This window comes from Bos javanicus, chromosome 21, assembly GCF_032452875.1.
Source record: "Bos javanicus breed banteng chromosome 21, ARS-OSU_banteng_1.0, whole genome shotgun sequence".
Classification (NCBI taxonomy): domain Eukaryota; kingdom Metazoa; phylum Chordata; class Mammalia; order Artiodactyla; family Bovidae; genus Bos; species Bos javanicus.
The window spans coordinates 20,957,529-21,083,038 of NC_083888.1; the positions used below are offsets into that span (position 1 = coordinate 20,957,529).

At 49.5% G+C, this 125,510-nt stretch overlaps 2 protein-coding genes, 2 long non-coding RNA genes and 1 other non-coding gene across 11 annotated transcripts; 2 read left to right on the plus strand and 3 right to left on the minus strand.

The window, feature by feature from the left end:
* Positions 1 to 3,303: 3,303 nt before the first annotated feature.
* On the minus strand, positions 3,304 to 13,936 carry LOC133234198 (uncharacterized). Its single transcript, XR_009732057.1, has 2 exons — positions 13,211 to 13,936; positions 3,304 to 4,495 (listed from the first exon to the last, which is right to left on the minus strand). It is a non-coding gene; the product is annotated as an uncharacterized LOC133234198 (long non-coding RNA).
* A 6,830-nt stretch (positions 13,937 to 20,766) lies between these two features.
* Positions 20,767 to 94,837, plus strand: ZNF710 (zinc finger protein 710). Of its 7 annotated transcripts, XM_061394446.1 has the most exons (5): positions 78,414 to 80,113; positions 80,985 to 82,470; positions 85,913 to 86,104; positions 86,727 to 86,901; positions 92,013 to 94,837. In XM_061394446.1, exons 1-5 carry the CDS (start codon positions 79,863 to 79,865, stop codon positions 92,180 to 92,182), a joined length of 2,274 nt encoding a protein of 757 aa, XP_061250430.1. In that variant the 5' UTR covers positions 78,414 to 79,862; the 3' UTR covers positions 92,183 to 94,837. The 7 variants fall into 7 exon arrangements, with proteins under 7 accessions (XP_061250431.1, XP_061250434.1, XP_061250433.1 ...); XM_061394447.1 differs by lacking the exons at positions 78,414 to 80,113; positions 92,013 to 94,837 and adding an exon at positions 20,767 to 21,343 and having other exon boundaries at positions 86,727 to 87,142; XM_061394450.1 differs by lacking the exons at positions 78,414 to 80,113; positions 92,013 to 94,837 and adding an exon at positions 22,189 to 22,314 and having other exon boundaries at positions 86,727 to 87,142.
* TRNAR-CCG (transfer RNA arginine (anticodon CCG)) lies at positions 25,595 to 25,667 on the minus strand. The gene has a single exon. It is a non-coding gene; the product is annotated as a tRNA-Arg (tRNA).
* A 1,772-nt stretch (positions 94,838 to 96,609) lies between the features above and the next one.
* On the minus strand, positions 96,610 to 112,942 carry IDH2 (isocitrate dehydrogenase (NADP(+)) 2). The gene is made up of 11 exons (XM_061394453.1): positions 112,714 to 112,942; positions 104,282 to 104,373; positions 102,727 to 102,892; positions 102,074 to 102,234; positions 101,839 to 101,982; positions 100,850 to 100,986; positions 100,517 to 100,668; positions 98,078 to 98,190; positions 97,808 to 97,905; positions 97,641 to 97,733; positions 96,610 to 97,017 (listed from the first exon to the last, which is right to left on the minus strand). The coding sequence occupies exons 1-11, from the start codon at positions 112,826 to 112,828 to the stop codon at positions 96,930 to 96,932; spliced, it is 1,359 nt and encodes a 452-aa protein (XP_061250437.1). The 5' UTR covers positions 112,829 to 112,942; the 3' UTR covers positions 96,610 to 96,929.
* A 49-nt stretch (positions 112,943 to 112,991) lies between these two features.
* On the plus strand, positions 112,992 to 119,181 carry LOC133234199 (uncharacterized). Its single transcript, XR_009732058.1, has 2 exons — positions 112,992 to 113,150; positions 114,812 to 119,181. It is a non-coding gene; the product is annotated as an uncharacterized LOC133234199 (long non-coding RNA).
* Positions 119,182 to 125,510: the final 6,329 nt, after the last annotated feature.

Consider the following 125,510-nt stretch of genomic DNA (forward strand, 5'->3'; position numbering starts at 1 on the left):
AAAAGGCAGAGGAACCAGAGATCAAATTGCCAACATCTGCTGGATTATTGAAAAACCAAGAGAGTTCCAGGAAAACATCTATTTCTGCTTTATTGACTATGTCAAAACCTTTCACTTTGTGGATCACAATAAACTGTGGAAAATTCTGAAAGAGATGGGAATACCAAACCACCTGACCTGCCTCTTGAGAAACCTGTATGCAGGTCAGGAAGCAACAGTTAGAACTGGACATGGAACAACAGACTGGTTCCAAATAGGAAAAGGAGTACGTCAAGGCTGTATATTTTCACCCTGTTTATTTAACTTATATGCAGAGTACATCATGAGAAACGCTGGGCTGGAAGAAGCACAAGTTTGAATCAAGATTGCCAGGAGAAATATCAATAACTTCAGATATGCAGATGACACCACCCTTATGACAGAAAGTGAAGAGGAACTAAAAAGCCTCTTGATCAAAGTGAAAGAAGAGAGTGAAAAAGTTGGCTTAAAGCTCAACATTCAGAAAACGAAGATCATGGCATCCGGTCCCACCACTTCATGGCAAATAGATGGGGAAACTTTGGAAACAGTGTCAGACTTTATCTTTTTGGGCTCAAAATCACTGCAGATGGTGACTGCAGCCATGAAATTAAAAGACCTTTACTCCTTGGAAGGAAAGTTATGACCAACCTAGACAGCATATTCAAAAGCAGAGACATTACTTTGCCAACAAAGGTCTGTCTAGTCAAGGCTATGGTTTTTCCAGTGGTCATGTATGGATGTGAGAGTTGGACTGTGAAGAAAGCTGAGCACCGAAGAATCGATGCTTTTGAACTGTGGTGTTGGAGAAGACTCTTGAGAGTCCCTTGGACTGCAAGGAGATCCAACCAGTCCATTCTAAAGATCAGTCCTGAGTGTTCATTGGAAGGACTGATGCTAAAGCTGAAACTCCAGTACTTTGGCCACCTCATGCAAAGAGTTGACTCATTGGAAAAGACCCTGATGCTGGGAGGGATTGAGGGCAGGAGGAGAAGGGGACGACAGAGGATGAAATGGCTGGATGGCATCACCGACTAGATGGACATGAGTTTGGGTAAACTCCAGGAGTTGGTGATGGACAGGGAGGCCTGGCATGCTGCGATTCATGGGGTTGCAAAGAGTCGGACACAACTGAGCGACTGAACTGAACTGAACTATATAGCTGACAGTGTTAGTTGGGTACCAAGGCTAACTTTGTTGATCTTACAAATAAATTGGACTTATGAACATGCTCTCCTCTTGGAACAGAACTTATTAGTATGCAGGGGACTTACTGTATAAGTGATATCATACAGTATTTGTTGTAAACTTATTTGACACTGGGCCTCCCTGATAGCTCAGTTGTTAAAGAATATGCCTGCAATGCAGCAGACCGTGATTCAATTCCTAGGTCAGATCAGGAAGATTTGCTGGAGGAGGGATAGGCTACCGACTCCAGTATTCCTGGGCTTCCCTTGTGGCTCAGCTGGTAAAGAATCCACCTGCAATGCAGGAGACCTGGATTCGATCCTTGGGTTGGGAAGATCCCCTGGAGAAGGGAAAGGCTACCCACTCCAGTATTCTGGCCTGGAGAATTCCATGGACTGTAGAGTCCATGGGGTCACAAAGAGTTGGACACAACTGAGTGACTTTCACTTATTTGACACTGAAGCCTTTCTTATCCAATGTCATTTAACAAACACATTCGGGGGATAACTAATTTACAAGATAAAGCCCGGATACCTCAACACAGCATCCAAGATCATTCCATTCTGGCCACAACCTCCCTTTCCAGCCTCAGCACCCAGAATTCTTCCATGGTTACATCCTAGTTCCCACCACTCTGACCACACACAAATGCTTTGCACTTTCTCTGTATTTTGGTTCATATTATTCCCCTTTTCTTCCCTTTTCATTTTTCTAAATAAAACAACCTTTCTCAGGAGCTCCATGCAGATTATTATTTTATTAATAGGAATGGCCCCCATTTTGGGGGCACTTATCATGTGCCAGACCCTCCCCAGTCAGCTCTCCCCACTCAGGCCCATGGCTTTGGCACCGGAGCAAGGTGCTTACCATGACTTTGTTGCCTTCTATGCTTCGATACCTCTTTCCACTTGGCCCCCACAGTGCCTTGTACCAATGAGCCCCCTCTCCCTTGTCCTAGACCTCTCCCTGGCTTGGGTCTTCAATCGAATTTCCCCTCATTGCCAACGTCCCTCTTAGAAAAGAGCTTTGCAGCACCTACTTGACAAGGATGATTGAGATCTCTGGGGTTCATTCATTCATTCTATAAGTACTGATTAAGCACTGGAGGTTTTAAGATAGACATAGTCCCACCCTCACTGCAAGCCAGCAAAGACAGACAGGAAACACAGTGTAATGATCAATTCAATAACTGCTAATGTGCAAAGTATTGCCAAGAAGTGGGGGGATGGGCCAATGAGAGGGACAGAATGAGACAGGAAGGGCACAGGGCACAACCTTTAAAAGAATGGCATAGCCCAAGGACATGACATAAGCTGATTAGAACCAGCTATGTCCCAGATGGTGCTCAGTATATGTTCATTGTAACACATCAAAACGTTAAATGACACACCCACAGATGCCAGGACCATAAAGGCCAAAAAGTGGGCGGTGGCCCAATGCCTGAAAGTCCCCACCCCTTCCCCAAAACAGCTGGAATACTCCTCCCACTCATTGTTGTTGTTCAGTCACTAAGTGCTGTCCAGCTCTTTGCGACCCCATGGACTGCAGCAAGCCAGGCTCCTCTGTCCTCCACTATCTCCTGGAGATTGCTCAAATTCATGTCTATCGAGTTGATGATACTATCTAACCATCTCATCCTCTGCCACCCCGTTCTCCTTTTGCCTTCACTTTCCCAGCATCAGGGTCTTTTCCAATGAGTCAGCTCTTCACATCTGGTGGCCAAAGTATTGGAGCTTCAGCTCCTATTCATTAGCCTATGAAATAACCCACCCCTATAAACACTGACAACCCCATACCCAGAGGTCTCTTGCCACTCTTGCCTTCCAAGATGGCCCACACTCTGTCTATGGAATGTGTTTTCTCCCTGAATAAACTTTTTTTCACTCTTCTGTCGCTCTCTCTTAAATTCTTTCCTGTGGGAAGCCAAGAACCTATACTTGGCAGCCGTTCCAGACACTGGGATGTGACCAACCTCTTGGGCCCCACTATCTTTCCTGCAATAATATGTGCATGCTCAATCATGTCCGACTTTTTGCAACCCCATGGACTGTAGCCCACCAGGCTCCTCTGTCCGTGGCATTTCCCAGGCAAGGATACTGGAGTGGGTTGACATTTCCTCCTCCAAGAGATCTTCCTGACGCAGGGATCAAACCCACATGTCCTGCATCTCCTGCACTGGCCAGCAGATTCTTTTACCATTGAGCCACCTAGGAAGCCTAGAAGAAGAAAAGAAACACCGCTGGGCCAGCACACCCCATCCCTTGAAGGTGAGGAGGGTCTGCCTACACGCTCTGGCAGTCGCCACTATAGCCACTGCACATTTAGGAGGAGCAGAAGCTGGGGGTATCCTTGCCTGGGAAATCCCATGGACAGAGGAGCCTGGTGAGCTGCAGTCCATGGGGTCACAAAGCACCAGACATGACTGAGTGACTGAGCATGCACACCTGCAACAACCTGATCTGGTGTCCAGGGAGGGCCTCCTGGAGGAGACAAAGGCCCGTAAGAGACAGGACAGCATGTGAAGGACACAGGTGGGGAACTGAGGTGCATTTAGGGGCTGCAGTGAGTACAGCAGGTGGGGGGACTTTGGAAGAGGACAGTGAGTAACAGGAAATGACCTAAGAGTCTCCTCGAAGACTCAGCTCAGGGATGGGCCTCAAGAGGCTTGGGTATGAATCCTGATGGGGTCATTTACTCTCTGTGAGGCCTTGGGTGAATATCTTTTCTTTTATTTTTAATATTTATTTGGCTGCACTGAGTCTTGGTCACAGCACTCACAATCTTCAGTGTTTGTTGGGGGATGCGGGATCTTTAGTTGCAGCATGTGGGATCTAGTTCCCTGACTAGGGATCGAACCCAGGCCCCCTGCATTGGAAGCACAGAGTCTTAGCCACTGGGCCACCTGGAAGTCCCTTGGTGAGTTTCTTAACCTCTCTGTTTTTGTTTTCATAGCTGCAAATGGGGCATCTTCTCCAACACCTAGCTGAATTTAATAAGCACTTAATACAAGCCAGGCATTTTTTCCAAGAACTTTACAGGACATAACTAATTTAATCCTTACAATATTCCTAAGAGATAAGGTATTACCACTTAGCAGATAATGAAACTGAGTCACTAAATTAACTTGTTGAAGGTGACCCAGCATGCTGTTAGGTATCTACCTGGCAGGGTTTCCAGAGTTGAAAGAGATAAATAAAGTGTAACATTTAACACAGTGCCTGGCACACAGCACAGTTGGCCTTCCATATCTCCAGGTTCCGCATTCCCAGATTCAATCCACCTTGGATATCTGGGAAAAAAAAAAAAACAAAAACCAGAAAGTTCCAAAAAACAAAACTTAAATTTGTCAAGCCAGTGACTATTTACATAGCTTTTACATTGTATTGATAACTATTTGCATAGATTTCACATTTTCTTAGATATTACAAGTAATCTACAGATGACTTAAAGTACAGAGGCGGATGTGCTTGTGTTAATATGCAAAATATTAGTCTCTCAGTCGTGTCTGACTCTTTGTGACCCCATGGACTATGGCCCACCAGGCTCCTCTGTCCGTGGGATTCTCCAGGCAAGAATACTGGATTGGGTTGCCATTTCCTTCTCCAGCGGATCTTCCTGACCCAGGGATCAAACTTGGGTCTCCTACCTTGCAGGCAAATTCTTTACCAATTGACCCACCAGGGAAACTGGTTATATACAAAGACCATGCCATTTTGCACTGTGGAAACAAATCCCCACAGACAGTGAGGGAGCAATGTGATTGCTCAATAATTTTTACTATTTATTTTGATTTATCCTAAGGCCAGCGGGAAGCCATTAAAAGGCTATAAGCCATCAAGAGGATGTTTTTTTAAAGAATGGCTCTGAGGAGTCCAGGGTAGACGCAGAGAGAGTAATTAGAAGGCTGTTACAACTAGGAGTTCGCATGCCAGGCTAAGGATCCCACATCCCGCCACTAAAAGATCTTGTGTGCCACAATTAGGACCTGGTGAAGCCAAATAAGTAAATAAATAAAAATACTAAAAAGAAGACGACGACTGTTACAGGAGAGGGAAATACTAGCAGCCAAATCAGACTTGTGCGAGTAGGGTAATGAATCCCTGAAAGGTATTTCCACGGTGGAATCCATGTGTCTTGGGCATCGAGGGGTACTGAGGTTTAAAGAGTAGTGCCAGGTTTCTGGGCTTCTCAGGTGGCGCTAGTGGTAAAGAACCCGCCTGCCAATGAAGGAGACATAAGAGATGCAGATGCCATCCCTGGGTTGGGAAGATCCCCTGGAGGAAGAAATGGAAACCCACTCCAGAATTCTTGCCTGGGAAATCCCATGGACAGAAGAGCCTGGTGAACTGCAGTCCATGGGGCTGCAAAGAGTCAGACTCAACTGAAGCGACTTAGCATGAAAGCCAGGTTTCTGGCTGGCCTCGGATGCAGTGCCATTGACAGGAGCCCAGTGTGTGGGACAGATTAGGCATGGAGACTTGTCTATTTCGGACAAGTGACACGTAAAGAGGACATGTAAGTAGAGATGGGCAGCAGCTATGACATGCACAAGTTCAAATCCATGACCTGTGTTGTGCTGTAAGAGGCTAAGCCTTTAGCGAACAACGGACCACCTATCATTTGCTAGTCCTTTACTCTGCCTGACCCGATTCTGATGCTTCATGGTCTCATTAAATCCTCCCCACACCCTGAGCGGAGCTCTGTTCTGGCCTTTCATTTAGAAAAGTGGGGGACTTCCTTAGTGGTCCAGTGGTTAAGAATCTGCCTTCCAATGCAGGGGACACAAATTCGACCCCTGGTTGAGGAACTAAGATCCCAGAGGCTGCAGGGCAACTAAGCCCACACGCTACAGCTAGAGACACCCACAAGCTGCAACAAAGTATCCCACATGCCACAAGGAGGATCCCATGTGCCAAAACTGAAAATAACACAGCCAAATAACTCGTAAGTTAAATCATAATAATAATGAATGAAGAATGCTTTTTAAAACGTGAAAAATGAGTTCAGGAAGGTTCGATTACTTTCCCAGTGTCAAGTAGCAGGCAGAGCTGGGTTTCAACCCAGGTTGTGTTGTTGTTCAGTCACTAAGTCACGTCCGACTCTTTGCGACCCCACTGACTTCAGCACACCAGGCCTCCCTGTCCTTCTCTCTCTCCTGGAATTTGCTCAAACTCATGTCCATTGAGTCGGTGATGCCATCCAACCATCTCGTCTTCTGTTGCCCCTTCTCCTGCCTTCAATCTTTCCCAGCATCAGGGTCTTTACAAATGAGTCAGCTCTTCTCATCAGGTGGCCAAAGTGTTGTAGTTTCAGCTTCAACTTCAGTCTTTTCAATGAATATTGAGGGTTGATTTCCTTTAGGATTGACTGGTTTGATCTCCTTGCAGTCCAAGGGACTCTCAAGAGTCTTCTCCGGCACCATAGTTCAAAAGCATCACTTCTTCAGTGCTCAGCCTTCTTTATGCTCCAGCTCTCACATCCATACATGACTACTGAAAAACCACAGCTTTGACTAGATGGACCTTTGTTGGCAAAGTAATGTCTCTGCTTTTTAATATGCTGCCTAGGTTTGTCATAGCTTTTCTTCCAAGGAGAAACCCAGGTTGTACCGATGCGGCAAAAGAGGTCACGTGGGCAGGTACACAAGCAGCTCAGACAGTGTAGACTTGTGTGGCTCAAGAGTGGAACCAACGCTGAGGATCTAAACAGCAAAAGAGACGGTCCCAACGGGTAAAAGTGAGGGTTTCCACTCTACCCCAAGTGCTTCAAAATCCCTTTGTGTTCATCAGTCCTGCTCACCTGTTTCCATGGTTTCTTCTCAGCTTGAGGAAGCCCTAAAGCCAACCTTTCCCCATGCTCTGGAGCTCAGTCCCCAAGAAGGGCACTTGCATGAGGGCACTAGACCAAATATCCCCAGTTTTGTCTGCAGACTAGGCCGTCCCACCAGTTCTCTGCTTCCTTTCTCCGAGTCGCACTCTCTTGCAGAAAAGGCAAGGAGGTAAAATAGGACGACCCACCCCAGAGGAAAGGGTTAGCATCCAACACCAACAAAATGTCCAGTTGAGAGAATTTAAGTTGGGTCTCCCATTCCCCCCGCTGCTGCAGATTCCCCTAAGCTGCCTATTTCCCAAGACTGAGCAGGTCCCTGGTCCAGAAGAGAAGCTGGAATCCTAATCTTCAGTGCCAGCTTTCACTCTGGATTTATTTAAATGACATGAGTGCAAACATTCTAGTTTTGTTTCTGGTATTTTCTGTTCAGTGACCTGACTCATGTAACTTTTAATGATTTGTCTATTGGGACTTTAGTTTAAAAAATCATTTACATAAAAACATTTTAATGTGATTTTTAAGGTATTAAACATATTCAACACTGTCTTTTTAGTTTTGTCATCACTTTTTCTTTTAAAACTATACAAGTGATTTATGAGTATGAGGAGGAGAAGGGGCGAGAGAGGATGAGACAGTTGGATGGTAGCACCAACTCAATGGACATGAGTTACTGCAAACTCAGGGAGATGCTGAAGGACAGGGAAGCCTGGCATGCTGCAGTCCCTGGGGTCGCTAAGAGTCAGACATGGCTTAGCAACAGAAAAACAACAAAGTGTGTGTGCTCTTATTGTATGATATTAAAACCCTTACAGTTCAAATAAATCAAATGTCCCGTTCAGTTCCGTTCAGTTCAGTTCAGTCGCTTAGTCGTGTCCGACTCTTTGCCACCCCATGAATCGCAGCACACCAAGCCTCCCTGTCTATCACCAACTTCCGGAGTTCACCCAAACTCACGTCCATCCAGTCGGTGATGCTATCTAGCCATTTCATCCTCTGTCGTCCCCTTCTCCTCCTGCCCTCAATCCCTCCCAGCATCAGAGTCTTTTCCAGTGAGTCAACTCTTCGCATCAGGTGGCCAAAGTATTGGAGTTTCAGCTCAGCATCAGTCCTTCCAATGAACACCCAGGACTGATCTCCTTTAGAATGGACTGGTTGGATCTCCTTGCAGTCCAAGGGACTCTCAAGAGTCTTCTCCAATACCACAGTTCAAAAGCATCCATTCTTCGGCGCTCAGCTTTCTTCACAGTCCAACTCTCACATCCATACATGACCACAGGAAAAACCATAGCCTTGACTAGACGGACCTTTGTTGGCAAAGCAATGTCTGCTTTTTAATATTCTATCTAGGTTGGTCATAACTTTCCTTCCAAGGAGTAAGCGTCTTTTAATTTCATGGCTGCAATCGCCATCTGCAGTGATTTTGGAGCCTCCCAAAATAAAGTCTGACACTGTTTCCACTGTTTCCCCATCTATTTGCCATGAAGTGATGGGACCAGATGCCATGATCTTCGTTTTCTGAACGTTGAGCTTTAAGCCAACTTTTTCACTCTCCTCTTTCATTTTCATCAAGAGGCTTTTGAGTTCCTCTTCACTTTCTGCCATAAAGGTGGTGTCATCTGCATATCTGAGGTTATTGATATTTCTCCCTGCAGTCTTGATTCCAGCTTGTGCTTCTTCCAGCCCAGCGTTTCTCATGGTGTACTCTGCATATAAGTTAAATATGCAAGGTGACAATATACAGCCTTGACGTACTCCTTTTCCTATTTGGAACCAGTCTGTTGTTCCATGTCCAGTACTAACTGTTGCTTCCTGACCTGCATATAGGTTTCTCAAGAGGCAGGTGAGGTGGTCTGGTATTCCCATCTCATTCAGAATTTTCCACAGTTTATTGTGATCCACACAGTCAAAGGCTTTGGCATAGTCAATAAAGCAGAAATAGATGTTTTTCTGGAACTCTCTTGCTTTTTAGATGATCCAGCGATATTGGCAATTTGATCTCTGGTTCCTCTGCCTTTTCTAAAACCAGCTTGAACATCTGGAAGTTCACGGTTCATGTATTGCTGAAGCCTGGCTTGGAGAATTTTGAGCATTACTTTACTAGCATGTTAGATGAGTGCAATTGTGCGGTAGTTTGAGTATTGTTTGGCATTGCCTTTCTTTGGGATTGGAGAAGGCAATGGCACCCCACTCCAGTACTCTTGCCTGGAAAATCCCATGGACAGAGGAGCCTGGTAGGCTGCAGTCCATGGGGTCGAGAAGAGTCGGACACGACTGAGTGACTTCACTTTCACTTTTCTCTTTTATGCACTGGAGAAGGAAATGGCAACCCATTCCAGTATTCTTGCCTGGAGAATCCCAGGGACGATGGAGCCTGGTGGGCTGCCGTCTATGGGGTCGCACAGAGTCGGACACGACTGAAGCTACTTAGCTTAGTTTAGCTTAGCTTCTTTGGGATTGGAATGAAAACTGACATTTTCCAGTCCTGTGGCCACTGCTAGCCCACTCCAAATGCTATCAGTTTGTGTATATCCATCCTGACCACCTTCTAGGTATTTACACACTTCATACATTTACAAAAATACATAGTTTTGTTTTGTGTACATTTTTCTTCTTTATGTGAACATCATACTAACTGCAACTTGCCTTCTTTGCTTAACAATACATCTTAGAGGGACTTCCCTGGTGGTCCACTGGTTAAGAATCTGCCTTCCGATGCAAGGGACAGTGTCTGGTTCGATCCCTGACCAGGAAACTAAGATCCCAGATGCCTCAGAGCAACCAAGCCACAACTACAACTAGAGTCCCTTTGCCACAAGGAGGATTTCGCATGACATAAGGAAGATCCTGCATGCTGCAACTGGGACTGACACAGATAAATAAATACGTATTTTTCAAAAACAAACAAAAAACCTCCAACATATCATTTAGAGATAATTTTTGTTTTCTTACCATGTAAAGTTTGACTTATTTATACAACCAAAAATGTTCTCTTTTTCCTTGATTTCTCCCTTTGGTTCTAAGCTTAGGGAGTCATTTCTTCTCCAGGTGTTTGAAACTGTCTATTTTCTTTTCCTCACAACATTTTTACATTTGGTCTTTATTATTATTGCTATTATTATGTCCAAATAAAATATATTTGTTGTATTATGTGAGATGAGGATACATTTTTTTCCCCAAATTGCCAGCCAGTTAGCCCAAAATAATTTTCTAAATTACCCTTTCTTTTCCTGACGATGGTACTTTATTACACATTACATGTGTATCATTGTCTCATTCTAAAAGTCCTATTTTAAACTACTAAGACAACTACAAATTTTTGTCCTCATACCACACAATTTTAAATATCACAAATTCATAATATGTTTTGTGGCTACTTCTATTCCCTCATCCTCACTCTCATTTTACAAAACTTTCGTTGAAATTCTACCTCTTTATTCTGCTAAATGAGTTAATGAATTTTATAATCTTTTCCTTTTTTTTGAAAAGTTAAAATCACATTTGGATTTTCATTAAGCCTGTAAATTAAATTGACCTTTCCATCTTTACATCATTTAGCCTTTGCACTAGGCATAAAGAATGTCTCTCCCTAGTCATCTTTTCTTTTAACCTTAGGAAAAAAAATTATAGATTTCTTCATAGAGAAAATGCTATATTCTGGATTAGTTTATATATCCCATGCTTCAAAACTTTAGAAGATAAACCCTCTTCCCCAGTAAAACCATTTGAACTCACAACTTTGGGGCACAGCATTCTTGATATCTGTCTTAAATTCCTCCTCAACTTGTTTATTCGTTAAACTAGTATTTATTTCAAGTGCCTGATATGCTTCAGGCCCAGGTTTGTGCATAGGGATACAGCAGCAAATAAAATAGCTTTCTTTTTTTTTCTTTTGACAGCTCCTCTTGGCTTGTGGGATCTTCGTTCCTCCACCAGGAATTGAACTCCAGCCCCGCCAGTGAAAGCGCTGAGTGCTAACCACTAGCCTGCCAGGGAATTCCCAGATAGTTTTCGTACAAGCATCTCAAAATATAATGCTTACTTTAAAAAAAAAAAAAATCACGATTATCTCGAAATTAAAAGTTTAATTAAAAACACTAAAGTCCTCTCTTCTTAGGAAGCTGGTGTTCTAGTGGGGAGAGAAGAAGGGAAACAAGTAAGCAATTAGGCATATGTCATATCAGATGGTGAGAAATGCTGCCGAGAAAAAGTGCAGTTTCCAAAAGCTGGTCAGGGGCAGACGCTCTGTCCGCTGATTTTGAACAGAAGCTGAAGGAGGTGGCTTAAATTTTCTGCTTCTGCTTCTGCTTCTGTCAGAGAAACTTCTCTATTTTTTCCCACAGAAAATTATCTCAGAAGTATTCAAATTTGTCTACAATCTCACATATTCTTTTATATTTTTAAGTCTATTTTGTCATTTCTACCATTTCACCCTAAGTTTTATTTCTGTTTTTTTCCCTTCATCATATTTGTCCATTGTATTATTTAGATCTTGTTTTTTACATAAAGAATCAACTCAAGGATGTATGTGTTATGTACTGTTTTTCTATTTTTTAATTTTTTTCTGTTTCTTTTCTGATCTCTTCCTTCCTCATCTTTATTTGGGGTTTTGTTTTCATGTATTTCTAAAGTATTTAATGAGCATTTTGCTTGTTTAAATTTCTCTGGATTTAATAGTAAAATCACTTTAAAAACTAAATAAAATTTTGAGTAAAGCTTTGTGTACATGCTGTTGGTTTTCCTAGGTGTGACTCTTTATTTTTCTTTCTAAATTAACACAACTCCTAGTATATATAACTGAATCATTGTGTGGTATACCTGGAACTAACACCATATTGTAACTCAACTATACTTCAAAAAAACAAAGTTAGACACACACACACACACACACACACCGCCCCCCAAAGAAAACTGTATTCATGCAAAAAAATAAATAAATAAAGGCAGTGAAGCTCACACACACAAACTCCACTTCATTCCTGATTTTCTCCTTTATCCAAAAGCTTATTTGGGAGAATTTTAAATAGTCAATTTCTAACAATAATTTCTAGTGTTAGCATATTGTGAACAAAGAATATGATCCACATGACATTTGTATTTTGAATTCATTGGGCTTTTCTTTGTGGAGGAAACTGTGATCCACTTTTAAAGTTATTTTCTGGATCCTGGGAAACAGGCTGAGTAACTTACAGCCCAAGCCAAAGTCAGTATATCTTCAGGAACTGGGGAAAAGAACAAAATGTGAACAGGAAGTAAGCTTCAAAGAGGAAGTGATTTTGATACAGAGGAGACAAAGGACTGGCTTTTTCCAGTACCCACTAAAGGCCAGGCACTGTGCTGGGTGCTTTGAATGTATTGTCTCATTCTGAGGCCAAGCAGGATTCTTCAGAGCAGGAAATGGTGCCCTGGGGAGGTTAAGTAACTTCCTAAAGTCTGTTCCTTGTTCACAGTCCTGTCCCCCTCGCTATGCTGAGCAGCTTCCCACTTTCAAGACTCAGTTTAAACATCACCTTTTTTCTCAAAGAGAAGAGCTGGGCACCCCTCCTCTATTCGTGTAGAAGTCATCGCTAGTCACATCTGCCACCCTTGTTACCCTGTAAGACCTGTAAGGACAGCCAGCACGTTGTGGGTTCTTAATAAATATTTGTTATGAAGTGAAGAATACAGGCAAAAGGACCAAAATAAAGGACCGAAAAAGAGTTCCTGTATGAAGAAAGAACACAACAAAGCCATCAGCCAAGCCATCAGCCTAAGGACCCTTCTCCGACTCCTGCCAAATGGCGATGCCTCGGGGTTTACAAGTAATAATTTTGGCATTAATAGCTCGATCTGTTTGCAAAGTGTTTGCTGTCTACACAGCATTATCCTATCTGCACTATCTTATTTGGTCTCCAAGAATGGGTTGTCCTAAGCCCCATTTTCTAGGTATAATAGTGAAGCATTTAGAAACTGAGTCTGGCCAAGGTCAGACAGGGAAGCCTGGCGTGCTGCAGTCCACGGGGTCGCAAAGAGTCGGATCTGACTCAGCGACTGAACAACAAGGTCATACAGCTTGCAAGTCGCCATAACCAAGAGCTCCTCAGACTCCACTTAATGCCACATTCAAACTTGAACCCAGGTCCCTCCTGATGCTAAAGCAGACCTGCAGACACACATGCACGCTCACGCACAAACATACCTTGCTGCCTCGGTGGAGAGGAGACGTTCAATTCCCCTCCTGCCTCGCTCATCATTGTGGTTTCACAATGGAGTCTTTCTTCTTCAGACAACATGTTTAATTAATGCCTTAAAGGAAATTCATGAGGGTGATCCCTGATGTTACATGCTCATTCATTCATCTGTTCTTATGGACGATAAACACTGACAGAGCATTGACTGAGGCCCTGTTAAGAATGCAAAGCCAGGTAATCTGCTAGCCTGGACACTGGGACCCAGGTGAAGGGTGGGGAGGATGACTTTCGGGGACCTTCAGGACCGCTCTGCTCACAGTCCACTCACCCCACTTCCAGGCCTGCCTCCTCCTCCCCCACCCTCCCAGTCCCCACCCCACACTCTCTTTATCTCCCTTCACAAAAAGCCCCATTCTCTTTTTGCACAATACACTTTCACAATAGATAGTCTATTCAACCCAGAGCCCAAATCATCAGCAACCAAAATGCTTGGTTCCTCTTTCCTCCTAGGTCTTCAAAAGTTTCCAGGGGAGGAGGAATAATTGCATTCTGTAGCGTAACTTCCTGTCCCTGTTTGCTTGGCTGTTTCTCCTGCAAACTGGAAGGTCCTCGAAGCCCTGGCCTGGGTCTTTTCACTATTGACTGTAGAATAAATGAAAAACCCAGGTCTTGCTCTCTAAATATACAGGTTATTGTTTACAATAATATAATCATTATAGAAATTTGACAAATACTTTGAGACAAAGAAGACAATAAAAAATTATCTAATATTCCAACAAACACATATAACTTTTTATTAATTTTTACTTATTTTTAAAAATTTTGGCCACACTGTGTGGCATGCAGAATCTTAGTTCCCCAACCACGGATCAAACCCATGCTCCCTGCAACGGAAGTTTTAACCACTAGACTACCAGGGAAGTTCTACAAGTAACTTTTAAACTTGTCTGTATTTCCTTCCAAGTTTTTATATGTACTTTTCAGGATAAATATTCAATATATATGTATATACAAAACTTGGCAAGACTACAATTGCATATGCAATTTTGTATCTCACGCACTACATCAGAAACATTTTTCAGGTCATTAAATATTCTTCAAAAACATGGCTTTTAATAGCAATGCAGTTACATCAAACATGCATGCCGTAACTTCTTTAAACATTTCCTCACTGTTGAATACTTGGGTTATTTCCTTTCTTCCTTCTGTTCTTTTCCTTTTTATTGGCTGTAATTTTTGCCAACATAAATAACATTTTGATAAACATCCTTAACTCACATCTTTGTCCACACTGATGATTCCCCCTCCAATAGATTTCTAGAACTAAAGTTATTAATCAAAAGACACAAACTTTTTCAACTTCTCTTGACTTACAATATCAAATTATTTTCCAGGCTTTGATCCATCAGCCTTCTTATAGGAATACATGTCATCATTGTGGTCTTTATGTATTTATGTATTTTTAACTGTTTGGTGAAGCTAGCAGTTTCCTGTTTATGGTAGGTGGCCCATGTTTCTTTTAGCTTATTTTTAGTCTTATATTTATGCAAATAAGGCCAGTTAATTTACTGGTCCAAACAATGATGGGAATAAAGCCACACAACTATGCACTCTTGGTCGTAAGGGGGATGGAAGTTTCACCCTATCGTCATTCCCTGAAAAATGATGCACAAAGGTCAGATGCTCACCCCATCTATCCAGCTACAAAGACTTGCTTTCTTTGGGTTTTTCCTACAAACCCTGAAAGTCATTTAGCCGTGTCCGATTCTTTGAGACCCCATGAACTATACAGTCCATGGAATTCTCCAGGCCAGAATACTGGAGTGGGTATAGCCTATCCCTGCTCCATGGGATCTTCCTGACCCAGGAACTGAACCAGGGTCTCTTGCATTGAACCTCCTCTCCTGCGTGAGGATTCTTTACCAGCTGAGCTACCAGGGAGGCCCCCCTTGAGTCTCCCTAAATTGCCACTACACTTCTGAGAATTTTGAGCTGCTGCCCAATACAACTTCTGTAGGACTCTGGTCCCTGACTTAGTTCTCAGTGACTCTCCAGCTCTGGTCCTCCTGCCACCTCCTACATCCCATCCTTTCAGGAGTTCAAGGTTTGCCTCTGCTCTCTGAAACCCCTTGAAGTTCCTTCCATCCTCAGGGTCCTGCATCTTCTATTGACTGGAATCCATCCAGTGGGGAGGTCTGATTCTCAAAACCTTATATTAGACATTGCAAAGTCACTGAAATATATATATATATATATGTATGTATATACACATATATATTATATCGTTCAGTTGCTCAGTTGTGACCAACTCTTTGTGATCCCATGAGCTGTAGCACACCAGGCTTCCCTGTTCTTTACCATTTCCCAGAGCTGACTCAAACTCATGTCCATTGAGTCAGTGATGTCATCCAACCATCTCATCCTCTGTCATCCCCTTTTCTTCCTGCCTTTCAGTCTTTCCCAGCATCAGGGTCTTTTCCAATGAGTCAGCTCTTCAAATCAGGTGGCCAAAGTATTGGACCTTCAGTTTCAGCATCAGTCCTTCCAATGAATATTCAAGGTTGATTTCCTTTAGGACTGACAGCTTTGATCTCCTTGCGGTCCAAGGGACTGGTCATGGTGGAGAGTTCTGACAAAAAGTGGTCCACTGGAGAAGAGAATAGCAAACCACTTCAGCATTCTTGCTTGAGAACCCCATGAACAGTATGAAAAGGCAAAAAGATATATAGTATTTATGAAAATATTTCTTTATCTGGCTGCACGGGTCTTAGTGGCGGTGGCACGCAGGACCTTTTAGTCGCGGCATGTGGCATCTACTTCCATGAACAGGGATGGAATCCAGGCCCCCTGTATTAGGAGCACAAAGCCTTAGCCACTGGACCACCAGGGAAGTCCTTGATATAAATTTTTAATGTTTGTTTGGTTCTGCCAATGAAAGCAACAAATTTTAATAATCATCTGCTGATCTCCCAGCAGTTACTCTGGTGAATACGTCAATTGGAACACTGAAGAGCTGTGTTTCATCCCTTTATTTGGTTTATTAGATTCTTCAGATTTTCAGAGATTTCAGAGATGGGTATGAACATTCTTGAAGGTCTGTGACATGACTGCATCCTCCCATTAATAAACCTTATACTAACAAATATTCCCTCCCATTCCAGCCATGGGGCTCCTGAAAAGCCCAGGGGAGGCTTCCTTTACTGCTTCTGCATCGGAACAGCTGATTTCTTTCTCTCTCATGTGAGTGAATCTGAAGGCTTCCTTCCTGGGTTTAAGAGGATCGGGGGACTTGGCTAAAGGTGGTGGTGTCTGTGAGCGTAGGCCATTGTGAGTACTTCCTCACGGTCATTCACACAGGCTTCACCGTTTGCCAAATGAAGTATCACGCATCACGGGTCATACATCACCTGCTTTCATGCCTGCCCACAATCCCAGGAGATGGCCATTACCGAAGCTACTCAGGTGGCAGAGAAGGAAGTGGGTCACTGCCCAGACAGGTTCTTGCAGGGAGGTGATCTGGGAGAGAAAACGGGGAAGTATGAGGAGCGGATGGGCTTCCCTGGTGGCTCAGATGGTAAAGAATCTGCCTGCAACACAGGAGACGCTGGTTTCATCCCTGGGTCGGGAAGATACCCTGGAGAAGGGAATGGCTACCCACTCCAGAGAATCCTGGAGAATCCCATGGACAGAGGAGCCTGGTGGGCTAGTCCATGGGGTCACAGAGTCAGGCATGACTGAGAGACTAATACGCGCATACACACACCCATGAGGAGGGGATATGGGAAAGAAAAGAAGAAAAGAGAGATGTTGAAAGGAACTCCCACCTAGAAACTGGCTGCAAATTCTCGCTCAGTCACTCCATAGCTGTGACCTTGGAAAGCTTTTTTTCTTGGAAAGCTTTTAAACTTTTCTGTGCCTCGGTCTCCTCAGCTGTAAAATGGTGACCAGAATATGACATTTATCTGGCACAAAGGTGACTGTACAGTATATTTATCACAGCAGGTCCATAAAAGCAGAAAATTGGGAATATCCTGCAAGTCCAGTGATTTGTTTTTAAACAAGTAATATAAACACATGCTATGGGAAAATACCATTTGTTAAGAATGACAATGGATGTTTACAGACAGGGGAAGATATCTGTGACATATTATCAAGTAAAAGTGGCTGCTATTCGGTAGGAATAACATTATGTCATTTTGTTAATTTTCTTAAAATAATATATTTACATGTATAGTCATTCATCTGGTTAACAATATTTACTTTGCATAGTTTTATTACTACGCATTTATGTGCAGATGTGTGCCTATAGAATGTCCAAGGTTATATACCAAACTGTAATGTCTCTACAGGAGTTCTTTTTCAGATTTGCTTAGCTGGTTATGAAATTCTCTCACAATGAACTTGTGTCATAAAGAAATAGTAGAAGTGCAAAAGGTTTATGATGCAGGAACTGGAACCCTGGTGTCTGCCTGGATCCAGGGGGCAGGTTGCTGATGCCAAGTTCATTTGCAGGTTGCCTGGAGAATGAGGAACCCAAGCAAAGGACTAAGAGGTTTCAAGAGATGTAATGTGGGCTCTAGAGGAGTCAAAAGTCACTCTCTCCCCGTCTCTTCTCCCCAGTGTGAACTTCTGCGTCTACTTTTCTCCACTGAGCAAACAGCCAGGCACCTACTCCTAGGGGTCCTCCGGGATTTTACAAGGCCCACTCTCCTCTGTTCCTATTTGCTCTTCGGGCAGGCGACATCTCCACCCATCAGGCCAGGCCTTGGTAACCACAGTTGTCACATTCTGGTCTCATTCCTGAGATGACACCCTGGCCATCCTGGTTGGATGTAGGTGATCCCCAGTCCCAGCCACCCATGAGGACACAGGGCATCTCTGAAGGAATGCTCTCTCCACAGCCAGTTCATCACAATTCAGGTATGGTGACTCACTCAAGTTTCAACCCTTAACATAAATCTCATTTTCAGTTGGTAAGAGCACCTCCAGTCACTCCCTAACACATAATGACAATGAATAAAAGCTATCAGGCATTGGAGCTTATGTCCCAGATGCTGAGCTGGGCACAGGCTTTTTTAAGCCTCACAGAAACCCTGTGAGTCAGTTGTTTTTACCCCATTTCACAGATGAGAAAACTTATATTCAGAGAGGTCAATTGGCCCAGGAATATGCAGCAAGTCAACCTGGACCCTTAAACATAAAACACCACTTCTGCGGCCCATAGGTCTTCTCGGTGGTTTAGTTGCTCAGTTGTGTTCAACTTCTCAGACCCCACGGACTGAAGCCCACCAGCCTCCTTTGTTCCATGGGATTTCCCATGCAAGAATATTGGAGTGGGTTGCCATTTCCTTCTCCAGGGGATCTTCCCAACCCAGGGATCGAACCCAGATAGACCCAAGCAGTCCCCTGCATTGCAGGATTCTTTCTGATGGAGCCACCAGGGAAGCCCATAGGTCTTCTTACCCTCAGCTTATAAAGATGGAAACTAAGGCTATTAACCACCCAAGTTCATGATGTGAGCAAGTGGGAGAGGCGAAAATTTTAAAATCTCCCTGCTATCCTGCCCCTCCCCAACTGGTGCTCGGACACCTGTGTGTCCCTGCTCCGCCACTGTACTCTCCACTGCTGGAGACTCCAAGAATCCAGAAGAATGCGCTCTCTTGCCTTGGCACCTTCAGACAGGCTGTGCTATCACACGAATTTACCTAGACATCTAGACACAACTTCCTCCAGGAGTCATCCCTGACTGTCTCAGTCCAAGCACCCCTTTTCTAGATGCTCCCTTGGTTCATCCTTACGTGTAACATGAGGCCCTGTGGTTGCCTGTCTTCTTGTTTCTTCCCCTGCCAGTCTAAAGCCTGAGTGACGACCACAGGCACTGATGGCTGTTAGGTCCTTAGCACCCAGCATGGAGTGGGCACAGAGCAGGTATTCAGTAAGCATGGGTTACCCGAATGCTCCACGGTCAGTGCTGTTTGTTTTATTTGGAGGAAATAATTTAGGTGCACTAAGCAGACTCTAAAATGACAGAAATGTGGCTCTCTGGACACCCCGTTAAGAGGGCAGTATGGATGGGGGATGGATGCACTGGGGTCATCCAGGGCTCAGTTGCCGTGATATTAAAAACCACGGAGTCCTCCTTGCTAAAGCAAGTCCCAGGCTACTGTTTTCTCACTCCCAGTCAGAAACAAATCATGTTCTGAGTGACTGGAGTCATTGCTCACAGCACCGGGAGCTGGTTTAGGGTGGGGTGAGGGGCAGTGGCCTTGGGGCTCCAGTGTCTAAAGGCCCAGGCCTGCGGGCTGGGGGGAGGGGTGCAGAGTGGCAGGTCCTGTGTGTGAGTGGGGGGCGGGGGGGGGGGGGAGACAATGGGGCTCAGCATCTGCTCCTCGCTGGGAGAAGGGACCCTCCAGTGAAAAGCCAGGGAGAGCAGGGAAGTGTGGGAGGAATTGATGAGGAGAAGGGGTGGAGCCAAGGAGACGCAGCCGGGAGGAAGGAAGAGAAGGGGAAGGAAGAGCGGAGGGAGGGGAGAGGATCCAGGCTCTCCTTCCTCCCGGTGACCTGGTCGGGAGCCGCAGCCTCCTCTAGCATTGTTTCCTGCGGAAACGTCGGGGGCCCATGGAGACTCACGCTTCTCCCCAGTCCCTGGCAGCAGCCCCCAGTCCAAAGGCCAGGCATCCAGCAGGTGCTCAATACTTAGTTGGGCAAAAGAGACATGTGGCCCAAGTTTGCTCTGGGAACTTTTCCCCTCCCTTCTCCCCACTGGAGAAGAAGGCAGAGCAGGTTCTTGAGAACACGCCCAGGCGCCCCATGAATAATTGACCCTTCGTGGGGTCTCTGCCGCGTTCGGTCCAAGGGCTCGGAGTGGAGAAGCGGCTGGACGTTAGAGGCCGGTCGGGAGCCGGGGGAAAGCAAAGCTGCGCCAAGGCCCGCGGCCCTGCAGGGAGGAGCTGGGGGCCCGACCCCCGCAAGACCAACGGCCACGCCTCGGCGCCCCCCAGCAGCGCGCCCTTCTGCGACGGGCGAGGCTGCGGGGGCCGGATCCCAGCGGCTCCTCCGATCCCCTTCCCCACCCCGACCCAGGCGCTCGCAATACGCCCCGCTCCCTCGAGTCTGGACGTCCAGGGCTCTGCAAACAGCTGTTCAAAGGCTTTTTACAGTTCATTGCTCTGCGGGGATGTTTGTTCCAAGCCCATCTGCCTACTTTAAAAATATATAAGTGAAGAACACACCCAACCTTCCACCTCTGGCTGGGGAGGGGCGGGCTTGGCGGCCCCCGCCCGCACTTCGGAAGGAACCGGCAATCAGCACCCGCGGCTGCGTCCCCCCAACCCCCACCGACTCTCCTCTCGGGAGAACGTCCCATGCTTCCCACGGGGGCGGGGGGGGGGGGGGGCGTCCCCTGGCCCCCTTTGTGCCAGGCAGAACCGGGCCCCCCATTTCCATGAGAGGTTCTTATGCTCCCCCTCTCCCCCGCTTCAGTTAATCTTTGTTCCCCTTTTCTGCTGAGGAGAAAAAAAAAGAGAGAGAAAGAAAAGGAGGAAAAAAGGCGTGACTTGATTCTCAAACGAAACTCCCACAGCAAACAAAACCCTTTTAGAGAAATAAGAAAGGAGGAAGAAGGAAGAAAAGAGGGAAGGGAAAAAAAGAAAGAGAGAAACCCCTCCAGGCTTTCAATTTGAGTGGGAGAGTTGAACCGAAAGAAAGAGAAAGAAAGGAAGAAAAATCCTCTCTGCGGTAGAAAGAGAAAAGAAAACTTGGGCTGACAAGAGGGGGGTGTTGGGGGGGGGGTGGAAGGAAGTGAGAAAACAAAAGAGAGATAAAAGGGCTGCTTTTCTGTCTTTCTCTTCCTCCGCGAGCTGGGTTAGGAGGAGCTGTTTTGCATCCCTTCACGTCAGCCCTGCCTCATTCCCTTCTTCCAGGGAGGGAGAGAGAGCGAGCGAGCGAGAGAGAGAGAGAGAGAGGAGAGGGAGAGAGAGAGAAAGAGAGGAGCCGGAGGGAGGGCGGCAGGAGCAGGCGGCGGGCGCGCGTGGAGGCGGGCGGCGGGCGCGCAGCAGCAGCCCGGGCGGTGGGCAGCCAGGAGCCCCCCCCGGCCCCGGCCCGCCACGGGCCCCAGCGCAGGAGCCGCGCCCGGACCCAGGGTGAGTGTCCCGCGCGGCCCCCGGCCCCCGGCCCCGCAGCCCCGGGCGGCGCGCCGGCGGGGGCGCGGGGGGCGCGGGGGTGGGTCGCTGCGGCCGCGGCCGACCCGCCCCCCGCCTCTCCCCGGGGACGGCGGCGCGCAGGCCCTCGCCGCGCTGCAAACATGTCGTCTTTTCCTTTCACTTCCACATTCCCTCATGCCGGAGAGCTGGAGGGAGAGAGGGAGAGCCGGGGAAAGAGGGAGAGATGGCGTCTGGAGGGAGGGAGGGGGGTGTAGAGGGGGAAGGGAAGGAGGGAGCGTGCAAGCGAAAGCGGGCGAGAGCGAGGAGAGCGCGCGAATGAGAGAGAGGAAGAGAGAGAAAGGGAGGGGAGAGAGAGAGAGAGAAGCAAAAATGAAAGGAAAGCGCGGCGGCGGCGGGGCGGGAGGCCCGGAGGCGGCGGCGGCGGCTCGCGGGCCCGCACGTGGGTGTCCCGGCGCCCGGTGCGCTCCCCCCGCCGCCCGCCCGGACTCAAAGTTTCACCCCCTCGCCGCGCCGCCCCGCCCCGCCGCTGCCCACAAACTTTATTCTCCGGGCGGGTGGGGTGGCTGCGCGTCCCCGCCGTCCGGGGTGGGGGAGGGCCGGGCGCGCCGCCTGGCTGTCGGGGGGCGCCCCCCCGGGGCCGCCGCGCGCCCCCCCAGCCCGGGGCCGGGGACCTGTTGAAGGCGCTCGCCGTCCGGCCGGGTCCCCACGGCCCTCCTTGGTCGGTCTCGGTTCCCCTTCCTCGTCGCCCACCCTTCTCCGTTTCCTCGCGGTCATTTTCCTAATTGGACAGAGCTGTGGGGTGTGATCGCTGGCGTCAGACTGGGGGGCCCCGGAGGCTGCCAGGTGGGCGCGGGGGACTTGGGGACCGACGGGACAGCCCCAGCCAGCGTGCAGAGCCCACAGATCCGGCCCTGGTGCCACCGCCCCCCTAACCACGGACTTGCTAACTAGTGCGTATCGGGTTTTTTTTTTTTTCCAACTTGCCTTTTAAGATGACTTTTATGGTCGCTGAAACTGCTTCCCTTCAGTCTGTGCTGTAGTTTGGGAAGATTTAAGAGGCCAGGGAGGTGCTTGCGTGGGTTTTAACTAACCCGAAACGATCATTAATGTATCTCTTAGCTCTGCAAGGGATCGGGCAAGGCGTACTCGGAGCCCGGGTGCATTTTCACAGGGTCACTACGAGGTGCTGGTCCTTTCCCGGTCTGAGCGGTCCAATGAGGGACCCGCCTGGAGGCCCACCCTAGAGCTGCGGGCGGAGCGCCCTAAGTGCTAAGGGCACCGAGAACGCCTTGATTTCTGTGCAAAATGGAAACTCCCAGCCGGCGTAGACCTGGAGGGGATATAGCCAGTTCCGGAGGGCGCCGGGGAAACTCACAAGATTACCCCACAGGTGTGCGGAGAGGGACTTTGAACTGTGGGGGTCACCCAGCCAACTTCGAAGCTGCTCTTTCAGTGCTGCCTTTGTACACGTGTAAGTAAAACAGTCAAAGTTCATTTCTGCCAAGCGGAGGGCCTGGAGCCTGCATCCCTGCTTTTGCCCGGAGACCTGGGGGCCTTCAAAGGACCCGCCGGGCCAGGTGGGGGAGGGGAGGTGAACCGCCCCTAATTGTCTTTAGACTTTAAGAAAAGGCATTCTTAGTGTTTGTGATCAAAGCCTTGGGCCTGTCTGGTTTTGATTTTTGAGACTTATGGTAGTCCCTTTCTCGTTTAAAGCAAATATTAGTCTCTAGAACTTTCCTGGTGGTTTTGTCAGCTGGCCCTCCAGCCACACGTCACTGTGTGCCAGGCACCTGCCAGTCTGGGAACAGGACCTCTAATTGGTCACCTGTAGCTCTAGTGGCTCTAGTGTTCCAGTAACCTGCAGGAGCCTGCCTTCTTGCTTGAGGGCAGTGGAGGTACAGCTGCTCTCTTTGAGGCAGGGTGAGTTGGCCATTTGGGTCATGTTTTCCTTTCCTCCAGGCTCATCTGGTTGCCTGTATGCCCATGGAGGGAGAGGCGTTGAAGTGGGAACAGAGGTTCCCGCTTCTCAGAAAAGATTTCTGGGTGAGTCCTTGACCTGTGGTGTGTGGCCATCGAGCCATTTCTTCTGAACTTGAGGCACTTCCATTCCAACCAGGCATTTTCTACCAGGGAGACTTATTTTAGGCTCTCCGTCTGGAGACAAGGAGACGGACAAGGTCTGGCATGGTTTTTGAGTTGGAGGAAGGGAGACTAATGGGCCCACCAGAGATTTTGCATACCTTCTATTTTAGGTTTGCCTTGTGGCCTAGGGATATTTCTACCAGAGTTGTGCTTGGAAATCTCAGGTTTGAAGATGGAAGGGAGTAAATAAATAAAGGAGGAGTCAGCGCATCTCAGGATGCTGTTTACAGCTTCTCTTCTGGCTGGCTCAGCCAGGAATCTGAGGGCGGGGGCTCATCTTGTTGAATTAAGGAATCTGCTGAGTCTCGTGTTAATGGTGGTCGATCTAGCCCTTAGACTACAAAACTGGAAGAGGACCTTAGAGCTTGTCTGAAAGGTAGAGACAAGAGAAAAACTTTATGCCTGAAATCACGCAGTGATTGACAGTGCCAGCACTCAAACACAGCCTTTCAGAGCCTATTTCCAGTGATCTCTCTCTCTCTTATTTATTTATTTTTTTCTCTCTCTCTCTTTTAATATGTATTTATTTTTTGGGTTGCACCCAGTCTTAGTTGTGGCATGTGATGTCTGGTTTCCTGACCAGGGATTGAACCCAGGCCCCCTGCATTGGGAGTGTGGAGTCAGTCACTGGACCACCAGGGAAGTAAGTCCCCCAAGGGCTCTTAACACAAAGCTGCTGCCTGTATGCCTGCTGGAGTTACGCTCCATCCAAAAAATGTGGCAGTGAGAACATGAAAACCTGAGATACGCTCATGACATAAGTAAATGAAGGACCTTATTTTCTGGTTGTGTTCCGCATACTGTTCTGGAGGATTTGACGGCCGGTGTGACTACGTGGGGAAACCGGGTGTTTCAGGGTGTTTTAACACGGACTTCTTCAAAGTCTGCCAGTTCAGCGGGGCAGCAGTTTAGTCATCGGCTTGTACCTAAGTCCCACTGAGCATTTTTTCATCTGGGATGCTTTCTTCCTGCTTTGTACCTGTGTGTGATTTATTTAGGCATGATCCGGGAGAAGAATGGGGATGGAAAGGAAAGGCCAGAGACCCAAACTGGTATCTCTTCCTGGGCTACATCTCTTACTACCTTCAGCTCATGAGGTCTTTCGTTGTTCATTGCTAATGATCACCTGTGCCTAGAACAGGGCCCGGCACATAGTGGGCCCTCCATAAATTCTTGTTGAGTAAATGTACTGGGTGTTAGGAAAGAGTTCCCTCCCAGAAGGGACCGACAAATGACAGACGGGAGGCAGAGGCAGGGAGGTAATTGATGGGAGCTGCAGAGTTTTGCTGTGAGTCAGGGCTTTGAACAAGCTCCAGACAGGTAAGGCAGGAGGGGCTGGGAAGAGCAAATCTCATGGGGTGGAGCCACTGGGTGGAGACTTGTGAAACAATAGATCTTGAATTGGACAGGTTGTGGGGAGGATAATAATAACCGTAGGTCTTGGGCCAGGCTTGTGTAAGTGCTCTATGTGTATTGTCTCCCTAAGAGTCCTCACAGGTGCTAGTTGTTGCTTGCAGGCTGAGTTGCTCAGTCGTGTCTGACTCTTGGCCACCCCATGGACCGTAGCCCACCAGGCCCCTCTGTCCATGGGATTCTCCAGGCAAGAATACTGGAGTGGATTACCATTTCCTCCTCCAGGGGATCTTCCTGACCCGGGAATTGAACTGCTGAATTGGCAGGCAGGTTCTTTCCCATTTAGCAGATTGGAGAACTGAAGCACAGAGGAGTCAGTAACTCATTCAAGAGCACAAAGCTGGTGGTGTCTGAACTCAAGCAGACTGACTTCAGACTTGGCTGCCCTAGAATGATGATGAGTTCAGGTATTTCTGCCCATGTCAAGGAGCTGGGCATTCAGAGCTTTGGGGTTGCTAGAAAGGATAGCAACGGAAAAATTGAAAAAGAAATTGTTGGTCTGCAATGCAGTGAAGCTGGTCAGGGAAATGGCCCTCTGCTTCCTTTGCCAAGGCCCTCAAGGTGTCTGAAGACTGTAAAAGTTTTTTTTTTTTTTTTTTGAAAGTATTTATTTATTTGGCTGCTTTGGGTCTTAGTTTGGCATGTGAACGCTTTCTTGCTGCTTGTGGGATCTAGTTCCCTGACCAGGGATCGAACCCTGGCCCTCTGCATTCGGGGTGCAGAGTCTTAGCCACTGAACCACCAGGGAAGTCCCCTGTAAGGGAATATTTATTTTGGGGACCTAACTATTTCCCAGGCACAGTGGCTAGTACCAGATTGGGTCTGTTTTGCGCTTGATAAAGATTTAAGAGACTTTGTTTTTTAGGTTGCTTTTCAAGTTACGTTTTAGTCCACATGTATTTGAAACTGGTGGGAATTTTAAAGCCAAAAGTGTCACCTTTGTCCATGAGGCCTCTAGAAAGTGTTTCCCACCTGCTCAAGCCTTCCCTTCCTACTCCAAGTACGCTGGTCCAGGCTACTCAGCCCACAACAGCTGCCCTTAAAAAAAAATGTATTTATTGTTGGTCATGCTGGGTCTTCACTGCTACTCTGGCTTTTCTCTAGTTGCAGCAAGCAGGGACCGCTCTACAATTGCGGTATGCAGGCTTCTTACTGTGGTGGTGTCTTCTGTTGAGGCGCACAGGCTTCAGCAGCTGTAGCACATGGGCTCAGCAGTTGTGGCTCCCAGACTCTGTAGTTACCGCGCACAGGCTTAGTTGCTCCGAGGCTTGTGGGATCTTCCCTGATCGAGGACTGAACCCGAGTCTCCTGTGTTGGCAGGCAGATTCTTCGCCACTGCGCCACCAGGGAAGTCCACAACAGCTGCCCTTTTATTGACAGTCTGCCAGTCCCATCCTCGTGGAGCTTGCAGTCTCCCTGGGAGACAGACATTAAACTAATAATTACACCAATACTCTTTAATTACAATTGTTACAAATGCTTCAAAGGAAAAAGTACAGAGACCACGGGAGCTGATAATCAAGAATGGGGGAAGGGAGGCTTTCCTGAAGAAAAGGCATTTAAACAGCCACGCAGAGGGTGGGCAAAGAGGCTTTAACCAGGTGGGACAGTCCATTAGCCTTGATGTAAGCCTTTGCTGCTCTGTATGTGGTCCAGGCAGCAGCAGCAGCATTACCTGAGAGCTTGTTAGAAAGGCAGGATCTTGGGCCTGCCCCAGACCTGCTGAATCTGCATCTTAAGATTCCCGTGCGTGGTAGAGTCTAAGAAATGCTGATGGAATCAAAGTACCGAACTGGGAGGTTCCCAGCTTTGCTGCAAGTGAGTTGGGTGACCTCAGGCAAGTCACCCACCTTGAAGTGACTTGGAGGAGTAATAACAAGGCAATTAGATCATCCCACAAGTTCTTTCCCAGGTGGCTCAGTGGTCAAGAATCCGCCTGTCAGTGCAACAGACACAAGAGATGCGGGTTTGATCCCTGAGTCGGAAAGATCCCCTGGAGGAGGAAATGGCAACCCACTCCAGTATTCTTGCCTGGAGAATCCCATGGACAGAGGAGCCCGGTGGGCTACACAGAGAGTCGGGCACAACTGAGCACACAGCGCATACACACACAGCTTCCTTCTGGCTTCTCAGGTCTTTGGCTTTTGTGGTGGGTGCTGTCTCCAAGCTTATGGAGGGAGAGGACCTGGGCTTACACAGCATCCACCTGTGCCATGCTCTTGGTCGGAGGGCCAGCAGTGGACACTAGTCCATGCTCTAGTCTGACTTCAGTGAACACTAAAGAGGGGCCAGACCATTCTTCGGGGAAAGATGAGAATAATTCACAAAAAACATGTGGAACTTTGTGGCACATACAATACTGTCTTTTTATTTTTAATATTTACGTATGTATGTATCTATTTATTTGACTGCACTGGGTCTTAGTTGCAGCACAAGGGGGTCTTCCCTTGTGGCATATGCACTCTTAGTTGCAGCGCATGCGATCCAGTTCCCTTGACCAGGGATGGAACTCAGGCCCCCTGCACTGGGAGCATGGAGTCTTAACCACTGGACCACCAGGAAAGTCTTGCGAGACTGTCTTAAGGTGACCCAGGGATGAGTTGACCTGAAGCAGGAGAAAAATGGGCAGGGTCAAAGGGACTTTGAGGAAGAAGGGTGTAACATTTCTTACCCAAACTGAGGGCGGAAGGGACCTGCTTCACTGCTGTGCATGTGAACATAATAACTTCAAGAACTGCCATGGTGTTTTGACCCTGAGATCCTCACATCACTGTAGAGAGAACCAGAGGGCTAGAATCAGACCTTCTTGACCTTCACAGCCATGGTGCGGCTTCAGTTACATCCGCAGCTGTACAGAGGGTGACATTCTAGGGGTAGGACCTATAGCTTTCACCAGCCTCAAAGGGGTCTATACTACTACTACTACTAAGTCACTTCAGTCGTGTCTGACTCTGTGTGACCCCATAGACGGCAGCCCACCAGGCTCCCCCGTCCCTGGGATTCTCCAAGCAAGAACACTGGAGTGGGTTGCCATTTCCTTCTCCAATGCATGAAAGTGAAAAGTGAAAGTGAAGTCGCTCAGTCGTGTCCGACGACCCCATGGACTGCAGCCTACCAGGCTCCTCCATCCATGGGATTTTCCAGGCAAAAGTACTGGAGTGGGGTGCCATTGCCTTCTCCGACAGTGGGGGGGGGTGGGGTGGTCTATAGCCTCCCAGAACTAGGGACAAAGGGCTTTCTTGACTAATGTCTCCCAGCTCTTTTATTATGCGGCACTGGCTATGTCCCAGGCGCTATTCTCATATATGTATTAGCACTTTCCACATATGTATTAGCCCATTTAGGTTGAATACTAGGTCACACACCTAGTAAGTTTCAGGACCAGGATTGGCACCCAGGCAGTCAGGCCCCAGAGTCTATGTGAGTAAAGCCCACCTTAGAAACAGGGCAGGTGAAACCAGGGGCTTGCTGTTTTCAGTAGGAACAGAAATTGAGATTACGGAGGCCTCCACTTTACAAGTAAGCATCTCCCAATTGTTCATGCATAAAACTGCAAGGATTTTCCCAAGGAAACGTGTTACAAATAGCACAGAGTTGCCAGGCTAGCCAGTGAGAGCCTGTGTCACTATTATACTCAACTCATGATAGTTTGCAAAAAAAAAAAAAATTAGAAAACAAGACTGCTGCAGTACTTCAAGGAAAATTAAGAATTCTAGAATCCAGGGACTTCCCTGGTGGTCCAGTGGTTAAGTCTTCGCCTTCCAGTGCAGGGGATGCACGTTTGATCCCTGGTTGGAAAGCTAAGAACCCGCATGCCTTGTGGCTCAAAAAAAAAAAAAAAAAAAAATCCAGAACATAAAGCAGAAGCAACATTGTAACAAACTCAATAAAGACTTTAACTAAAATGGTCAGTATTAAAAAAAAAAAGAAATCTTAAAAAAAATACAATTAATAATGTTTTTAAAAAATTCTAGAATTGAATAGAAGGTGCTTGAACACAGTCAAATAAGGGAAGTGAGGTGCTTGCAGGAAATTGGGGTAGATTCTGAAAGGGGGGATCAAAGAATGTTAGAGGTCAAAGTGGGGCTAAATGTATGTTGAATCAGCAGCTTCAAAAGGTGAAATAACTGGCTTTTGCTGCTGCTGCTAAGTCACTTCAGTCGTGTCTGACTCTGTGCGACCCCATAGACGGCAGCCCACCAGGCTCCGCCATCCCTGGGATTCTCCAGGCAAGAACACTGGAGTGGGTTGCCCTTTCCTTCTCCAATGCATGAAAGTGAAAAGTGAAAGTGAAGTCGCTCAGTCGTGTCCGGCTCTATCGACCCCATGAACTGCAGCCTACCAGGCTCCTCCGTCCATGGGATTTTCTAGGCAAAAGTACTGGAGCGGTGTGCCATTGCCTTCTCCGAACTGGCTTTTATTACCTACTAATTAATGTGTATAGCTCCCAGACTGGACCTTTCCTGCATCCCTAGTACAGAGGCCTTTTGTCTTCTCTCTTACTCATTTCTGTGCCATTTGAATATTTATCGCTATGTATTATCTTTATAATCTGTATATTTATAAATGGAGTAAAAGGACTATTAGAAGCAGGTTGATCTCTAGAGGGGGCTTTGGTTCTGTCTTCTACCACCATCATGGTAAAGGAGTTTCTGCTGTTAAATCCTATGCTCTATCATGTGTGGGTTTTCCGGATACCTCAGAGGGTAGAGAATCCACCTGCAATGCAGGAGACGTGAGTTTGATCCCTGGTCTGGGAAGATCCCCTGGAGAAGGAAATGGCAACCCACCACAGTATTCTTGCCTGGAGAATCCTGTGGACAGAGAAGCTACAGTCCATAGGGTCGCAAAGAGCCGGACACAACTGAGGAGACTGAGCACGCACACATCATGTGTATATTTTGGGAGAACCAAGAGGACTGTTGGAAATGTGAGGGTTTTCAGTGTAGTCAGAAGCTGAGAATAGGAGATCACATTGTGGCCCACCTGCTTTCTCTGCCTCCCAGGGTATAACAAATAGGGAATCAAAATCAGGTAAAAATGATCACTACAGAAAACATGAATGGGGACTTCCCTGGTGGTCCAGTGGTTAAGACTTCGCCTTCCAGTGCCAGGGGTGTGTGTTCGATTCTTGGTCGGGGAGCTAAATCCCACATGCCTCGTGGCCAAAAAAACCAAAACATGAAACAGAAGTAATACTGTAATAAATCCAGTATATATTTTAAATACTAAAGTCACCTTAAAAATAATTTTCTAAAAATTAAAGAAAGCAGGAATGTCCACCCTGCAGATTTATGTGGGAGACTATAACTTCTGTGATGACTCTTAGTTCTGTATTGTTTGTCTTTTGAGTGGTACCTAAACACCATCCCCACCCCCAACTTATTCCCACTGGGGCTGCAGTGGGATGCAATTTTGAAAGGGGAAGGTTGGTGTAAAAAAAAAAAATCATACAAACTTTAATAATGGTTGTTTTATGTGCCATGTCAGAATGTCCTCATGAGGACACACCCAAGCTGGCCTCTCAGGCTCAGGGAGGCCTCAGAGGCTGGCAGCGCTGGTTGGTTATCCCTGCCCTGTGATGGACTGCAGCACACCAGGCTTCCTGTCTTTCACTCGCTCCCAGAGCTTGCTCAAACTCATGTCCATTGAGTCGGTAATGCCATCCAACCAGCTCATCCTCTGTTGCCCCCTTCTCCTTTTGCCTTCAATCTTTCTCAGCATCATGGTCTTTTCCAATGAGTTAGCTCTTTTCATCCAGTGAATATTCCAGGATGATTTCCTTCAGGATTGACTGGTTTGATCTCCTTGCCATCCAAGGACCTCTCAAGAGTCTTTTCCAGCATCACAGTTGGAAAGCATCAAGTTTCTTCTTTTCCTCATTCTTTCTTCTCCATTTTTTGTTTGTTTTTTCCTCTTTATTGCTTTGGAACTTATACACTCTATTTCTGTTCTTTTGATGCATGAAGACTGTATAAGGTTTAAAGTGAGTTGGTATTGGTATCTTTTTTCCAAGCAATTCAAGGCTCTCAGGATGCTTTATGTGAAGTCACCATCGTCCCTGCTCATGTTCAGTTGTCTTGGGGTGGTTTAGCTCTGTCTTGTTTCACTGTTTAATACCACAAATTGGACCTTCTTTTCAGTGCTCTATATGGTTGGCTAACTTTTGAGTTCCACACAGTTACCATTTTGTTCACTCATATTACTTCCCACATCTCAGGCTTTCTCTCTGAAATCAGAACATCTGTGGTGGAGGTGTTTTAATCATTAACTTCCAGTTCCTATTTGATTCGAATTTTATTTCATAGAGAGTGTTTTACTGGGTATAAAACTTTAGCTTGACAGTTATTTTATCTTAGTATTTAAAGATAGTATTCTATAGTCTTTCGGCTTTCCTTATTGATATTGAGAAGCCCAGTTATTGATTTCAGGCAATTTCTTCTCTGGTTGTTGTTTTGTTATTGTGGTGGTGGTGGTGGTGTGTGTTCACACACGTACACATGAGTATGTGGGTTTTTTTGGTTGTTGGTTTTTTTTCTTTGTTTTCAGCTTAATGTGTTTAGGGGTGGATTATATTTTGTTCGGCTAAGAATTCATTAGACTTCCTAAAACCAAAGATTAGTGACTTTTATCAGTTCTAGAAAGTTTTTATCCTTTAGCTCTTTGACTGTTACCTATCATTTTCTATGATTTCTCTTTCAGAACTCTGATTAGATATGCTAGATCTGGTTCTGTCCTTTTCATCTCTTAACTTCTTTTTAATTTCAACACTTTTATAGTGTTTTCTGGGTAATTTCTTATTTGTCTTCCAGGTCACTAATTCTCTCTTCAGTTATCTCTGATTTTCTGTTCAGGCCTTCCACTGATGTATTTTTAATATCAGTATTAACTCACAAGTTTTAATATACTTTTTGTGTTTTAATCCATTGCAGTTATTTTCCTTGATGTTCATTTTTAAGTTTATAATCTGGATGAGAATCGTGTTTCTTGTTTTATCATTTTTCAAATATGTGTGACTTTTAAAAATCTCTTACCCTTTACCTGGCTTTTTATTTTATTTTGTTTTTTTCCTTTACCTGGGTTTTTAAATCCTTATTTCCTTATCATGTTGTACATACCTTTTCTTTTTTTGTATCCAGTAATTCTAGTATCTGCAGTATTTGCAGGTATGGTTCTGTTGTTTGATGGTTCTGCTCACTCCCATTCATGAAGGCTTGTTTCCTTATGTATTTTGTGATTTTCTGTTGTGAGCTTATGTTTGTTAGAATTCCATCTGTGAGAATTCTTTAAGGTGTGGGATGAGAGTACATTCTTCCTGGGAGAATATGTGTTGCCTTCTGCCAGACACCTTAAGGTCTTACAGATAAGCCATTATTTACATTTCTTAGCTTATAGTTTGGGGACCAGAGCCCAAACCCACATGCAGGCTGGCTAATGACCGTGGATTGTCAGAGGAGCCTTTTCATCGAAAATTCTGCCCACCACTAACACTAAGCCAGATGACTTCCTACTTGACTGTATACCACCAGACACCCCACCTTGTCCTATTGTTCCTATATTGCCAAATGCCTTTTCTCCGTATTTGGACAAAGGCCTAATTATGTCAGGCACAGTTGAAAACTGTACTTCTGAGCCTTCCTCATGCCATCCCTTGCAAAATTAACCAGTCCTTGTACATTAATTCGCCCTTGTCACCTTACCTGGTAGGCTGTGGGGATGTGTGTTCAGACCCCACACTGGATTCTGAACTTCTTAAAAGCGCAGAGCTGTGTCATTTATTTCTGGAGCCCTAGTGCCTGGCTCACTGTTGGGCAGAGTGGTTGCTTAATAGATATCTATTGATTGGATGGAATTTATGGCAAAATCAATATTTCTGTTCTTCTTGAATAGTAATAAAATCACAGGCATTAAGCATTAACCTACCCTGTGATCTTGGACAAGTCCAGTTTACCTCTTTGTTTTTTGTTTCAGTTGTTTATTTTTTGGCTGTGCAGGGTCTTGGTTGCTGTGCATGGTCTTTCTCTACTTGGGGAGAGCGGGAGCTACTCTCTAGTTACGGTACTCGAGCTTCTCGTTGCAGTGGCTTCTCTTGCTGTGGAGCACAAGCTTTAGAGCACGTGGCTTCAGCAGTCACGGCTCCCAGGCTCTAGAGCGCAGGCTCTGTAATTGTGGCACATGGGCTTAATTGCTCTGTGGCATGTGGGATCTTCCCAGATCTGGGGTCGAACCTGTTTCTCCTGCATTAGGAGGCAGATTCTTTACCACTGAGCCACCAGGGAAGCCCAGTTTACCTCTTTGGATCTGAGTGACTGAGCTTTAAAATAAAAGGATGCTTCTGAAATCTCTACCTACTCTAAGATACTGGCATTCAGCATAACTTGTATGACTGTCAAGCATGATAACATGAATCACCACCTGGGTCACAAATGGAATGAAGGGATGGGAGGGCCTTGGAGAGAGAAAGTATGATTCTGAGAAGATGGGCATGATATGGAAGAGAAGGAAGAGAAGGGACTCAAAAATAAATTAATAAGAAAGGTGACATTTTAAAATTTGTGACTTGAGACAACCTGCTGCTGCTGCTGCTAAGTCACTTCAGTCGTGTCCGACTCTGTGCGACCCCATAGACGGCACCCCACCAGGCTCCGCCATCCCTGGGGTTCTCCAGGCAAGAACACTGGAGTGGGTTGCCATTTCCTTCTCCAATGCATGGAAGTGAAAAGTGAAAGGGAAGTCACTCAGTCATGTCTGACTCTTCACGACGCCATGGACTACAGCCTATCAGGCTCCTCCGTCCATGGGATTCTCCAGGCAAGAGTACTGGAGTGGGGTGCCATTGCCTTCTCCGTGAGGCAACCTGATGGCTACATTAAAAAAAAAGAACACGCTATAACAAAATAAATTCAGATGGATTAGAGATGTTAGATGTTAAAAACAAACTCAGGAAAAATAGTTTCCAAGTATGACTTAAAACCCAGGAGCCATAGAAGAAAAGCTGATTATACTTGACCCTACACAAGTAAATTTCTACGAGGCAAAAATCATCATAAACAGTCAAAAGAGTCTCCTACGCCTCAAAACTGGGAAAACATTTTCATGACGCATATCAGAGATAAAGCTAATTTTCTTAATATCTAAAGAGGAAATCAATAAGAAAAAGACCATCAACCAAATTTGTTTAAAAAATACTTACTTCTTTGTCTATGCAGCTCTTGGTTGTTTTGTGTGGGATCTAGTTCCCTGACCAGAGATGAAACCTGGGCCCCTGCATTAGGAGTGTGGGGTCTTAGCCACTGGATCACCAGAAAAGTCCCATTAACCCAATTGTTTAAATGGGCTAATGGACCAGTCACAGAAAAGGAAATACAAATGGTTCTTCACCATATGAAGTGTTCTTTCAGCCCACCAGTGTTAAGAGAAGTGTTAACTCTGCTATGAAGAAGTGACAGTGGGAATAGATACTCTCCGAATTATTAAAAAAGTATAAGTTGGTACAACCTGTATAGAGAGTGTTTTGACAATATTTTTTAAAATTGCACAAGCAACTCCACTTCTGAGGATTCCTTTCACAGGTATGAGTATACCTGTGAAATGATGCATTTATCAAGATAGTTTATTGCTTCATTGTTTGTAAAAGCAAAAAAAAAAAAAAAAAGCAAGTGGAACAACCTTATTGTCCATCAGTAGAAAACTGTTAAATAAATTATCCTATGTCCATGCACTGAAAATTCAGTTCAGCGGTAAAAAGGAATGTGAAAGCTCCCTGTATGTGGATGTGGTTGCCAAGCCATTAAGTAAGAAAGTAAGAGACAGAATGAGTGGCTGTGTGGCATGCTGTAAGGATACCTAGGCGACTGGTAATAGTGGTTTCCCACAGCAGATGCGGACTGTTCAGTGTGTTCCTTCTTCTTTTTGAATTTTGCACTTTGTGTGTATACTACCTAATTTATTTGTTTGGCCATGCCATGTGGCTTGCAGCAATTTACTTTCCCGACCAGGGATCAAACCTGTGCCCGCTGCGGCGAAAGTGCAGAGTCTTAACCACTGGTGGTGGTTGTTAAGTCACTAAATCATATCCAGCTCTTTCTGACCCCATGGACTGAAGCACATCAGGTTTCCCTGTCCTTCACCATCTCCCAGAGTTTGCTCAAACACATGTCCCTTGAGTTGGTGATGCCATTCCATCCATATCATTCTGTCACCCCCTTCTTCTACCCTCAATCTTTCACAGCATCAGGGTGTTTTCCAGTGAGTCAGTTCTTTGCATCACGTGGCCAAAGTGGTGGAGCTTTAGCATCAGTTCTTCCGATGAAAATTCAGGGTTGATTTCTTTTAGGATTGACTGGTTTGATTTCCTTGCTTATTGAACCACCAGAGAATTCCTTATGTCACCTAATTTAAAAAAAAAAACAAAACATTTTTTTTCAAAGAAGGAGGTTAGAGTGGGAAGGAGGGAGGAAGAGAAGAAGGATCTCACCTTTGCTCTGCTTTTTCACATAGGCTATTTTAGTTATTCAACTCAACAGCCCCTAAGGAGGCTACCATTTTATAGACCAAGAAATTGAAGCTTGAAAGTCTGCAATGACTTGCCCAAGTTCACAGAGAGCGCCTTGGAACCTAGCATTGAGTCCAGCTCTCACTGCAGAATCGTGGAGCTCATATCTGTAGATCAGTACTTTCTTGTTTCCTTCCTTTATTTTTAACCAGCCTCTCATAGGTCAAGGACCAATGGGCTGTGCATCATGGCCTAGACAGCCCTCCTCTCCCCTGATCCCCCAGGGCAGAGTAGTGAGTATAAAGCTCCATCCTCGGAATTCCCTGGTGGTCCAGTGGTTAAGATTCCATGCTTCCAATGCAAGGAGTTCAGGTTTGATCCCTGGTCGAGGAGCTAGGATCACTCATGCAGCACGGACAAGAAAATATTTTAAAAGTAAATTTTATCGATTTCTACTCTACAACAATGCAAATCAGTCATAATTATATGTATACATCCCCTCCTTCTGTGTATCCCCTCCTTCTTCGGGGCTTCCCTGGTGGCTCAGATGGTGAAAAATCTACCTGCCAATGCAAGAGACCCGGGTTCAGTCCCTGGGTGGAGGAGATCCCCAGGAGGAGGGAATAGCACCCCACTCCAGTATTGCCTGGAAAATCCCATGGACAGAGGAACCTGGTAGGCTACAGTCCCTGGGGTCACAACGTCGGACAAGACTGAGCAACTATACTTTCACTTTTTCCTCCTTCTTGGGCCTCCCTCTTCCACCCCATCTCACCCCTCTAGGTTGTCACAGAGCACCAAGCTGAGCGCCTTGTGTTATGTATCAGCTTCCTACTAGCTGTCTGTTTTACCAACACATTGTAATGCAGTTATCCTCCAATTAAAAAATAAAAAAATAATTAAAAGAATAGCCATAAAAGCTTTTTTTTTTTTTTTAATGAGGTTCCACCCTACCTCCTATAGCTGGCTGGCTGGCTGGCTCACGAGTCCTCCTGGGCAAAGCTTGGGCAGTAGGTAGTGGAGTCAGCCCAGAACCCAGCCCTCCACATCAGACACAATGAGGAGGATGAGGGATGGGCTCTGCGGTCCTACCTTTGAAGTTCCCAGCTTTTATCAGAATGTCTGGAGCTTTACGTTATTTCAAGGGAGCTTTTATTACTGTCTGTGTGAACCGGCCTCGGGTAGGTCCCAGCTGTCAGGTGCCAAGGGAGCGCTTCCTGGTGCCTTCATTTTGTTTTACAGCGGGGAAGTTTTCAGGGCTAATGGTACCCGGAACGTGGAACATTCTGGAAGCACAACTTTTCCTATCTTTACACAGGTGCGATTGGATGGGATCTCTTTAATTAAAAGGGAGGGGAGGTGGTTTTTTGATTTGGGGTTTTGGGTTTTGTCTGGCAGAAAACACCTGTGCTGTTTTCAAAGTGGGGTGTTGACTGCTTCCTCTTCGCTGAAGAGAAATTCTCTACGGAGAACAAAGCTAAAGGTGTTGGTCGTATATAATACGAGGCTGTCATCTGTAGGCTACAGCTTCACCTGGGGGGAGAATTTGATGTCTTTAAGAGACATAGAATCATCCAGCACCAGCTGCCCTCATGGGCAGCACCGTATTGATTATCCAAGTTGGAATCATCATTTGTGAAGGAAGAGGCAGGGTCCACTGGGGCTGAGGAATGTTTGTGGCGGTCTTTGGAACCCGTGGGCTGGAGCTGGCATGTCCAGTGCCCGGTCACCGTGCTACTCGGCATCTTTACCAAGGATGCGTCCTAGTGGTTTACGCTGTCTGTTTTTGTTTGTTAGACCAGAGGAAGTGGAAGCACCTTGAGCATTACAGAGTGGTACCCACATTAAGTTTGCTCTGGGCTGTTTGCTGAATGCATGCATGGATAGGAGGCACCCCATAAACTTTTCCCCAGAGGACAGATTTTGATCTTTGAGATAGATTTTAAAGCTTTCAATCAGAAAGAGGAATGGAGAAATTCAGACAGCTCCCACTGCTCCTCAAGTTTTCCTGATGCTTGAATAATTAAGTCCATGGCAGTGAGCTTTTTCCTTTCTTGGGCTCTGGCTCATCTTACACAAAGGCCAACTTCTGCAACTGGTGCACGTGGTCCTCTCATGCCTTCCCGACAGTTCCCGATTGTGTCCTAGCTCATCATCTGGAAAATTTCTGTTGTAACATCAGCTCAGTTTTTTTTTTTTTTTTTTTAAGTATTTTTATTGTCTGTCTATTTATTTGGCCTCACTGTGTGGCATGTGAGATCTTAGTTCCCTGAGCAAGGATGGAACCTGTACCCCGAGTATTGGGAGTGTGGAGTCTTAACCACTGGACCATCAGGGAAGTTCCCAGCTAAGTTCTTTTGCTTCAGCTGCAGAGCTTGTCAGAATTTCTCCCAAGAGCCTCTTTGGGGGCTTCTGTATCTTGGTTGTAAAAATGTGTTCCCTATGGCCAAGTAGATGAACAAATGTCACTCAGCTCCGTAACTGGCCATTTGTTTTTGTTTGTTTTTTTAATATTTATTTGACTGTGTTGGGTCTTAGCTGCGGCACGTGGCATCTTTCATTGTAGCGCATGCTCAGTAGTTGTGGTACAGGCTTAGTTACTCCAGGCATGTGAGATCTTAGTTCCCTGCTAGTGCTGCTGCTAAGTCACTTCAGTCGTGTCCGACTCTGTGTGACCCCATAGACGGCAGCCCACCAGGCTCCCCGTCCCTGAGATTCTCCAGGCAAGAGCACTGGAGTGGGTACCAGGGACCAAACCCACGTCCCCTGCATTGCAAGGCAGTTTCTTAACCACTGAACCCCCAGGGAAGTCTCAGAATGGCCATTTTGTAATTCCCCGCTTTGAATTCAGTGTCGAAGGAGGTGGTCATTGTTCTTTCCTTGATCAAGGACGAAAGGAACATTCCTGTTGTTTTTCCCACACATCAGCCTCTCTGCCTGCTCTCATCCCCACCCCCTGTTCTCCCCATGGCCGTCACTCTACGGACAGAAAAGTTGGGTCCTGACTTAACTCTCTGCTCTTGACTTGCCTTCCCTGCTCTCACTTGGGCTTTTTGGAGGATTTGGTTTTATTTTTTTAAAGATTTATTTATGGCTGCCCGGGTTTTCTCTAGTTGCAGAGACTGGGGGCTACTCTCTAGTTGCGGTACGTGGGCTTCTCATTGTAGGGGTTTCCCTTGTTGTGGAGCACAGACTTCAGTAGTTCTGGAGCTTGGGCTCAATAGTTGTGGCACACGGGCTTAGTTGCTCTGTGGCATGTGGGGTCCTCCTGGACCAGGGATCGAACCTGTGTCCCCTACATTTGCAGGTAGATTCTTATCCACTGAGCCATCAGGGGAGCCTTCTGGAGGATTTTAATTCCTCTTCAGTGGAAAACACCTCTTAGTCCTTAAAAATATTCTTAGGTGGTTTTAAGTGTCTGTCCAGTTTTGTTTTGTTCTAATCCAGTTCAGGTTCGAATGTCCAAGGAATGCACAGTCTCTTGGATCTCTGCCTTTTGTTTTTTAGAAAATAGCTTTTATTGATTTTTTTTTCTTGTAACAAAGAGATTTACGGTTGTTGCAAGAAATTTAGGAAATAGAAACAAGCAAAAAGAAGAAAATTAAAATGCCTGTAATTATTAATATTTCAGTGTATGATATACTCTTCCATATATTTAAGCAGTTTCCTAAATTTAAACTTTTTTCTCTTTTTCTCTTGAATGCTGTGGTGAACAACCTTGGGTATTTTTTTTATTAAATCTTTGGCATACATTTCTAGCAGGGAATTACTGGGCCCAGGACACATTCTAATGGCCCTGGATTTAGATGGTTAAATTGGCCTCCAGAAATGCTATGTAGTATTTTTGGTTACTTTTAGGTGAATACTAAGTCTTATTCTTTTATTAATAAAACTTGGTTGTGCTTTTTTTAAGATACTGCTTAAGAGGGACTGGCCTGGGAAAGGCCTGATTGACCCCGGGCACAGCTGACCTTGAAAGAGAACCCGCAGATCCTTGCCCCTTTGTTCACAGTGGGCCTTGAGCACCGAGACTAGAGCCTTTCTTGTCTCCTCTGAGTGCAGGCCTGTGGCTCCCCAGGGAATCCTCAAGAAGCCCATCCTCAGGGTGCCCGGGGCAGCGCTAGCTTTGAGGATTCCAGACTTAGGCTGGTCTTTCTTCGGAGAAGGTGCTTGTGAAACAAACATCCTGTCCTGACTCCGGAGACCCGAAGCCGGTCCTGCCTGGCTGGGTTGGTGTTTGTGGGGCTGGCATGGAGGATGCTGTGTGCAAGCTTCAGGCCCTGCCCCATGGGTCCTGCCCCAGGGGAGTGCCTCTCTCCAGACCTTCAGCCCTTGCAGCCCCATTCCCCAGTCATCACCTTGGGGTGGGGTGGGGGAGGTTTGATGGAATTACAGAGGAAGTAACACGTGCTTGGGCTAAATTGGGCCTTCCTGCTCCAGCTCTGGGCTCGCTCTTCCTCCTTTTCTGTTCTCTTCCTCCTCCACGCCAGCACAGTCTTTATGGCAGTTGGCAAGGCCTCTCAGGACCTTCCCTACTTCTTAGTTTCTTCCCTCCTCTTGGCTCCTGGTGACATCTCTGCTGCTGCCCACCATCTGGACCTGGCACTGCCAGCTCTTTTCTTGTACCCGCTCTGCTCTGGTTCCCAGCCCTGCCATTGCTCCCCCTTCCAAGCAGGGCTGTCCCAGCTGAAGCTGCTTCTAGCCTGCCCTCCTTTCTCAGGCCTGGTGGGAAGACCCCTGGGCCTCTGGGAGGCCCAAGTTCCCCCACCCCCCAGAGACACAGCGACAAAACAAAACCCAACCCCCTAGAGATGAGGGATGTTTCGATTTCTGTGAACTTGGCGACTTGTGAGCTGGAGATGGGAGGCACAGGTTGGGAGACAAGGCTGGAGGTTCCCCCGGGGTGGGCTTTGTTTAAAATTTAATATGCTCTTTCTTTCTCTCCACACTCCAGCACGGCCTCCAGCTCCTTTGTCATTGTGGTCCCGTTATCTGTCTGGTGGATGCGATCTCTTATCTGCCCGGCCCTGCCTCTCATCCCTCAATGGCCCCTCCTTCCCACAGTCTCTACCCGCCTCCCCCATTTGAGACACAGTGTTGCAGGCCTCATTCTGCAACCTTAGATTCCAGTGAAACTCCTCACCTTGCTTCTTAGCTCATTGATTTGGAGAAAACCAGGGTCCACTTTTGGTGATGGTGGACCCACCAAAGGCATGAGAAGTGGGCAGCTTTGGTGTCCAGTGAGAGATGGTGTGTGGCACCCACCCTTAGCAGGATGGAAGAGTTGGGTCCAAGGGTGAGGGTCTTGGCTCTGGGTCGCCCAAGACACAGTTGATGGTTTGCTCCCATGTGTGCTGCTACTTCTTTTTTATAAAAAATTATTAATTTAATTTAAAAATATTTATTTGGCTGGATCAGGTCTTAGTTGCAGCATGTGGGATCTTTCATTGCACCTCATGGGCTCCACAGGGTTTGGGCTCAGTAGTTGTGGCACATGAGCTTGGTCACCCCGGGCATGTGAGATCTTAGTTTCCTGACCAGTCCCCAACCAGGAATTGAACCCGTGTCCCTTGCACTGGAAGGCAGATTCTTAACCACTGGGCCACCAGGGAAGTCCCTGAGTTATAACTTCTAACCTGGCACCTTCTTGGCCTTGGGAAGCCCTGGAGGGGCTTAATCACTGAAACACAGAATTGTTCTTCTCCCCACAAGCAGGGATGAATCTAAAGGGTTGTCTGCCACAGAAGTAGAATCACAGGCAAGTGGAGGACCTACTTCAAGCCATGGGACTCAGGATCCAAGGAGCCACGGCCTTTGTCCTGGCTTGCCATCTCCCAGCCCTGACGAGCCACAGCCTCCCCCAGCAAGCCTTGATTTCATGGCCTGTGAAGTGGGTTCATGTACCTACTTTTTAATAGGTGTGCTTTATGCTGTATTGTTGTTGTTCAGTCACTAAGTTGTGTCCCATTCGACCCCATGGACTACTGCATGCCAGGCTCCCCTGTCCTGCACTGTCTCCCAGAGTTTGCTCACTCATGTCTGTAGAGTCGGTGATGCTATCCAACCATCTCATCCTCTGCTGCTGCCTCCTCCTCCTAACTTCAATATTTCCTGGCATCAGTGTCTTTTCCAATGAGTCAGATCTTTGCATCATGTGGCCAAAGTATTGGCACTTGAACATCAGTCCTTCCAATGAATATTCAGGGTTGGTTTCCTTTAGGATTGACTGGTTTGATCTTGTAGTCCAAGGGATTCTCTAGAGTATTCTCCAGCACCACAGTTTGAAAGCATCGATTCTTTTCGGTGCTCAGCCTTCTTTATGGTCTCACATCTGTACATGACTACTGGAAAAACCATAGCTTTGACTATACAGACCTTGTCTGTGCTGTGTGATACGTGGTGATCATTGTTACCTGTGGACTGCAGGCATGTGAAGTCAGGGAGAGCCCTGCTCCACCGTGAGTCCTCTTTTCTCTTAAAAACCTCCATCATTTTCTTTATTCCTTTGTTCAGTCAGTAAATACCAAACACCTAGTAAACTCTGATATAAAGGGGAAACAACGTGGTCTTTGTCCCCAGCAGGCCCTCAAACTGAAGGGATATGGGATATGCAGACAAAAGCATGAGAAGTTTGCTCTGCAGACATAGTGAAGCTGGGGAGCAGTTCAGGGAAGACTTACTGGTGGAGGTGGTGTTTAGCTGAGTCTTAGCAGGCAAGGGAAGCCGAGGCATTCCACTGGGGGACTAGAATATACCAAGTCAGAAAGAACAGGGGCATTCAAAGAGTCAGTGGTGGTTTGTTGCGGATGGGAGATAGGGTGTCGAGGTGGGATGGCAGAAGATGGAGCTGGAGAGGCCGATTGGGAATGTGTCCAAAGACTTGAACTTCATTCAGAGACCTGGGAGAGCCACCAGTGGGTTCTGAGCAGAGAAGCCATTGACAGATCACTCTGGTATAAGCCAGGGGACTTGGGGTTTACATTGTTATTCCATGTGGGGAAATCCCCTTTGGAAAGGTTGATTTGAGGGTTGAAAAACCCTTAAGAGGAATAAATACAGTATTTTTGCTTGAATTCCTTTTCATTTCACCTGAAATATCTGCTCTGTATGAGCCGTTTACAGATCATTTATAAAATTATGTTTTCTGTGCTTGACTGTGTTTCTTAAAACTGACCAGGAAATAATCCCAAGTAAAATTTTTCCCTTGAGTTATATATATATTTTTTTTTTTTTAACATTTTTTACTGGAGTATAGTTGCTTTTTTTTTTCTTGGCCATGCTGCACAGCATGTGGAATCTTAGTTCCCCGACCAGGGATAGAACCTGCACTCTTGCATTGGAAGCACAGAATCTTAACCACTGGACCACCAGGGAAGTCCCCACTGAGATGTATTATTAATTCATGTTTATAGTTACTGAGGGGCTTCCCTGATAGCTCAGTTGGTAAAGAATCTGCCTGCAATGCAGGAGACCCCAGTTCGATTCCTGGGTTGGGAAGATCTGTATTTTTGGACTTACCTTGTGGCTCAGCTGGTAAAGAATCCGCCCGCAACATGGGAGACCTGGATTCAAGCCCTGGGTTGGGAAGGACTCCTGGAGAAGGGACAGGCTACCCGCTCCAGTATTCTGGCCTGGAGACTTCCATGGACTGTATAGTCCACGAGGTCGCAAAGAGTCAGACACGACTGAGCGACTTTCATAGTTACTGAATGAGATACCCTGTGGCTCAGTGGTAAAGAATCCGCCTGCATTACAGGAGCAGGTTTGATCCCTGGGTCAGAAAGAACCCCTGGAGTAGGGCACGGCAACCCACTCCAGTATTACCTGGATAATACCATGGACAGAGAAGCCTAGTGGGCCTCTGGGGTCCATGGGGTCGCACAGAGTTGGACACAGTTGACTAAGTGACTAACACTTTTCCCCAATTCCAGCAAGGGAAGGATAAGGAGGACCAATGTTTGTTGAGTACCTGCTCTGGGCCAGGCACTTCTAATTCAGTGACTCTGTAAGAAACAGCATTCTTGACCCATTTTAGAGGCAGAAAAACTGAGGTTCATAAAGGCAGCCACTTTCCCAGGCCTTGCACCTGTAAGGGATAGTAGTGGGATTTGAACCAGGTATGAGTGAATCCCGAATTCACACTCCCATTCGTTGAACCACTCTGCCACCTAATTTCCAAGACAGTAGAAAAGTAAAGTGGGGGACTTCCCTGGTGGTCCAGTGGTTGAGAATCTGCCTTGCAATGCAAAGGACAGGGGTTCAGTCCCTGGTCAGGGCGCTGAGATCCCACATGCTGTGGGACTACTAAGCCTGCGTGCTCTAGAGCCCGTTCTCTGCAACAGGAGAACACCGATGTGCCGCAGTGAGGACCCAGTGCAGCCAAAGGAAAAGAAAAACAGGAGATGCAGAGATGGGTCAGATGAGCCGGTGGAGAGCCTCTTGATTTCTAGATAAAAGTTAGAGCTGAAACACTTCCCTGAGGACCATTCTTCCAAAGGGTAGTGGCTGCATTCTGGTTTGGGTGACTCAGTCCACTGTGGAGATACTGCACAGAGCAGAGGGCACGCAGCTGTTACCCGTAAGTGACATCAGTTTGAAACAGAGACATACTTGAAGGTCACTCTGCCCAGAACGGTCAGGGTGGTGGGCAGACCTGCCTGGATATAGGAAGCCACTGTGGGGTGGGGGCGAAGGTTTATGGAGAAAGAGACAAGAGACATTCCCAGGAGACAAGCCACTCCTCTGGGGTGCTCGGCACACGCAGCATCTCCTTGTGTGTTGCTGCACTTCCTCTGGCCCTTGCCCTCTTTGCTTAGCTGTCTTACTACGTTCTCTGTGGGTCAGGATTCTCTTCCCTGACTTTCTAGGAGTGTCCCCAGACTCCGTGGGGGTGCTCAGTGGAAGCCAGCTGAGACATCTTGTCTTCTAGCAGAGGACAGGGCTGAGCAAGGATGGAGGACAGAGAAACAGCAGAAAAGACCCTGGTGTAAAATGACTCTTCGTTTTGGGTTTTATTGGGTTTTTTTTGAGGGGGGCATATTTTGGCCGCATTGAGTAGCGTGTGGGATCTTAGTTCCTGAACTAGGGATTGAACCTGTGCCACCCACAGTGAAAGTGTGGATTCTTGACCACTGGGCCACCAGGCAAGTCCCATGGCTCCTTGTTAGGAGTGCCAGGGCTTCGCCGTTGGCACATTTCATGCCTGTGAAATGCTTCTGAAACCATGGGGCTCCCAGGAAGCGCCTGGAACCACCACTCCACTTCCCTAACGCTCGCTGTCACTCACACCTCTTCTCTCTCACCCTCTCTCATCCCTGCCACCTCTCTCTTACCTTCCATCCCTGTTTTCTGTCCCTGTCACGCAGCAGGCTTCTCGACCTCGCTGGAGTTTTCGATCCCACTCCATGAGCGCGCAGCTCATGGGAACTCGGCTGTTCTCTCTCCAGAGTTGCTGGTGTTGAGCTGAGAGTGGCACGAGCTGGAGGCACAGCCACCTTGTCCATTTCCAGGGCCCAGAGCTTCCCTGGATTTACAGGGGCTCTGCAGTTGATTTGGGGTTGAAAATGCACTTTTTGGAGTGGGCCTTAGAGATCGTGTAGAGGTAGAAGGGAAATAAAAGTCTGCATGCATCAGTTGCAAAAGTTGGATTTCATTGTTTTTCCCTTTGAGGGAAAACTCCTCGGTGACAGTAATTGGAGGGGGGGGGCTCATCATTAAGCATGAAGAGCGTGGAGAGATGAGGGGAGGCCCCTGGGGAGTGAATCTCCTCCAGCAAGGGGGGCCTCCACGGCCTGAGTGACTGTGAGCTCCTCGCAGGGCCACTGTCTTCAGGTGTAGGCACTGTTTGGGGTCCAAATCCAATTATTCCTCAGGTTCTTCCTGGTGACTTCTTAACTATCTGGCCAAAGGGAGCTTGCAAAGACAAAGCTTGAAACAAGCATTTTCGTTACCAAACACTGAAAGAAATCTTTTTAAAAGAGTAAATCTTATGCAGAGAATTGTAAAGAAAGTGAAAATTGCCCATACTCTCACCCATTAGAAATGACCAACACAGGGACTTCCCTGGTGGTCCAGTGGTTAAGACTTCCAACGTAGGGGGTGCAGGTTCCCACAGGGAACCCACAGCGGGTGCATGAGATCCCACATGCCTCATGGCCAAAAAAGCCAAAACATGAAACAGAAACAATGTTTTAACAAATTCAGTAAAGACTTTAAAAATGGTCCACATTATATAAAAAAAAAAAAAAAAAAAACCAACAACTAGAAAAAGAAAAATTTCCAGCACTGTTTCAGTTCAGTTCAGTTGCTCAGTCATGTCCGACTCTTTGTGACCCCATGAACCGCAGCACACCAGGCCTCCCTGTCCATCACGAACTCCTGGAGTCTACCCAAACCCATGTCCATTGAGTCGGTGATGCCATCCAACCATCTCATCCTCTGTCGTCCCCTTCTCCTCCTGCCCTCAATCTTTCCCAGCATCAGGGTCTTTTCAAATGAGTCAGCTCTTTGCATCAGGTGGCCAAAGCACTGATTAGTACCTTTATATATTTTTTCAGTCTTTTTCCATCCACATGGGTAAATACATATTCTTTTAAACTGGTTACAAGCACACTGAACTTTATACCCTCTTTCATTTGACATAACATTCTGGCAAGCAGAAACTTTTCAAAAGCACTTGGGCTTTCCTAGCAAGCATATGCTCTGCAAATATTTCTGTAACCAGTCACCAGTAACCGAATGTAAGAGCTCACAGTCTACCCAAAACAGAAGTTGTGCCAGTCGGAGAGTCCTTTGATCACCATGCAGTTAAACCTCGACAAAATAGTGTAAATTTATACAGACTAAAACCGAACTGCTTGAAAAAAATTTTAAATGCTTTCCTAGATTGCTGTTGGGTCAAGGAAGAAATAAAGAGCACAGTAACAAATATTTAGAAAGCATTGGAAACAGGAGTGCCACATAAGCACACCTATGGGAGACAGCTGGCACTGTTCTCATAGCCTTAAATGTTTTTATTATTAAAAAGTGAAAGAGAAAAAAGAGACTAGGTATTCAGCCTGAGATCTTAGGGGAGGAAAAAAATAAAAAACAGCCCCTAAGGAAAACGGGAGGGGGGAAAAAGTAAAAATAAAGGCAGAAATAAGTGAATTAGAAAATAGAAATGCAATGAAATTAGCAAGTATATTCAAGAGCTGATTCTGTGTTTGAACCAACAGTAAAGTGGCTTAACCTTCGGCAAATCTATTTGAAAAATAAAAGAGAAAAGAAAAGAAAATAACAATAGAAATGAGAAAGGGGACTTTGGAGTAAGTAGAAAGGTTTCAAAAAATGAAAATCTATGTACACTAGGCTTAAATTTGAAAATCTCAATTAAATGAATGCTTTTCTGAAAATGGATGTGTTAATTGAGAACAAATTTGCAATCGTTATCAAAGTGCTACCCTCTCTACCTAAAGAAGACACCAGTCCCAAGTGTTTTTGCTAGGTAATTGTTTCAAATTTGATATACTGTTAACGTTAAGCTATTCCACGGCTTAGAAGAAAAGATGGAGAGCTCTCCAATTCATTCTAAAAAGCAAAATCAGCCTGATATTAAACATGGCAAAGAGACCATGGTAAAGAATGAAAATGCTAAGAGGAAATAGAATTCAATAATATATTAAAGAAGTCATCCACCAAAACCCAATGGGGCAAGTGGGGGAAATTGTCAATACTAGAGAAGCTTAATATAGTAACTGCCTCATGCTAATGGTTTAAGGAAATAAAACCAGATTGATTCCAATATATGCAGCAGGATAATTGATTAAAATTGAACAACCCTTTCTAACTAATCAATACACCAAAAAAAGTAGAAAGGTGTATTCTTAGCTTGGTTAAGGATATCTATTTCAAACCGGTAGCCAAAGTTATAATTAACTGAGAAACACTAGAGGCATTCCTGTTAAAACTAGTAACAAGGGCCTGCCATCACCATCACTGATTAATATAATGGCTTTTAAAATGCTAATCACCACGATAATACTGAAACAAATATAAAGAGTAAACATAGCAGTGTGTACAATTTATACCAAATCTTGGTCTGGAATTTGATTTCCAAAGTTTAGAAATAAAAATGGTCATCAAAAAAATTCAACAGATTTGACTACATTTTACAAATTGTAGCTGCTGTGTCAACTCTACAAAACACTTGAGAGCTAGGGGGAAAAGATCGTCTCCTAAGACACTTAAGGGGTTAATATTTTAATTCCACCAAGAACCTATACATACCGGTTTTAAAAATCAAGATTTAAACTAAAAGACAAAGTGAACAAACTATATATAATTAGCAAATAAAAACCCAACCCAAAGAAATGCCAGATGGTATGTTCTATGAGGTTGGATCAACTCACCGCATGACAGACACTGTATTGAATTAATATTTGTTAACTATTGAATTAATATTTGTTGAACAAATAAATGGATATAATGCAAGTTTTTAAAGCATGATACCATTTTTTAAACCTTTTGAATTAGTAAGAGGTTTTCCCCCAAGGTTTTATTATGAAAAATCTCAAATACATAGAAAAGTTGAAAGAATAGTACAGGAAATACTCATACACCCAAGACTGGATGTAACAGATGTGAACATTTGGCATATTTGCTTCATCTGTACATGTATATGTTTTTTTTTAACCCGTGAACCATTTTTTAAGTAAGTTGCAGAGCACTTATCACTTCCCTCCTGGATACCTCAGCTTGCACATGCTTCATCTCCCAGGATTTAGCGATCTGTGTGGAGGGTGGGGGAAGTTGGCACTCTGTGCTCTGAGGGTGTCTGCTGATTGCCCCGGTCCTTGAGAAGGCACCAAGGAGTCAGTCAGGACCTTGTGATGTTTAAGAAAAGAGAAGGCACATAATTATTGAGCATCAGGCTCGTTGCAAGTTGTTCTACTGATGGTCTCCTGTTAAATCCTCTTCACAACTGTGTGATGGAAGTGTTATGCCCATCTGGGGGGAAATTGAAGTTCAAAGAGGTTAGTTCAGTAACTTGCCCGAGTTCATTCTATGGCAGTATTCGACCCAGGCCTGTCTGCCACCATCGCGTTACACACCAGTTGCCGCTTCCCTCTGTCTTTCTGCATGAATGCATGAAGGTGTTTAGTGGGCAGGGTGGACAAGTTGGAAACACCCTGAATGTCCTTCACTGTGAGAATGGGCAGGCAAGCGGTGATCTGTGCACTCTTGCAAATGTTCTGTGTTTATGAATATGGATCATTGGTTCTGAACACGCAACATGGAAACTTGCTAGTGTCCAATCCGGGGAAAATAAGCAGGACACCAGGCTTATACACTCCATGATTAGAACCGTGCGAAAACCATATGTTTGAAGAGGACCAGAAAGAAATAACACAAGACATGCTTGAGTTAGGATGAGGAGTATTAATTTTTTGTTCATTTCCATAACTCTTTGCAGGGGGCGGTTTTATGAATTTTATAATGGAAAATTTTAATCAAAACCAATTTATTCCCACTTGAAAGTTTTGTAAGCTTATGGCAGGGGAAGACTCTGCTTCATTTATTGCAGTTCCTTTATTTTCCAGTGCCCAGCCCCATGCCTGGCATATTATGGACATAATAAATGTTCTGGATGGGTCCCCACTGTGAAACCTCTCAGAGGGGCTCAGCCTAGGAACATGTTTGCAGGGAACTTCCGCCAGCCAGCTGGTCTCCCCAAGAACAAGTGCAGGCCAGGTGTGTGTCCAGGGTGGGGTATTTGCAGGGTGCTTGGCCCTCCTGGCCCAAATGGAAAGTCTCCACCAAGGTGCAAGGACAGTTCTGGCCAATCAGCATCTCCACGGTATTTAGTGCTAACAAGAACCATCTGGGATAAGCAAATTCCAGCAATGGAAACAGATTTTATGTCATCTCATACTTTCAAAATTGATCATGATTATCTGAACAGCTATTATTGTTTACTAGAGACCAGGCCAAGTGCACTTACAAAGACATTCCCTCATTTAATTTTCACAACCACCCTGAGAATTGGCAAGTATTATCCCCATTGTATGGATGAGGAAACTTGAGGCACAGAGGAAAAGAGGCATGAGCCCTGGGGCAAGTCTTGGTTTTTCTAAGAACTTGGCTTTCGGCAAATGACAAGCCTTCTGAGCTTTGATTTCCTGGGCTGTGGACGACAGCTGACACTAGTTGAGACTGCTAGGTGTTGGGCCCAGCTAAGTGGAGAATATGAGACCACCTTCAGTAAACAAGCAGGTGGATTTATTCCACGGGTCTCTCTATGCCAGGGCTTTGTAGTGCTAGCACTCGCTCCAGTGCAATAAACCCAGTTGGTTTTATTTGGACCCGTTTTACTTTACCAAGACCAAATCTTCTGAGCCACTGGTCACTCCTGGTTCTTTCGCAGAAGGGCAGGTTCAGTGGCCACACCATTTGTGATTCCCTGCTGGAGGAAACTGGTCAAAATGCAGTTCCCTGGGGACTTCCTTGGTAGTCCTGTGGCTAAGACTCCACACTCCCAAAGCAGGGGGCCTGGGTTTGATCCCCGGTCAGGGCACTAGATTCCACATGCTGCAACTAAGAGATCTCACATGTTGCAGTTAAGACCCAGCACAGCCAAACAAATAATTATTAAAAAATAAAATGCAGTTCCCTGTGTCCAGCCCCAAGCCTGCAGGATCTGGGCGGGACTCAAAAGTCTGTATCTTACAATGCCTTCGGGTCGTTCCCAGTTACCAGTCTTGTTACGGCCAACGTGGGCCAACTTTGAACTACTGCAGCAGCCTTTCTCTTCTGAGATTTAACCTACAGAGATGCTTGGGCTGATCTAAACCCAAGCCTCTTTTCATCTGCAGGAATCCAATGGCGCTGTAACCCTGCCTAAGAACTGCAAATTTTGTGCTCTGTTCTGAGCACTTATGAATTTCTCATTGACAGAACATTCTCTTCACGCCTCACCTTCATGGAGCTCAGTGGGTCATGTGTTGCTGAGTGTAAATTCCAAGAATGCTTAAGAAACTTTAATGTATTATTTTCTGTTTTTAAGAGAGAGGAGAGGCAGGAGAGATGACTGGAAAATCAACTGCCCCCAAACAGTGGTGACTACAAACACGTTTGAAATATTAAGGGCAGATTTGAGGCTCTATTACCTGTGAGTAGAATTTTCACCTAAGAAGAAAGATATCCCTCTGCATTTAAAATTCTTGAATTTATAAACATTCTCATGCATTCTGAGGCCAGCGCCACGTAAAAGGCCTGGCCATGGACCATTGCTGGTCTGCACAGCGTTACCCAGCCAAGAAATATTGAAAATGAGGCTGAGAAACTTACATAGTTTCACGTTGCCACGACGACATCCAAGTGGATGATTGACAGCTGCATCTTGATCAGAGTGGACCGAGATGGGCATCGCTGACTTCATGTGACAGGTGTTGGGACCAGGAGCTGCTTGTTAGTGTTAATTCTTCCAGGGATTCAAATAAAACAGCTCTTCAACTGCAGGAAGTTTGAGAAACACATGCATGTATATGCTCAGTCACTCAGTTGTGTCCGACTCTTTACAACCCCATGGACTATAGCCTGCCAGGCTCCTCCATCCATACTGGTATGTTTAAAAGTGTACTCTTAAGCTGAAGAAGTGGAAAGCAAGAGAGTCGGGAGAAGTGGAAGACCGCTCGCCCCACTCTCCGAATGTCAATGGGTCAGTTCATGCAGAAGGGCGTCCACTGCCACACTAGCTGGTTCCTCACTTTTGAGCCCCCTTCTCATGCCGTAGGATTCCTTTAGTTTTCATTTAATATTTGTTTGACTGCACTAGGTCTTAGTTGCGGCTCACAGGATCTTCAGTCTTCATTGCAGCACGTGGAATCTAGTTGCACCATGTCTGGTCTAGTTCCCTGACCAGGGATCCAACCCAGGCCCCCTGCGTTGGGAGCTTGGAGTCTTAGCCTCTGGACCACCAGGGAAGTCCCCGTAGGATTCCTTTAAGCCCTGGTCTTGGAGTCTGTGGGAGAGATCTGTTGGTCCAGGGTGGAGTGAGATGGTTTAAGAACTGGCCTTTGTCGTCCTGCCAGGCCTAGCCTTGAAAACTCGAGCACTGTTAGCTGTGACCTAGGTCCTCTCACTTTGCTTCGCAACTCGGAGTTTAGAAAACGGGGAATGACAGCCCCTCTTGGAAAGGTTTTCATGCAAGATAGAAATAACATGCAGGAGGGGCTCCTCGCACCCTCTACAACTGGGGAGAGGGTGGGTGCTCCATGTTGTTTTGTCTAGGTATTTGAAAAAGTGGTTGCATTGTGGGTCTCGAGGAAGTTGCCAGCTGCCCTCCCTGTTTCCGAATTCCTGTGCGTGTGTGTGTGTGTTCTGTGCTCGTGGTGGTGGTGGTGGTGGAGTGGAGTTGTCAGGAAACAGCCATCAGTTTCCTGCTGATTAATTCAGTTCCTGGCGGGTGCTCCCTCGCAGGCCTGGCCTCCTGCTTCCTCTGCTTACTCTGGATGGCCCCTTCTGAGCCGCCTGCCTGCCCTTGGCCCAAACACGATGCTGTCCGCTGAGCCTGGCTTTGTTCTTGCTGTGGGCGGGGTGCCAGGACCCAGCTGTCTCAGGTGTGATCCTCGGCGCACCTGGCATCTGTGGGGACTCAGGTGTCTTCCATGTTACCCATTAAGTTGGGCTTGAGAAGTACAATGATCTGACTGCAAGCCCTGGGAAATTATGCTTTTAGGGTCCTCTGCCCCTTCAGAGGAGGAGGCCTGTTGTCAGGGATCTTGGAAAGGACCCCAGGCAAGAGCAGTGTACCCCAAGATTTCCCTGCCGGTGGAAGGGTAGTCTGCAGGGCCTCTGCCTGTTGTCTTCAGAAGGGAGGTGCTGGCAGGGGGAGAGGCCCGTATTGTATTGGGATTTGAGGGTCCCTAGCCTGCATCTTGGGGGGGGGGCACTCGTAGGGGAGGGAGCCTGGGTTAGGCTGGGTCTGCCTCAGCCTATCACTTGGAGACCTGGTGACCTCACGAGCACTGTGGGAGCCACATCTCGAGGTGTAGTCTTGGTCCTAAAACATCCTGGATGGCGTCTCCACTCCACACAGTGAAGGATGTGGGTGATTGAGAATGTGGGTTCTGAAGCCTCATCGGCCACCAGCGGAAGGCAGGTCTCTCGGGACTGGGCGGGTTTCGTCAGGCCGGCCATGCTTTCCGCACGAAGGGCTGGAAAGGTCAGGAGCACTTGGTGCCTGGAGTACGGCAGGCTCTGACCGCCTCTGGAACAATGACATGTACAGCACATGCAGGGGCACAGTTCCACACACGTGTCATCTGAGGCTGGCTCTTTGGAGGGGGAGGCAGGGAGCCCTGTGCTTACTCCCACTCTGTGGCTAAGTCAACACGCCGGCCACGTGTTTGGTTAGCAAACAGGGAGCAGCAGTCAGAGCCGGCCCCTGCCTTCCTGATTCTGCCTTTCTAGCAAAACGTCCTCTGGAAAGAACAGCTAGCACCGACCACACAATGTGTGCGGGCCCTGGTACAACCTGGAAGTGAGGGCCCCTTTGTTTGCAAATTAGTGTGAATTCCTAGATGGCTGCGGCCAAGCACGATTCCCAGGGCCCCAAGGGACAGCGTCCTGAGGTCCACATTGCCCAGTCTTGTGAACTGGTTTTTTTTTTTTTTTCCCCTCTAAATATTTTATGTATGTATTTGGCTGCGATGGGTCTCAGCATGTGGGATCTTTAGTTATGGTGTTTGGGCTCTAGTTCCCTGACCGGGGATGGAACCGGTGCCCCCTGCAGTGGGAGTGCAGAATCTCAGCCACGGGACCACCCAGGGCTGCAGGGAAGTCCCAGCAGCTTTGTAAACCTGTGACTGAGGCCTCAAGTGTGGCAGCAGTGGGCTTCTCTTCATTAGACGAGGGGCTTTCTGCCCAAACCCAGCTGTGGGTTTTTTTTGTGTGGGTTTTTTTTTATTCCAGCTGTGGGTTTTGAGAGGCACTGTCTCCACTTTGCCCCAGGGGCAGCTCCTCTAGGGCTGGAGCAATTCCCACCTCAGCTTCTCCTTTCTGTCCCTCCCTCTGTTTCTCTGTAACCTGAGAAAGCTCTGAGGCCCTCCCCCGCTCCTTCTTTCCTCCCCTCCCCTCCCCTCCATTCTTGCTGCCCTACCTTCCTCCCTCCACCTCCATTTCTCTCTTCCTCTTTCCATCCCTTTTATCTGGGGGCAAAACCCTTCCCGTGTTTGCTGTGTAACATTTTCCACCCATTCATTTGGTGCTGTTTGATTTCCACGTCCCTTTGAAGGGCAAAGGAAGGGTGCCCCTTCGGATTTCCGAAGCCTCTCTCGGCCCAGGCGAGCACCTGCCCCCTACAGAGGGACGGGGGATGTCCCGCCAGTGGCCTCTGGTGGGGTCCAGATGGTCTCTGCCCACTGGGAGCCTGGAATGAATTCTCATTGTTAGCATTCGGCACTCACCGCCTCCGCTGCACGTTCAGCTGTCAGTGCTGCCGGCCACAGTGGAAAGAAAACCCGTCCCTTTCTCCCCTGTGACACCACTGAGCCCTGGGGATGGACCTGACGGTGGCTCCCAAGGCTGCAGCTTCCACGAGGGCCTGGAGCCCCCAGTGCAGGGGTTGGGGTGAGGGTGAGGTGCAGGAGGCCGGAGTGCAAGGGGTTAAATGGATAAGCCTGGTGGGACCCTGTCCTGGCCTCCCTTACCCTCTCTACACAGTAACCAGACAATCTTCAAAGCAGCCGTTGGCTCATGTGTCCTCTCCTAAAAGCCTCCTCAAGTTTCCCACTGCCTCTGAAAGGCACCCAGCCCTGCATGTGGCCTTCCCCGGCCTTGCCCTCCTGAGAGGCAGGCAGCCCCGGGGTTCTGAAGAGATACTTGAGGTACAAGTATCTTGAATAATGCGAGAGGTCTGGGAAGGCGCAGGGAAGGAGAGGGTTGGTTCCCAGGCAGGCTTCCGAAGGTGGGCTTCGGGAGAGGCTGGGGAGGAGAGGCTGCGGGGCTGAACTAGAAGTCTGCCTCAGCTCCAAGGACCTTGTGCCTGGGAGATGGACTCCACCTGGCTCACATTTGGACCATTGGAGGGGCTTTTAAAAATCACCAGAGTCTCTGGGGGTGGACTATCCTGGGATTTGCGTTTGCTCCCCTAGGCCACAGGTCCAAGAATCTCTTAGAACACTTTGGGAGGCAGCTACGTTCATTGCTATACCACCAACGCTGCACTTGATGAACACTTTGGGAAGGTGGCCGGAGCCAGTAGGCAGACGTGCCAGGACAGGAATGCTCTAGGACTTTTCTCCGTGGATGGAAAGGCCTGTCTTGCTCACTCAGCTCTGAGTCCTGGACCAGGATGAACTGGGAAGCTCTAAGCAGACTGCAGTGGCTCAGACGGTAGAGAATCTGCCCACATTGCAGGAGACGCAGGTTCCATCCCTGAATCGGGAAGATCCCCTGAAGAAGGGGATGGCAACCCACTCCAGTATTCTTTCCTGGAGAATCCCATGGGTAGTGGGGCTTGATGGGCTACAGTCCTTGGGTTCGCAAAAGAATCGGACACGAGGAGCAACTAGCACAAGCAGACTTGGAGCCCTAGAAGGGACCTTCTTCAGAAGGGGAAACCAGGCCCCATCACCAGCAAGGACCGCCTCTGGGTAGCAGAGCCTGGGGTTTCAGACCTCTGCACCCCCCACCCCCCGGCTAGGTGAGAGCTGACTAGAACATGACACTCAAAATGATCCCTAACAGGTGTGCCGTGGTCCTGACTGACACTGGCATTCATAATCCCCACAATTTACATCCTTTTCTCTGACCTTCAGATTTTTTTTTTTTTAATGTGGACCTTTTTTTTTTTTAAGTCTTTATTGAATGTGTTAGAATATTGCTTCTGTTTTATGTTTTGGATTTTTTGGCCTTGGGGGAGTGTGGGATCCCTGCTCCCCGACCAGGGATCAAACCCACACCCGCTGCATTGGAAAGCAAAATCCTAACCACGGGGCAGCCAGGGAAGTCCCTTCTCTGACCTGCAAGTGAGGGATCTGTGCTTAAAGAGGAGGAGGGCAGAGCTTCAGCCCCCAAAGAACTGGGGACCTGGGGAGTGATGGGTCCAGGCATAAGGAATTCAAATCTGGATGTTGTGTTTCCAGACCTGTAAGGGAGATAGGTTTGAGGGGGAAAGGTCCCCCTCTTCTGCCAGGGCAGAATTCAATGAGGAGACAGAGAAACAGGTAGGACCTGAAAGTTTCCACCCTCCTTGACCGCAGGCCTGGACCGCAGGCCTGGCTTGCCTGCCAACACGCTGGGCTGAGTGCTGGAGCCACTAAGCTCTGCCTCGGCTCACAGGCAGCTAGGTAGGGCGGGGCTGAGTACCCCCGTGTACAGTCCCAGCATTATTTCCTCCGTGAACAGATTGGGATGCACTGCAGTGGTCCATCTCTAAAAAAAAAAAAAAAAAAAAATTATTAATTTGGCTCTGCAGGCTCTTAGTTATGGCATGTGGGATCTAGTTCCCTGACCAGGGATCGAACCTGGGCCCCCTGCATTGGGAGGTCAGAGTCTTAGCCACTGGACCAACCAGAAAGTCCCAGTGGCCTATCTCTTCATCACAAGCACATCACTTTCTTCACTGGGCAGGTTGGGTAACAAACCAACATCAGCCCAACAAATGCAAAGAACAGGTGATAACTCGCCTGTGTCGTCTGTATCCTCACCACTTTTTATTTTGAAAATGTCAAACCTAACAGGAAAGCTAAGAACCTTCTTCTGGAGTCACGATCATTACCATTCTGCCACATTTGTTTTATCTTTTATCTCACTCTCTTTCAAATGGCTCTGCTGAATCCTTTGAAAGTGAGTTTTAGGCAACATGCTGGTTCACCCTTGAAAAGATACTTCACCAGGTGTCTTTAGTAGGGACAAGGGTTTCCTCTACATAAGTACAGTACCATCATGCCTAAAAAACTACAATTAGTCAATAATATCTAATAAACAGTCCTATGCAAATTTTCCCAGTTGTCCTCCAAAACAGTTTTTTAGGTTCTTGTCTTGATCCAAAAAGGTTCGTGTGTGGCATTTGGTTGTTATATATTCTTAGCTTCTTTTTATCTGAAATAATTTCCCTCTTTTGTGTGTGTGAATGTGTGACACTGGCTTTGAACGGTCCAGGCAGGCCTTGTAGAGTGGATTCTGGCTTTATCTGATTGAGAACATTCGAGTACAAGTTTGCATGGTTTTGAAACTTGCCTGATACTTGCTTCGCTGTGTCTAAAAAGTCCTAAGGCAGAAGGTAGTGAAAGTGTTAGTCGCTCAGTCGTGTCCAGCTGTTTGTGGTCCCATGGACTGTAGCCCACCAGGCTCCTCTGTCCATGGGATTCTCCAGGCAAGAATACTGGAGTGGGTAGCCATTCCCTTCTCCAGGGGATGTTCCCCACGCAGGGATCAAACTCGGGTCTTCTGCATTGCAGATGGATTCTTTACTGTCTGAGTCACCAGGGAAGCCCAAGGCAGAAGGTAGAGTTGGGGTAACTCCTTTGTTCCCTATGCCTGTGTGAGTCATGAGATGTCCTGTCCAGCCACCCACAAAAAGAGGTGGCTCTAGTAACATTACATTTGTAAAATGCCTCAGCTGACTTTTGACTTTCTTTAAAGAAAGAATGGTTCACTTGATTCACAGCAAGCCTAGCCTGATTGGGCAAGGTGTTCTCATTTAGCGGGTGGGATTCTGAGAGGCTGAGTCTGTACCCAGGAGCATGGCATGGGCCGAAGTGGCCCAGAGCCCAGCCCTGCTGACCCACGGCCGCAGTGGCAGCTGGGAGACTGGGCAGAGTTGATGCCTTTGTCGTGTCTGCCCTAGGACTGGGCAAGTTACACGGTAGTGCCCCTGAGCCTCAAGCCTGGACCCAACAGGGCTAGACAGAGACTGTGGTATATACTCGGATACGCTCTCACCTATCTTGACTCCGAGTCATGGATCTGAATCTAGTGACTGAACAGTGCTCTCAGGTATTGTAGTTGCTTGCCCTACCCTGAACAGTCCCAGGCTGCCATTTGGTCATCATTTTTTAATATATATTTTTATTTATTATATGGTTGTGCCGGGTCTTAGTTGCGGCACACAGGATCTTTAGTCGAGGCATGGGCACTCTTAGCTATGGCATGTGGATCTAGTTCCTTGCCCAGGGATGGAACCTGGGCCCCCTGCATTGGGGGCATGGTGTCTTAGCCACTGGACCACCAGGGGAGTCTCATTTGGTAAAATTTTTATCCTGCACCCTCGCTGTCAGCCCACACAGCCTCACCGGAGCACCCCTCACACTGCCTCGCTCCTCCTAATTTGCAGCTTGCATCTGCTGTGGTCTGGGAAGCCAGAGAAAGAGGCTTTTTAGGACTGGGTCCAGAGGCTGTGAGCGAGGGGTTCTGTCCCCTCGAGGGGTGACTGTGACACTGAAGGCCCCTCTTGGAGGTGCCCACTTCAGGCTTACTTGTATTAATAGATTTCCTGTGCTTTGGGAACAATACCTTACACTCTCTGTTCTTGGGGGAATTTGTGCTTACCAAAGAGGAGACCTGGGCAAGTGGGGTGTTGCTGTTCCATGTTTCAAGTTATTTGTTTGTTTGGCTGCACCATGTCTTATTTGGGGCATGTGGGATCCAGTTCCCTAACCAGACATCGAACCTAGGCTCACTGCATTGGGAGCGTGGTGTCTTGGGCCATGGACCATCAGGCAAGTTCCACACGTTTCCAGTTTAAAAGGCCTAGAAAAGACCATAAGATGGCAGGAGTGACTGGTGAGAACAGTGAGCACATGTGTGAGTGCCGGAGCTTGAGGGTGCCCTGGGTGGGGTGCCCATGATACCGAGGGTCAGCAGGGGCTGGAGCGGGGTGAAGGATCCCCGGGCTCAGGCTGGTGCGCTCTGACCACCCCACTCCCTGCAGGTAGATCATGCTGCCTTGGCCCAACTCGGCTGTATGAATGTACCCCGGTGTTCCTGGGGATCTGGGCCCGTGCACGAGGGCGCTAGTAACAGCACCCTGGTCTCTGGGTCTCCTGGGGAAGGGTCCCTAGCTCTGGGGTCTTGTTGTTAAAGCCACGTGCCAGTATTGTGCATGTTCTTTCCCTAAGGTTTTTCCCTCCGTCTTGTTCCCGCTAATTGTGTTATCTTGGGCAGGAGCCCACTGAATTCTGTTCTTTCTCAAATAAATTTCTATCCTCATAAGCGTTTAAGGACAGTGCCCTTTCTGTTGCTTGGCCCAGTCCTCCAAGGACCTTAGAGGGATCCCAGTTTGACTTCACAGTGACTCCTTGGCCAACCCTTGTTTTGCTTGTTTGCTTGCATTTAATTTGTCTTTATCAGAGTAATGCATATGCATCTTTTTTTTTTTAATGTCAAACAGTACTGAAAGGCTTAACACAGATGAAGCAGCCGCCACCCCGGCCCATCTCGCTGCCCTCACTCCAGCCCTCCAGACTGGTTCACTATTCTCAATTCCTTTCGCTTCTCCTTTCTGATATTCACCTCCATACTCTGAAAAAAGTACATTTATCCCACTACTTCTCAATTTACCAATTTTGGATGTTACCTATTGCCTCCATGTCACTGCCTTTCCTGTTAATATCATTCTATCACAATTCGAGGTTAAATTCACAATATATACCATTCTCTGCTGAGCTTAGCACTGACCTATTACTTCTTTAAAAAGAATTCATTATTGTCTTCACCTGCTTGGTTTTTCTCTGTCTAGCTCTGATTCTTCTCAGTACACCAAAAGGTCAAGAAAACCTCTATTAGATTTTTTTTTTTTTGGCCCCACTGTACAGCATGCAGGATCTTAGTTCCCTGACCAGGAATCAAACCCTCATCCCTGGCATTGGCAGCCCAGAGTCTTCGCTACGGGACACCAGGAAAGTCCCTCTATCACATACACTTTATCTATTAGTCATTAATAGGTTCCTTTTTTGTTTTCTGGACACTGGGCTGCTGCTGCTGCTGCTAAGTCGCTTCAGTCATGTCCAACTCTGTGTGACCCCATAGACGGCAGCCCACCAGGCTCCCCCATCCCTGGGATTCTCCAGGCAAGAATACTGGAGTGGGTTGCCATTTCCTTCTCCAATGCATGAAAGTGAAAAGTGAAAGTGAAGTCGCTCAGTTGTGTCCGACACTCAGCGACCCCATGGACTGCAGCCTACCAGGCCCCTCCGTCCATGGGATTTTCCAGGCAAGAGTACTGGAGTGGGGTGCCATTGCCTTCTCCAGGACACTGGGCTATCTCACCTGTAAACTTCTTTAAAGTTTCTTGAAAGCAAATGAAAATTTAGTTCATTTTAATCTATTATAGTGACTGTGCCAACCTCCTCTGAAAAGGCTTTCCGGACACCCCCTACCTCACCAAGGCTGCCCCTCCTCTGGGCGCCCCCCACCCCCACCGTGATCCCTTGTTCTCGCCCTCACCCAGATCTTAGTGCGCTGAACTCAATCGCCTGTTTTCTTGCCTGTCACTCCTCCCACCCTGGGAGTTCCCAAGGGCAGAGTGAGTCCAGTTCACTGTGGTCTCCCTACGAATGCCCAGGGGCTGGGGGCACATAGGTGCTCAATAAATACTCACTGGACTTCGCATGTGCTGGGTTTGCCAGTGTGATGATACAGTCCGGGTAGTTCAGCGGTGTTTTTCGCCCTGTGCTCCCTGGCATTTTCCACGTGCCCCTTCTCTCAGCTTCCTTCCTCAGGTTCGGAGGCCCTTCTGGGCCTGTTCAGACTGAGCAACAGTCTTTCCCAGGTGAAGCTAGCAAAGGCAGGGTTTTCATTCCTGGGTCTGTGCTGCATCCCAGCCCCTCCCCCGCCCCTCCCCCCCAGATGGGCCTCAAGCATCTCGGGGCCTTGTATTGGTCCTCGTCACTTTGTGATCCCAGCCCCTGCCACCCAGCTCTGCACAGACTGATGGCTCCATAGATGAGTGAGGTTGAGGCTCGCTCAATCAATCAATAAACCAATCAGTCTTCCTCCACTCAGCCTCTCTGCTCCCAGGCATTTCTCATTATCCAGCGTCTGGATGATCAGAAGGAAAAAGAAGCCTCTGCATAAAGGTGACCCCATTTCAGGTTTCACCGTGACTCACTGAGTATTGAGAAACAGGAAGAGCCAGAGAAGGGAAGACGAAGAGGGGGGCCAGGGATACTCACCTGCCCCACCCTCTCAGGGGGACCTTCAGGGAGATGTTTGGTCACTAGACTGAGGGCCGAGTGCGGGCAGGGACTGTCCCGTGCACCGCATTCTCCCCAGAGCTCAGCATGAGTCCCACACACAGTAGACACCCCGTCATAGCTGCTGTCTGTCTGCAGAAAGGAAGCAAGGACAGAGCCCACCTCCAGGCCTGTTTCGAAAGGGGGACTTGGGATTGTCCGGGGCGCCTACTTGGCTCTTAGTCCTGGGTCTCGGCCAGCCCAAGGAAGTTGCTGATCTGTGATGTCCACAGGGCCCCACCCTTGGAAGGACACTGATCCAACAGCTGGCAGCCAGTGAAAAGGGAGAAGCCGCCACCCTTTCACCCTCCTGAGCAGGCAGCCACTTCCTTGAGGCAGCCCCAGGAGAGGATACCCCATCCCAGGGCCCTTTCAAAGTGTCCCCCCTCACTGGTACCCAGCCCCTCCTGAGCAGACTCAGGCCCCAGGCTGGCCTCCAGCCAGAACAGCCGCCTTGCTCAGACCCTCCTCCTTGGTCCTCCTACCTGGGCTCTCAACTCTCAGACCCAAACAGGAAAACCCAGAGGGCCAAGAACCGCAGAGGCCGGGCCTCACTCACAGCGTCCTGGCCCAGGGCTCTCCCGGCCTGGGCTCACCCGGGGCTGGGGCAGAGGAAGCTGACCCTGAAATAAAGCTGATGGCTGCTGGCCTGTGCCTCCTGCTTCCCTGAGAAGAAGCACTTCTCTTGTGGGTATAGTGAGTTTTGGGGGGAAGCATTTAAAGCAACCCTTTGATGCTTCTCCAGGAAAACTGCATTTATTTTTTTGTTACTTTTAGGAATTAACTTGCGGTTCCCAGCCCCTCCCTCTCTCCCGGAAAGGAGAGAAAGAGAAAGAAGAAAGGGTCTGCATTGTCCCGGTGATTGGCACCTTCTGTGAATGAGGGGTCACCGCATCGGGGCTGTTCCTTTTCAAGCGCCCCCTTCTCCCCTGCACGCGGCATTCACGCTGGAACATTCTTTCTTTCAAAGCTTCTGTCTTTCTCTCCCCCTTTGTATCTCTGCTTTCCTTCCCTCCACTTTCCTGCCTTTCATTCTCAGCACTCACCCGCTCCCTCGGGGACCGCCTGCTTCTCCTTCTCTTTTTTTATCCCTTTTCTTCTTCTTCTATTCAGTTCCTTTTCTTTTTTTCTTTTTTGCTCCCCCCCCCCTTTTTTTTAAATTCTTTTTTCCTTTTTATTTTTGAATAGTGCTTCTGTTTTCAAGGACCGGGATGAGCAGAGAAGTCGGTTTATTTGAGGAAGGGAGAGTGTGGAGGTTTTAATCACACCAGCGCCGCCACCACCCCCCGCCCCGTGTGCTCTAGATGTGTGAAAAAGAACCACCACGCAGGACACCGGCTCCCTCTGGGGTCTCGCTTTGCGAGGGAAGGGTGTTCTGAGAGGGAAGGGTCTCTGTCAGACAAGAGGGAGCTATTCATCACAGGTCAGGCGGTTCTCGCTGAGAAACCCTGAATTGGTCACCAGGATGCAGACACAGCCCTGGGGATGGTCTCCCTTTCTGCCTGGCCCCAGAGTGGGCCTTAATGTGTGCGGAGAGAAGGACCTGAGCTGGGCGCAGAGCCCCTAGACCTCCCTTCTCTGTGGGAGCCTGGCCCCCCTGGCTGGGGGAGGGCTCGGGGAGGCCATGGGAACCTGGGCCAGGGCTGAGCGCGAGAGGAAAGGCCGAGTGATCGCAGGCATCACGGGGTTTTCTGGCTTGGCCCCGGGTGGTCCTGGCCTCAGGGTCGGCAGGCCTGCCTCAGCTGGCCCTGGAGTCCTGCAAAGGAGGCTGGAAACCTGGAACGGCAGAAAGGAGGGGTCTGGCCCAGCGGACTGCTCCAGGCAGCTGAGCAAGCCTTGGGGCTTAGACAGGTGTGACTGATGGAAGGCCTGACAGCTCCGGAGCGCTGCAGGGCCTGATGGAGTTTTGAAGCACATGGAAGAGGGTTTCTCTCAGGGAACCCCCTGCAGGATGAGAAAGCAGAGGCCAAGGCCAGAGCCTGGCATCTCTAGGGAGGAGGAGACAGAGACTCAAGGGCAGCACCACTGGCTGGAGCCGCCGCTGCCGGTCAGGGCAGGGACCCAGCCGTGTCCGTGGAGGAAGGTGGAAGGACAAGCCAGTCCCACCAGGCACAGCGGTGGCCTGAGCAGGGCGGGACAGCGAGCAGGCTCACTGGAGGAGGAACATCAGAGAAGTGGATCTGAATGCCCCCGAAGGATGATTTATCCAGGAAATCTTACACAGGTGAAGCACCTACTGTGTGCAAGTTCAGTGGGCGACATACCCTCAGGAGGAGGACAGCCTGGGGCTCCGAAGGGCTGGGCTGTGTCCTGCCTCTAAGTCTGGGTGACTGAGACAGGGGAGCTGTGGGTGGGGGTGGCAGACCCTGCCTCCGGGGACAGTAGGTTTGTGCTCCAGTGAAGGGGTGGAGGTACCCAGCCAGCAGACAGCATCTCTTGCAGCGTCTCCCAGAGCCGAGATCCTGGGGCCAGGCCACAAAGGGTACCACCGCCCGCCTGGCCCCGCCCACCTCTGAAGACTACCCACTGCCAAACCCACACCTGCCAGGGCGAGTCTGGCTGCCCATCGGGTTTTTCCAGTTTGAGCAAGAACATCTCCTTACACCCCATTAAGGCTCCCACAGCACCTGGCCTGGAGATGAAAGGGGAGCCCGGGAAGGCAGCTCGCTCCTGGCAGAGGCAAGAAGGTGATCAGGCTTAAGAGACAGACAGGTTTCCGGGGGCCCCCAGCCACCCCTTGTTCCAGGGTGGCAGAGGGCCCAATGGTCAGTCAGCCCTTCAAGACCTGGCACAAGGAGCTGGCTCTTCTAGGAAGTCGCTTTGTGGCCCCAGGCCAATTCCCGGATGCTAATAATAGTAGCAAACAGGCCGCTGGGTTCACACTTTACATGTTTTCATTTCTGAGGGCAGGTCCTGTCGGCACCCAGCCCCACCTTAGGAGAAAGAGTCAAGGGGATGGGAGGAAGCAGAGGTGGGATTTGAACTCAGGCCTTCAGATTTCAGAGTCTCAGCTGTAAACCAGCACTTTTCAACCTGTCTTTAAATTACAGTAAGTCTACATGCGAACCAGTTCCGTTCTGAGAGCGTGTTCCTTAAGTCCAGTTTGTTCGTGAGTCCAACAAAGTTAGTCTGGGTACCCAACTAACACAATTGGCTATATAGTGAAGAGTGAGGAGAGTTAGTCACTCAGTCATATCCAGCTCTTTGCGACCCCATGGACTGTAGCCCGCCAGGCTCCTCTGTCCATGGGATTCTCCAGGCAAGAATACTGGAGTGGGTTGCCATTTCCTTCTCCAGGGGATCTTCCCTACCCAAGGATCGAACCCGCATCTCCTGTGTCTCCTGCATTAGCGGGCGGATTCTTGACCACTGGCACCACCTGGTAAGCCCCACACAGAGTACGTGCTGTGCTATGCAGGCTGTGGTCGGTATTAAATCAGATAACGCTCTTAGATTTGGCGCAGGCTGGCACTGGAGTTCTCAGGACCGCCAGCCAGTCTGCTAACATCAGGATTATGCCACCAGTTGAACAAGAATAAGAACACTGCCTACACAGGTGCTGCCCATACAGACGACTGCTCAGACCGGGCGGGGAGGACCCAGTGGCACTGTGCCCGGAAATGGCTTTGTAAACCGTCAAGGGCTCTGCCTGGACGAGCAGATGTGCTTGTTCCCTGCCCGGCCTGTGTTTCTGGGTCCCAAAAGAACTTGTTTTATCGTGCACCTTGGCACTCAGATCTGGGGGTGTTCAGAGGAGGCCCCGCATGTTCCTGATTCAGGACTCTGAATAGTCCTGGCCACAATGCAGGAAGGAGTGTGGCCCGTGGCTCTGGCCCACACACATGTGCGTGTACATACACGCGGTCTTCACCCAAGAAGCTTCCTGGACACTTTAGTTTCAAGGAATCAAGGCCAGCCTGGGGGTCTTAGACACTCCTCTTCACCCTGTGACCTGTGGGGGCTGTTTGCTGAGAGTGGGTCATCCCAGCTGGTAGCATTGAGACTAAGAAGGTGCCCAGTGGTCCCAGAAAGAGACACTACACACACATTCTGGTGAGAGGAGAGGTGGGTGTTGTCATTCTTTTAGAAGCGTGTTCTCTTTAAAATTATCTGTTTACTTTTTTGGCTGTGCTGTGCGGCTTGAGGGATCTTAGTTTTCTGATCAGGAATCAAACCCAGGCTCCTTGCAGTGGAAGCACAGAGTGCTAGCCATTGGACAGCCAGGGAATTTCCCAAAATTTTGGTCTTTTGAGCCACCCCGATGAGTTGTGAAATTTTAGAAAAGAGAAAACATCTGGTGTCTGACACAGGCTTCTCCAGGTGCACCGGGAAAGGACTTCCCACCTCCCCAGGGCTTCATGGTACATCCCAAGAGACCCTCACCACACCCCTGTCTGGCAACCCAGGGGCTCTTGTGTGGCTCAAAGCTGCAGCTGGAAACTTCCTTGAAGATGCTGGGTTCAGTTCCAGCATCTCTCCCCATGTACCTGATTTGGTTACTTTTTGTCTCTCAAAATAGTAGCTGCTTTTTCCAAATGTTCATGCACTTACCACTCCTTTGTAGGTCTTACTGCAGATATATTTAGTGATATTAAGAAAGTATCGGGCTTCCCTGGTGGCTCAGCGGTAGAGAATCTGCCTGCAATGCACGAGATGTGGGTTCGATCCCTGGGAAGATCCCCTGGAGAAGAGAATGGCAATCCACTCCAGTGTTCTTGCCTGGAGAATCTCATGGACAGAGGAGCCTGGCGGGCTAGAGTGCATAGAGGTCACAGAGTTGGACACGACTGAATGACTGAACTCCCAAGAAAATATCAAATATCTGGGGGCTGTGGGTGAATCACACAGTGTGTTTATATATCTTGCAAGGGTAAAGCAAAGAATTTCCTTTCATAGCTGATAGCACCTGTGCCAGGTATTTTCACTCACACGATCTCAGCCATCTTGTAGGAAAGGCAGCCATCCCTCCCGTTTGCACTTAAGGAAACTGAGGGTCTGAGAGATGAAGCAACTTGCCCCAAGGGCTCACAACCAGGAAGTGGCCTGGCTCGCTCCAGGCCCTCCTGCCACCCTCGGTCGTGGGGCCTCACCATGGCCCTCTCTGAGGAACCTCAACCCCACAGGCTGTCACCACAGCAGGTGGTGTGCTGAGGAAACCCTCAAGTCCACCGCAAACACCTGTGGTGAAGGCCAGACGTTTGGTTGGTTTATAATAGTCGCCTCCACTAAACTCATTTGGCCTTTGCGTCACATACCACATGCATTTGAATTTTAGCACCTGGGGACAGGTGGTCCACAGCTTAGCACTCTGCAGGTGAGGTTTTCTAAAGCAGGGGTCTTCACCCTGCAGGATCTAATGCCTGATGGTCTGAGGTTTTCTAAAGCAGGGGTCCTCACCCTGCAGGATCTAATGCCTGATGGTCTGAGGTGGAGCTGATGTGATGATAATAAAGTACACAGTAAATGTGATGCACTTGAATTGTCCAGAAACCAACCACGCCCCCCTCCCTACCCCACCCTGCTCCTGTCCGTGGAAAAACTGTCTTCCACGAAACCAGTTCCTGGTGCCAAAGAGCCTGGGAACTGTTGCTCTGAAGGGCCTCAGTGTCATCCTTTATGATCCAGATCAGAGGAAACTGGTTTGCACTCTGGGCTGAGCCGGCCACCCTGGCCACCTTCTCCTCTGATGTCTGTGGACCCGCCTGCCCTCAAGGCCCTCCCGCCCCACTGCCCTCCGTCCAGGCCACCCCAGAGGTTTCTGGCCTCTGCCCTCTGGTCCTCCTCCTACCTCTCCTCTAGCCTGCAGGTGAGAGGTTCCCCAGCCCCCATGAGTCCTGGGAGAGTACAGACCCCTCAGGGGCCGGCTGCGTCACCCCCGTCCTGGGGCTCCAGCCTCTTTCCCTGCTTTCTGTGTGCAGTCTGCCCTGAACCTCTCATCTCACGTCTGCATGTCTCAGGGGCTGCCCCCGGCCCCACCTTCATCCTCCTGGCTGGACTGCAGGTGTCCACCCCTCACGTGGGTTCTGACCCACGACTCACCATGTGACAGTGCGGGTGGTTAGGTGACTAAGGAGCGAGCTGGCACAGTACTGCCGCTGACGATGGCTTGCGTGGATGGCCATGTGCGTCTCATGTATGCATGTGTACACTCTCGGGCTGAATGTTTCCCCAGCTGTCCCTCCCCTCCGGAGATACATGAAGGCATTACGTGAATGAGAGAGGCATTCTTTACTCCTCTCCTGGCATAAATCCGGACTCGACTTGGGTGTGTGGGTGACTGCAAAATAAATGTTGATTACAGCATCGGCAGATGCTGCCAGGGACGCTGCTGGGCTGGAGGCTCAGGATGAGTCACGCCGGCTGCCGTGAGTGAGGAGAGGGCTCCGCGGCCAGGCCACCCTCCTCGGCCGTCCTCAGCCCTCGGCACATTCTCTGCCTGCTGCTCTTCTGCCATTTTCCCTTCCCTTCATCTCTCGCTGCAGCAGATGGGGAGGTGGGTGGGGGCTTCTGAGCAAGGTTCTCTTCTTCCTAGACTGTCTCAGCCCCTCTCTTGTGTACTGCATCCCATAGATCATGCTCACTGGACTGAAGGGCTCAGCTCTGGGAAGTGGAAACTAGGATCCTGTGTCACAGATGAGGGGCCTGAGGCTCCCCCAAACCAATATATAACGGGGTGAAGCCGGACCCCACAGCCAGTGGAGTCTCCGTTGACTCCCAAAGTGCCCGTTGACTTGCAAGAATCTTTCTGACACCCTTTAAAAAAAAAAAAAGCAAAGTTACTCTGTCTTTTTGTGGCACCCCATGCTTTTTGTGCTTTTTTCCTCTCCTGTTCCATGATTCTTTGTCTTGTCTCTGAAACCAAAATGTGAGGTCCCCGAGAGTGGGGTCTGTGTTTCCCACCAGCCACCATCACCAGCCTGGCCCAGGGCGTGGATGATGAATGGAATGATAACAGCAGCAACAACTCCCGGGAATCGAGTCCTTACTGTGCACCACCAGCCTTGTTATCAAACACAGCACAGGCGGCTGACTGTACTGCCCACTTTACTTAAGGAGCTCGAACATTTGCATGTGTTGGTCTCCACCAGGGGCCTGGAGCCCATCCCCCACGGATACCTGTATTTCCTTTCTTTCCTTTGCCTTAAAAAGCACTTAAGGGACTCCCCTGGTGGTCCAGTGGCTAAGACTTCTGCCCTCCCAATGTGGGGGCCTGGGTTCTATCCCTGGTCAGGGAACTAGAGCCCATACACAGCAGCTGATCCCACAGGCCACAGCTAAGACCTAGCACAGCCAAAATTAAAAAAAAAAATTTTAAAGCACTTAAGTTAGACTCAAGAATGAAACCCAAACTTCACTTACTTCTCTTGTGTGTATCCTAGATGGGGTGAGTTGGGTGAGTTACTCCTTTATGCCTTGGTTGCCTCCTCTGTAACGTGGGTTTGTTTCAAGACGTCACGCTTGGGACTTCCCTGGCATTCCATTCGTTAAGACTCTACACTTCCAATTCAGAGCCAGGGAGCTAAGGCCCCACATGCAGCGTGGTGTGGCCAAAGGGAAAAGAAAAAAGGGAGTCGTGCTTTCTGCCCATGATCTCATCAGGCAAAAAAGCCTGGCCTGAAGGAAGGGCTCAGTATGTGGTGGATCCTTTTCATGTCACAGTTCCTTGTCTTACAACAAGGAAACCGAGTCCCAGGGAGGTTGAGGAACTTGCCCAAGGTCACCTAGCTCATCTGTGGCAGAGATGGGGGTGTGGGCTGGGCCTGCCAGACCGAGAGCTGGGTTCCTCTCCCCTCTGTGTATTAGTCACTTAAGTCGTGTCCACTCCCTGCGATGCTATGAACTGTACCGCACCAGGCTCCTGTGTCCATGGGATTCTCCAGGCAAGAATACTGGAGTGGGCAGCTATTCCCTTTTTCAGGGGGATCTTCCTGACCCAGTGATCGAACTCTGGTCTCCTGGATTGCAGGCAGATTTATTTAGGCTGAGCCACTGACTGCGGAGACCTTGAGGGGCTGTCCTTCTATGCCTCCCCTCCCCCTCTGCTGCTGCCCATCTCTTCCTCCTTGGGCCCTGCTCCTGGTTTTCCTGATGTGCTCAGCCTGCCTTTTAGAGGAGAAACAGAGAGGTCATGTCATTGACACCTCCTTGGGCTTGGCAGGCCTGGATCACTGGGCCTTGCTGCGTCCTGAGTCCGGGCCTTGCCAGCTGCTTGCATGGGGCAGGTGGGAGCTACTCTGGAAGGGCCTTTGAGCCCCAGGACTTCGTGGACACCAGTACTTCCTCCCTGGCCCACAACACAGCTCAGCTTCAGCAGTAGCTCAAGCTGCCCATGGACTCCTGAAGGGGTCCAGGGCCTCTTTCTTCTCCATGTGGCTGTGGTTTCCCAGAGGACTTGATAGCATTTTCCACCAGCTCCCGTGTTTTCTCTGTCACTTTGAGACACTGGGGCCCGGCTGTGATCGGCTTGCTTTGTTTTCGGTGGTAAATCTGTTTCTCTTGTGTTGAAGGCAGGGGCTGGGGTGTCTGGGCCGGGAGTCGCATGACCTTCCTCTCCCGGGAACACAGGAAGAAGAAAAGAAAAAGGGGCATGATTGTAACCTGCTCAGATCTCACCTTCACCTCCTACTGGCTTGGTGACTTGGACAAATGACAGGCTTTCCCAAGCCTCAGTTGGCTTATCTGTAAAATGAAAATAAAGATGCCTGTCTCCCTGGGGTGGCTATATTGCGTGCCTGGAAGGTAGTATAAGCCCAACTAATGGCAGCTAAAAAGTTGGAAAAAACTGACAACCCTTACTTCTGTCTTCAGCTGTGGAGACAGGACTTCCCTGGCGGTCCAGTGGTTAAGATTCTGTGCTTCCACTGTAGGCGGCACAGGTTCGATCCCTGCATGCCACTTGGCATGGTCAAAAAAACTGCAGAGTCAGAGAGTCCCCACCAGTTGGTGCCACCTTTGCTCAGAGGCCATTTAGGATCACGAGGAAGAACGAATTATGAAGAGTGGTTGTGAATCTCACTGTTGTGTTTGGAGTGAGGGGAGCTGGGTACCGCAGTATCGCTGTGGGCCCCAGACTGGGACAGGCCCTGTGTCTCATGCATACGTGCGCACGAGGCAAGGTGGGGCCTGGAGGAGGTGTGGGACGTGGGGCAGTTTGTGTGTGCACTTTTCCTGAACTGCAGTGATTTCCTGCTGGGACAGGGATGCAAAGGGATGCTGGGCCCAGCTTAACCCTGAGTCTGGGTCTAGCCTTGTTCTCTCCTGAAGGGGCCTCTGGTGCCTCCCCTAGCCTGACCTCAGAGAAGCAGGGCCAAGCCCCCTAGGGTGCCCCGTCTCCCAGTGAGCCCTCATCCCCTGGACAACCCCCACCTGTGTTTACTTCCTCCCTGTGGTTGCATGTGTGCTCAGTCATGTCCGACTCTTTGCAACCCCATGGACTGTAGCCCACTAGGCTCCTCTGTCCATGGGATTTTCCAGGCAAGAATACTGGAGTGAGTTGCCGTTTCTTTCTTCAGGGGTTAGTGAGGTCAGTAGAGGGTCTGCATGGTGGCAAAGCAGGGGGTCCATTCTGGGATCTGTCTGAGTCTAGCCCTTGGAAAGAAAGATGGCTGGAGCTGATGAAATAGGGTTTCTTTTTTCTCCTTTCTTCTTTCTTCCCTCCTCCCTCCCTTTCTCACTCTCTCCCTCCCCTCTTCCCTCTCTCTTTCTTTCTTTTTAGCAAGAGATAAATAAATGTCGCCCTGAGATGACAAGAGAATATTGAAAGAGATAAAAAGGCGAGTAAAAGGGACTAGAGACCAGAAGCAAAGGACAGAGGGGGATTTGGGCTATATACCGCAATGAGGGGAGAGATGAAAGAGGAAAGAAAGAGATGGGAACGCAGGACCGAGTGGCAGAGCAGAGGATGGGGTTGCCACGGAAACGGAAGGAGGGAGAGGAAGACGGATGGAGAAGGCTGAGGGCTCAGTGTGGGAGGGGCCTGAGACAAGGCTGGGGAGGAGGAAGGGAAGCCAGGAGGGGCTCCCAGGTCTGAATCGGGCCCGGTGTGGAGAAACCGAGGTTGGAAAGGAAATAAGAGCTGACCCAGAAAGCTCATCCCCACCCAAAGGTGGCAGGGTGGAGAGAGCTGGGCCTGGGCCCCTGGGGCTGGCCCAGCTGGGGTCTGCCCTGCCCTACCCATCAGGGACTGCCTCTCTTTAAGCCTCAGTTTCCACAACTGTAAAATGGAAATGGTTCTCCTCCCCATGAGGGCTGCCTGGAAGCCTGGGAACTGCACGCGCTCATCACAGGACCTGACAAAGGTCAAGCCCAATAAAGGCTCCCGATGTTCCTTCAGTTGTGATTCTTATCTTTGTCCGTGAACTTGTGAGCCCAAGTTTTGTTTGTTTTTCCCTGTTACATTACGCTGGTGATCTTTGGGTCCAGATGAGTGTCCTTGTTTCAAGAATAGACTTGCTTTTTGCTTCTGGAATTGGAGAAAAGACACGAGCCTTGCAGAAACATGAAGCTTGCCATTCCTTCTCCTGGGAACCGGGACTAGTCCTGGAGCTCAGGGAAAAGAAGCACAGACCTGGGGGTGTCCACCTGGGGATCGGCAAGGGGCTCTTTTTTTTTTTTTTTCTTCCCACTTGGAATGGATGTTCTCGAAAGGCACAGCGATCATTCTAGATGTGTGCTCTGTGAGGACGGCACCATGGGCGCACGGACGTGCTGTCTGCCCTCCCATAGTCTGTGATCTAACTGGGGTACCAGACATTGAGCAAATAATTACACAATTAGACCTGTCGTTGAAAATTGTGGTAAAGTCCAGGAAGGAAAAGCAGTAAGCTTATAACTACTTAGAACTTGGGGGACCAGACCTGGCTGGAAGAGTGGGCAGGGAAGGTTCCTGAGGAAGTGATGCCGGAGTTGAAGGCTGGAGGCTGAGGGACAAGAGAGCATTCAAGGCACCGGGAACAGCATGTGAATCTGTTAAAGAAAATAAGGAAGGGCCACGTGGCTGGAGGGTGATGACTAAGGGAACAAGCAGTGCTATGAAGTTGCCACGTAAGCAAGGGCCAATCAAGCAAGTTCTTACAGGTCTTTACTGATGTGTCTGGACTTGATGCAGCCGACAGGCTGGTGGGGGAGCCTGAGTGTGTGGGGCGGCTGCCATGTTTGCTGTGGATGAATGGGTGGGTGGATGGACATGCACTGGGAATCGAGAGCCTCAGTTTGGTGCCCGTTGTGGGGCGGGAGCCTTGGGGCCTCAGTTTCCACATCTGTCAAATGACAGCATTGGACAGAAGCGTCCCCAAAGGCCCTTCCAACCCTACTGATGAAGATTCCAAGACCAGCCTCGAAGATGAGGGGTCTTCAGCAAGGCTACTTTCCTGCTGCGGGAGAACCCAGCTTTCTCTCTTTGTGGCAAGCAAGGCATCAGGCCGGAGGAACCCTCGCCCACAGCCTTCTGGGGACGCAGGGACTTGCGATCAGAGGCACACGTCACCCCTGTACCCGAGGAGGATGCCATGTGCTTTGTTTGCAGCTCTATAGGCAGCTCAGTGTTTGTTCCTGGCAGTTAATTAGATGCTCTGTTATTTTGGGCTCATTTCCACAAGGGGTTCCAGGTGGCTCAGTGGTAAAGAATCTGCCTGCCAGTGCAGGAGACACAGAAGACAGGGATTGGAGCCCTGGGTCAGGAGGACCTCCTAGAGGAGGGCACAGCAATGAAGAATACTCCAGTGTTCTTCCCTGGAAGCTCCCATGGACAGAGGAGCCTGGCGGGCTACATCCATGGGGCCGCAAAGAGTCACAAGCACTCTCTACAAGAATCAAGAACCCACGCAGTTTTCCTCAGGACAGAACGGTGACTGAGGGTCCCCAGGCTGGCGGCAGGGGCTGGCAGCTTTCAGGAACCCGGACTCCCCAGGAGTGCATGGCCTTGCTTCTCCGGACATGCTCACCCCCTCCTCCTCGGAGGGCTGGCTCCAGCTGGCTCCGTGTCACTGCCCCTGAGTTTTGGCCTTATTCCACCTCACATGCACCTTTGTGTATGAAGAGTTTGCTTGAGAGTGTAAGGCTTGATGCATAGCTGTGCTTCCAAGAGGGGAACCTCCATGGCCTAAGTCCATCTGGGACATGAGAAGAAGCAGACCAGTGGTCTCAGCTCCTGTATGAACCGCCTGCGGTGGTGGGTAGGCGTGGGTGTGCTGCATGGGGGTCCTGGCCTGGGCATCGGACCCCTCAGAGTGGGGAAGAAGGGCCCATCAGGTGCAGGCGTCACAGCATCCATGGGAGGGTACTCTTCATTCACCCTCAGGCCCAGGCCATGTGGGTGCTCATCAGCTCTTACTAATTCATTTTGAGAATCAGAATGTATTGGGAAGATTTGGAGAAACATGATATCCAGGCCCCAGAGGCAGAGATTCTGATTTAACTGGCACAGGCACCGGTGCTCTCATCAGGCAGTGCCAGTTGGACCCTGTGAAGTCAGGACCTCTGTCCTTGGAAGAGTTTGAATTGAGAGTGGGCCCAAGATTGTGCCTGGAGAATCCCATGGACAGAGGAGCCTGGCGGGCTACAGTCCATGGGGTCCAAAGAGTCGGACACGACTGAGTGGACTAACACTTCTGGGGCTTCTCAGGTCACACTAATAGTAATGAACCTGCCTTCCAGTGCAAGAGATGTAGGAGATACAGTTTTGATCCCTGGGTTGGGAAGATCCCCTGGAGAAGGAAATGGCAACTCACTCCAGTATTCTTGCCTGGAGAATCCCATGGACAGAGGAGCCTGGTGTCTTTCTCTCCGGACAGTCCCCTGCAGTCACCGTCCTACGGGGTGGACCTTTGGTGGGGGAGAGGGCCCATCAACAGATACAATTGTGAATCGCTACAACTGTATCAGCGTTCTCTAGAGAAACAGAACCAGCAGGATATATACACAGAGAGAGAGATTTATTTTAAGGAATTGGCTCATGCGGTTGTGGAGGCTGGCAAGTCCAAAATCTGCAGGGCAGGCTGGCAGGCTGGAGGCCCAAGCAGGATTTCTGTGATATGCAATCCCCTTCTTCTCTGGGGAAACTTTGAGGTTTTTTTTTCTGAAAACTTCAACTGATTAGATGAGAGCTGCCCATGTTAAGGAGGGTAATCTGCCTTACTTAAAGTCAGCTGATTGTAGATGTTAATCACATCAACCATGACATCACAGCATCAGAAGATCCAGATTGTTGTTTGACCAAACACCTGGGCACCCAGCCTAGACACTGGTAAAATTAACCTGCTGTTCCCAGGCTGTGGAAGAGGCCTTCGCCTTGCCCCCAGGCAAAGGAATATCTCCTGGGAGGCCATGCCTGTGTGTGTGTGCCGTGTGGGCTCAGTTGCTCAGTTGTGTCCGACTCTTTGTGACCCCATAGACTGTAGCCCACCAGGCTCCTCTTTCCAGGGAATTCTCCAGGCGAGGGTACTGGAGCGGGTTGCCATTTTCTTCTCCAGGGGATCTTCCTAACCCAGGGATTGAATTTGAGTCTCTTATGCCTCTTGCATTGGCAAGTGGATTTTCTTTTTTTTTTTTAAACCAGTGAGCCACCTAGGAAGCCTGATTGCTAAAGAAGGAACGGGTATTCACCCAGTGGGAGGGAAGGAGCAAGTCCTGCCAGGGGAGTCAGCCTGTGCAAAGGCCCTGAGGTAGGAAACAGCACTGTGTATATTTGTGTGTATGTGTAAGATGCAGACGTACAGGAAGCTTTAAAAGAGGGTCAGGTAGATTTTGGCTGACGATGGGCTTCTGGGCTTCACCAGCATCTCACTGTGTAACCTTGGACCAGTCCTTTCCCCTCATCGGGCCCTCCTGTGTTGGGTTGGTGGCCCAGCCACTCTGACCTCTGGAGCCAGAGCTTAGCAAATCTGTCCAAGGAAAAAGGGGAAGCTGAGGCAGAGAGCGACTCCTGTAAGGAAGAGCCTCGGACACTTCCCCCTGGGCCACCCCACCCCCACCCCAGCCGCCTGGTCAGCTCCAGAGTCCAATGAGACCTTGTGGGCTGGACAGAAGTGAGACTGCGGCAAGGAGCCCTGAGGTTTGCACAAACCTCCAGCCTTTACTTTCGCTTCCTTTTCCTTTCATGGGATGTGAGCAGAGTTTACCCTTAAGAGGGGGACAACAGAGGAAACAAAGAGGGTGGTTTTGCTCTAAGTTGAAGTCCCGTGAGGTGCTTTTTTTTAAAAAAAAAAAAACAGTCATTTTCATACCTGTCACTCCCTATCCCCCTCCCTGGGCACAGACACTGGTCCTGTCCCCGCCACTCAGAGTTCAGCCTCTCGGGACCCAGCGGCTATTCTGTGGGGCCCTGTACCCACCTGAGCCCAGTGCTTCATCTCCCAAAGTTCCTGGTGCCTCAGGTTTTAGACTGAGCTTGCTCAGAGCAGCTCCCCCTGGTGTGGGAACTTATGCTTCTTACCATGTCCTCGGACTTCCCAGGTGGCGCAGTGGTGAAGAACCCTCCTGCCAATGCAGGAAACCCAGGTTCCATCTGTGGGTCAGGAAGATCCCCTGGAGAAGGGAATGGCGACCCACTCCAGTATTCTTGCCTGGAGAATTCCATGGACAGGGGAGCCTGTCGGGCTGCAGTCCATGGGGTCGCAAAGAGTCGGACACCACTTAGGAAGTGAACAACAGCAACAACTAAGAAATCTTCACAGCCAAGAATGGCACCCCGCGCCTGGCCGGTGGGTTGAGTCAGTGATTCAGCTGCAGTACCAAAGGGGTGAACCTGTCTCCCCAGCAGGAGCCCGGGGCTCGTGGGGCCTGTGTCAGGGAGCAGACCCTCAAAAATCACCCTGAGGGTAATGGATCACAGGGCACTGAGTGACGTCCCAAGACTGGGCAAAAGCCCCGGAGCATTCCTGTGTCTTCAGTTGGTTTTTGAGATGTCCTGGTGGCAAGAGTGAGGCAAAAATAGCCAGATGATCACAAAGTCTTGTTGGTTCTTCCTTCCAAATGACTCCTGTATTGCCAGCCCCAAGTAAGACCAGGCCTCAACTCCCCCACTGTCTGGTTCCCAGGGACAATGGTGGCCCTGAGCTCCATGACCCTCCCCTGGTGCATGAAGGTGGGGGTCTCCATGAGAGGAGCTTTTAAAGCAGTGTAGCTGAGAGGAAGTGGGCTCCCGTCTTGGGGAGGAGACCCCAGAACACAGGCAGGTAAGCCAAGGATTAACCCGCCCTCAAGTTCCCAAGAAGCCACTTGTGCCCATTTTACAGATGAGGAAACTGAGACCCTGGGGGACCAGGTGACTTTGTCCAGGGTCACCGAGCAAGTCACTCATTAATTCATTTGACAAGCTTGTGTCAGTGTTTTACAGGGACCTTAGCACAGCAATAGATGAAGCATCAGTGAGAGCTCTGGGGGCCCTGGGGCCCTGCCTGGGCTGGGGAGGCCTCCTGCTGGGCCTCCGGGAATGAGACTGTGTCTTTCCCCATGGGCTGGCCTGGGAGAGGGTGATGCTAAGCCCTGGGAAATAGGACAGCCCTGGGCTTCTGGTGTCATTGGCACAGTCCCCTCCCCCTCTGCAGGCACCTCCTCCCCCTCCCCCGCTTTTGTTTCTTGGCCTCCGCAGCCTCTCCCCTCCTTCCCTCTCTCTCTCTCCCCCTCTCTCTGTCTCTCTCTGCTGTGGCCCCCCTCCCCCCAACTCCCCTTGCAGGTCTTCACACTACAATTAAGCAGTGATTCTATTCCCTCTGTCTCCCTGCCTTTTCCATTCCCTTTCTCTCCACCCTGGGGACCAGGGTGTCCTGGTAGGAGGCTGAGCCACATCCCCTCCCCTGGTGGCCCTTCATCTCACAGCCCAGGCAGTGCAGAGCCCAGGGCGGTCTGAGTTCCCCTTTCTCTGGGACACTGTAGAGAGCTTTTGTTCTGAGCCCACAGCACAAGGGGTGGGAGAGAGGCCTTGCCCTGAGAAGCCACGTGCCGCAAGAGGGCCCAGGCCGATGACAAGAGGGGCCCTGAAGTGTGGGGACCCCGCCCTGGCGCACAGGTGGGGTGCGCCTCCTGCCCTGGGCAGCCCGTGCCAGGATGTTAAAACAGGAGGGCTGTGGCCTGTGAGAAGAGCTGGGGCGGGGGTGGGGGGCACAAAAAGATGGCCCAGGAGGAGGAGGAATGATGGCACCCGCGTTGCAAAACCCCCAGCTTCCCAACCCCCGGGCCCCGTGTGCGATAGGCAGACAAACTCGCATGTGAAATGCAGGAGAATTAGATTCCCTCTGTCTTCTTTCTCCGGGCCTCTGTCTCAACAAACACAGCTCCTCCCCCCCCCCCCACACACAGCCTGCCTGGCTGCCCCAGTGAACACTCAGCCCCTTCAGCGTGTATTTACAGGGTGATATGCATCGGTTAAGCAGGGGCCTGACCAGCAGGTGGGTTAATCAAGGCTCCCAGAAAGAAGTGCTTTCTGAGTGGATACCCAAGGAGAGAGGGGCTCTAGCTGCCCTGGAAGGGGACCCGCCTTGCCCAGTCCGGCTGGAGCCTTGGACCAGCCAGACAGGAGCGGGTCCTGAGTCTACCTGTGCGTTCCCGCTGGCTCACGGGAGCCTGAGGAGGGAGGGCTCGGAGCCAAGACGCGGCCTCCCAGGTTGCACGGTCGGCGGGGCGGAGCTGCAGGTACGGAGCCTGGATGGGCCAAGGTGCTGACCCAGTGCTGCCCTCACTGCCGGGGCACTGTTCTGTCTTCTAGTTCCCCAACCAGGGATCAAATCCATGCCCCCTTCATTGGAAGCACAGAGTCTTTAGTACTGGCCTGCCAGGGCACTCTTGAGCTTGCTACTTACACCTCGGATTCCCGGGCCGTGGAGTGTGGTGCCCACTACTGCCCACCCCCACGGGGTTGTTTTTAGGATTAAAAGGCTTGCCTAGGACCTGCTGAGCACTCAATCACCGCATTTGTGGTTAGTTGTTGGCAGCTGTGTGTCCCCACACTTGGGCATAAACCCCTCGAGAGCAAGGGCCGTGGGCAGGTCCCCGTCTACACTCAGGCACAGGCTGTAGTCCTCAGCCCCAAAGTAAACCACCAGCCTGTCCCCGTGGGAGGGGGATGCATGGTGGCCGGGGGCAGGTTCAGCTTGCACCTGGGTTCCTGGTATGAGCCTTGGGAGTGGCCCTTCTGCTCTTAGAAGGTCCTCCTAACAGGGCTGGAATGTTACACGACCACCCTCCCTGTGGGGAGCTGCCCCAGACATGTGCTTCCATGGGCAGGCGCTCATCTGCCAATGTCTGTGTGTGTGCTCAATCATGTCCGACTCTGCGAGCCCATGGACTGTAGCCCCCCGGTCTTCTCTATCCATGGATTTTCCAGGCAAGAATATGGAGTGAGTTGTCATTTCCCCTTCCAAGGGATCTTCCTGACCCAGGGATCGAACCCGCGTCTCCTGCATTGGCAGGCGGGTTATTTACCACTTGCACCGCCTGAGAAGCCCTCATCTGCCGATAGAGTGATGTGTTATGGGTTTCTTTGCTCCCATTCCCTTCAGGTGCTAGAAGAGGGGTGCTGCCAGGGACTGGGGCCTGGAGGAAAGCACAGGAGATGTGGAATCTAGAAAAATAGCGCTGATCCACCTATTTGTAGGGCAGCAATAGAGACACAGACATAGAGAACAGACATGTAGAAGGAGAGGGTGGGATGATTGGAGAGAGGAGCCTGGAAACATATACATCCCCATGGGTAAAACAGGTAAATAGTGGGAATTTGCTGTATGATGCAGGGAGCTCAACCCTGGGGCTCTGTGACAACCTAGAGGGGTGGGGTGGGGTGGGGAGGTGGGAGGGAGGAGACATCTGTATACTTAAGGCTGATCTGTGTTGTTGTATGGCAGAAACCAACACAACATTGTAAGACAGTTATCCTCCAATTAAAAATAAAGTAGGTGGGATTGGAGGGGAGAAAAGCACAGGGGAGGGACTGACATCTCTGCCGACATACTCATCTCATGTCCTCAGCACCCCAGGACTCAGGCATCACCTCCCTCTCAGCAGAGATGAGGAAACTGAGGCTCAGGGCATGACAGGATGAGCCTGAACCAGAAACGGGCAAAGTCCAGATCTGAATTCAGAATCCAGGCCAAGTCCCAGCACAGGCTCCGCCGCTGAGGGTCAGTCCCTCCCCTCTGCTGGCCCTGCCTTTGGGGAAGTCTGGAAAAAGTGCTGAGCTGCTTGTTTTCTCAAGCCCACAGCTGACACGAGGGCTGCCGCTGGGCGCTGCTGGACGCTGGGTCAGATGGGCCGCTGTCCTCCGAGGCAGTGAGGCTCCCCGCACAGGGAGGCAGGGGGGTTGCAGTGGGCACAGCAGTCTCCTCTGGACACCACGGGGGACCTCATTGCCTTTCATCTCCAAGCACAGGGCCCAACCCAGACCAAGGATTTAGCAAATTATTTGCTGCACTGATCAAATGAGTTCTTAGTCTCTAGAGGCTGACATAGAATCACCCAAACCTTTGATGAATTTGGGACCCCAGAATGGAGAAATCTCTCAGGTCTGTGGTTTTCATCCAGAAAGTCTGCTTCTTTGAGGACTTCCCTGGCGGTCCAGTTAATTTTATTTATTTATTTATTTATTTAGGCCATGCCATGCAGCATAGGGGGGGCGGTCTTATAGTTCCCCAACTAGGGATAGAACCCTGCATTGGGTTCCCCCCTGCATTGGGAATGCAGAGTCTTAACCACTGGGCCCCCCCAGGGAAGTCCCCCTCCCCCATTCTTGGATGGGGAAACTGAGATGCAGAAGTGACTTAGCTTAGTCACTTGTATGTGACAGAGCTGGGACTTGAGGCCAGGCTGCCTGACTCCCAGCTGAGTGTTCTTTCCAACTCGGGGTGGGAGGGTGAGCTCTCTCCATCAGGGCTAGCCACCCCCTCCTCACAACCCCCAGCCTGTTCCAGAGGTTTTCCTTCCGTCCGACCCTTTCCACAAGAGCCCTGCTTTAAGCTTAATAGTTTACTCTTTAGTGTCCATTTCAAGGAGGCTAAAATTCCTCTCTGGGGTATTTTATTTTTAGCTGGCTTCAGGAAGGGGAAGCTCCTCTGGCCTACTAGGGGGAGGGAGACACCGGCCGGGAGCCTGCTTCCTGAGGAAGGGCCGCCGCCATGCACCTGACCCTGGCCCCGGAGGAAGCCTCAGGCAGGAGCCACCACAGTCCTGTCTTTCCCCTTCCTTATGGAGCGCCTCTGTTGTGCTGTGCTAGACACCGAGCAGGGGGGCAGGGTGCAATCTGATGAGGACCCCAGGCCAGGGAGGAGGCCCTCCCACATCAGGGAGAGCTGGAGAGCTGAGAAGCACCGGGAACTGGGGGAATTTCAGGGAAGCCTGGGGAGCTGGTGGGAGGAGCCAGGAGCTCAGTGGGGTTGGGGAAAGGGCACCCCGGTGGGAGAACTCTGTGCAAAGGCCAGGCTACGCAGAGGGCACCGGTGTGGCAGATCCCCTAGGAAGGCAGGAAGCTGATGCCCCGGCTTTGGACCCGGACAGGTGGGCTTAGTGGCTTTTGTAGAAACACCTGTTGGATCACAGAACGTGGCTGTGAAGCTGGGAGCTAGTTTTAGCATTCACTTCAGCCAGTTTTCTCCAGCTTGTTAGCCATCACAGACTCCTTTCAAGTCAGATCTTTTATGAAATTCCAGGGTACATATCAGACACAAGCTATATTTTAATCAGTGTAAACGTAGGTCATTAAATGTGCAACATTTAGCTAATCAAGAGCAATGACCTGTTGTGCAAGGCACAGTCATTTAGCATCAGGGCTGACAGGTGGTAACTGCTGTCTGAGCTTGGCCTCGGCACCTAATTTATTTTTGTGTGTTGCCTTGTTCTTGCCCAATATATTTAAAAACCCAAAACACCACATTCACATGGCCAAGCAAATGGTGACAGTTGTACAGTCTCAAGGTCAGTGTAAAATTATACCTTAGACACAAAGCCATTGTGTGGGAACAAGGTATATATTTCATTTGAGTAAAGATGGGTTTTTTTAACATCAGTTTTTAAAAGAGCAGAATCTTTACTGTTTGCCATTTTGGATCCCATTCTTTTGGGAACTCCTGTACCACTGGGGAAACCCAGCCTCCCTATTTCACAGATGGGAAGACTGAGGCCAGCAAGGGGGCAGGGCTTAACCAGGACCCCCACAGGCAGATGGAGGTTGTGGCAAACAAAGATCAGATACACAGAGGGTGTCATGGCTCCCCGTAATTACCCTGTGCCCTGTTCCCAAGACAGGAATAGAAAGACGTCGGGGACAGACACACCCAGATTTGGGCGAGCCCTCGCTGAGCTGTGTCTGTCTGTCGTCGGTCTGGCAGCCTTGAGCTGGCGGTGCTCATGTTCCCTTCTCTTCCCGCAGCGATGCCCTCCTAGCCAGCCGCCACGGGATGGAGGGCTTCATGGACTCAGGGACACAGACTGATGCCGTGGTGGTGCTGTCTTTGGCTCAGGCCGCCGTGCTGGGCCTGGTCTCGGAAAATGAGCTCTTTGGAGCCACCATAAGCGCCGAAGCCTTCTACCCGGACCTGGGGCCGGAGCTGTCCGGGGCAGCCATAGGGGAGCCCCGGCCCCCGGGCCCCGACGTCTACCAGCTGGCCTGCCACGGGCGGGCCCTGGAGGAGCCGGCCGAGGAGGAGGTGCTGGAGGTGGAGGCGGCCTTCGAGAAGCACACCCGGCGGAAGACGCGGCCGCCTGTGCGCCTGGTGCCCAAGGTCAAGTTTGAGAAGGTGGAGGAGGAGGAGGAGGTCTACGAGGTGTCAGTGCCCGGCGGCGACGACAAGGATGCCGGCCCAGCAGAGGCCCCAGCCGAGGCGGCTGGCGGCGGCTGCGAGGCCCTGGTGCAGAGCAGCGCGGTCAAGATGATCGACCTCAGCGTCTTCAGCCGCAAGCCCCGGACGCTGCGACACCTTCCCCGCGCCCCGCGGCCGGAGCTGGACGTAGCCCCCTTCGACCCCCACTTCCCCGACCCGGCCCGGGACGCCTTCGCCGAGCCCAGCATGGCGCTACCCAGGCCGGAGGCCCTGCCCGTGGAGTGCGGCTTCGAGCCGCCGCACCTGCCCCCGCTGAGCGACCCCGAGCCCCCCACCATGGAGTCCCCAGAGCCCGTGAAGCCAGAGCAGGGCTTCGTGTGGCAGGAGGTGGGCGAGTTCGAAGCGGACGCAGCCGGCTCGACGGTGGAGCGCCACAAGAAGGCCCAGCTGGACCGGCTGGACATCAACGTGCAGATCGACGACTCGTACCTGGTGGAGGCCGGCGACCGGCAGAAGCGCTGGCAGTGTCGCATGTGCGAGAAGTCCTACACGTCCAAGTACAACCTGGTGACGCACATCCTGGGCCACAACGGCATCAAGCCGCATTCCTGCCCGCACTGCAGCAAGCTCTTCAAGCAGCCCAGCCACCTGCAGACGCATCTGCTGACGCACCAGGGCACCCGGCCACACAAGTGCCAGGTGTGCCAGAAGGCCTTCACGCAGACCAGCCACCTCAAGCGCCACATGCTGCTGCACTCGGAGGTCAAGCCCTACAGCTGCCACTTCTGCGGCCGCGGCTTCGCCTACCCCAGCGAGCTCAAGGCCCACGAGGTGAAGCACGAGAGCGGCCGCTGCCATGTGTGCGTCGAGTGCGGCCTGGACTTCTCCACCCTGACGCAGCTGAAGCGCCACCTGGCCTCCCACCAGGGCCCCACCCTCTACCAGTGCCTGGAGTGCGACAAGTCCTTCCACTACCGCAGCCAGCTGCAGAATCACATGCTCAAGCACCAGAACGTGCGGCCCTTCGTGTGCACCGAGTGCGGCATGGAATTCAGCCAGATCCACCACCTCAAGCAGCATTCGCTCACCCATAAGGTAAGGGCGCCGTGTGCCAGCCGCACCCTGGCCAGACCTGGCCCCTGGAACCTCCCCGCCAGGCACACACCTCCCCCCGGCCGGCCTTCTGAGTCTCTGCTTTCTCCTCCTGCCGAGCTTTCATCCAGGGCTTCCCATAGTGCTGGATGAGACCACTTAGGTGGTGAACGTTTCTTTCTTTCTTTTTTTAATATTTGTGTGCTCAGTCACTTGAGTCGTGTTCAACTCTGCAACCCCCATGGACTGTAGCTCTCCAGGCTCCCCTGTCCATGGGATTTTCCAGGTAAGAATACTGGAGTGGGTTGCAGTTTCTTCCTCCAGGGGATCTTCCTACCCAAGGATTAAACTCCTGTCTCCTGCATCTCCTGTATTGCAGGCAGATTCTTAACCAGCAGACCACCAGGGAATTCCCAAATGTTTCTTATTTTTATCGTTATATTTATTTATTTATTTTGATGTTCAGTTGCTCAGTTGTGTCCAACTCCTTGCACCCCATGGACTGCAGCATGCCAGGCTTCCCTGTCCTTCCCCATCTCCCAGAGTTTGCTCAGATTCATGCCCATGGAGTCAATGATGCCATCCAGTCATCTTATCCTCTGTCACCCCCTTTTCTTGCCATCAATGTTTCCCATCATCAGGGTCTTTTCCAGTGAGTTGGCTTTTTGCATCAGGTGGCCAAAGCACTGGAGCTTCAGCTTCAGCATCAGTCCTTCCAATGAATATTCAGGGTTAATTTCTTTTAGTATTGACTAGTTTGATCTCCTTGCTGTCTAAGGGACTGTACATGACCACTGGAAAAATCATAGCTTTGACTAGATGGACCTTTGTCAGCAAAGTGATGTCTCTGCTTTATTTTGATGAGTGTTAGGAAAAAGATGTAACTGAAACTAGTTTTTGTTTATTTGGATTTTGGTTTTTGTGTGTGTGGTTTGGGGGATTTTTTTTTTTTTTAAGATATGAACCGTTTTTTTAATTTAACAACCAAAGACATGTTTCTGAATGTGGTTTCTCCTCCCTAATCCTGACATCTGCAATTCAGATGCAGGTGAGCAGAGGGGACACATCTGCCACCCTGCTGGGTCCCCTTAGGTCAACAGCAAACGCTTTGGGGGGACTTGCTGGGCCGCAAGCCTGGAGCTCTGCAGGGGCTTCAGCCCCAGTGTCTCAGGTGCTCTGAAATTAGTTTTTTAAATAGTAAAACTTTATTCATTTTAAAACATTTGAACTGAAGTGTTTGAAGAATCCCTGCAGGACCCAAGGAGCATAGTTTGAGAATCGCTGATTTTCCATCTCACAGCTGGGAGGACCCGGCCAGAGACAGGCCAGGATGCCGTAGGGAAGTAGATGAGATGCTCAAGAACACAAAGGGCTCCCCTTGCCTCTCATAATTACGAGAGTCTATCAAAAGTGTGTGACTCTCTTTTACTGCTACTGCTACTGCTAAGTCACTTCAGTCGTGTCCGACTCTGTGTGATCCCATAGACGGCAGCCCACCAGGCTCCCCCGTCCCTGGGATTCTCCAGGCAAGAACACTGGAGTGGGTTGCCATTTCCTTCTCCAATGCATGAAAGTGAAAAGTGAAAGTGAAGTTACTCAGTCGTGTCCGACTCTTAGCAACCCCATGAACTACAGCCTACCAGGCTCCTCCATCCATGGGATTTTCCAGTCAAGAGTACTGGAGTGGGGTGCCATTGACTCTCTTTTAAGCAAATACTAAATATATTTCATTGTAGAAGGGAATGAGGGACTTCCCTGGTGGTCCAGTGGTTAAGAATCCACTTTCCAATGCAGGGATGCAGGTTTGATCCCTGGTCGGGGAACTAAGATCCCACATGCCAAAGGGCAACTAAGCCCACAGGCCACAACTTTTGAGCCTGTGTGCTCTGGAGCCCATGTGCTACAACATGGACCCGATACAGCCAAATAAATATTAAAAAAAAAAAGCTTTAAAAAGGGAATGAATGTAAGGGAAAATATTTGTTATGGAGAAGTACAATTGGTTCCAAATACTCTGAAATGAGGCAAAGGGGCCTGTGGAGACAGATGGCAGAGCAACACTGTCTTGTCTGCCGTGTCTCTAGACATCACCTTGACCAGTTCTCCCCTGCCTTCCTGCCTCCCTGGAGGCTGCTAACCACCCTGACTTTCAGCCAGCGTCACCTCCTTTGAGGGGCCTTTACATCCAGACAGGCTGAATGAGGCTTCTCGGGTCCCACCATCCCACTCTGGCACTTGGCCTGCGCTGTGGCTTCCACCCAAAGCCAACCAGCTTCACACTGAAGCTGAATGTGCATGGAGCTGGGGCTTCCCAGGTGGCGCTAGTGGTAAAGAACCCACCTACAATGCAGGAGACATAAGAAACTCCGATTTGATCCCTGGGTCAGGAAGATCCCCTGGAGGAGGGCATGGCAACCCGCTCCAGTATTCTTGCCTGGAAAGTCCTATGGACAGAGGAGCCTGGCGGGCTACAGTACATGGGGTCGCAAAGAGTCGGACATGACTGACCAGCAGAGCACGCATGTGCATAGAGCTACCACTGTCCATAGCTGTGGCCTTAGAGAGGCTCCAGGTTGAACTCGTGTCCTTGTCTCTCACAGTGGACATTGCAGTGAGTAGGGGAGAATATCCTGCCAAGCCGAGAATCCAGCCTGTCCCAGCCCTGGGAACTTTTTTTTTTTTTAATATATTTTTAAAAATTTATTTGGCTGCACTGGGTCTTAGTTATGGCATATAAGATCTAGTTCCATGGCCAGGGATCGAACCAGGGTCCCCTGCATTGGGAGAGTTGAGTCTTAGCCACTGGACTACCAGGGAAGTCCCCTTGGGCTCCTCCATTCAATTGGTGTAGCTACCTAGACTGTAATGTTAAGAAGGATTCTGAAGCTGAATCTGGCCTTGGCCATAAAACCAGATGATTGACTATTTATGCCTGCAGGGGGCTTGGGTGATGAGAATAGAGAGCGATAAGTACACGTGCTGTGTACTTGCCATCTTTCTCCTCTATCTTTGTAGACTTTAAAATCTCCACAAGTCCACGAAGTGTTAAAATAAATAAATAAATAATACTATGAAGAAAAGGGGAAAGCAAAAATCAAAGGCTGATAAAACTGAAAACATTCCCGTGATCAGCCTCAGTGTATGCAGTGCACACACCATGCACGAAGTCAGCTCCCCAAGGGCAGGGCCCCCTGGTGGTCACACACATCATCTTCACTGTGTCAAGCCGGCCCACACAGGAGACACGGTCTGTCTGCCGAGAGATAGACACTGGGACCATGGGGTCGCAGAGTCAGACACATCTGAGAGACTAAGAAACAGCAAACAACAGAAAGTCATTTCCCAGAAGCCCTGATGGTCAGGGCCGCACGAACACACTCCCAGAACCTGTGTCCATCGTGCGGTCCTGACCACGGCTCCCACCCGCCCCCGCACCTCCCCACAGGGCGTGAAGGAGTTCAAGTGCGAGGTGTGTGGCCGAGAGTTCACTCTGCAGGCTAACATGAAGCGGCACATGCTGATCCACACCAGCGTCCGGCCCTACCAGTGTCACATCTGTTTCAAGACCTTCGTGCAGAAGCAGACCCTCAAGACCCACATGATCGTCCACTCGCCCGTGAAGCCGTTCAAATGCAAGGTACCGGACCCTCGGGCCCCGGGGCAGGACTTGCTCACAAGTGGCCCCGGCGTGTGATCACAGGAGGCGGGACCCAGGCTGGGCAAGGGGGGGGCCGCTCCCCCCACCCAACCCCCGTTGGCTGAAACTGCTGGGCTCTGGGGGGGTGGGGGCTAGGTGGTGAGGGTTGAGGTCCTACAAGCTACTGAATTGGCTGCTTTTCTTTGGCTGCACTGAGGCTTGTGGGATCTTAGTTCCCCAGCCAGAGATGGAACGCAGGCCCTTGGCAGTGAAAGTGCAGAATCTTAACCACTGGACCGCCAGGGAATTCCCCGAAGTTGATTTTGGAGAGTTGGGGGCGGGGGTGAAGGTCACGGTGCAGCCTCAGGGAAGGAGCCCAGGCCAGAGACTCAGTGCTGCCGGAGCTCCCAGCCTGGGTCTCAGCCTCGGCTCGGGGAGTGTGGGGCAGACCCGCAGGAACAGTGACCTGCAAGGAGGGGCCCAGTCCTCGGCCTCTGCAGTCACATAGGAAGGGACAAAGGGGATGCGATTCAGGCCCAGCCATGGAGGTGGGAGCGGCTAGGGGCGGGGGAGGACAGGCCCCCAGGCTGACAAGGCCGGGCTGGGGCGGGGTGTGTTCCAGGTGTGCGGGAAGTCCTTCAACCGCATGTACAACCTGCTGGGCCACATGCACCTTCACGCGGGTAGCAAACCCTTCAAGTGCCCCTACTGCTCCAGCAAGTTCAACCTCAAGGGCAACCTGAGCCGGCACATGAAGGTCAAGCACGGCGTCATGGACATCGGCCTGGACAGCCAAGGTGGGTGGGCCACACGCCGAGGACGGAGCAGGAATGGTCCTGTCATGGCGCACTCAGGAGCCTCCTGTCCAGTGAGGGGAGTGGGGAGGCTGGCCAGGCCTGAGACCTCACTGGGGTGGGCTCAGGTCTGGAGAGGGGGCTCCCCGGAGGGCCATCAGCGTGATAACGATGGGACGTTTATGTATTCTCCAAAGGACTTACGTGGGCTCACATAAACAATAATAAAAAGAATATTTGTTGAGTGCTGTGTGCCAAGCCTTTATTAACTCATGTGACCCTCACTGCGAGGTTGGCTCTGTTATTATCACCATTGTACAGATGCAGGCACTGAAGGATAGAGAAGTTAGGGAACTCATGCAAGATCATCACTGAGACAGGGCATTTTTAACACATTATTTGACCGGAGATGTGTTAATATGTCTTTTATTACCCAGACGTTTTTGTCTGGAGACATATCAATATGTTTTTAGAGAGTGATACAATTAACGTCACCGTGCAAAGTTATTAGAGCTTAAAACTGATCAAGGGTTCATTATACAATTTACGATTGTTATAATTCACATTTTGCTCTGTTAGATTTTTGTTCCAACCTTGTGTATGTTATAAATGCAAGTTTATTACCATAAAATTTCAAAAATGATGCATTATAAAATTTTGAGTAAAACAAGAATTTTTCGGTGAATTTTATGCAGTTACTTCCTCTGATTGTCTAAGCAACATAAATAATAGTGTCTCAGAAGATGATAGTTCTTCAGAATATAGTTCTGATTCAGAATGTATTAGACCAACAAAAAGACAAAAGAAAACCTTAGTGTTTGGGATATTCAAAATGAAAATGAAACTCATAGTGCTGGAGAAGACTTTATAGGTGTGTCAGGTATAACTATTGAATGTAATAATCTGCAAAGTGTTAGTGAAATAACAGAATTAATATTTGACTGGCCAAAGTAAAAATAACTGGTCAAAGGCATTAGTTTCTGCAAAAATCCCCCAGTTTATAATGAGTTTAAAAATGGATGGGAAGGAAAGTAACAAAAGGGAAAATGCCAACTGAAAGATAAGGGAGAGCCAGGTGAGGTCACAAGCCCAAGTACAAGTGGGAGGTTCTGTGGGCATGCAAAAGGGAGCCCTGAGCTTCCCAGTGGCCAAGGCAAAAAGGGTAATACAGTCAGTCACACTCTTCCTAGTGCCTGGCGGAAGGAATGCAGCCCACAAACTCAGGAGACTTTTGCTCACCTCTGCAGTTGGCGGAGGTTTCATTGGCTGTTTGTTATAACATCCCCACGTGTTAGTGATGACCTCTCCCCTCAACACTGGTCAGTAGTGGAAGCACCTTCTTCTTTCTGGCCTCATGGGGAGGAGACACTAGAGATTCTACAGGAAGGAGTAGACAGCCACACTTGCAGAAGGTTCCTTGTATAGTCTGGAGCTATTTGACTTTTCTGGAGTTTCTTCCAAGATGCACAGCTAGGAATGTGTGTTGACAATCACTGGGTGGGTTGACTTGCCATGTGAGGTTACTCACGAGGAGCCAATCAGATGCTGGGGCATGATGGAAATAACCCTGCTTTAGCTTTGGAACAGTGAGTGGCCTGGGGTTTTCTGGTAGAAACAAGTGTCCTCAGTTTTCCATTCTCCCTGAGTGAGGATAGAATGCTGTTGACTGCATATAGATGCTCTGTTGCACCTTCTTCCTTAGCATATGGTTCTGGGGCCAGCAGTGTTGGCATCACCTGGGATCTTGCTAGAACTGCAGACTCACCTCCACCCCAGACCTGCTGAATCAGGATCTGCATTTCGCAAAGATCCCTCGGTGATTTGTTTGCACTGGAAAACTTGAGAGGCATTGAATGAAGTGATGGTTTTCAAATTTGAGCCAGGGAGCATGAGAATCACTGGAGGCTTGTTAAAGTGCTGAATCCCACCCCCCAGAGCTTCTCATTCTGTAGGTCTGGAGTGGGGTCAGACCATTTGCATTTCCAAGTTCCTAAGTCAAAGGGAAGCTACCGGTCAAGAAACTCAAATTGGGAACCTCTGATTCTAAGCTCTAGAGAGCCGTTCTTAAACTTGGCTACACATTGAAATCACTTAGAGAAGTTTTAAAGTGCTGATGCCTGAGTCTCAACCACAGAGATTCAAATGTAATTGATCTGGCGTGTGGCCCAGGATCCGAATTTCTTTTTCTTTTTTAAGCCCCTTAGTTAATTCTATGCAGAGTAGAGTCTGAGAGCCAGTACTCTAGTGCATCTGCTAGGAAGCAAACCCAGCAGGAGGGACAGAGCAGGACTGGTCCTTTGAAAGCAGCTGTCCCTACAAACCTCTCTTCCAGGGTGTGGCTAAGGCATAAGCTCTTTCTATCTGAGGTCAGCAACCAAGGATGCCTACAATGGCTTTCTTCCTGATTGTACCAGATAACAGACAGTAAAGCAGGGATTGGCAGGGGAATGGCTGGGGCCCAAGTCACTCATATATAACCTTGGTCTGAGAAGCTCAGGCTTGATCTTGTGCAGGAGGAAGGCAGCATACATTCTAGATAGAGCTATCCAATAAACTATAGGACTGTAATTCAAGAGGTAGATTAATGTTTTTGCAAAAAAAATAAGTAAATAAATGGTACAAATTGTTCCCTGGGGCCAACTGGAACTGCCAAATAGAGTTAATAAAAAAAGTTGGGAGGGTAACAAGTGACTCGAAGGTAGAACTTTTTCCTGGCTTTATTTTGTTGTTGTTGTTGAGTTGCCAAGTTGTGTCCAACTCTTTGCGACCCCATGGACTGCCACATACCAGGCTTCCCTGTCCTCCACCATCTCCTGGAGTTTGCTCAAATTCATGTCCCCTGAGTCGATGATGCTATCTTTCCATCTCATCCTCCGTCCCCGTCTTCTCCTACCCTCAATCTTCCCCAGCATCATGGCTCTTCACATCAAGTGGCCAAAGTATCAGAGCTTCAGCTTTAGCACCAGTCCTTCCAATGAATATTCAGGGTTGATTTCCTTTAGGATTGACTGGTTTCATCTCCTTGCAGTCCAAGGGACTCTCAGGAGTCTTCTCCAGCACGACAATTTGAAAGCATCAATTCTTCAGCCTTTATGTAGCTTATTTTTAATCAGCTATATGATAGCTGATTAAAGTGTGCCACTAGGATTTGAGGAAGAAACAGCCTAGGGTCTGTAAGACGTGGTGCAGTTGACCTTGTTTTATAGTCAGAAGACTCAGTGTGTCATATGCCATGGACACAACAGACACCCCAATCAGACCAGCTTAAACAATAAGGAAATAAATGAAGAAATGATTTGCAGTCCAGGTTATCTGCAAAGTTGACTGATCCAGCCCCTCAGCAATGACAGGGTGAGACTCCCTCTCTCCACAGCATTGGCTGTGATTTTCCTCATGGTCACAAAATAGCTGCCAGTAGCCTTTAGGGCAACATGCTTCCCTGTTCACCTCCATTGGAAGAGCAAGAGCCTGCTGTCCTTTGCTCTATGAAACCAATGAGAACATTCTCAGAACTCACTAGTAGGCCTTTCCTCATGATTCATTGGCCAGAATTGGGTCCCATTCCTCATCCTGAGCCACTCATTGGCAAGGAGTGGGATTGCCATTCAATCAGTGGTTCTCAATGGGGGACATTTATTTGACCATGTCTAAGAGACATTTGGGGATTCCCTGGTGGCTCAGACGGTAAGAATCTACCTGCAATGCAGGAGACTCCGGTTTGATCCCTGGGTCAGGAAGATTGCCTAGAGGAGGAAATGGCAACTTACTCCAGTATTCTTGCCTGGAGAATCCTATGGAGAGAGGAGCCTGACGGGCTGCAGTCCCTGGGGTCGCAGAGTCAGACACGACTGAGCAACTAATACACAAGAGACAGTTGGGTATCACAGCTTGGGTGATGTTATTGCTATCTAGCTGGCAGAGGCCACAGATGCTGTGAAACATCCTACAATGCACAGGCCAGTCCCCCAAAACAAAGACTCATGGCCCAAGGTGTTAATGATGCCAAGGTTGAAAAACCATGCCTTAGACTCATCAAGGCTACCCCTGGGCTGGGTTCTGTTTCCTCCCAAATACATCGCATCTCCTAGATAGATGGGGCACAATGCACACTGGGACTCAGCCACAATCCCTGCCAGCAAGCCTCCCTGTGTCCTCTGGGCCTCCCTCCCTCCAAAACTCATCAGAAGGCAGCCCCACCCAGGCCTCCACCTCTGTGGAGTTTTCTATCTGGCTTTTTCTATCTGGCTTTGTTCCAACAGTAAGAGCTTTATAAAAGATTTCAATTTGATAAAATGACTGGAGGCCTTTTAAAAGAGTTTTTATCTCATCATCTTTGTTTACCTACCTTGAGTGTTTGGCCTTGGAGAGCAGGGCCAGAGGATACAGTTGGCACCAGAGGAAACAGCCCTTTGAGACAGTCACAAGTAGATCAAAACAATAGCACTTGCTGGGTGCCCCTGAGCAAGTTGATAAACCTCTCTGAACTTGCTTTTGCTCTCCTAAATGGGGTCGCTGTGAGCATTCAGGAGATGATACATGTCACGTGCCTGGCATACAGTAGGTGCCAAATAAGTGGTGTGGCCAACATGATACAGCACAGGAATCTTTCATATGGGAAAGGGGATTAATTAGTCATGTTGCAAAGAATAAATAAGGGCTTAGTGACTTAGGGGTCTTCCCTGGTGGCTCAGATGGCAAAGAATCCACCTGCAAAGCAGAAGACGTGGGTTCGATCCCTCAGTTGGGAAGATCCCCTGGAGAAGGGAACGGCTACCCACTCCAGTATTCTTGCCTGGAGAATTCCATGGACAGAGAAGCCTGGCGGGCTAGTCCATGGGGTGGCAGAGTCGGAGAAAACGGCGACTTTCACTTTCATGACTCAGGAGGTGCAAGAGACCCCCCCCAGAGTTCAAATCCAGGCCTGAACTCACTCGGCACACATTTGAAAAGCCACGGGAGTCAGTCAGGTCCCCCCAGAGCAGGGCGGTAGAGGAAACCACTGAGTCTTCTGGAAGCTGTGACTAGGAACCACTCCTTTAGTTCTGCTTCCTGTGTGGGAGTGACTGGCCATTCTCACAGGCAGCAGCTAAGCTTGACTGTGCCCTCTCTTGCAGACCCCATGATGGAGCTGACGGGCACAGACCCCTCTGAGCTCGACAGCCAGCAGGAAATGGAGGACTTCGAGGAGAACGCCTACGCCTACGCGGGTGTGGATGGCAGCGCCGAGGCCAGCGTCCTCTCCGAACAGGCCATGAAAGAGATGGCCTACTACAACGTGCTATAGCACAGGCCCGGCCGCCCCGAACGGGCGAGGAGGGCGTGGGGCGTGCCGGCTGCCTCCCTGCAGCTGAGGAACGAGCTGCTGCCCCACTGTCCTGAGCCCTGCCCTCCCACTTGGTCATTTGCACCACTAGGGACTTGGAGACCAAATGGAGACTGTACTACTGGCCTCAGCTGTGAACCCAGCACAGGCCCCAAGCATGGTGGGGAAGGAAGGATGACCCGGGAAGCCCAGGTCCCCATCTCCTGGGCCTGCTGCTGCGGGAAAAATGCGGATGGGGGCTGTTTGGGGACAGGCCACTAGGGCAGTGGTTCTGTCTCTTCAGGCCCAGCAGAGCGGGGGCAACCAGTGTTGGGGGGCTGCCCTCATGGCTCCTCAGGGGCCCTGTCACTGGAGAAGAGATCTCTTGAGCCATGGTGTGTTTCTCCTCTGGACCATCTCCTGTCTCTAGGGATGGTGGAGCTCTTGTGCTGGTTGGTCAGCCCTGCTCCCCACCGTCACCCACTCCCATCAGCCCATAGACTGGGAAAAGCCCAGGCCGAGTCCCGTTCCCCACCCAGTCCACAGACAGCCAGGCAGGGCCCTCTGCCTTCTACCTCCTGGTGCCCTCCACACTCTCTGCCAGCCAGGCATGCATGCGGCCCATAGGAAAGCAGGGTGCAGCCCCAACCCTGGCTACCATCCTCTCCAGCCAGCCCCCAGAAAGCCCCCATCTCACAGCCCTGTTTGGTTGGAAATGGGTGTCCCAAAAGTGGATTCCAACAAAATGTTATCCAGGGCAGCACGCCAGGGTCCCCTGACAAAGCCAGGACATGCAGTGCATGAGGCACTTGCTAACAAAGGTGGCGGCCCCCCAAGTGAGGGGAACAGGGAGGGGGTCACTGGGGACCAAGAGGGGCTGTCCTCAAGGAGGCCAAGGATGGCTTGTGGGGGGGAGGGGGGACTGGACTTTTTCTTATTTAAGGTCTAATAAGTATGCATTTTGAGGATGGGGACAGCCAAGAGTCACCAGAGTCCTAGGAAGAGCAACATATTTTAAAAAGGAAGACCATAGAGGAAAAAAACAAAAAAACCCTTTTTTTTTTTGAGCAAAGGGGGGTATTTTGAAGGTAATTTATTTTTTTTTCTTTCCAAATCTGCGTCACCTATTCTCTTTTCTGATGGACATCATTTTCTTTTTCCCCGCGGAAGCTTTCTTGTGTGCTGTGCATGCTTTGTGGCTCCCCAACCAACCAAGAGCAGCCCAGGGACTCGGGGTGGGGATGGAGGGGGTACTTGCTGGTCTGGCCCTGGAGGGCGCGTGCAGCTGTGGGCAGGAAGCCTCAGGAGGCGAGGGCGAGAGGCAGGAAGGGGCAGAGCCTGGCAGGCCCTCCACCCCTGCCCGGCCCCTCCCGCCAGTGACTCGCTCCATGCCGTTCAGAGCAGCGGCCAGAGCTCCCATGCCTGCCCGCTCTCAGCCTCTCTGTCCCCAGCTCCTGCCTCGGAGCTGAAAAAGACTGCAGGGCCCCCGGGACGGTGAAAGAGCACACTGAGGAATGCCAGGGCACCCAGACTCCCACCCACTCGCACCCTGAGGACTGTGAGATGGGGTGGGAGTGGGGGCAGGCAGGGCCATCCGCAAAGGCACAGGAGGTGAGGCCACGGGCCCCAGGGAGCAGCTGGGAGGAGGTGCCCCCAGAGCTGTGTCCTTCCTGAAGGACCAGTGGCAACCCACTCCAGTATCCTTGCCTGGAGAATCCCCATGCACAGAGGAGCCCGGCGGGCCACAGTCCATGGGGTGGCAAAGAGTTGGACACAACTGAGTGACTAACACACACACACACACACACACACAAGCCAGGCCTCAGGGTGGCTGAGATCAGGATGGGGGGAGGGGAGGACACAGAAGCCTCAGGATCAGGCAGCCAGGTGCCCCTTCCTTCTTCACTAGAGTTCATGCTGAGCAGCAAATGGGAGGACTGGGGGTCCTCACTCACCCCAAGTGTGGCTCTTTAGACCCCGAGGCCCCCAGCCTCCCAGGTGCCCGCCATGACGACCCTCAGGTGGCAGTGACCCCGTCACTGTAGATGACATTTTCTCCTGCTGAGCAGAAGCGTTGTCCCCTGCAAACTACCTCTTTCCACCACGTCTTCTCCCCCCACCCCAGGTACCAAAAACAAAAACCCATATCTCCTCCTCCTCCTCTTTCCGGCCACCCGGTGGCCTTGGTCTTGGAAGCCCACAGGACAAGGTCCAGCCCCCAGGCTGGTGCTCTCCTGTCTTCCCCCAGCCCCGCCATCAGCACCAGCCCTCTGAGAGGTTCCATACTTGAACAACCCCCCACCCCCACCCCTGCCCCGTGCCTTGGACCTGGGCAAGGCTGAGAGAAGGAAGCAGCAGCACAACTCACAATCTGAGCTGGGGGGCGAGGGCGGCGGTCTCAGCAAGGCTCCAGTCCTCACCCTGCCCCGCCCTGCCCCAACCTGTTCAGAAGAGGCTCTTGAGGCCTCTCATGTGACTTGGAAACTCCTGGACGAACTCCATTCTAACTTATTTTGACATGTATACGAACCAACTGTTTTAGAAATTCCACTCGTGCAAAGCCCTACTGTGTTTTTATGTTCCTGTTTCAAAGAGAAGTTTACTTAGCAATAATTATAAATAAATGAATATTCTTTAGTGAGGTGACTGCGAGTGCTTCTTTCCATGGTTCTGGGTGGAACTGTTCTCACCCCTTCCCGGGAAGGAACCCCCTATGAGTACTTCATTCTCCAGGGGGCCCAGAGGAGCACCTGACCGTCCTTCCCACTAGAATGGCCACCTGCAGGGCTCTGAGCCCATGAGAAAGGGGTGCCGGCCAAGACCCCAGAATTCCTACCACTTGTAGAGAAAAGCTGCTTTCCCACCAACAGGCCTCCAGGACAGAAGCCAGCTCCTGGTGCCAGACTGGGCTTCAGAGGCTGTGTCTCCTGGGGAGCTGCCAGCCCTTGGCTGTTCACTGATGGGGAAGAAGGCCTGGAAACCTTGAGCTTCCCCCAGGAGCTGGTCCGGGCACAGCCAGCATGCCAGCCTTTCCTCCTCCAGCCCTGGGATTCCAGTGATGACTGGGAAAGAATGGGCTTAAAACACCTCCATGGAGATGGGCGCCTAGGAGCCCATCTCAAAGCTTCCAGGTATCTGGTTTCAGGAGCCTACAAGAGCCCGCCCGAATTTGGGAAATGGACTTCGGGTTGCCAAGTGTTTATTTTTTTCAAGTCAAGACCTGAGACCAGGTATGGGCTTCCCAGGTGGTGTGGTAGTAAAGAATCTGCCTGCCAATGCAGGAGACACGGGTTTGATCCCTGGGTCAGGAGGAGGAAATGGCAACCCACTCCCAATATTCTTTCCTGGGAAATCCCATGGACAGAGGAACCTGGCGGGCTATAGTCCATGGAGTCACAAAGAGTTGGACACGACTGAGCACAAGACTGCACTTTTTTTTTTTTTTTTTAAGACTGCACTTTAACAGTAAAGGTTCTGGGTACCATCCTGGTCACAGAACCAAGACTCATAAGCCACACAGGATGGCCAAAAAAAAAAAAAAAGTCACAACTCTTGCCCAGGACATTTAACACCAAAAGTAGAATATAATCCCTGCATAAAGCACAGCCCTTTAAATTGGATCTGTTTAGCTGTATTGCTTGCTTGCTTGCCAAGTCGCTTCAGTCCGACTCTGTGACCCTATGAACTGTAACTCGCAAGGCTCCTCTGTCCGTGGGATTTTCCAGGCGAGAATACTGAAGTGGGTGGCCATGCCCTCCTTCAGGGGATCTTCCTGACCCAGGGATCGAACCGCATCTCTTACATCTCCTGCGTTGGCAGGCAGGTTCTTTACCACTAGCATGTATAAACAACTCTATAATCTTAGTGTTCTAGTTTTGCCAAAGAATAGTGAAGAGGAGCCCGAGTCTGGGATTCAGTGGCCCGGACCAACCACACAGGAGCCCCACGCACACTCCCAGGCTCAAGCTCTAAGCAACCGTGGGCAAGAGAACTGAGGCGGTGACTCTGTGGGACCTGTTTTGAGGACTGAGAAACAGGCAAATCAAGAGGTCTGGAGACGTTTAGAAGGTTAAAACCAACAATGACAAAAAATATTGTTGGTTAAAACCAACAATAACAGCAACAACAAAACACAAAAAAGTATAACCAGAATCAAGTGGGAAGTGATTACTCTCAAAAAGGAGAAGAGGATATAGAAACCAGAACGTGCTGGGAAATCCCAGTGAACGCCCCACGAAGACCTGCTGCCCGGTCACCCCCACCCCCGCACCCGGCCCCTGGACCGCAGAGGCCTGCGGCAGCCTGGGCATCCCAATCTGCCCCTGCTGGAATCCACCAGCCCTTTGAAGGCGTCTGCCTCTTCAGCCCTGGCTGCCTCCTTCCCCTCAGGGACAAACACAGCAGACCTGTTTTGTGAAGAACTTTTTAGTAGCTAAATATGGCACCATGTGTCCCGAGGGCAATATAAATTACAGTATGCAAAAGATACCACCGGCTGAGGTAAAACACACTGTTTCTGCCTCACGTCACCATGAGGGGAAACACACAGATACTTTTAAAAACTTCTTGCTTATAAAAAAAAAAAACGTCCCCTAGAAAGGCCTCCTAACAGGGGCTAAGAGGCTCACCCTCCGCCGCGGGGCGTGTCGGTTGGGGGGGCAGGGGGACCCCTGGCTGCCCGCTCGCCTCCGGCCCGGCCAGCTCGGCAGCTGGCAGCAACCCTGGCCCGCTACTGCTGGCCCAGAGCTCTGTCCAGGTTGCTCTTGATGGTGTCCAGGAAGTCCGAGGTGTTCAGGAAGTGTTCGTTCAGCTTCACACTGTCGAGAGAGCACGTGCATGTGAGAGTGGTTCTGGCAGACGCCGCCCCGCCGCTGCCGCCGCATCCAGGGCAGCGTCCAGACAGTAGGCTTCTTGTGCCGTTGTGCGGAGGGCTACAGGCCAGAGGCTACCTGGAGCGCACTGTCAAGAGGCCACAGCGGGACTTCCCTGGTGGTGCAGTGGTTAAGAATCTGCACTTCCACTGCAGGGGGTGCAGGTTCAATCCCTGGTCGGGGAGCTAAGATCCTACATACAGCATGGAGTGGGCAAAAAAAAGCGGGGGAGGGGGCCACATCAAACTCAACAGGAACCCAGCGAGGCTTGGCTTTGCTTTTCCAGATTACAACAGGCAGCTCAGTAAAGCTCTTCTGAGAGAAGCCAGGAGGTGGTTGTGGCAGGGGATGGAAGGCTCTGAGCAGCCGGCCTAGGGACAGGGACCCATTCACTGAGCCTGGTGTGGGGAGGCTAGCCCCAGCCACCATCACTCAGGGCCATGGACCTGTCCTGTCCCCTGGCAGCCAAGCTGACTTAGGAAGAAGCCTCTACAAGGGACCCTGGGCTACGATCCACCTGACCCTGAGCCCCCGGAAGCCCAGCCCTGCCTTGACCCCAGACCACTCACTTGCTGAGGCCGTGGATGCAGCCCGCCAGGTCCTTGGTCATGGCTCCGCTCTCCACCGTCTCGACGCACACCTTCTCCAGGGTCTGGGCGAACCTGCAGGGCACGGGGCAGAGTGAGACCCCAGCTGTATGGAGCTGGAGCCCAGAACCTGCCCAGAACCAACTCACCTGATGAGGTCCTGGTTCCCATCCAACTTGCCCCGGTGTTCTAGGCCACGCGTCCAGGCAAAGATGCTGGCGATGGGGTTGGTGCTGGTCGGCCGGCCCTGGAGGAAGAGGTCGCAGGGGGATGAAGAGCCAAGCAGCCAATGAAAAGGCCCCTTGGACACAGATGCCCCCTCTAGACTGACAGGACCAGGCCCATGCACCCAGCCCTCAGGGCCAGTGGGCTTGGGCTCCAGGGATAGAAGGGCACACAGCCACCGCCCTGGCACTCACCTTCTGGTGCTCCCGATAGTGGCGGGTGACTGTGCCATGAGCAGCCTCAGCCTCAATGGTCTTCCCATCCGGGCAGACCAGCACGGACGTCATCAGACCAAGGGAGCCAAAGCCTGGAGAGCAGGAAGACCCCCCTCAGTGCCAGCACCTCTCCTCAGGCACTTGTGTTGGGTCTCCAGGGCCCAGCACAGGGCAGGTGGCACTCAGAGGTGGTTCTCATTCACCTGCTGGCATACACCCACATCCTCTACCTCCACGTGCCCCAGAATCTATGGCCCCTCCAAAGTTCTACCCACCTACCCTGGCAGGTGACCAAGAGGCTCATTCAAGCAGGAAGAATAAAGCCTGTGGCCAGCTATTTTACAGTCATCACTTTATCTGCTCTTTTGAGTATGTGTGTTAGTTGCTCAGTCGTGTCCGACTCTTCGCAACCCCACACACTGTAGCCCGCCAGGCTCCTCTGTCCATGGAATTCTTCAGGCAAGAATACTGGAATGGGTTGCCATGCCCTCCTCCAGGGGATCTTGCCAACCCAGGGATCAAACCCAGGTCTTCCAAAATGCAGGCAGATTCTTTACTGTTTGAGCTACCCAGGAAGCTCTCTGCTCTTTTAGGCCACTTGAAAGTTTTACGATTTGGGACATCCCTGGTGGTCCAATGGATAGAACTCATCACTCCCAAAGCAGGGGGCATAGGTTCGATCCCCGGTCAGGGACCTAGATCCCACATGACGAAACTAAAGATCCCAAAGGGCGGCAACAAAGATCAAAGATCCTGTATGCCACAACAAAGACCTGGCACAGTCAAAAAAACAATAAATATTTAAAAATTTAAAAAGAGCTTTGTGATCTACTTCCAAATTTTTTCAAATCCAGATGTCAATGTTTACTATGGTCAAGGTCTCCTGGGCTTCAAAAGCACCCCACAGCACCATAATAAGAACTATAAATGCCCAAGAAAGAAAAAGTGGGCAACTTCTAGAGGGAAATTATTTGCCTAAGAATTTTTGCTGTTGGGGCAGAGAAAGGGGGATCCCTTCTCCATTTTCATGTGGGACCTTCATACTCACTAGTCCTTATACACTTCATGCCTTTCTCTTGTGTGCTAGGGCTTGTCATCCTTCCATCCTAGATAGGAATTGTTCTAGTGAGAGGGTCACACTGAACTTTTCAAAATAAAGTCGAAGGTTTTTATGAAGTACAGAGACCCTCTGCCTTTTCACTGTAGCCTGACATGGGTTTTACTTTTTCCTCATGGGAGCTAGACCTCGCCTCCCTCTCTCACAAAGCCTGGTTTCTCTTCCACTCCCTATGCATGCATGTTGCCTCTTCCCATTATCTTTCTTGCTCTCAGTCCCAATATGACTGTATCTGTGCCTGCTCAATTGTATCCGACTGTCTGCGACCCCATGAACTGGAGCCTAGGTTCCTCTGTCCATGGGATCCTCAGGCAAGAATACTGAAGTGAGTTGCCATTTCCTTCTCCAGAGGATCTTCTTGGACCAGGGATCGAACCCTCGTCTCCTGCATTGGCAGGCAGATTCTTTACCACTGAATCAGCTGGGAAGCCCCTCGTTCCCATTACAACTGAATATTTCTTTCTGTTCCTCCCTAATGGCTTTCTGCTGCAACTCAGCTTGTCTTTTAGGATGCTGTAGGGCTGGGGGGTTTGCCATCATCCCCCAATATTCTCCTATATCCACAAGATTTACTGTGCAGAACAAATTCTTTGCAATTTAAAGACCATCTGCTTGTACTGGGTTGGCTAAAAACTTGGCCAAAGATGTTACAGAAAAACCTGAACAAACTTTTCAGTCAACCGAATACTTACTCCCATTTTTCTACTACAGCCAAACCTCGTCCAAATCTGGAGCCAAGCAGAGTCACCTGGCCCTTCCATGCGCTGTGCTGTGCTAAGTCACTTCAGCCATGTCTGACTCCTTGTGACCCCATGGACTGTAGCCCACCAGCCTCCTCTCTCGATGGGATTCTCCAGGCAAGAATACTGGAGTGGGCTGCCATGCCCTCCTCCAGGGGATCTTCCCAACCCAGGGACTGAACCCGTGTCTCTTGAGTCTCCTGCATGGACAGGAACATCTCCTGCATGGATAGGCCCTTTCACGGATGGGAACAACCTCAGGGCTAACAAGCCTGGCCTTTAGGACCTAAATTGCTGTGGACTACTTCCTCTGGAACAGCAGCCTTAGCAATAACCCAGTCCAAACATAACAGATGACCCTTCCTCACTCAGACACCAGAGAGCGCCTGGTCCATGTGTCTACAGCAGACCCTGTGATGAGCAGGCAAGCCCCAGTCCAGCTGCTCCACTGGAGCAGTTTCCTCCCAAAAGGGTGTGCAAACCAGCGCACCGACTCCCGGCCCACCCTCTCTCCCAGCAAGGGAAAAACGACGGTCCACCCCATCCCCGCGGGGCACGTACCCTGGGCCAGGATGTCCGACTGCACGTCTCCATCGTAGTTCTTGCAGGCCCACACAAAGCCGCCTGAGGACTTGAGGACCTGAGCCACCATGTCATCAATGAGCCGGTGCTCGTACCAGATCTTATGTTTGTCGAACTCAGTCTTGTAGTGCCTGGGAGCAAAAGGGCTTGTGGTGAGGAAAGGGCAGGAGGCTGACAGGTTGGGGAATCCCTCCCTGAGTCTCAGGGCCAAGACAGACACACTAGGACAGCTTCCCCGGGTGGGTAAGACTGAGCGGACCAGGAAGGAGGGTCATGGACTCCCTGGGAAACAGTAAAGGGAGAAGCCATTACTTCTCAAAGATGGCCTGGAAGATGTCCTTGAAGCGCCCGTCGTAAGCTTTCAGGATGGTGTTCTTGGTGCTCATGTAGAGTGGCCACTTCTTCTGGATGGCATACTGGAAGCAGCTGTGTGCAAAACCTGAGATGGACTGCAGGGAGAGAGAGGTCCCTGGAGTGGTCCCCCAGGCAGGCCCAGCCCTGGGAACAGCAGTCCCCTCCCCGCACTCGACCCAGGCAGTCAGGGTTCACCCAGCCCTCTGGAGTGAGGATTCCGTGGACAGAGGAGCCTGGCGGGCTACAGACATGGAGAGTTAGACACGACTGAGCGACGAACACTTTCACTTTTTATTTTCCTGGAGTGAGCATCTGCTGTTGCTGCTGGCCCAGCACCCTACTCCCAATTTCTGGGAGAAAGCAGACGCCCAGCTTTACTTGGAAAAGCTATCACCTTCCCCATTTCCAAAACCATATGGCTAGGGTGGGGCCATGCCCTCAGCCCACCTACTTGTCTTTCCTGTGTCCCGGGTTTATCCAGTCAGAGCCCTTCCTCCCCTGGGCCTTCACGATTGGCTGGGAGATGGCCATGTGACCCAAGCCATCTACTTTTGCTGGAACCAGGAGCCAAAAAGGCTCTTTTCTGCCAGGATAGCCAGGTTGGCAGGGATAAGCCCGGAGCCAGTGTTGGCCATTTCTTCACGGCCTAAGAATGAGGCCAACCACAGAGGAAAGGAAAGCCAAGAAATGGGGGTAGGGAGGGAAAGAAGCACTTACCCAGTTTGCTGTAAACCAAGAGCTGACAACCAATATGCCCCAAGACGCACCCGAGAATGAGCACAGGATGCTAGGCGTACCATAGGGCCCCCTGAATACACTTAAAGATGCATTTGCTCTCAGGCCTCAGACCTTCAGGCCACCGACACAGGAAGAGTCAGAACCACCAACCCGATGTGGCCGGAGACAGAGACATGGGTGGGGGAGGGAGCCCAGGCGCCGCTGCTCACCTCATCCGTGTTATACATGCCCATGCCCACGCCACCAGCAGGAAAGTTGTACACCTCCCATTCCTTAGGGCCGCTGCCATCCTTCGGGGTGAAGACCACCTTGAATGTGCCAGCCCGGTCAACCACAAAGTCTGTGGCTTTGTACTGCAGAGACGAGAAGATGGCTCAGGCCCAGGGCTCCAGCTGGGGGCAGGTTGTCCCAGGCCCTCGGAGCCCCACTCCCACCGGGGCCAACCTGGTCGCCGTGGGCATGCCTGCCAATGGTGATGGGCTTGGTCCAGCCAGGGACGAGACGCGGGATGTTCTTACAGATGATGGGCTCCCGGAAGACCGTTCCCCCGAGGATGTTCCGGATGGTTCCATTGGGGCTCTTCCACATCTTCTTCAGCTTGAACTCTATGAGGACAAAGAGGAAGTGGCCCCACTGCAGCCCAAACCTTCCGACCAGGATTTGAACCCTAAGCGGGAATGTAGCTAGAAGGGGGCTCCTAAAAACCACCCTGGGGAAGCAGCAGAGTCGAGAGTGGCCATGGGCGCTCCTGAATCAGATTTCTTAGCTTCAAGATCCAGCTGTGTCACCTCAGGCAAGAGCTCATAAAACGAAACCGTTGATAAAACCCCTGGCCTTTTGGCTTGTTGTGAGACTTAAATGCATGTTGTGTGTAAAGTGCCCAGAACAGTAGCTGGCACACGGTGAGCGCTCTGTCAGCCGTATCACTGCCGCTTCACGCTGGGCGGAACCCAGCCTGACGAACCTGGCAACACACAGCCTCAGTCCAGACGCTGTGCTTCCAGCCCCACCCGCCAGGCTCAGCCTAAGACAGCGACCCTCCAACTCCTTGTCCCCACCCCCACCGTCCCAGCTGCCCCACCCCCACCCCCTCGCACCTTCCACACGGGCCTCGTCGGGGGTGATGGTGGCACACTTCACAGCCACACTGTACTTCTGGGTGGCCAACGCAGAGTCGATGGTGACCTGATCATTGGTCTGGTCACGGTTCGGGAGCCCCAGGTCGAAATACTTGAGCTGGACGTCCACGTGGGGCAGGATGAGCTAGAAACAGACAGCCAGGGCCAGGCATCAGCCCAGATTGACTGGGATTCAGGGGCACCTGGGTTCACCCCGTGTGGAAGGGGAAGAAGAAAGACTTCTGGAGGGCTGGCCAAAGCTGGCAGGAAGCTGGGGCTCTGGAGAGAGGCTGGCAGATCAGGCTGAAGCCCCTTGGAGGGCTCTTCCCCAGCGTGGACCACATAAAACACCACCGATCCCCCGTGGTGGCCCATCAACTCAGCCAAACCCCACTCCAAACACATCTAGAGTTCTCCGAACAGCGGGTTCCCTCTCCTTCCCCATTCAGAAGCGGCAATTCTCAACCTTGTTCTTGGGGACAGACACACAAGGCGGGGGTCTTCACATGGACCGTGTATTCCCCTGGGCAGACCCAGCCCACAGAGACTCTGGAGCAGTCAAGCAGCCACCCTGGGAACCACCTGCAGTGGTGGCTCAAACACATCACTGTCCCCAACAGACACCACGCCACGACTCACGATGACATCCCCAGACCGCTAAGGAAAGGTTCATGATCCCTGCTCATCTTTCACTCCCTCAAGGGAGTGCATCGGAACGCAGTGGATCAAGACAACATACTCAACTGTACTTCAATAAAAAATAAATTAAAAACAAAAAAGAAACTCCTAAAGGATAAGTCAACCTGTGCCAGCTCTCTGAAAGGAGATAAATATGCAATCTGCAACACAGATTGAATTCCTCCAGTGTGTTTCTTATATTTCCTGTATCTGTATATATGTGTTAATTAATCTGAAGAGTAAAACAAAAGCTTAATTTAGCCAAAAAAAAGACATGATATGCGATTATGTTTAATCACATTCTTTAAAATGCTTTAACCTTGGTACAAGACAAAGATGGCTGAGGACAGTCCCGTGCCTGATCTAAGTCCACGCACCATGACTATTGAGACTGCATCACGGCTAAAGTCCATAGGCCGAAACAAAAAATTCCCCCATGATACAGTGAAGACCTGACACAGCCAAAAAAAGAAGTATTTTAAAAAATAATAAGAGCAGGGACTCCCCCGGTGATCCAGTGGTTGAGAACCTGCCTTCCAATTCAGAGGATGTGGGTTCAATCCCCGGTCTGGGAAATAAGATCCCACATGCTGTGGAACTGAGCCTGAGAGCCACAACTAAGACCCAATGCAGCCAAATAAATAAATATTTTAAAAATAAATAAAATAACAAGGCCCATGAGTGGTCTGGACATGACAGAAGGGTGGGTGGAAGGAGACAAATAGGGTTGCTCCTGCCCACCAGGGTGATGGGTGAATCCCGGGGACCTGAAGCAGGGCTCAGGAGACAGGAGCTGGGACTGATCACTGAGCCCAGCCGGCCATGTGCAAGGCCGCCCACTTTGGGAGGGAACTACCTTCTCTTTGATGAACTGCCAGATAATACGGGTCATCTCATCGCCGTCCATCTCCACCACTGGCTTCGCCACCTTGATCCTCTTGTCGGCATCTAGAACCAGACACACGCACAGCATATCACAGCCGTGAGAAGAGGTCGGTGGGAGAGCCCTTCTCCTCCTGGCCAGACCCACCCTTCACCACGCAGGGAGGCGTGTCAGCCAGGTCCCACTGCCCAGCATTCGCTCCCCCTCCTGCAGAAGCAGCAAGTGAATTATGTGCAGCCGGATGACTCACTCTCCAAAGATGTGCAAACAGATTTTTTTTTTTTTAATCTAAAAAGGAAGAAAAATGAGACCCAGGGAGCATGGCTTGTGTCAGGGTCAGGATAGATCCCAGGGCCTTGGCTCAAGCATAGCCTCTGGATGCCCCTGTGGGCCAGACGGAGAGAAGCAGAAAGCAAACACAGGCTCCAAATATTTCTTCCCCCAGGGAACAAGATGGAACACGGCTGGCACTGCTCCAGCTCCTCCCAAGGTGCAGTGGGGACTTTGGACCTTCAGCAAGTCTGGTCTAAAGCAGGAGTGGCCCTGCAGAAACCTGTTGGACCTGTTGGGCTGTTGTAGAGCTAGCTCGCTTAATTTTCAGATGCATCTTCTATGAGTTAATGTGATGAGAGCCATCAATTTCTTTTAATGTACTTGCTGTTAAGTTGCCCAGTCATGTCCAACACTTTGGGACCCCATGGACTGTTGCCTGCCAGGCTCCTTTGTCCATGCATGGAATTCTCCAGGCTAGAATACTGGAACAGGTTGCCATTTCCTTCTCCAGAGGATCTTCCTGACCCAGGGATCGAACCCCCGTCTCTTTCTTGGCAGGTGGAACCTTCACCGCTGAGCTACCAGGGGAAGACCTTTAAATGTACTAAGGCTACCATAATCCAAATCCCTAAGGAGAGGTCCATTTGGGGCCAGTCCTAAAGGTTTCAGCCTCAGCTTGGGCTCCACTCAAGCTCTGAGCTTCAGGCACAGCAGCCTGTGGACACCACACCTCAGTGGGGGAGTTCAATGTCAAGACCACAGCAGGCAGCCCTCCCAGCTGTGTATGCAAATGTCAAACCCTCAGAGACCACAGGGCCCGCTTATTTACAGCCAGGTGTCGAGGGTAAATGGCCTTTCCTGAAACACCTCAACACAGCAGTGCCTACCCTTAAAGAATGAGGGGGGGGGAGGAAAACCGACTCAGATGGTAAAGAATCCACCCGTCATACAGGAGACCCAGGTTCAATCCCTGAGTTGGGAAGATCCCCTGGAGAAGGGAAAGGCAACCCACTCCAGTATTCTTGCCTGGAGAATCCCATGAACAGAGGAGCCTGGCGGGCTACAGTCCATGGGGTCACAAAGAGTCGGACACGACTGAGTGACTAACCCTATCACTATCACCATTGATAACAGAGAGAGCAAGAGGCATTATTATCAAAGTCAAGTGTCAGCCTTCCTCAAAGCAACTGCCCAAAGGAGCTGGGAACAGGGATCGGAGGTGTGAGCCACAGCAGCAGAGGCTTATTTTGTTTGTGGGGTGGGTCTTCTTGTTTGTTTGTGGCTCATTTTGTTTGTGGGGTGGGTCATTTTGTAGTGGGTTTTTTTTTTTTTTTCCTTTTTTTTTTTAAATGCTGTTTGGTGACCAAGGCTTAAAAAAACAGGCCCTTTCAACAACAACAACAAACCTGATTAATAAAGGGGCAAAGGACTTGAATAGCTATTTCTCAAAAAACCGTCAATAAGCTCATACAAATATGTTCAACATCACTAATCATTAGGGAAATGCAAACCAAAACCACAATGAGACACCACCTCACACCCCTTAAGACAGCTACTATCAAAACAAAAACAAAAGCCATAAAGTAACAAGTGTTGATGAGGATGGAAATTGGAACCCCTGTACATTGCTAGTGAGAATAGAAAATGGTGGGGCCACTATGGGAACCAGTATGACGGTTCCTCAAAAAATTGATTAAATAACTAAAAGCCGGGTCTCAAAAAGTTATCTGTGTAACCATGTTTACAACAGAATTATTCACAATAGCCAAGAGGTGGAAGCAACCCAAGTGTCCATCAACAGATGAATGGAGAAATAAAGTGTGATATGAACATTCAAGATGAGAAAAGAACCTTTTGGAAACTAATCCAGGATGTTTAAGAAAAAACTTTTCGCCAAAAAGTTAAACTATGTTCATGATTCTGAGTTTTTTCCAAAACTGGGCCCCACACAACTTAAACATGGATGTACTTGCTTTCAAACTAAAAAAGGAAGCGCTTCCAAGTTTCGGGGATGGATCTGGCCCTACCTCAATAGCCTTTGCCACTTGTTCTTTTGTTTCAAATTCCACAATGGTAAATTCCCTTTGGATCAGACTTACAATGTGGTATACTTATATAAACAACATCACCACCTTTCCCAAAAACTTATTTGTTTTTGAGAAGAAGATCTTTAATTTAAAAAGCTTCTCTATTGGAATGGATAAAGAAGATGTGGTACATATATACAATGGAATATTACTCAGCCATTAAAAAGAATGAAATAATTTGCAGCAACATGGATGTACCTAGACAGTGTCATACTGAGTGAAGCAAGTCAGACAGAGAAAGAAAAACATCGTATGACATCCCTTATATGTGGAATCTAAACAACACCATCAATCGGCTATATCCCAATACAAAATAAAAAGTTTAAAAAAAAAGTTTTTCTTATTTTATTTCTAATTACATGCATTATTACTTTTGGAAATTACAATGCAGCTAGTAGCAGAGACTTATTCAACCCATTAAGTCAAACTGGGGACCTCATAAACTGTAACACCTACAACAATTCTCCATAAGTATATGACAAAGCCTTATATGCCTGCTCCTATGGAAACTTTCGGAGAAGACAATGGCACCCCACTCCAGTACTCTTGCCTGGAAAATCCCATGGACAGAGGAGCCTGTTAGGCTGCAATCCACGGGGTCACACAGAGTCGGACACGACTGAAGTGACTTAGCATAGCATGGAAACTTTATGTAGTACTCAAATACTTTTTCAATTCAGCTGTGACTAACATTTTTGGGAAGTAACTCATAATAAATTAGAAATAGTATTAAGTATGTAAGGATTTAATAACTATATCACCCAAGCTTTTCACAATTCCTATACCTGACTCAGAAGAACAATACATTTTAATCTGAATATTTTTTAAAATGTGCTATATATAGACAACGAAAGCCTATTCAGCCTTAAAAAGGAAGGAATGCTGACACGTGCTAAACGTGGAAAACACTTGAGGACATCCTGCTAAGTGAAGCAAGACAGTCACACAAAACACAAATATTGTCCGATTCTACTTACATGAGGTACCTAGAGTGGTCAGAATTACAGAAACAGAAAGTAGAATGGTGGTTACCAGGGGCGGGGGCGGGGAGGAAAGGAAGCAGAGTTGTTTAATGGGTACTGAGCTCCAGTTTTGCAAGATGAAAAAGCTGTGGAGACTGCTGAACAACGAGGTGAGTGTATTTTACTCCGCTGAACTGCACACATGAAAATGGTTAAGGTGGAAGTTCTTCTTGTGCAGTTTTACCACCGTAAAAAAATAAGAAATTAAAAAATGCTTTTTAAACCAGTTTAAACCAGTTTAAAAAAAAAAAAAAGATTATACATAAAAATCCAGTCCTTCTTAAAGAAGGAGTCACTTCATCCCACTGAGCCCCTGCTCGCCCACAGCAAGGATGAAGGACAGGCTGATAGAGGTCAGCCTCTCCCTCTGTCCGAGCCCTGCCATGTGCCCTCCAGAGCACCCCAAGGCATCTGAGTTTGAAAGCTTGCCTATTGTTTAGCCACTATGGTGGAGACAACCCCACCATCTGCCTCTCTCTGGGAGACAGGTGGTGACAGGTGACCTGAAATCCAAGTAACAGTCACCATGAAATCTTCAGATGACCCACTGCACAAATACTATCCTCTTGGGCCGAGTGTAGGATGGAATTACACCAGTCCCAAGAGGTCCGTTAGGCCAACTCCCAGCCAGGGAACATGGAGTAAGGATTTCAAAACCCAGCCCGGGTTTCAGGATCTACTTGCTGCTCAAGTAAAGAGATCTAGCTTCTGAGCTAAAGGGCCCTCCCGTGACAGGCACCCCTCACCCGCCTCTGTCTATGTGACTGGTTGCACCACATTCCCACCCACGCTCCTGTCAGCAGAGAGACCTAGTAGAATGTGGGGGGAAGCCCCCAATTCCTGAGGGTTCAAGAAGGCTGGGCAGCAATTCCAGAAGAGGCTCTAGCATTTTCTTTGGTGTCCTCCTTCACGCCTGCCTTTCTCTTGCATCTACGTCCAAACCATCACAAACATTCTACAGGCTCTTCCTACAAAATAAGCCCAGAATCCAACTGCCACCAAGGTCCAAGCAACCCTCCTACCAGGTCCCTGATGCTAGCAACGGTCCTGTTAAAATGTAAATCAAGTTACACTCCTCTCAAAGCCCTGAAAAGCCTCCTCTTTCACTCAGAAAAGGCCAAAATCCTCCAAAGTGGCCTACAAGCCCCCCCAACCCCCACAGCCTGATCTCATCTCCCATCGCACGCTCTGAGCCAGCCTGACTTTCTGCTTCTCCAACAAGCAAAGGTACCCTCCTGCATCATGGCCTTGGCATCAGCATTCCCTCTTCCCCTGAACACTAAACGGCCTGTTTTCATTCCCTTATTCCCTCAGTACAGTAAGTCCCCTACGTATGAACTTTCAAGATGCAGACTTTCAAAGATTCGAACATGCATCTGGTTCCAGCAAGGAACCGGAACCCGTGCCACCAGCATCCGGCATGAGCGACACCGCAGCTTGCCCTCCGTCTCTTGCCCTCCGTCTCATGTTGCTGACGACCCTTCCGCTCTACCGTCTCCCACCTCCACTCAGTAACTCTTCGTGCCTGTTCACTCGATGCCAGCACCTGTGTGCCAGTGTTGTACTGTACTCCTGTACTTTTCAAGGCACTGTTCTGTACAATTAAAAATGTTTTCTTTATTTTTTTATGGACCATTCATGTGAAAAGTATTATAAACCTATCACAGTACAGTACTAAATAGCCCATTGTGTTAGCTGGGTACCTAAGCTAACTTTGTTGGACTTACGAACAAATGGGTCTTAGGAACAGAACTAGGTCGTATAGGAGACTTACTATCCTTCATTCACTGGGGTCTTACCTGGCAGCCCTACCCAGACCTTCGCCCGCATCTTTCTGCCTTATTTGTTCTCCTTGGCTCTTGTCACGTACATCACACTAGCCAACTTCGACCTTGTCTACTGTCCTTCCTCACATTAGGATTTAAGCTCCATAAGTCTTTGTCCCTTATGCCCAGCTCTGTCCCCAGAGTGTCCCTGGCACAGTGCCTGGCACATAGTAGAAGCACAATATTTGCTGAAGTCCATGAATGAATGTCAAGCTACGGTCAGTTCAGTCTGGTCAGGGCTGCCCTGTCATAACCTACTCTTTGGTCAGAAAGTTACTCCATCCCCTCCCCCATCCCGGGATGCCTTACCACACAGAGGCCGGTGAGTTCTCACCACGAAATGGCACCAGACCATCACGAATGTACTTGGGTGGCCAGGTAACGGGCTGGAGTAGCTCACAATTTATCGCGTTAATATTTGCCATCTGTTGGCATTTTAAACATGGGTTTACAGAAGTGTAAACTCCAGAGCAAGTCACAAGGCTGACTTCCTGTAATCAGAGAGCAATTTCCAACACCCCATCCTGGAATCAGTAAAAGAGGCCTCAGCTTTCCATAAAGGATCTGGGGGACAGGCCCCAGGCCCTTCCAGAAGTTTTTCTTTAAAACCTACAGGGCCGAAACATGACCACCCAAAACACCCCGGATGGGGTACGTGCATGCTAAGTCGCTTCAGTGTGTCCAACTCTTTGCAACCTTATGAATGTCAGGCTCTTCTGTCCATGGGATTCTCCAGGGAAGAATACTGGAGTGGGCTGCCATGCCCTTCTCCAGGGGAGCTTCCCAACTCGGGACTCAACCTGCATCTCTTATGTCTCCTGCATTGGCAGACGGTTTCTTTACCCCTAGCGCCACATCTGCGGAGAAGGCAATGGCACCCCACTCCAGTACTCTTGCCTGGAAAATCCCATGGATGGAGGAACCTGGCGGGCGCAGTCCATGGGGTCGCTAAGAGTTGGACACGACTGAAGCGACTTAGCAGCAGCAGCAGCAGCGCCACGTCTGATGGGGTAGCTATGGTCTTATCTGATGCAGCTGAAACAAGGCTCAGTGGAGAACACGTAAGAACACTACTGATAGGTCTGCACAACTTCGAACAATTGTTAAATAATTTCCTCTGAAATCTAAAAGGGTAAACAAGTCACCAAGATCTGAAGCAGGTCATGGAGATCTGAAAAGTTGAGGAACAGGGGGGTGAGGAAATTAAGAAGTTCCAAGGCTAGGAGCGGAGCGAAGGAAGGCCAGATAAAGTTCCCGCTGAGCGGTTGAGAAGAGCCCACCCTCACTTCCCCAGGCGAACTTATCAAAACCACCACCAGCAGGAGGCCTGTGAGTTGCAAAACTAGAAAGAGACACGTGTGGGAATTACCCGGCAGCAAAAACACAAGAGTATTTTAGCCAAAGCATATTCTTTTCTTGTCATCAAGGGGAATGCCAAGTATTCTGTCTCCAGCAGTGTTGCCAAGTAACAAGCTAGCAGAGGTCACAACTGTACGGTCGCATGCATGTCCAACTCAAACACCAGGCTTTCTCCTCATTAATAACTAAACCCCTCTTAGGGGCTTCTGAAAGGACCTGCCACTGGCTGCTCTTTTTACATGTTACCAAAATTCAGGCCCCCAAAGGGGCTCTGTTTTCTTGTTTATGTGGTTTTTTTTTTTTTAATTTAATTTTGTTTTTTACCATATGTGCAGAAGAAAAAATAAAAGGGAGAAGTGGCGAATGTATCTAACTCCTGCCATATTTTGCTGAAGGTGGTGCCATATGGGAAACTTTGTCTGGGGTCTGGGGACCCATGGAACCTTGAGTTGCAGGGCTGGCTCCTTAAAGACAAATTCCATGAGTATACAAAAACAGAAATGCCCCTTTCTCCTTGAAAGGAGAGGGCCGGGGCCTTTCTGGGTTCTGGTCAGCTGCTCCCACACTAGGTTAAAGATTACCTACTCCAGCAGTAAGACCAAGTTGCCTGGGCCCCACCCCCTTGTCCTCACTCCAAGGGGCTGCGGGCCAGGCAGGAGAGGGGTTTCCATGGCAACAGGCAGTAGCCAGGGCCAAGGGACCCACATTGTTCCCTGCCTTTTGCAGCCTGCGATGGACAGCCAGGGGGCAGACCAATGTCAGAGGGGCAAGCCTGCCTTGGTAATGGAAGTTCAGGCTGCTGCTGCTGCTGCTAAGTCACTTCAGTGTTGTCCGACTCTGTGAGACCCCACAGACGGCCGCCCACCAGGCTCCCCCGTCCCTGGACGCCCTACTTATCAAGACTACTGTCGTTTCGGGACTTCCTTGGTGGTCCAGTGGCTACGACTCCGTGCTCCAAATACAGGGGGCCCCAGTTCGATCCCGAATAAGGGAACTAGATCCCATATGCCGAAACGAAGACCTGGCAAGGCCAAAAAAAAAAAAAAAGACTACTGCCGTCTCTCCGAAGCAGTGGACTAAGGGTACCACAGAAGTTATGACGCACGATTTGGAAAAGTGACATTTTGGTTCGGTTGCCAGGTCTCCTGGTCGGGTGAGCTGGGCAGGGCCCAGGAGTGGCGCGGGAGCCGGCTGGCGAGAAGAGGCCGGTCAAGCCAAGGACAGGCCCCAGGATGGAGCTTCAAGTGCGTCGACAAGGAGAACGGGGGCGTCCAAACAAAGCGAAAATAAAAAGGACGCTCCTCCAGCTGTAGCCTAAAAGGCTCCAAAAATAGCCGACGAGTGCCTGACAGCGAGCAGGGGTTACCTAGCGCCCAGGGTGAGAAGGAAGGGGAAGTGGCTGCCTCCTCCCTCCCCTCCTTTGTCTGATCGGGGACCGCGCCGAGACCCTCCCTCTCGCTGGGGAACGGGCCGGGCGCTCCGGCACGCACTCGGTTGCTTTGTCTCCCTCCAGGAGCGCAGGGCGGGCAGGATACCCTCTGAGCCCGGGATACCCCCAGAACCCCCTGCGGGAAAATCTGGGGGCACAGGGCTGCAAGGGCCGAGATCGCCCCGGGCTACCAGTTGCCACCTTTCTTCAAGTCCCCACCCCTGCGACTGGCACAGCCTGGAAGGTGGGGCAAGGGAGCAAGCCCCCGTGCGCCGGCTCTTTGTGTGCTCTACCCCGCCGTCCCCGGCCCGCGGGCGTCCCGGGTCGCGCTCGCTGGTCCCCGCCCGGAAGGCCGCCACGTCGCGGTGCCGGGCGCGCACCCCGCCCGGACCCTCCTCGTGGCACTCACAGTGGCGCCGCGGCTGCTCTTGCAAGTTGGGGGCTGTCAAGGCTGCTGGCGCCCAGGCCGACCCGGAGCCAGAGGCTCTGCAGAGCGAGCGTACGACTCGCAGGTAACCAGCCATCCCGAGCGGGTGGGCGGTCGGACTGGCGGATGAGCGAACGAAGGAACCCGGGTAGGCGAGATCCGAGCGCCGGCTGCTGCCTGGCGGCGGGCTGCGAAGGCCTGCGAAGCGCGGGCCGCGCGGGCAGGGCCGGGGCGGGGCTGCCGGGGCCGCCACCCTATTGGGCCTCACCGGGAGGAGGCGGAGTCCGGCCTGGGGGACTCCTCCCCCGGCCCTGCACCAGCCGAGGCTCCGCCCCCGCACCCCGCGCGGTTCCCTGGGCACCGGAGGAGGCTCGGCTCCACGGGAGCGAGAGGCGAGTGAGACCGTGATCCCTCTACAGGTAAAGGCCAGACCCTGGAACACGCTGAGACCGACTGGCACCCGGGAGCAGGGGATGGGAGCTGGAGGATTGGGGGACCCGTTAGCGAGGAATAACTCTCATTCCAGGATGCCCTATTTAAACCAGAGTGTCAATTGCTGACGCATCAGCTTAAGCCCAAAAAGGCAAATTTGAACAAACAACTGCATCCTTCGCATTGGCTGGGCTGAAATTTCCGGGCGCATTAAACCAGTGCGGGTTCCGCGTTCTTGAACTAAAATCATGGCCACCTCGGGTCTTCTCAGATTCGCTCTCAGATCCTCCTACGCGTTAGGTAGACTGACCCGACTCAAGAACTGGAGTCCCACTGCTTCAGCAGGTCAAGCTGCTAGTCCTCGAAGTCATTCAGCGTAGCCAGAGTCTGTACCCTCCCTTCCGAGAGGGGAACGATAACAGTAACAGGGCTGCCAGAAGACTTGGGTGAAAAAACATATGTTAAAGCCTTGACACACCCTGTACAACCACCGATGCTTATCAGGCAGTACTCAGGCAGCCTGGCTGAATAATCTACCAGGCACGTTTTTGCCTGTTCATACAAAAGACAATACTGGTCGGTTCTGCCATAAACAACCAAAGTCTCAGCTGGGGCTGGGTTTTATTTAGAAACATCTGAGGCCAGCCCCCCACTTTCCCAGTTACACCAGCTCCCTCCAATGCTAGCCACCTCTTTCTGCCCTGTGTTCCCAGCTCTCCCCTTCATTGCCTCAGAGTCAACATTGCCAGATGGAGCTGGGCCAGCAAAGTGACCTTGAATTACTGACTTCAAAGTTTCCTTCTCCCTGCCTCAGCCAGGCAGAGCTACCGCTTTGGCCCAGAGATCTAGTAGATTGGGCCCAAAGCGGGGCTGTTTGGGGGCCCCCCCAAAGTCTAAGGCCTTATTCAGAGGCCTGATCTTGAGCCAGCATGTCCCAGAATAACCCATCATCCCTTTCATTTTGTTCCCAATTCTCTTGCTCAAAACCCAAGTAGAAAAAAGAAAAGAAAAAAACAAAAACCCACAAGCAGAGACCGTGGAAGCCTCTGGTATTTGGCTTTCATGCCATCCTAGTATCATCAGGTACAAAGGCCTCACTGTTTATACCTATAAACTGGGAGAATGCCCTCCCCCCCAGCCTCCTTTTGGCTCAAAAGATCAGATTCTGTTATGTACAACTTACCTGTACTGCCACATCTGAAATGGTTATAAAGAAATTGCCCTCCACATATTGTTTCTTTATATTGTGGACCAGGGTATTGAGACCTGGCAAGAGGCAGTACTAGAGTCTCAGCGTATTCCAGAGTCTGGCCCTTACCTGTAGAGGGATCAGGGTGGGAACATATGGGTCCTTTGCAAGCACAGCAGCAGCCCGGGATAATCAAGGCAAAATCTTCCGATTAAACTCTTCTCACTGCCCCACCTCCCAGGGCTCCAGCTCTATGGCAGCCTTGTCCATCCAGTATCATTTGGTGAGGCGGTTGGTGTCAGCTCCATTGGTTCAGAGAGGTTAGAACACTTGCTCAAAAAGACACAGCTGGGAAGTAGCAGAACTCTGGTTCATACGCATGAAAGTGAAGTGTCAGTCATGTCCGACTCTTTGTGACCCTGAGGGTAAAGACTGAGTGATATGCATTTTGTTTGCTAGGCTCCTCTGTCCATGGAATTCTCCAGGGAAGAATACTGGAGTGGGTAGTCATTCCTTCTCAGGGATCAAACCTGGGTCTCCCGCATTACAGGTAACTTCTTTACTGTCTGAACCACCAGGGAAGCCAGTTCACATCCATATACCTGGCTAAGAGTCCATCATTCTTTTAAGGAAAAAGAGAAGGAACCAGAGTCCCTATTTATTGTACTTGTTTGGAATTTTTGGTGGTGATAACTACTAGCCTTGAAGCCACCTCAGAGAAAGATGATGTTTCAAGGAAAGGTGCTTAGATCCTCCAGTTTGGGGTCAGCAGAATTGGAAACTCCCACCCTTGCACATTTTCAGTCAACTTCAACTAAGTTGTTGAGTCTAGGTCATGTGCAGATTCCCTGCTCAGTTCAGTTCAGTCGCACAGTCGTGTCCAGCTCTTTGCAACCCCATGGGCTGCAGCACACCAGGCCTCCTTATCCATCACCAACTCCCGGAGTCTGCTCAAACTCATGTCCATTGAGTCAATGATACCATCCAACCATCTCATCCTCTGTCGTCCCCTTCTCCTGCCTTCAATCTTTCCCAGCGTCAGGGTCTTTTCAAAAGAGTCACCTCTTTGCATCAGGTGGCCAAAGTATTGGAGTTTCAGCTTCAACATCAGTCCTTCCAATGAACACTCAGGACTGATCTCCTTTAGGATGGACTGGTTGGATCTCCTTGCAGTCCAAGGGACTCTCAAGAGTCTTTTCCAACACCACAGTTCAAAAGCAATTCTTCAGTGCTCAGCTTTCTTTGTAGTCCAATTCTCACATCCATACATGACTACTAGAAAAACCATAGCCTTGACTAGATGGACCATTGTTGGCAAAGGAATGTCTCTGCTTTTTAATATGCTGTCGAGGTTGGTCATAACTTTCCTTCCAAGGAGTAAGTGTCTTTTAATTTCATGGCTGCAGTCACCATCTGCAGTGATTTTGGAGCCTAAAAAAATGAAGTCTGTCACTGTTTCCACTGTTTCCCCATCTATTTGCATGAAATGATGGGACTGGATGCCATGATCTTAGTTTTCTGAATGTTGAGCTTTAAGCCAACTTTTTCAGTCTCCTCTTTCACTTTCATCAAGAGGCTCTTTAGTTCATTTTCTGCCATAAGGGTGGTATCAGCTGCATATCTGAGGTTATTGATATTTCTCCCGGCATATTGATTCCAGTCCAGCGTTTCTCATGATGTACTCTGCATAGAAGTTAAATAAGCAGGGTGACAATATACAGCCTTGACGTACTCCTTTTCCTTTTTGGAACCAGTCTGTTGTTCCATGTCCAGTTCTAAGTGTTGCTTCCTGACCTGCATACAGATTTCTCAAGAGGCAGGTCAGGTGGTCTGGTATTCCCTTCTCTTTCAGAATTTTGTGATCCACACAGTCAAAGGCTTTGGCATAGTCAATAAAGCAGAAATAGATGTTTTTCTGGAACTCTCTTGCTTTTTCAATGATCCAGCAGATGTGGGCAATTTGATCTCTGGTTCCTCTGCCTTTTCTAAAACCAGCTTGAACATCTGGAAGTTTATGGTAAAGCTAGTAAAGCATTACTTTACTAGTGTGTGAGATGAGTGCAATTGTGCAGTAGTCTGAGTGTTCTTTAGCATTGCCTTTCTTAGGGATTGGAATGAAAACTGACCTTTTCTAGTCCTGTGGCCACTGCTGGGTTTTCCAAATTTGCTGGTATATTGAGTGCAGCACTTTCACAGCATCATCTTTTAGGATTTGAAATAGGTCAACTGGAATTCCATCACCCCCACTAGCTTTGTTCCTAGTGATGCTTCCTAAGGCCCACTTGACTTCACATTCCAGAATGTCTGGCTCTACATGAGTGATCACACCATTGTGATTATCTGCGTCGTGAAGATATTTTTTGCACAGTTCTGTGTATTCTTGCCACCTCTTCTTAATATCATCTGCTTCTGTTAGGTCCCTACCATTCCTGTCCTTTATCGAGCCCATCTTTGCATGAAATGTTCCCTTGGTATCTCTAATTTTCTTGAAGAGATCGCTAGTCTTTCCCATTCTATTGTTTTCCTCTATTTCTTTGCACTGATCACTGAGGAAGGCTTTCTTATCTCTTTGCTATTCTCCACAGTTCCCGGTGGAGGCACAAAAATGCATGTCACTCAGTCTTTACCCTTAGGAAGCCACAAATCAAGCACAAACCAAACATAACAGGAAAGTGTCCCAAGAGGAGTTTGGATGACACACCAGGCATCCGGCAAACAGAAAATCACCTCTGCTGGAGGAGACCCTGGTGAGCTCAGGGCAGAAACACCCATCACATGTGTGCTCACTGATCTTTAAGACATGGGAGGGGCTTCTCTGGTGGCTCAGTAGTAAAGAACCTTCCTGCCAATGCAGAAGACACCAGTCTATCCCTGGTCTGGGAGGATCCCACAAGCCGCAGAGCAAGTAAGCCCTTGTGCCACAACTACTGAACCTGTGCTCTAGAGCCCGGGAACGGAAACCACTACGCCCACCTGTAGCAACTACTGAAACCCACATGCCCTAGAGCCCGCGCTCCGCAACAAGGGAAGCCACCGCAGTGAGAAGCCCACGCACTACAACTACAGAGTAGCCCCTGTTCTCTGCAACTAGCGGAAAAGCCCAGGCACCAACAAAGACCCATCACAGTCAAAATAAATAGTAAATTAAGAAGGAAAAAAAGACGGGGAGGAAGCTGACCAGGCAGACAAGGAGAGTGAGGGCCTTGTACTTCCTCCAGGTGGACACCACAGGGGTTTCGTTTCACCCTATGTTTGTTTCATGTTCTGTTTGTTGGCAGAAGGGTAACATCTGGGAACATCTGGCCCAGCAGTGAGGGGATGTCAGAGAGTAGGGGAGCAGGCCTAGGGAAGGGAGGCCTGAACCAGAGACAGGCCCGACTCGGGGTCCAGGGAGGACCCTCAAGAAGGAGCAAGACCAGAGGCGGTTTAGAGATGGCATCTGCAGGAATTGCAGCTTGCTGGACGGGGGCGGAGGCACAGTGACTCAGACTTCCATCCCTGGCACTGGGAGAATGGTGAGGCCATTATTAGAAGTCAGAAAATGGGAAGGGGGAGGGTTGTGGGGGAGGTGTTGATAGCAGAGCTATTTATGGTCATCTCTAAAGTGATTTCCCTGCCAGTAGTCTGTGCTCACTCCCCCTCCCATCTGCCCTCGCCGCCAGCCACTTCCAGCCTCGTCATCCTAAAGCACAGGCCTGAGCAGTCACTCCACTCAAATTAGGGAAGTAGCTCTTCACGCCTGATACAATAAAATCTGAAGGGCTTATAGCAATTCATAACCTTCACTTACCTCTCCACCCTTCTCTTCTACTATTCGCTCTCCACACAAACCCTAGATTTAGCCATTCCCCTGAGTAGTCCTTGGCTCTGAGCAGTTGCACTGTCCCTTCCTTCCATCAAGTGGGTTCTTTCCACTGCCACCACCACCACCACCACCACCCCCTCTCAATAGACAGACTCAACTCACCCTTGTTGGCCAAGTACAAGTTCAACTTCTCAAGCCTGCACTGTCCCTTGGGGATAAGGGGGAGGGGCACAACATTCATTTACACTTTAATCATATTGAAAGGTAAACAGACCCCTCCTCCTAAAAAAAGAACAGGAACTACTACCCTGATCTTAGCTTTGTAAAATAAATCTATGGACAGTAACAGGCGGAGTCCAGAAACAAATTTGGAAGATTTAAAAACACTAATTTCATGAAATTTTCTCTTAGATTACTTACGTTGATCCTCAAAATTCCTAATAAAACCAGAGATCCAAAGTTGAAGGAAGGTGAAATGATTGAAAGGCATTAAAAAGAATCAGAGGCTTCATTACTCTATTGGTAACAGAGTCCCAGAGCATAAAGTTTTCTCCGTTTGTAGAAATCTTTTGTTATAATTCTCTCATTGCCTGTTCAAATCTGAGCCTCAGTTGCTTCAACTGCAAATGGGGATAATAACAGTACCTACTCCCAGCAGTTATGGGTGGTTTAGTCACTAAGTCGTGTCCGACTTAGCATGCTACCCCATGGACTGTAGCCCTCCCAGCTCCTCTGTCCATGGGATATACCAGGCAAGAATACTGGAGTGGGTTGCCATTTCCTTCTCCAGGGGATGTTCCTGACCCAAGGATTGAACCCAGGTCTTCTGCATTACAGGGTGCCTCCTGCATTGTAGGCAGATTCTTAAGATTAAATAAATTCATGCAGATAAAACGCTTAGAATGGGAACTTCCCTGCTGGTCCAGAGGCTGAGACTCCTTACTCCCAATGCAGGGGGCCAAGGTTCAGTCCCTGGTGAGGGAACTGGATCCCACATGCTGCAACTAAAAAAAAAGAATGAAAAGATCCCACATGCCGCAACTAAAGATCTCGAGTACTGCAACTAAAACCCTCACAGCCGAATAAATAAATGAACAAATAAGAAAGAATGAAGTAGATATTTGCTGATATAGAAAAATGCACTGTGACATATTAAGTGAAAATAGAAAGTTGCAGATAAATATCCTATTTTATGGCTTCCCAGATGGTACTGGAGGAAAAGGGGACGACAGAGGATGAGATGGTTGGATGGCATCACCGACTCAATGGACATGAGTTTGAGTAAGCTCCAGGAGTTGGTGATGGACAGGGAGGCCTGGCGTGCTGCAGTCCATGGGGTCGCAAAGAGTCAGACAGGACTGAACTACTGAACTGAACTGAGGTGGTACTGGTTCAGTCCCTGGGTTGGGAAGATCCCCTGGAGGAAGGTACAGCAACCCATTCCAGTATTCTTGCCTGGTATATCCCATGGACAGAGGAGCCTGACAGGCTACGACTAAAGTGACTTAGCACGCACACATGCATCCTATCTTATACATACATATGTGGGAAAAATTAGAGGCACAGATACCAAAGACAGCCTGGGAGAGGGGTATAGTCAGAGACTCTCAGTTTTTACTTTATACAATTCTATGGTGGTTGACAATTACATAACAAGAAAATATGAAACCAGAAAAAGAACAATCAAGATATCTATAGATAGAGCTTCCCTGGTGGTCCAGGGGCCATGCGGGGAGGCGCCATGGATCTCTGTTCTTGGGAAGATCCCACAGGCTGCAAAGCAGCTAAGCCAGAGTGCCTAGAGCCTGTGCTCCACAACAATAGAAGCCCCACGCAAGACCCAGCACAGCCCAAATAAATAAATAATAAATTGTTGTTTTTTTTAAAAAAGATATCTATGGATATGGATAATTAGAGCCTTTTTAATTTTGAAACAAATTGTCACAGTAGTTTATGTGCTGTGCAGCGTGCCTCTTATCCCAGAATTATTCACTCTGGCAGCTTTCTTTAAATTGAAGCTTTTCCTCCGTACTTGGGGGAAAGCAAAGAGTTAAGGGGGCTAGGGGAGGGAAAGAGGAAGTGAGGTAAGGGAAAGAGGGGCGAGGGCAGCTCGGGTACAGCTGCAGTGCCCTGCGGGGGGGGCCCCCCCACCCCCACCCCCCCTGCCCCCCCCACCCCTCCCCCCTACACACACCCACACACCCCACCTGCCCCCTCACCTCCCCCTCGGATCTGGCTCCGACTGGAAGCCGCCAGCTCAGGTGCTGGGCTCTTCCTGGGGACACCTGAGAAGGAAAGCTCAGAACTCAATGAATGTAAAGTTAGGTGGAGGTTAAAACAAGACGGTGCAACCTAGCAGCAGCCAACGGTTCTCAGGGTATGGTCCGCAGACCCTGAGGAAGGGGGAACCACGAGATCTAAATTATGATCATAGTAGTAAGTCAGTTATATTTCTCACTGTGCTAACATTTGCCCAAATGATGCAAAAGCAACGGTGGGGATAACTGCTTACAACTTAGCCTGAGTCATGACAAAGGCACCAAACCATGATGATTTTATTTCTCACCACCTTGCACTCTTTTTTTTTTTTTTAAGTCCATTAATAAGATCTTAATAAAGCAGTAAAAATTAATTATTTGATTAGATCATAACTCTTGGGTATACATCTTTCTAATGTCCTATATAATATACATAATAATACAAATGGAAATGCATACGAAGCACTTGGGCTGCAGACCCATGTAAGATGGTTGTCTCCTAGAAAAGAACTTAGAAAGAACTGGAATGCTTTATTTAAGTTGTGAGCTGCACCAGCTGCTTTCTTCACAGAACATCATTTTAACTAGAAAGAACAACTGATAGAGAAGCCATTCAGACACAAGTATCTGGTAGGTATTTTCTCAAAAATGAATGAAATGAACCAGTCACTTCAAGAAAATAGCTTATAGTGTCTGTTACCAATGATTTGTTTAAACTGGAGCTTTCAAGGGAAAACTAAAATTTTGGAAAACTTGTGGATACCCTGAGCTTGAGAGCTTTCCAATTCTTAATAATGTTTCTAGTGAGATTAGTGATATTAACAAATGTGATTTTTTTTTTCATGTTGTATAAGGAACTGTGTCCACTTTGGGAAGATCTGCATAACTCACTGAGCCAGTATTTTCCAAATGACCAATGTGTGATGTTAAAAAGTCATGCATGGGTAAAGAGAATGGATTTGAATGTGAGAGGTCTGAATGTAACAGAGGAGAAAAGCACATTTGTGTGGTTTCAGAATCCACATTGCAATTAACCTTTGAGAAAGTATCACTCATACATTTTGTTATTGTAAGTGAATACCCTGGGTCAGGTCTTACACAGTCTCAGTGACTGGCAAACCAGGATTGGGCAGTGGCCCAAACTGGGATGCCCCCTAAAAGAGGCCACCAGGGACTCTGCCCAGCTCAGCCCACGCAGGTCACAGAGCGCCTGGTGCTTGCAATGCCCACTATGGTGGGAAGCGCAGCCCCGCAGTCCCCCAGGCCCAGACCATGGTGCAGATCTGGTACATGGACAAGTCCCAAGATGACCTGAGGTATCCCTGTGGCCTGGAGCCTGCAGCAGCTGTGCCAGCTTGGAGTCCTTTACTGGAAGTTGACAAATATGAGAATGATCCAGAATTAGAAAAAAAAATCATAAAGAGAAACTACTCCTAGATAGACATAATAACCATACATAAAAGTAAACTTCCAGATTATGAAGAAAAGGTTAAGATGTTTTGGGACTTCCTTGGTGGTCAAGTTTTTAAGACTCTTTGCTCCCAGCCCCGGGGGCCTGGGTTTGACCCCTAGTTAGGGAACTAGATCCTGTATGCTCCAACTAAGAGCCCACCTGCCACAACTAAGACCCTGCATAGCCAAATAAATTTAAATCAAATTAAAAGCCAAATAAATTAAAAGCCTACTTTTTAATGCATTTTAAAATAGTGAAAAGAAAAGATGTTTTTCTGGGAGCATTTGCACTAGGATGTAAAATTTGCTACAGTTTGGATGGCAGTGGATACTACTATGAAAGAGATAAAGAGGACTCATGGACTCAGATGGTGACTACAAGCCTTGAAATTAAAAGGTGCTTGCTCCTTGGAAAGAAAGCTATGACAAACCTAGACAGTATATTAAAAAAGCAGAGACATCGTTTTGCTGACAAAGGTCTGTATAGTCAAAGCTGTGGGCTTTTTCCACAAGTCATTTACAGATGTGAGAGTTGAACCATAAAGAAGGCTGAGTGCTGAAGACTTGATGCTTTTGAATTGTGGTGCTGAAGACTCTTGAGAGTCCCTTGGACTGCAAGGAGGTCAAACCAGTTAATCTTATAGGAAATCAAGCCTGAGTATTCATTGGAAGGCCTGATGCTGAAGCTGAAGCTCCAGTACTTTGGCCACTGGACGCGAAGAATCAACTTATTGGAAAAGACCCTCATGCTGGAAAAGATTGAGGGCAAAATAAAAAGGGGATGGCAGAGAATGAGATGGTTAGATTGCATCATGGACTCAATGGACATGAATTTGAGCAAACTCCGGGAGATAGTGGAGGACACAGAAGCCTGGCGTGAGGCAATCCGTGGGGTTGAAAAGCATCGGACACAACTTAGCAACTGAACAACAATAACAGGGATTCAGATTTTTATGAAGAAACGAAAGGTGATAATGCTTCTTGCAGTCATTTATCATGGCTTCACACTGGATGAAAAGAGCTGTGTGACAGTTGTGTGGATGTTTGTGGGAGAACCACTGTGGACTGCATATAGCCGGTCAGCTGACCATTTCCGTGCTCAAGGACAGTGCATGAAACTTTTGGCACAGACAGCAAGAGGTGCTTCCTGGGTCCTATTACATTCCTTGGAAAGATCCTAAACGTGATAACTGAGCAGAAAATCATTGTCTCTTTGCTTTTATAGTATAGATTCGAAGCTAGGTTATCTCCTTTGCAGATTATTTGATCAGAATATTTTCTGATCCACGACTGTGGGGATGTGAACAAATCACAGTCATTGGCCCTAACTTGATCAAGATCAATGGTTCAGACACGTGTTCAATTTTAACTGAAATGAAAGTTTTATCTGCTAAACTATAAATGCTTACATGTGTTATCTGGGCATGATTTTTAGACTTTAAGCCAGGTATCAGTCAATGCCATGCCTGCCTTATAAGAAAGTTGTGGTAGAGAATATATTTGGTCTTTGCCCCTAGTTCCTGGCACAGAGCTCACAAAACTGTTGAAATTTCCTAAGAGATAGGAGTTTCCTTCTGTTATTCATAGGTAATCCTTTTTGAGCATCTCAGGTCCACTGAGACAGAATCTCCTGTGCCCAGGACCCCTTTGGACCTCACCCTATTACCTCTTCATCTGGCTGTTTATCTGAGGCCTTTATACATCCTTTAAAATAAACTGAGAACTGTGAATCAACCTTTCCAGTGTTTTGTGAGTTGTCCTAGGAAATTATGGGGCCCAAGGAAGGGGTCATGTAAATCCCCAGTTTTTAGTGGGTGAGTCAGAAATGCAACTGAAATGTCCCTGGCTGGTGATAAGCACCAGTGTTGTAGATCTGAGCTCTTAATCTGAAGGATCTAATGCTTTCAGCAAGTAGATCGTGTCAGAATTAGTTAAACTGTAGGACATTCGGTCCTGCTGAATTGCTTAGTGTAGGAAAACAGACTCGGAGAAAGCAATGGCACCCCACTCCAGTACTCTTGCCTGGAAAATCCCATGGACAGAGGAGCCTGGTAGGCTGCAGTCCATGGGGTCGCTAAGAGTCGGACTCGACTAAGCGACTTCACTTTCACTTTTCACTTTCATGCATTGGAGAAGGAAATGGCAACCCACTCCAGTGTTCTTGCCTGGAGAATCCCAGGGATGGGGCAGCCTGCTGGGCTGCCGTCTGTGGGGTTGCACAGAGTCGGACACAACTGAAGCGACTTAGCAGCAGCAACAGCAGGAAAACAGACTAGAGATGTAATAGTAGGTAACACAACTAACTAGATATAGGACATTTTGTTTTCCCCAAAAAATTATACCTTGGAGTGAGGAGTAGGAGGGCTTCCCAGGTGGTGCTGGTGACAAAGAACCCATCTGCCAATGCAGGAGACTCAAGGGACGTGGGTTCAATTCCTGGATCGGGAAGATCCCCTGAAGGAGGGCATGGAAACCCACTCCAAGATTCTTGCCTGGAGAATCCCATGGACAGAGGAGCATGGTGGGCTACAGTCAGTGGGGTCGCAAAGAGTGGGATACAACTGAGCACAGCACAGAGAGAGAGAAGTGGGAAGGGGAAGAGCTCTCATGTTAGGGGCACACTCTCAGTTGCTTGTGCTACTTACCACTTTCTCATTCAAAGTAAATCTTAAAAAAAACCCACTCACGCCTGGTCCTCCTTCCTGTGGCAGTGAACCCTCAAGTTCCACAGACCCCTGCTGGCTCGTCTAACCCTGTGTGCCACTTGTGCTGCCTCTCTCATCTCTCTCTCTTTTTCTCTTGGCCATTCTGTGAGGCAAGTGGAACTTTCTGGACCAGGGACTAATCCCGTGCCCCCTGCAGTGGAAGCACAGAGTCTTAACCGCTGGACCATTCCTCTTATACTTTTAAAATTCATGTGTAACTCCTGTGGGAGATAATAGTTGTAAACAGCTTTAATTAAATTATATTTATAAAAAACTTTTCTTTTATTCTACTTTGTGTTTTTGGTATTGTTGATCTTTAAAAATCAAATGGTGTTTGATAATGAGAGCATGGAGGAGGGGAGAAGAATCCTAACATCTGAAAAAGCTATTGAAACACTCCTCTTTTTTTCCAACTGCATATCTGCGTGAGGCTGGATTTTCTTGAAACACTTCAACCAAAACAAAATACAGCAACAGACTGAATGCTGAAGCGGGCGTGAGAATCCAGCTACTAATACTTCTGAGAAGTCAGATATGAAGAGCGTTGCAAAATGTACACAAAACAGCTCTCCTCACTAACTCTTTTATTTTGGAAAATGTAGTTATTTTTAAGTGAATATATAAACATATTTCAAATTTTGTTTTAACTTTTAATTTAGTAAATAGCTTTTCGTGTGTGTGCTCAGTCACGTCCAACTCTTTGTGATCCAATGAACTGTAGCCTGCCAGGCTCCTCTGTCCATGGGATTTCCCAGGCAAAATACTGGAGTGGGTTGCCATTTCCTCCTCCAGGGCATCTTCCCAGACCAGAGATTGAATCTGAGTCTCCTGCATTGGCAGGCGAATTCCTTACCATTGCACCGCCTGGGAAGCCCCAGATAGGGTTTTAAATAATCTGTGTAAACAAACACCCTTTGGAGTTCTCAACAACTTCTCAG

Excerpts from the sequence above, each read along its gene's own strand:
- ZNF710 (XM_061394445.1), top strand. The coding sequence starts at position 79,863 with ATGAGGACCCCAGGCCAGGGAGGAGGCCCTCCCACATCAGGGAGAGCT. Across the intron at positions 80,114-80,984 it reads CCGGCTTTGGACCCGGACAG|CGATGCCCTCCTAGCCAGCC; the intron begins GTGGGCTTAGTG and ends CTCTTCCCGCAG. Across the intron at positions 82,471-85,912 it reads AGCATTCGCTCACCCATAAG|GGCGTGAAGGAGTTCAAGTG; the intron begins GTAAGGGCGCCG and ends ACCTCCCCACAG.
- IDH2 (XM_061394453.1), bottom strand. The coding sequence starts at position 112,828 with ATGGCTGGTTACCTGCGAGTCGTACGCTCGCTCTGCAGAGCCTCTGGC. Across the intron at positions 104,374-112,713 it reads AGAGCAGCCGCGGCGCCACT|ATGCCGACAAGAGGATCAAG; the intron begins GTGAGTGCCACG and ends GTCTGGTTCTAG. Across the intron at positions 100,669-100,849 it reads TTCCAGGCCATCTTTGAGAA|GCACTACAAGACTGAGTTCG; the intron begins GTAATGGCTTCT and ends TTTTGCTCCCAG.